The sequence below is a fragment of the Coenobita brevimanus genome, chromosome 6, assembly GCF_032717465.1.
Source record: "Coenobita brevimanus isolate Jiangsu-jjx chromosome 6, ASM3271746v2, whole genome shotgun sequence".
Taxonomy (NCBI): domain Eukaryota; kingdom Metazoa; phylum Arthropoda; class Malacostraca; order Decapoda; family Coenobitidae; genus Coenobita; species Coenobita brevimanus.
The window spans coordinates 66,730,806-66,874,850 of record NC_136959.1 but is presented as its reverse complement, the minus strand read 5'-3'; the positions used below and the strand labels follow the sequence as shown (position 1 = coordinate 66,874,850).

Genomic DNA, 144,045 nt, shown 5'->3' with positions numbered 1-144,045 from the left:
TCGTAGTTGTGGTAGGAATGGTTGCTGTAGTAGAAGCAGGAATGGTAGCTGTCACGGTTGAGATGACAGTTGCGGTAGAAGGTTTAAATGGTGTGGTAGGTATGGTGGCTGGTGTAGAATCAATGGTTGGAACTGTGGTAGGAATAATAGTTGTGGTAGCAGTAGGAACAGTAGCTGTGGTGAAGGAAGGACTGTTAGCTATGGTAGAGGAAGTAATGATATGTGTGGAAGAGGAGGGAAGGGTAGGTGTAGTAGAATCAATAGCTGTGATTGTGGTAGGAATGACAGTTGTGGCAGAGGAAGGAATGAAAGTTGTGGAAGCGACAGGAATGGTCGCTGAGGCAGAGGCAGGAATGTTAATTGTGGTAGAATCAATGGCGACAGTTGCAGTAGAAATGATAGCTGCGGCAGAGGCTGGAATGGTAGCTGTAGTAGAGGCAGGATTGGTATGTGTGGCAGAATCAGTGACGGTAGTTGTCACAGGAGTGGTGGTGGTTTTGGCAGGGGTAGTTGTAGAATCCATGGTGGTAGTAGCTGCGGCAAGAGTGGTTGACATTAGGCTCAGATACACCGAATCTGGAGGGAGAGAAGACACTGTTAACCCTCTGACGCCGATAGTACTCTTTTGTTCACGTTAACACCTGACGATGCAACTTAGGAATGGACTCTCGCTTAGACCTCTGAAGATTCACAGATTTTTTAGCGGTTTGGTCATTCTATCACCAGAGGATGTTAAACGTTCACCATAGGAGTGATTATTTTGAAATAGAGGCGTTAGATGAACCTTCACTGACTCCTGTACGAGAAGAATTTTCCGACAGTGAATAAAATCGCATGGATGATTAACCCCATCACAACGATGACACATTTCCTCTTGTTTTTGCCTAAGATTTTTTTATTTAGCTTGGAGAGAGGTTTCAAAATGGAGAGTTAGATACAACCTCTTTTAACCCCTTCAGTATTAAGGGGTCTTCTTAAATCTGAAATAAAATCGTCTGGAGGTAGCAAGAATAAAACGAAAAATACGTCGTCAGAGTGAAGGGATTAAATTTTAGAAGACGTCATCATATGGAATTCACTCTCACCGCGTGTGTAGCAGTTGAAGTTGATGCTGTTGTCAGCGTCTTGGATGTTTTGACTAATGGCGCAGCCCGGCTCCGGCACACCCAAGGCGGTGATTACGAAACCCTCACACCTCGGGTCTGGCGAGCGAGATGAAAGAAAATAGGTTCAGAATAATACCTGCCAGGTACACGAGGGTCATTCAGGCAATGTTTTTATAAGGGTCATTTAAAGTGAAGATCTATACAGTCTAAACATTGACACACACACACACACACACACACACACACACACACACACACACACACACACACACACACACACACACACACACTTATCACATTACTGACATCAAAAGAACTTTTCATTAGAACGTTACAAACTTCAGTACAAGAGCCTGCTAATTCATGAGAAACGAAACAGTGAAACAGCTTTATAACGAAAAACAACTTTAGGTAGGGAACAATAATTAGGTAAAGGAAGGATATGAATGGGCGTAGTTATTTATGTGTGATAATGGTGGTAGGGGTGGTGGTTTGTTGAGTGAGAGGTGATGGATGCTCTCTCTCTCTCTCTCTCTTACTGAATGACATCATTATACCTGTACTGAGGTGGCTGGCTGGAATACTGACGAACAAATTCATCATCAACATTAGTATTACTAGCCAGTTATTACATTACTGACAAATTGCTATAATTAATCGAGATTATATATATATATATATATATATATATATATATATATATATATATATATATATATATATATATATATATATATATATATATATATTTATGTGTCCGACTATGGGCATAGGCTTCACAGCCTGCTCTTAAGGCCCAGTAGTTCTCCTACATACGATACACCTCTCTCTCTCTCTGTGTGTGTGTATATATATATATATATATATATATATATATATATATATATATATATATATATATATATATATATATATATATATATATATATTTAACCCACTGGAGCCCAGTGTCCCGAGTATTGGACAGAACTGGGATTTTTCAAGTCTTTATGAAGTAGGGAACCCCCGGGCAGGGACCTATGACCTTCGCGACTATGAGCCGACAGGCGGAGGGCGGTACGTTTAGTACCCTCCCAGTGCAATGCCCCGCCCAGCACCCCCGAGATCCAATGGGTTAATGACTGGCAAACCCATCAGTCTCTTTAACCCATTGGAGCCCAGTGTCCCGAGTACTGGACAGAACTGGGATTTTTCAAGTTTTTATAAAGTAAGGAACCCCCGGGGAGGGACCTATGAGCTTCACGACTATGAGCCGACAGGCGGAGGGCGGTACGCTTAGTATCCTCCCAGTGCAATGCCTCGCCCATTAAAGAGAGAGAGAGAGAGAGAGAGAGAGAGAGAGAGAGAGAGAGAGAGAGAGAGAGAGAGAATGATAACCCACCCATGGCACAAACAGTGGCACAGCGAAGGACAGAGATGTGAGGACGGATGCTGTAAGTCACTCCACATTTCCCCGGGCCAAGTAGACGGAACACTTCAGTGTCTCCGTGGCTCCCTTCCATCCACATCACCCTCCACCACAACACCACCAGCAACCACTCTCTCATCCGCCTCCACATCGCCTTCAACTCCCTGTAAAATAAATCAACTTTTTCAGTATGGTGATGTCTATCTCTTACTCTGGTTCCTTTTAATTCGGTTCTCCGGCAATTACATCACCATCTACCAGCATTCTAATCCACCTCCACACTGGCTCCGTCACACTGTAAACCAAATATTGTTAACTAATTCAGTAAGGTGGTCTCTATCTGGCTTGTCTTTTTTCATTTGGTTGCTTTATGTTTCTTGCACCCATATCATCCACCACACCACCAATTTTCATTCACCTCCACATCGCTTCCACTACGCTGTACACTAACCCACTTCATTACGGTGGTTTTTATCTGGTTTGTCTTTTCCTATTTCGCTGGGCATTGTGATGGCGGTTTTCCACTTTTTTTTTTTTCCTGGACCCTACCTACGTCATTTAAAACAATGGAAAGAGGGTTAGGATGACGACGACGATGTTGATAACAATGTTGATAATGATTATGTGCAAGGAGTTTTGGCGCATTACCATTGTACACGGATAAATATTCTGTATGTATATATTCGTTTTTCGTATTTCCGGATCCCAATCACTCACAGCCATCAAAATTAATATTAAACACACCTCTTTATATGGAGGGCAACCAAAAATGAAATATACCCACGAACATTACTCTATAGACCTCGCGTTATAATACAGTATATGGATAGCATGATGGAGCAATTCCCGCCATTGGTTTGAACAGAAGCCACAAGGGACCCCCACAGCTAATATAATTCATCTATATAAAGGAGTGTGTTAAGCATTACGTTCTTGTGTGCCGGAATATTGTCGTAGCGGATCCAGAATATGGAGTTCCCTTTTCCATTCATTCTCTTCCTTGTTTTCTTTTAGCTAGCCATAAGTTGGAGCAGGACGACAGTTCGCGTGTGCCAGGATATTGTTGTAACCGACCCGAAATACTGAGTTTCCGCTACAAGGTTTTAGTGTTATTAATGTCTCTCCTCACACACACACACACACACACACACACACCTTTCTCCTTCTTCCCTTCCCTTCCTCCCATCTTCTTTCACTTTGCTATTTTTACTGTGCCCTCTTATATTTTTACGGTCCTGTGTGTGTGTGTGTGTGTGTGTGTGTGTGTGTGTGTGTGTGTGTGTGTGTGTGTGTGTGTGTGTGTGTGTGTGTGTGTGTGTGTGTGTGTGTTTTGATCACACTTGAATTAAACTTGGTGAAACAGCTGAATCAGGTAAAGATGAACTAATTCGATTTTGATAACAGTAGGTCAAAGTTCAAGGTTACAGGGCATGACCAACTCAACAGTTTTAATTCAGTCTGGACCGAGCTTAGAGGAAGGGTTAAGGGTTATGTAAGGATGAAATCATTCCATTTTAAAGAGAATCTACCACAAGTCCAACTCACAGGGCAAGGTCAAACATGCAGATGGCTGGTGTTTCGCTCTATCAGTGCTCTCTCTTGTTTTTATACACACACAGTTGTTTCACTCTAAGAAAATTCCGGATAATTGACTTACCGACACGATTACAAAATACCTATTATGTGATTTTAAGCCCCATTAACATGTCACCTTTTTATTTTTTTTTCATCATATTCAGGCAACCGGCAGAAGACTGTATTTAGCCTTGGACAGAATCCCTCGTAATGAAGGGGCTCTTCATCTTGAAGTTGGCACACTGTTATCTTTTTTTTTTTTTTCCTTGGAGGGAACAATCTTGCGGGCTTTTGGACTTTGGTTCTTTTTTCCTTGCATACAAAAGTAAAACTTGCATGATTAATTTCTTCCTGTCCTCTTTTTTATGCATATGACTCTGGACATCGATAATGAAGTCTGTTCCAGAAGTCCATCAACATGGGGCTGATGTTCAACAGCCCTTATATGTCACCACTTAGGCACTAATACCCAGTACTATGTTTATTCACTGCGATATACTCGAGGTATGACAATCATCACTGGCGTGATGGTTTTAGTGGGAACGCCCATATAATGAGGCAGTTGGACTAACGGCTGTATAATAAAAAATAATTGCTATTATTAAATGCGATCACCTTGCCTCACACATTATAGAACGTGGTCAGTAACGATACAGAAAATTCAGACATATTGTTTCATCATCACGTACTTCAGTAAACATCAATCCTAAACACAACCCCAGCATGCATTCAATATGGATGGCTCGTATGAGTGTCGGAAGGGTGACGTAAAGGAATGTGGCTCGTAGGACGACTGCTGAGTCTCAGGGAACGGACCATCAACTCTATGCATAGAGACGAATACATGAAAAAAGATGGTAACCGCACAGAAAATGTCTGTAACTTATATCTGTAAGTTAATACCCAAAGTTTTAATCTTGATACATAACCGAGGTTTCAGTTTGAATACATACAATCTTACTTTAAAACTATTAGTATGTTTATTTGTTTATATTTTTTTCAGGTTACAGGAAACCTCACGTATCTTGATTACTGATGATATATGTTGACAGAATTACACATCACAGTTGATTTATAACTGCTTTTGGTTCAGAATATATATATATTTTTATATATATATATATATATATATATATATATATATATATATATATATATATATATATATATATAGAGAGAGAGATATATATATATAGAGAGAGAGAGAGAGAGAGAGAGAGAGAGAGAGAGAGAGAGAGAGAGAGAGAGAGAGAGAGAGAGATCGTACCTTTAGCCTATAGCGAGGACAGACTGATCCGGGGACAAGCTTCCACCTCAGTGAGTTGGTAATATTGACAGAACTTACTTGCTTATGTTTGCCTACCTCCATCCCTCCCTGCCCCCCTTCCCCTCCCTCTCTCTCTCGTGATACAAAGTCAAGTTAAAGTGAATTTCCTAAATTCCAGGAATAATAACAAGTAAAGCTTATGCAACCAAGATTTTTCACCATCAGACCAGGGAACAAATACAGTAAACATGAGGTTAGTGCGGAGATTACAATATTGTAATGCAACGACTTTCCATACTGACATCCTTGCTCCTGGTACTGCCTATGTATCTGCAGCCATCCTCCTCTAATTTATTCAGCTTGAAATTCGTCTTCTAACCTTCCACCTTTTCTCATCACACTATATAGATACTTGGAGGCGCTCACGTTCATTTCCTTACCCTTTACCTCACTTTGTACTCTGTGGTTTCATTCCCTTCATATTTTTAAACTGTACCCTTTGCTACATCCAGTTTCATATAAACACACATTTCCAGACTCATTCACCAAGCTTTACAATTTCCCCTCGTCTTCACTTAAACAAAAGAATATCATCAGAAAAGTAAACAGTGCAGGCAAAAATCTACCCCCTACCCCCTCTCACTATGGACAGCTCAACATCCTCTGCCCTGCAGTGAGTTTCTATGTATAACACTTTCCATAAATATACTGAACAACTACAGAGATAAATACATCCAACAACCAGATAAAAAAGACTCGCTTACTGCGTCCAAGCACCCTCATACGTACTCATCGGTATTCAAGTAATTCCCATCTACTCCATTCTCAGCGCCGTCCACATGCTCTGTCCCTCTACTGTGTCATGTGACTTTCTTCAGATATATGAAGGAAAAAAATGGGAGAAATGGAGTTCCCCCGAGCTAAGCCCTGTATTGGACTATATAGCCCCGCTAGGGTTACAGGAGCGAGCTACCACTCCCGGCGCGGCAGCCCGGGCGAGGCTCGAATTCGCAATCCCCCGATTACGAGTCCAGCGCGCTACCACTGTGCTACCGCGTCCCCAATTTATGAAGGAAGCGAACAACTTCTTTCCATTCTCTAAATATTTATGTACCCTACATTTCAGAGAAAATACCGGGTTTAGACAACCCCCTCCCACCCTTCACCCTCTTGTTCCTCTCTTATACTCGTAGGCATACCTTTCTGCCAGGCCAGTAGGTTTCTAGATTCCTCCAGCCACTTTCTCTATTCTGTACTTCAACATGGTGCCACATATTATGTCAGTCCCTGACGCTTTGCCTATTTTGACTTTCTCCAGTGCTCCATGCACGTTTGCCATACAGATAGATTTCTCCCCTCATTGCTCTCCGAGTTATTTGCCATCCAGTAAATATTACACGAGAATATAATAAAGAATACTAAACAAAACAGACAGCCAAGAAACAGGTGCTATGAAGTATCCTGTTGTGACGTATCCTTTTTGGCTGAGTAGTTAAAACAAGGTGCTAATCCCTGATCTTACCACCATGGAGGGAACGGGTGAGGTGAGAGAATGGAAGTCAAGTGAAACTTTTCCTCAACACGCTTTCACTCTTCCCCATACGTGGAGAGAGTGGGAATTGTTATATGCTAGATCTTGATCTTGGTTATATGTACGGGTTATACGTACGAGTACTCTCTCTCTCTCTCTCTCTCTCTCTCTCTCTCTCTCTCTCTCTAATCTTCCGTACCCCCCCCCCTAGAAAGTGAGATAGTTGTGGTCGGGTAAGACTACACTCTAAAGGTGAAATCAGGCTGTCTTCCCGCCAAAACCATATACCTCTAAGCTCAAGTTTTCATATTATCTCTCATTCGTAAGCCCCAGTACACGTGTTTGGCATAAGGTTAATACTTGCTTGGAAAAATGTAACTCGAGTGCCAAGCATTCATGTTTCTCATGATATCTTCGGCGTTACACTTACGATCATGCAGATAATTTTCGATGCATAAACGAAGGCTTGCTATGAATGTACACTATGTATGTATGTATGTACGTACGTACGTACGTATGTATGCACGTATGCACAAGCGTATGCACGTACTGACACGCCTAACCCGAGTTCCGGAGCGGTCGCGGTAAAAAACACCTTTTTCTCACCTATCACTGAAGGCTTCGAATTCCTCAGCCTCTTCAACATAACTTCTACAGAAGATCTGTGGAAACGACCGGCTGAAATGTTGGACTTCTGAAGTTCATTGGGTTCAAGTATACGAAAGCCAGGAGGCACACCAACAAGAACGAAAACTGGAGGAGTAAAATCGACTTCCACAGCACCATGTGAGCACCATATTATCCAACACAACACTATGCATATTCTCAATGGAGGAGACTTCGCAACAACTATTTATGCCGAATTATGTTCTCTTGCGCGTTATTTTAATTATTTATTTATTGCGACGGTCTGCACAAGTACGTAGGAGGACTACTGGGCCTTGGGAGCAGGCTATCAAGCCTATGCCCAAAGTCGGACACATAAAAAAAAAAAAAAGTACCATACAAAAGAATTTTGAAGTGTTCTGTGCAAATGAAAGGATAAGGAGCAAGCATTACGATATCTGGCAAGCTAAAATGAAAGCGATCCCTATCTTGTATGTTAGATCTACTTACATCTTTTTAACACTGGTTTAGTTTTGTATGAGTAACATACAAGGGGATATTAGGGAGTCATGTGCATGATAAATCGCCGAGGAAGAGGCGCTGAAATTTCCTAGGCCAGTAACAACATGAATTAAGACTGACTTTCACATTTAGGTGCCATATCCTACACAACAACCCTGTGGCCTGTGATAATATCTGTAGCAGCTGTGATGCGGTCAGCTATGGTAAATACTCTTACTCCCACTACCACTATTCTCTCCACTGTCTTTGTACTTGTGTTGGGTCACAATGAAGTGTCACTGTTAATTATTCATCTACATGCGTTGCTTGCTGCCGTATTACTAATCAGACTAGACAACTATCGATTATGTACGTGGTTGTATGGCTGCCTTCTGACAGACGTTGGGATTTCAGGTATTCAGAAAATTTCACTAGGAGCCCATACTTTTTTTACGAATGCGTTATTATAAAAATTGTCATTTTCTTTAAAACAGAATTGTTTACAAGCGTTAGATATGCAAGCTTTTTGAACAAATATGTTGAATTCAAAATCAGTATCAGATGCAACAAAAGCAAAAGACCTAGGGGTTGTTGATTTAAAGATTTTCATGTACTTGTATAAGTCCAAACTATGACGATGATATTTTCTTGTTCTGATTAGATGATCTACAGATTATTATAAACCAGAGGATAAACTAGATATCTAGATATGATGAGACTGGACCTCCATCTCTTCACCTGTCATGACAGTTCACCAATCAAGTCTGCTTCTCTTTCTCTTCACTCCACACACCCGTAAAAAGACATTCATATTAAACTATTACAGCAATACAAATAGACAAGCAGATACTGTTTATGGAAATGGATATACACAGATTGCCTAGTATACACACACATTATACACACATTATTAACATTCCCAGGCACCTGTGACTCATTCTCAGCTGAATAAAATAGTCTGGCGATAACTGAAATAGAATACGATTTATTAATATTAACTATTCAGAAATATGTAAACCAAGTCGCTACAGTACTATACTCTTTTTACACTAACGATGGCATAACACTGCTGTCTCTTCATCATGAATGCTGAGTTGTTAGAATACGTTATCGCCTGAATATGAACCTGTCATGAAGAAATGCTTCTGAGGAAAGGATGATGAGAGCCGTAGTACAGTCTTTCACTGCCACTGAGCTACGTGCAATAAGCTGCAAAAGGACGAAATCTGGGCCAAGCAAGAATAAAGAGAGAACTGTTCCTGAGACCTACTGCTCAGGTTCGCCTCTAACATCTTGGCCATCCCTAATTCAGCAACATCACTGTTATGATAACTTTTACATTCTGTTTTTACTATCTCCAGAGGAGTTTACAAGGACGAGGCCTTTGTATAGTGAAAGATAGAAACCACCTTCTCCTGCGCCTATGACCCTAAACAGAGGACGGTGTTGGGCACTTTCGAAAATTTAATGAAGGGGGAAAGTTTAGGTCTAATAAGCTTTGCAATTATGGGGTGACAAACCAAAGACGGTACACAAGATCGTGTTCTCATTGGCAAGGAGACTTCGTAACACCTCTTCCAAGGCGATTTATTTTGCATATTACACCCTAATAAATGTTGCTTATATCCTTCAAATATCGACATAATTTATACCAACGATGTACAAGAGTCTGATGACGAGTAATGCGCAAAATAAACTTAAGAAAGACCTGCTACGAAATCTCTAAAGCCACTTAGACTACGACCCAACCAAAACCCACACATATTATAGCCTCATGATTTTATTCAGTCCAGGGAGGAGGTAGGATTAATTTTTATTCTTGCAACCACATGATGGTTTTGTTTAGCCACAAGGAGAGGAATGGTGGTGAAAGGGTTATAGGAGATAGCGATAGGCCTAACAAAGTACAGACTTCGTAATGAGGGGTCAAAGATCACTGCTGCTTCCGGCTCTCTCTCTCTCTCTCTTCAACTTTACACTGAACACCTATCTAAACACACACACACACACACACACACACACACACACACACACACACACACACACACCTAATAAGTATAGCTTTGTACTATGACTCCTCTCAGCTGAATAAAATCGTCTGGCGTTGGATGGAATAGAATACGAAGAGCTGTCCGACCATAACAGAGTTCATGGTGACAACATTAATACTCCCGGGTACCCCTGGCTCAATCTTAAAAAAAAAAAAAAAAAAAAAAAAAAAAAAAAACCTAGAGTTTGTCCTACCATGTAAGGGTTGCTATAATCTTGTATGTCTTATGCAAACACTGTTCATATCAGAAAGACATGACGTAGAAGAGAATGTTAAGGTCAAGATTTGAAATATATTATTAAAAATCTATGTTATATTAACCTCTAACGTACTTATAATTACATACTTGTTATTCCCGATAATCTTCTTCAGCTCTCCCTAACCCTTTAACAAGGAGGAGCCTTCCCAAAATTGAATAAGACTGTTTCGCGGGAACAAGGATTAAATATTAAAAAAAAGAGATCACAGTATCGAAGTTAAATGCAGAAATAGGTAGCAAGGGTGGACGGGAGGGGGTAGGATGGGCTGGAGAGGTGGTGGGTTGTGGGGCACGCTGGGGAAGTATTCGTATGCCCTGTGAAAACTGGTGCTGTAGACAGGCCGGTGTGGTATATGGTTTGATGCAAAGGTGGGAGGGCATAAAGGATGTGGTGTGGTGAGACTAATAATGAGAAGGTCCCGGAGAATGGATTTATACGGTAGTGAGGTAGAAACACCCTGTGGAGATGCGCGTTCTATAAGGGACGGCGTTGGTGGTGGCAAGGTGTAGGTCTGAGTTCTCTCTCAAGTTTGATGTGGGAGGTGAGGGGGGGGGGGCAGCAAAAGGGTGGGACGGGTGGATTATGAGTGAGCGGGAGAGGCTGGGATGGTGCGTGGTAGGTGGTGGGGCGAGACGGGTGCAATACACACTGCGATGTGCGTTGTCGGTTGACTGATGTGGGCGAGGCGATGGTTCATATCAAATCTGAAGAGGAGAAGGAGAAGGAGGAACAAAACAACGAAAAAAGGTAAGCACGTGAAACTTTAACATACCAAGTAAACTTGATCTTTAGGGGAGTGGTGCTAAAAAGTGCGTTGTTCTCATAAGAATACGGCTTTGCATTACAAGTTGAATATTACATCCTGCTCACTTTCACCTTTCTATTTGCAGTACACGTTACCCTCCTCGCTGGATAATGTCATGTCCGCTCCACCCTGCTCACACTTTCCCCATCTCACTACCTCCCTAATCCTTTCTCTATGAGATCTACCCTCGCCTGTTTTGATCGTCTCTTGATAACAGGAATAAGATGCTATATAAAATGTTATCGTGCTGACAGGATATAAATGTGAGTGTCAATCTGGTATGCTTCGTTGCTGAATGCGCTCTGTGACGATCCATGCAGGCTAACCCTAGTTCTCTCAAGTATGTGACACGTGAGAAATCGTTTAAACTGTGATGGGTACACCAAAACTGGCATGAATATTTCTCTGCGAATACTCTTTTGAAACGTCCGATAAACGGCAGGGCGAGCATCAATCAAACTTTAACAGTAGGGCCAGTTTGATTGAATCAACATGACGCTGCATGACGAGCAAATGTTATCTCCGTCAGATCGACAACGATGAAAATCTCAAATCACATTCAACCCAATATCCATGTAGTTTTGAACATACAGTATGGCTACTCCACGTGACTCCGTAAATCGCTCTCACAGTCGCTGAGGATCCTGCAAAATCCGATGAAGCCAATAGTACAGAAAAGGCGTAGAGGAGAAACAATGCGCAACAGAGATATGATTTATGAAACCCCAAATTGCCAAGAACAAGGAAAAGAGACTAAATACTACTTGCAGTACAGATAGAGATATAGCCATTAAAGGTCTGCAGGATGAGTGTTTCTCATGCCAGTTGGAAACCTCAGTATCAGGGGGCGGTGTGTGTGTGTGTGTGTGTGTGTGTGTGTGTGTGTGTGTGTGTGTGTGTGTGTGTGTGAGAGAGAGAGAGAGAGAGAGAGAGAGAGAGAGAGAGAGAGAGAGAGAGAGAAATCCTCGGGCTGAAGAGGTTAAGTAACGACCCCTCGTCCCACTACGTATGAGTACCACCCTCGCTTGAACACACTCCTGCTTTACCTCTTAAAGGCATTCTATTGCCCCAATAAAATAGCTACGGCAAATTACCGTCATTTCTACCCGACGTGACCTCCCAGTGTCAGTTTATGGTGCTAACACCTTTACATTCAAAGAGTCTTCTTCAGCTGAATACCACTGTCTACCGGAAGCCACCATAAAATCTTAAGTGTATACATTGTCTGATGAAATGTTAACTGTGTAGTAAGTGCAGTACATCGTCTACTTACGTTTAGCCCTAGCTAAACAACAAAGAAACTAGTAATCATCAAATGATTTCACACAACCAAGGGAAACACAACCCGTCCAAAGCTCTCTTAATCCTTGAACTTTGAAGGAGGACTTGTCCACTGAACTCTGGAAAACACCAGATTTTTTTTTTTCCCCAGCCACTAGGAAACCTCTCGAGATCAGAGATTAATGACAACCACAATTCAGCACCGCTTGCATGGGTAAAAAGGAAAATTCAAAATGCTTGTGAGTGTAGTGGTGTTTACGGTAGGGGTGATATTAATTTTGATTCACTGGTACTGTCATGCATAGATATTGTACTGTGTATTCTCCATAACGCCGAACTGTTTAATTCGGGGTATAGGAAATTCCTGGCGGTGAAGGGGTTTAGCAGATGACGCACAAGGATACATGGTAACCCTATGCCGCTTCATGGGACTTTCACGCCACTTACGTAATCCAGGATCTCTTTTCTACCTCCACCCGCCCCGCCTCCTTGCTTGCCCGTCCAGACAAGCCAGAGTCCCCCCGAGTCGGTTTCTCACTCTCTCCAGTCCTGCCTCAGTTACCTGGCAGGATTCAAGGGGGAAGGATGGCCATATCTCCCACTCTTCACTCTCACCAATGCTTGGGTAGTGATGTGGCCTTGTGAGACTTTCAGTTTCGGACCTGTGATCCAGTATTATTTTCGTACACATGAACTGAGGTGAAAAAAGAAAATCTCTGATAAGGCGGATCCTTAACCCTTTCAGGACGCAAACAATCCTTATTGTATCATTCTGGTCAGATGATTGACTCGGCCTGGAAGTGGTTTCCCGTCCCGACGTAAGGGTTAACGTTTGGGCACCACCAGACGACTGACTTTCCTAAAGCTTACATGCAGTATGCTGATACTACTCTAAACTGTGATGTGACTTGTAATCGACTACAGCATCAAAAAAAAGAAGCGAAGACAGAGAATGTTGCAGAAATTGTGGTTACCAGGTCTGCATCTATCACCTTCGTGTTTATATTTTTTCAAGTCGCTATCTCTTTCAGGTCAGTATCTATCAGTTTTGTTTCTGTACTTTTCGTATGTATGGATTGCAGTGGCCGGCTTGCATATGCATAACGATCGGACTTACTCTCAAGTTATTTCAGTCTTCATTCTCATACAATAGATTGCTGCTCCACTCTCTTCTAAACTATTTACATTCAAACTGTTTTTTGCGACTCCAGAAAGGTAACTGATTAATAGGGACGAAGAACACACCTTTCTGTTACTGAAGTGAGTCACTCCCATCCAGTGCTTCACGCACGACTGTGGTGTGGAAGGCTTTTAGAGTGTGCAATGAGAAGTGCATGTGGAGATTGTGTTGGAGTGGCAGAATTTGTGAGTGGAGTCTGCATGTTTTACCAAGGGAACTTCGACAGGGTGAGATCACATGAAGGAACATATTATTGGCCTTTCTTCACTGTCCGTCCCCGGATGTGACTGATTAGGACTGGAAGACGCATACGCCACCGACCTACCTCCCCTACTTAGTTGCGCCCTCTGCCGTTTAACTCCTTCAGTGCGGTGACGTGTTTTACTGATTTATTCTTGTCATGTCAAGGCGATGTTCTTGAGCTTTAAGGAAACGTCTTGTAGTGAAAGAATACAAGCTGACCAATACCATGAAGCTAGAAACATTTCTCTTATGCATATAAAAATTGCCTAAATGTAACAAGAAAATATAAAAAACGTCATCGGACTGGAATGGTTTACATATCTGTCCGTTCGGCCGATGTAACCATGCTCCCCTTAAGTAAATAAATAAACAAAACAAATTAGCTTCTCCAGTCCATGATATAACAATCGGTTAATGAATGACGCAAAGTGCCGAATCATCTAGGTTAATAGACTCATTATGTTGCGGGACACACACACACACACACACACACACACACACACACACACACACACACACACACACACACACACACACACACAAATTCACAGGGAGGAATAGACAAAACATACATTACACATACAGTAAGGCAGAAAACACACACACATATTCACTGAGCAGAATAAATGCACAAAACAGTCTACATCCACATAATAGGGCAGAACACACACACACACGGAACATCAAAGAAACCACTTCCTTCACTTTCTCAGTCTCTCTTCTAATATTTAGGCTACTTTTCCTCTCAGCACCAGTATATACTACTACTACCACTACACAATCACCACCGCTTGTACTGCGTTTCCGATGGGGACAATAAAAATATGGTTGACGGATGGATGTTTACAGAGATCGATTCCGATGACAGGCATTAAGCGAGTAAAACAATCTGGCATCAAAGACTAGCTATTGTACCAAAGTCCGTGGACCGTATTTAGGTCGTGTATAAAATTGCTTGCTTGTTCTTTTATATTCTATCTATCTATCTATTGCCAGACGCCTCAATCCCGTTTGGGGTGGCCACAAACAAATCGCCTCCAAGTCGCCCTGTCCCCCGCCATTTCACTGCCCTGTTCCCAACCCACACCCCCCTCTCTCATATACCTCTCCACCCCATCCCTCCATCTCATCCTCGGCCTCCCCCTCCCTCTTCCCCCCTCCACCTCACTCACATACACTCTCTTCGTCAGTCTTTCACCCTCCATCCTCTCCACATGGCCAAACCACCTCAGTTGTTCCTCATAACGCTTCCTATCACATCCACATCCACACCACAACGCTCCTTTATATCCTCATTCGTCAGCCTGTCTCTCCACGTGACTCCAAAGGCTCCTCTTAAATAACTCATTTCCACTGCTCTCACTCTTGACTTGTGTCCTTCCTTCAAACAAATAAAATAAAGTGAAAACAGCCACTTAGTACAGTGCCAGAATGATTTATATATGCTGCTAAATGATTGAGATCCTCGATAAATACGAACCTATAGCAGCCCAGCTCCGACACTATCCTATGCGTCACTTGATGTGTGTTTGCTGAGTACTATGTGAACTGTTCACCAATCTGTGGAAAGATGTCACCTCAACTTAGACTAGGCTATATGGTAAACCTTCACCAGCGTCTCTGAAGTAATGTCTCGCACTTCACGGCATGTACTCAAGATATCCTGCCCGGTTGCATGATATGCGCCAAAGCAGATTCCAAAAGCACACTGACAAGGGAGTTATTCTACTGGTCAGCCGTCTCTTAACTCTTTAAAGGGTAGATACCCACTTGAAGTATTTTATTCTGGCTACTCTCGGGGAATTTTATATAGTAGAAGGAAACCCCTGTTAGTGGGAATCTTCATTCAAATGAAAGAAAAGCATTCGGGAGCCGAATGCTAATCGCCCGCCAGAATACACTGTTGGCGAAGTCCAAGATTTAAGCCATATCTTGATAACCTTGAAGGTTTCATGTTGACAGCTCTAGTAGATCATGAAATATAGTGGTGCAAAAGGCGGCTGATAAAAACTAGTTGACCTTTGGAAGACATTTTGGTGACCTTGACCTTGACTGCAAGTGCCGATTTTCGAATTCGCCCAAGATTTTGGCCATATCTTGATACCCTGAAGGTTTCATGTTGATAGTTCAAGCCGTTCATGAGATGTAATGGTGCTAAAGGCGGGCAATGAAAATAAGCTGACCTTTGGCAGCCATTTTGGTGACCTTGACCTTGACCCCATGTGCCCATTTTCGAACTCGGCTAAGATTTTGGCCATATCTTGTTACACTGAAGGTTTCATGTTGATAGCTCAAGTCGTTCATGAGAAATTGGAACACACACACACAATTAGATAGCTGGACAGATATAAATAGGCTATACCCAGCAAAAATTAATGTGCCTTGGGTCCGACGGATACCAAAATCTGAAAATTTCTGCAACACACAAGACTCCATCACTACAACGACATTATTTATATTTTACTTTTACCATCTCTGACCATTTACTTCAGTTCTGGACATATTTTTCTAGCTGAATGGTTTTACTAACCCTTTTACTACTAGGGAGAGGGGTTTCCTCAGTGAACAAAATAGTCTGTGAACAAAAACAAAATTAAAAAGACGTCCCTGGGTTGAATGAGTGAAGTTGTCACCTCTGACTCGATCGTGCAGTTTTATGCAATTTCAGGTACTAAATATGTACAGAGTAATATCTGCACCTATCGTGCATCACATATTTCGTCCATATTTCAAAGCGTTAAGTGCTGTAAGAGGTAAGATACTTTTTTGTTACTAGCTATTAGCTACTACTACTAATGCCGCTGCTGCTATCTCCATTTTAGAGTGTATTTCCTTCCTCAAGCCTAGACAGACGTTCCGAGGTGTGTGTGTGTGTGTGTGTGTGTGTGTGTGTGTGTGTGTGTGTGTGTGTGTGTGTGTGTGTGTGTGTGTGTGTGTGTGTGTGTGTGTGTGTGTGTGTGTGTGTGTGTGTGTTCATCAACAATACAGTGCTTTCAACACTGGAATGTACCATACACCACGTAAACAAGGACAGAAGAATGTATGTATGAATGAGTGAATGAATGAAAAGATGGATGGATGGATGTATTCTTTGACTTGTATGTAAGTATTTTGACAAGTACGTATGAGTATTTATGTATGTAGCCTACTGTGCTCTATGGTTTCTACGTATTCCCGTCTCAAGTGTTTGTGTAGGGATACAAACATACGGTACACACACACACACACACACAATATATATATATATATATATATATATATATATATATATATATATATATATATATATATATATATATATATATATATATATATATATACAGTATACGTATGATTTATTATTCCTAGTTGTGTAATATATGGCTCTCTTTCTCCTTCGGAATGTTATTAGCAGTGTGTTTACTTCTTGCGTTTAGGTCAGATTAAGGACATGTCTAAGAAGATTTATTCTCTCTCCCATATTCATCCTTCGATCCTTAGCTACATCTTCTGTTGAAACTTCTCCTCCCTTCCATCTCACATCCACCTCTCTCCTTCCTACCCCACACCCTCCCCAGTCCCATACCTTCTCTCTCCGTCCTTCCTACCTTATACCCTCCTACCCTTTCTCCGCCTTCTTCCGCATTCCCTCCCTCATACCCTCTCTCTCTCTCCTTCCTGCTTCCTACTCAACACCTTCACTCTCTCCTCCTTTCTGCCCCACACTCTCGGACCTCCTCGTCCCTCCTTCCACATTACCTTCCTCCCACGCCATGCATCTCTCTCCTTACTTCTTCCTCCATCACACCCTCCCTCTCTCTTCCAGCTCCACACCTTTCCTCCGCATCCCTTCTCCCTCTACCAGACCCTCCTTCCCCCACACTTCTTTCCACTCCACACCCTTCCTCCCTCCCCCACACCATACCTTTATCTCTTCTGCCCCGCTGTACAGTGGACTCTCCCCTCCTGCCCTTTATTACTCGTTCTCCCTCCTTCCTCGTTTTCATCCTTTCTTCCTACTTTCCCTTTTATCATACTCTTATTTCAATGATTTTCCTTCCACTGACCCAAGAAAAAAATGGTGTTGGTCGTACGGACTGTATTAAGCAGGTTTGATTTAGGCTAATGTTTGCGGGCTTGAGGATTTATACCGTATTTGTTTAAACACTACAACCTGAATTGTGTGTCTATCTATATTAAACACCTGTCAATCAATACACATACCGGAATATACAGTTATAACCACAGACACACATTATACTGATTAACAAAATATTTAAATGCAATGGTAAACCTTGATCTACCGGGAAACAAATCAGAGGTGAAAGGATAAGCCCAGAAAATAATTCCCCTTCCCGACACCTGCGCCATACAAGAAACAGTTCTTACTTTCTATAGTATACTTTCATAAAAACACATTCTTTATTAATTTATGCATTGATCTAATCTCAGTTTGGCCGTGCATATCAGAGCGGCAGAGAAAGTAGTTGTTGAGGTAGGCACTTGGTGAGGCTGGGAGAGATGAGGCCGACAGGGGTGAGCCAAGTAGGAATGAGGCAGGAAGGGGTGAGATAGGTAGGGTTGGGTTAGGTTGGGGTTATATAGGTTGGGATGAGGTGGGTAGGGGTAAGGTAGGCAGGGGTGAGGTAGGTAGGGATTTGGCAGGAAGAAGGGTTTGCCTGAGTTAGGCTTATAGGCTCGTAAAAATTCTTATGCTCTCTCTCTCTCTCTCTCTCTCTCTCTCTCTCTCTCTCTCTCTCTCTCTCTCTCTCATACTCGTTTACATACAAATCATCTTTCATGTATAAATTACATATACATTACCTTTGCACACACACACACACACACAAGTTTGGTAAAAGTGGAAAAAGACCTGATTGGGATTATAAGTTAGGAAATAAAACCCTATACACATCAGAAAGAGAGAAAGACCTAGGTGTGATTATCAATAACAGACTATCTCCGGCTGACCACATCAGCGAGAAGGTACGGAACATGTATACACTGTTTGCAAATATGAGAATAGCATTCACATACATAAATGAAGACATGCTAAGAAGGATAATAACATCATTCATTAGACCAACCCTGGAATATGCATCAGTAGTCTGGAGTCCTCATCTCAAAAAGCATATAGACAAGATTGAAAAAGTTCAAAGGGCCGCTACAAGATGGATACCAAGCTTAAGGGACCTAAGCTACGAAGAAAGACTAAATAAACTGAATCTACCAACACTACAGGAGAGAAGGAAAAGAGGTGACATGATAATGCTATATAAGTGCATATCAGGAAAGGAGAAAATAGACATAAATGATTACTTAACATATGGAGAAGCATCAGCAAGAGGACACTGCAAAAAACTGCATAAGAAGAGAGGTGATAAAGACGTAAGGAAATTCAGTTTCCCAAACAGAGCAATTGATCAATGGAATGCACTACCAAATGAAATAGTGTGTGCCAAAACAATTCACAAATTTAAGGATATGTACGATAAAAATGGTCTAAGACACGGGACAATACGAGCTTGACTCATTCCTGTAATGATACAATTAGGTAAGAACAATTAGGTAAGAACATATAAATCACCTTTTTGCATAAAACGCATACTGTATACATTACCTCTCACACACACACATACACACACACACACAAATTTCTCTCTCTCATATGCATATACAGTATACATCACCTTTCATGTCTAAATTACATATAAATATACACATACTGTATACATATCCCCTTCACACACACACACACACACAAACCATCTCTCTTTCCCTTTCTCTGACGAACTATATCACTCGGCAATACCTAAAGGATATATATATATATATATATATATATATATATATATATATATATATATATATATATATATATATATATATATATATATATATATATAATTCTTTGTCTCTAGATTATTTTACTCAGTCAATAAATTTTCCTACTTGGATTGGTGGAATGGTTAGTTGTTGTTATCACTAATTCCTTTAGTACTATAAGTCCATCCTAGGTTTAATAAAAGCATCTGGTGGCAGAGGAATAAAATACAAGACAACCATACTGTGGAGGCTGAAATTGTGTTTTTTATGTGATTAATTTATATGTCCTGTGAGAACTATGCAATTATAGTGCAGAGTGAATGTTTTCTGTTGGTTAATTCCTAACACTGCATCCTGTGAGGTGTGGCCAAGACAAAAGACCCTCCCAGCACTTCCATCCTCACTTAGTAATAACCCCTTTTCCTACAAACACAACCTTTCTCTACACCTTCTCCTACTTAACTCTCCCCTTGTCTCCTCCTCCTTCCAGTCATCTCACTTTCATACTCTTTTGGTTGTCTTCTTACTCTCCATTCACACCACATGGATAAATCACCACAGCATTTCTTTTAAAACCTTTCCTACAATCTATATACTGTACACTGGGAAGATACAAATTACAAAACATTCATCATCCACTTCTGTATCAAATTTTCAAGCATCACAGGATAAACACCCCAGCAAAATCATAGACAATACTGGTATACCATTAGGTATGGAGACAATGAATTCAATACGTCCAGTTAGTCCGGGTGCTGGAGTGGGACACATTCACAAGGTGGCACTGTTATAACCAGTTATGCAAATGATCCTCAACTCCCTCCCTATCCCTTGCAAAGAGGATGGCAGATTGCAGGAAAAGGGAAATCAACCTGTAGTCCACCAGGTCTGCATTCAGATAAGCCTATAGGGCAACAACAACAACAACAACAACAAAACCAACACTTAGTTCTCATTATAACTATGGTTCAAGTCCATGAAATAGCAAAAGATTTTTCTGTCACTTAAACGGTGTCAGGGACACAGTGATTTCTCATGGCTCAAATGATCTGGACTACAGTAGCCTAGTTTCAGGCCCTCCTTCACCCCCAAAGGAATAATAACGGATTGGCTTTTCTTTTTGAAGTCTACCTTAAATTAGAAAAATTGCATATGGACGTTCCTTTACTGCCCATAAGCTACATCTGAGTGGACCTGTGTACTGTACCGTATTTAGTTAGCATATTTCCCACAGTGGGCTTCTGTTTTTGGTCTGGTACTATGCTCCCATCAGTCCTTTGTTCAACCCAACATTAAGGAAGACTTACTGAAATTTAGTTATATGAAAGGTAAATCTCATACTTAGTAAAATGAAACTGGATAATAATGTAAAAATCTATTGCACTCAAATGTGAAATTTCACAACCAAAATACAATATTAACATCAGAATACTGCAGGACAGACACTTCCCAAATTTCTCCATTCTGATCTATCAGATATTAATCTGTTCCATTCTAACTACCATATTTTTATATCTTCTTTTCTGTACCCTGTCTGTTTCCTATCACTCCTCTGGAATGCTCTTTTTTAACCCTAGTTCTCAAACTGTTAATGATAACCATGTACAATATAGCCTATGTCCATTTTCATTTTTCCCACTTACATACTCATGCATTTCAATTCCTATATTTATTGGATGAAAATGAACAATGCAGTAGTTATGTGTTTGATTAAGGGAAGCTTCCTTGTGGCAAGGAATTCTGTCTGGTGTTTGCCACAGTAACAAACATACATAATTGTTCAGTTGCTGTTTTGAGTGTTCCTTCTCTCTTTCCTCCTAGTTCTGGATGGAAGGTTTGGAAGGTAGAGGAGAACCCTGTTCTTTACTACCCATATGCTAGTACTCTAGTAATTATTACAGGAGCTATTATTATGGGTCAACTAGCTTCCTGCAGTTACGGTATCTTTTTGTTTATGTTCTTCTGTCCTTATATAGTTTGGTAAGCTCTAGTGGAATTCTTGGATAAGGGAAGTTTTCCTGTGGCAATTAATTCACCTGAATGGCATTATGCAAGCAGTAAATAACAACCATGCCTCAGACTTTATCTCTTACCAGTATATCTAACACAACTGTAATATTCCAGGAGACAACTGAATAAGGCCTCCTCAAGAGTGAGAGCCAGACAGGGCGGGATGGTGAGGTGGTGGGGTGTGTTGATATGGTTGGCCCTGATCCCGCTCACTCACACTCTCACTCTTGATGACTACTTTAAGGTAAAGTCACCCCCACACAACCTCCTTCACTCTTAAATATAATATACACACACTCACCTAGTCTCTCTCTCTCTCTCTCTCACACACACACACACACACACACACACACACACACACACACACACACACACACACACACACAGAGGCACAGCCAAGGTCAGCCTGTTGACCCCCTTAGGTTAGGATACTGGATTAAGCTATTTTGTGCAGGTTGGCCTGGGAGGAAGGTAGAGTCCCAGAGGATTGGAAGACGGAAAAGGGGAAAAAGAAGTGTGTGGTAATCACAGAGGCATTTGTCTTCTTAGTGTAACAGGAAAAGTATATGGTAGGATACTTACTGACAGAGTTAGGGAAATAACAGAGGAATTAGTTGCAGAAGAAGAGGGAGGTTTTAGGAAGGGAAGAGGTTGTGTAGATCAGATATTCATTCTTAGATCCTTAGTGGAAAAGTTTCTAGAGAAGGGAAAGAAGTTGTATGCGGCCTTCATGGATTTGGAGAACGCATATGACAGGGTAGATAGACAAGGATTGTGAAAAGTATTAAGAATATATGGAGTAAATGGGGAAGTTGTTGAATGCCATGAAGAGTATGTATGCGGGGGCTAAGGCTGCAATGCGTGTGGATGGCGAACTAAGTGAATTTTTCTATTTAAAAGCTTGGGTTGAAACAGGGATGTCATGTGTCCATGGTTGTTCAATCTGTATATGGCTGAGGTTATAAAAGAGATACAAGGTAGGGCAGTGGATGTTGGAATGGCCCTAATGAGAGAGGGCAGTGTTTGGAAACTCCATGTACTGTACTGTTGTTTGCAGATGATACTGTGTTGTTAAGTGAAGACAAAGGGGAGCTGCAATGCTTGATGGATGAGTTTGGGAGAGTGTGTAAGAAACACAATCTAAAGGTGAATGTAGGGAAGCGTAGAGTTATGGTATTCAAGAGAACTGAAGTCAGCAAATGTACAGTGAGGTTGGATGAGGTAATGTGATGAGTAAGGATGGAAATTTGGAGGGTGAAGTGCTTGAAAGGGTACAGCAAGGAAGATAGGTTGCTGGTTCCTTGAAAGCAGTGATAAGAAACAGGGAAGTGAGCACGGAAGTGAAGAAGTTACTACATGACAGTATTGTGATACCAACTCTAACATGGAAGCGAAGCTTAGACCTTGTTAAAGGGACACAAGTCAAGAGTGAAAGCAGTGGAAATGAGTTATTTGAGAGGAGCATGTGGAGTCACATGGAGAGATCGTTTTCATTTTTAAAGGCTCCAACATGCTTGCATGTGTCAGCCTTGGTCACCTAATGACGGCTCTCCACGCTGCACGATCCATTGCAGCCTCCCTGTTCAGTCCCTTAACCCTAAGGTCACACTTAATGACCTTGTCCTATGTCTTTCTCGGTCTACCCCTCATAACCCCACCCCCAATATTAACACTTCTCACTTTCTTCACCCAATTATCATCCCCCAACCTCTCCACATGTCCAAACCACCTCAATCTACCTCTCCTCATCACAACACCAATACACTCCAGTCCCATCCTACCTCTCAACTCTTCCATTGTAAACCCAGCCCCTCCAGGCCTTGGACACAGGGACGCACTGCACATCCACCGAATCATTGTCATTTCTGTACGTCTGAGCCAGCGAATGTCTTCCTCCTTCACTGCCCAGGTCTCACTGCCATACAGCATTATACTCCTAACACATGCTGCATACAAAGACCCCTTAGCATGTAGGGAGAGCCCTCTCAATGTCAGGAAAGGCAAGAGCTCCCTGAACTTCCTCCAACCACTCCTCACCCCAGCCACAGAGCTAGCTCCAGCCCCACCTCCAGCACACAACATGTCTCCCAAATAACAAAACTCTTCCACACACTCAAGAGATTCACCAGCAAGTTCAATCCCTTCACGTCTGACAATCTCCACCTGCTCACCCCGGTACGCCGTACACATAAAATCAGCATTATCTCACAGTCTACCTCTGATACCACTACATCTCTTATGCATCCATTTATCACACACACCACACAAGATGGAACTACTTCCCACGCCCCTGTGGCAAACTGCACATGGCCACTCTCCCTCGTCTTTGACAGTACCGCCACCAACCCTAGATATCATCACTTTTGTTTTATCTGCATTTACCCTCAAACCCCCTTGCCCCACACCATCTCTCCACCTCCCAAACCCTTCCTCCGCCTCCCTTCATTCTCTGCAATCAACACCAAATCATCAGCATACAACAACTCCCATGGGAGTCCGTTTCTAAAGTCACGTGAAAGGGCTTCGAGCACCATGTTAAACAACATGGGACTCAAGACTGACCCCTGATGCACACCAACATTCACGGAAAACTCATCACTCAAAGCTCCATTCACTCTCACCTGGGTGTGAGCACCCACATACATGGCCATAACCACCCTAACCAGCCACTCCTCCAAGCCATGCTTTCTCATTGCCCACTTCACCACCTTTCTAGGGACTCTGTCAAAGGCCTTTTCCAAATCAACAAAAACAAAATAAAGATCCCTTCTCCTACCAATATATTTTTCCTGAAGCTGTCGAACAATTAATATGGCATCAGTGGTCCCCCTACCTGGCACAAACCCAAACTGCATCTCATCAATATTCACTCTTTCTCCAATCACACCTTCCAAAACTCTCTCCATTACCTTCACTATCTGATCCAAAAGCTTTATACCTCTATAATTTCCTCTTTCCAGGGCATCACCCTTCCCTTTATACACATTTACAATTAAGCTCTTCAGCCAATCATCTGGGACAACACACTTATAAATAATCCTATTTATCAGGTCAGTGACTAAACTCACCCCTATATCGCCTGAGGCCCCCAACATTTTGGGAGTCAACCCAGACACACCTGCTGCCTTCCCCACCCTCATCCTGCCTATTGCCACACTCACAGTAGCAGTATCAATCAAAGGCCAAGGGCCAGACACTGGATCTGCTGGCTCCAAACCTTCCCTGTCCCAGTCAAACTCCTCATTCAACAACCATTTATAATGCTCTCTCCATGCATCTTTAATATCCTCACTGTTCACCACTACCCTTCCTTCATCATTCTTCACACACTGCTCACCTATGATATCCCGATTATCCCTCTTCACCTGACCTGCCACCCTAAATATATTTATCCTTTCCCCATGATTTAGGTTATCAAGTAATTGTCTCTGTGACTCAGACTTTGCCCTGTATATCTCTCTTCTAGCCCTACGCTAGGCAGCCAAATATTCCTCTTTGCTACCACCCTTCTTCCATTCCCGGAAAAGCCTTCTTTTCTCCTTAATTGCAGCTTCTACACCCTCATCCCACCACCAAGTTACTTTATGTCTTGGTGGTCCTCTTGTCCAGCCGCATGTTACATCAGTAACTCTCAAGAAACTGTTCTTGAGGGCTCTGTACTGTTCATTAACGCCTCTGTCTACAGCTCCCTGTTCAGCCACCACTCTCCTCAACTCACTACAGAAGGCATCCCTTACTACTTGGTTTTTCAGCTTCCATATTTTCCTCCTAGGTACATAAGTCCTCTTTTTCATCACTTGTTCTTTAAGCACCATATCACAAATCAATAGTTTGTGCTGCTGCACACACTCCTCACTTCCTATAACTTTAACATCCCTCACTAACCTCCTATCGGCCCTCCTAACCAGAAAATAATCTATCTGACTGCTATTTCACCCCCCTGACAAATGAGGATGTGAAGGAATGTTGTGGTGTGGATGTGATAGGAAACGTTAGGAGAAATGCATTGAGGTGGTCTGGCCATGTGGAGAGGATGGAGAGTGAGAGACTGATGAGGAGAGTGTATGTGAGTGAGGTGGAAGGGGAGAGGGGGAGGGGGAGGCCAAGGATGAGATGGAGGGATGGAGTGGAGAGGTATACGGGGGAGGAGGGTGTGAGCTGGGAGCAGGGCAATGAAATGGCAGGGGACAGGGAGACGTGAAGGTGATTTGTTTGTGGCCAACCCTTATGGGATTAAGGCATCTGGTATACATATGGATTATTATTATTAATATTATTATATTATTATTATTATTATATTACTATTGTTATTATATTATTTTAAATAAATGCTGATTTATATGAAATGTCAATATTCTTGCAGCTGTTGGCTCTGGTTGCCAAGAAGAGGGATATGTGGCGCAAAATATTCCTTGGGAATGACATAGGTAAGGGGCTCTAATTAAATGAAGGATAGTACAGTAATGGAATGAGAAATGAGAAATATTAAAAAGTATTACAGAATAATCTGTGAGAGGCTGTGGCTTCCACTGTCTGATATAGTGCTGCCATCTGGTGACTCTGTTTTGAGTGATAAGCCAAACTGTTTCCTGTAAGCCAGGAAATCCTTTACTAAGTTGGGTGGTAAATATATATTTAAGTGACATCTGGTGGTCTAGTGGGTTAAGGGGTCCCAGTCAGATAGAAGTCATATAGGAACACATATAACAGGTGACTGGAGTTTACTGCTCACATAATGCTACTCAGAGGGAACACCTGTTCACCCATGACTTAAATATCATGAATGAGTAGCCTAGTTCTGGGCCCCTCTTCTACAGGTTGGGGGGAAAAAAAAAAAAAGCTGGATGACAGAGACAGACGAAGGAATACTGAGAAACTGGGTGATGATGATGATATAATCCCAACCACTTCTTTTTATCCATCAGGCTTTGAGATGTCTCCCTGGCTGTTCAAGGACCGAGTGAAGCCCCCATATGTCCCCTTGGTCAACACCTTCCCTCGTTATCCAGTGCACGGCCACTACAGAAATGAGCGGGCCCCACCTCAGCCCCTCGTGTACTATGCTCCACCTGTCTCCCCTCCCCCAGTCCACATCCCTGCCCTGACCACTCCTCCACCCACCTACCACTTGCCCACATCTAACAGAAGGGAACCAAGGAAGAGCCACCATCACCATCATTATCGCTTGTCCTACCCGCTCGTACTAAAACATCCACATCGCCCACTCAGAAAGATGGGAAGGAGGCCAAGGGTTGTATTCTCATGGGGCTAAGATGCTTTCTTACACCTCTTCCTTAACGGTTTATTTTACATGTCACAAATCAATATTCTACTATCAGTCATTTGTCTTATTAATACAGTACAGTATAATTATATCTTGCATAGCTAGCACTGCATACAGTAACTAGCTTCTGTCTTATCACTCCATTGAGCTGGTCCCAAACCTCTCCTTCATTTTATCATATTCGTCACTACTAGGTGCATATGCAATCATCAGCGTCAATTTTGCCATCTTAAAATTAAGCCTGATATAGAGTCATAATCTTTTAAGTCCTTTATGCCATTTATCATTCATCAACTAAGCAATTCCCTCTTTCTACCACCCATGGGTGCAGATACTTGACATTACGCAATTCATACCCTCTTACTCATCCATTTAATGTGACACACCTACATCATACCTTGCATCCTTTAACACATTCCCTACTTCCAATCTCACACATTCATCATTCACATCTCTCACATGCCACACAGTTGAACCTGCCTATTTCTCGCAGGCACAAGTTCACATCTGAGATTTTCTGTACTAATGCCTGGAGGAAGAATACAAGATGAGGAATCCTAAACCTTACCACTCTAAAAATACTGTATAATAATTATAATACTTACAGCATATTCAGCATGAGAATGAATGGCATGGGATTCTAACTTTTGTACTGGTGTCAGTATCTGGGAACCCAACTGGACACCACTGGAAGTGTAACCACAATTAACAGTACAACATATAATATGGGAAGGGGGAGTGGTAGGAGTGAGATAGAAACTGCAATGTCCTTCTTCACTAATTCATAACCCAGATCTGATGAGAAATTTGTGGTTATGATGATAATTGTATCATCTGCTCAACATACTGTGGTCAAAATGGAGTTTACAGAGCAGTGGACTGATTATATTGTACTATAAACCAAAGCAAATGGATGGATGAGTGAATGTATGAACAAAGGAGTCAGTGTCATATTTTATTCTATATATATATATATATATATATATATATATATATATATATATATATATATATATATAGAGAGAGAGAGAGAGAGAGAGAGAGAGAGATGGAGTGGAGAAGTATATGAGGGAGGGAGGTGTGAGCTGGGAGCAGGGCAGTGAAATGGTGGGGGACAGGGCAACATGGAGGTGATTTGTTTGTGGCCATCCCTTATGGGATTAAGGCATCTGGCAATAGATAGATAGACAGAAACTTTAATAATAATGGAGAGGCTGAATCATGAGATGTTTCCTTTAAAAAAAAAAAAAAAAAAAAAAAAAAAAAAAAGTCATTTATCCTCAACTTCTGGAAAATCAGTGAAGGAAGAATATGTATATTGTTACATAGCCTATGATTTCATCATCCTTTGTGTAATTTTAACGCACAGTATGCTGCATGTTTGATCACGAGCGTGTTCTGCCTCAGTCCCCCCCTTCTACCGTTATAGTAGAGTAAGTCGTTCTCTCTGTTGTCCAGAGCGGGATTGTCAACTCTATGTCCCCATGGCTTCATTTGCGCGTCCTTATTACAAGTTGTATCAAGCTCTCCTGGCTCCTATATAATGAGCTCAGTCTCTGCATCATGGCCACTTAGATCTGCTCCTCATTTTGTTCACATCTCTGTCCTCCCCTGTACAGATATTATTGTGAGTGCTCAAGAAGTCTCCAACCATCTAGCAGCTGTGTGTAATTTGAGTATAACTGTTGTTGCATGTTTTCTTGTACTGTATAGCATAAGTTTAATTTGTAGGCCTAGTGAAGTTTTTGTAATTCATGTAGGGTTCTTTGTGTCAGTCATTTTTGATAATAGTTTGTATCTGTAATTATTTATCTGGCATTCACTGAGTATTATCTGGTATCTCATTTTATCAGGGCTGACTTAGATAAATTTACTCTTGCTAATTTCGTGTTAATAGAGGCTATTGCAGTTAACCATATATTTAACCTGTTTTTGCCATTACATTATCCTTATGAGTCCTGAATGTTATGTTGTTAATTTAAGCATTAAACTTTAACTTGTAATTTTACCTAACTCTTTTGTTTTGAACCTGGAACTTTACGGGACAGTAGTGATTTTTAGCATTCTCACTGAAAGTGTACGTTATCTTTCTCTGTTCCGTAACAATATACAAAGGTATTCTTAAAGGTCATTTAAATATGCATCACATAATATATAAATATCTAAGTATAATAATAATAATAATAATAATAATACATGTAATAATTATAAGAAGAAAATAAAAGGTGAGATATTTCTAAGCTCTTACTTTGACTGGCAGGCAGCTAATGCAAACTTTTTCAGCACTATGCTATCACCCTGTCGTCAGTGCTGCTGCTGTCCCAGGTCCATCTGGAAACGAACCTGGTGGACTGCAGGACGCCAACCACTTCAGTGGGGCACTCTCAAAGATGTTTTGTTGAGATCATGACGAAGGAATGTCTGGGTTGAGAGTAATTTGTATGAGGTGTAAATGTACTGTGGTGTGGAAGCTGCATTGCAGTGAAGGCAATGAGGATTGTTTGTGGGTTGTAGTTTGTGTTGGTAGTGCTAGTTGGTATCCAGCAACTAACACACAAATAATGTACTTTCATACAGAACCTAAAATATGCCACACTCTATTATTAATGGAAGTTAACTCCTTCACTGTGATGATGTTTTCTTTTCTCTGACTGCCACTAGACATTTTTATTAAGCTCAGGGGAGACCTTTCATAGTGAAGGGTTTGAAAACTACAGTAACACTATTAACCTCTTCACACCAGGAACACTATTAACCCCTTAACCGCGGGGCGTCACTTTCGTGACGCTTGGGAGCAAGTGATCATACCGCGGGGCGTCGCTTTTGTGATTCTGTGTTATTTTGAATTCACCCGGGCTTCCAAGTGGGGTCTTGTTTCATCTATCAGTACTGCCAATGTCCAACACTAGTCAGCACTCCTAATCTCATCTGTACTCCCATCCATTGTTGACAATTTAGCCATTTCTCCCCGTTCTTGACTCCCCTCCCTACCCCCCCTCCATTACCCTATCCTCTCGCCTGCCCGGCCGTGCTACGCTAAGTAAATCTTCCCTGGAATTTTTCACTGATTTCATCCATTGAAATAAGCCCTATGTCCTATTCTTATACCAAATAATATATACAAGAAAGAAATAAGGTAAGTGAGAGTGCCAAACACCTGGAATTGGCTAATTATCACCTGACAACACCTCACGTGCACTCGTTCGCTAATTTTCGCTGTTTTTTTCCCCTTGAAATATGCCCTATAATCTATTTTCGTAATAAATATACATGTAAGGAGGGAAGGGAGAAGCCTAAGTGATATTTACATTCACCTGGAACTACCTAATTAATAATGTATTGTCTAGATTTCCTGCCAATCATATCAGTGCTAAACAAAGATGTTTCAAGATCTAACATTGGTAGCTCTGAAAATATATCTCCTAAGTGGGCCTCTAATCTATTTTCGAAATAAATATACATGTAAGGAGGGAAGGGAGAAGCCTAAGTGATATTTACATTCACCTGGAACTACCAAATTTATAATGTATTGTCTAGATTTCCTGCCAATCATATCAGTGCTAGACTTAGCTGTTTCAAGAAGTAATATTGGTAACCCTGAATAACCCCTTAGCAGGCCTCCACGCTAGCCCTCCGTTATCAGGTTACTCTCAACTTCCGAAGTGAGAGTACGTATGTTTCTTCTTGCTGACTTCAAGGCCTTTTTTCACCCCCATGCAAATGGCCCTGTGACCTTTACCCCCTACTAAACCTCGTGTGGAAAGAGGTAAAGGGCTGACAATTGATAAAAGAGTGACTACGATCTTTCTATTGAGTAAAACAGTGCAAGTGGAATTGTAAATAATGTGTAAATAATGTGTAAACAGCAAGTGAAAGTAATGAATGTAAATATACGTGAACAATGGAAAACAGTTTTATAAGTTATTTCAAGTGACAGTGCACAACACAGTGTCAATAAAATAGAAATGTAAATAACGTAAATAAAATAGAGAACGTAAATAGAAATGTAAATGAGTAGTATTATAAGAATACGAGTATATACCCTAGGAGTAATGAAAGTGAAAGTTTCACTCTAGCATGTCTGAATGCTATGAGTTATGAGAGTGAAGATGAAAGTGACATTCACTCTCAATGCCAGTATACAGGACGAGAAAGTGAATGCTATGTATTTTACTGAAAGAAATTGAATCCCTACAGTGACAATAAACTAATACTACTGAAGGAAACTTATGAATAAAGACTGTAGATATATATAAGTGTTATATAGTAATAGAAATATAAAGTGTGAGGGGTTTTATGAATTATAAATGACAGACTACTAAGAGCGAACTAGTGCCAGTGCGACGATCAGACGCGCTCGTAATTTCCATTGCTTTCACAGTGTTTTTTTTTTTTTAGTATGGATCCCAAACTACTTGAAAATTGTAGAATAGTGTTTATAGTATCTGGCTGTGGTAATCATATTACGGGTTGTCGGGAAGTGTAAAGTGGAGACTTCGTTACCCTACTTCAGAGGTCTCCACAAGTCCTACGGTAACTGACGAAGGCTCAACAATCATTCCAGGAGAAAGCTGAAGGTATGTGCCATAAGCATATGTAATTTTATTATTCTAGGACTAATAACTGATTTTTGGCAAATATTTTTTGAGAGTCTGTCGGAGCCCAAATAACCCCGCGGCACACGCAAGTCATTGGTAAACAAGCCCGCGGTGTAGGGGTTAATCCCTAAAAAAAAATCACTGGAGGTAATGGTGATTGTCTCTAATGTATGTATTTAATATATGTAGCCCATGGAGTCCCTCCTCAACATGAGTAAAACATTCCAAGAATGATTAAAAAACACACAACTGCAATGATGAGGATTTTTTACTTCAATTCTGGCTGCCAAAATTATTTTACTTAGTTCAGAAGAGATCTGTTAGGAGAAATTAAAATTCATAAGCCTCCCTCTTGACAGTGTTAACGCCCATATTTCTTTCAAGTAAACTATTAAAGTCATACTCAACATTTCATCCATCCATCCATCCATCATCCAATCCTACATTGCCCCAAGAGGAGCGTAGGAACCCGAGGCTAGGCAGTTGGTCTCGATATTTAAGATGAGAGTGACCAGCCTCACTCATCCCTGAGTGGCATTACATGAGCAATCAACCCCAACCACCCCTTGGATATAAACCTTCACCATATGAAATTAGTACAAAGTACATCCGATAAAATGACTACCTAATACAGTTGTACTTACTTTTACATATACTGTATGACTGCAGCAGACATAAAGTGTCCAGGTATAAAGAGGCAACACATCAACACAGCCTTCTTTGCAATGACCATGAGAGAACTAGTATTAGTAATAGTTGATGTTTACTGACAAACCTCATTATAAGTCAGGGATGTCTTCCACAATATTAAGCTTTTTCCACACAACTAATACTGAAATTTGAGGAACTGGCAAATTAGTTTTTCTGTGAATCTGTGGAACTAAAATATGGAAACATTCACCATCTTACTCTGGATTTACTGGCAGAACATTAAAAAACTGTACAATAAAAAATAAAGAAACATTACAAGACCCTACTATACCTGAATTTTATCAAAGCCTAATTATATCCAATTTGTGATGGAAAACATTACTCTCTACATTACAACACTTACTGAAACACAAAAAATTTTGGAATTACTATGTTGTCCAAAATGTTGGAGAATCAACAACTTAAGATCTTTCCCTCCCACCCTTTCTATTCAGGACACACAGATTTGCCTTAACCTGGGTCAGAACTAGGTTTAACAAGATTTCTGTTGACTATATGATGGAACCTAAATAACTTTCCTTTCCATAATGTAACTAGAGGGGCACTCAGTGGAGAGCATCTCTCCGACAAGGTCAATGTAATTTCCAAACTACTCTACATAATGAGTTAGGTTTTCTCATCACTGATTTTGGTTTTACAAATTTTTTTTTCCAGATCCGGAATGTGTAATATGATTCAGATCAGCCCCAAAAGCTAAATGATTGTTCCCTGGTACTGGGCTATCTACCCACCAAATTTGGTCCAAATCTCTCTTTCAGCTTTTGAGTAATCCTGCCAACAGACAAACAAACAGGGGTGAAAATATACTCTCCTTGTCAGAGAAAAAAATTAATAGTAAAAATCTTACAGGCACTCCTCACTCAGCATCTAGGATATTTGCAGGTAATCTGCAACTGGCTCTTTATGTGAAATGATTTTTAGTGAAGTACATGCTTCTGGTTAATGGCTCATGAATTATACAGTATGCATAAACGCACTTTATGCAGACAATCTGCAACTGGCTCTTTATGTGATGTGACTTTTAGTGAAGTACATGCTTCTGGTTAATGGCTCATGAATTTATGCATAAAAGCACTTATTCCTGGCTTCAAAAATACTTTCATCACTCTTAAATTAAAATATTAAGTAATAATTTTAATGAGGAATACCTGTGCTGATTCCTACATCACACTACTCTGCACTTACATTCACACAGCTAATCCTAGATGAAGTTTGACTCGTATTTACTAATAGTTGGAGGTGGGGCATTGTCAGCAGTGAGGGTGGCATGTTGTGCATGCAGCGCATGGAGGTTTGGGTGAGCATGACCCACAGTCTCTGCATACCGGTGTTCAGCCAGCGTCAACACCACATCAAGAAGAAAGGCACTGTTCCGGCGGATGGTTGGCACCTAAAACAACAGGAGAGAGGCACAGATGATGTGGGAGAAAAATCAAAACAAACAGTAACACTGAAACCTATATTACTCCCTTCGGGACAATGTGGGCCCAAGGCTGGGCTACTGTAGTACTATCTCATCACGAGCATCTAGGTTTGGATCTCAGTAATTTAATTCAGACATTAAAGGTATGGGGAATTAGTAACAGGTTCCTGAGCGAGACTGCAAGAGGAATAAACCTCTGAGATTTACACCATCAACACAGGGGTGCACCCAGCAGGGGGGGGCCAAGGGGGCCAGAGCCCCCCCCAAAAAAAATTTCCTTCCTCGTAAGAAAATAAAACTGACTTGCATTAGATTTTTTTCTAGCCACAATTTTCATTTTTATGCCCCCCCCCAAAAAAAAAAAAAAAAAAAAATATATATATATATATATATATATATATATATATATATATATATATATATATTCCTGGGTGCGCTCCTGCATCAACATGATATTTGTAAGTCTGATAACAATGGAGACTGAGACAAAACAGACAACTATGGAGATTGAGACAAGTGGAAAGCAAATACCCTGTTAAATTAGTTTCATTATACCAATGCACAAATAAATGATGGAGCCAGTAAAGTGTAACACTCTATAAACTTAGTCTCTACTCTGTACCTGAGACAAAGTTTTCATCAGCTTGGGAAGCTTTCCAGCACCTCTTCCTTAGTGAAATATTTTGTATATTACACTTTTTTTTTTTTTTTATGTTAAATAAATACAAGAACATCTTATGGAGGTGTGACTGCTGAGGAGTGTGTGTAGACTGCAGAGAGTGGATAGGCTGAGGAATAATAGGATTTGCAAAAGATGCAAAGTAAAGAAGTCTGTGGACAAAGGAGCTGAAAAGTGTGTTTACATGGTATGGGCATGTGCACAGAATGGGTGCAAACGGAGTGGTGAAAAGGGTATATCTGAGTAAATTTGAAGGTGGGAGGAGGTATGGAAAGCCTAGAAGAAAGTGGATGGATATGATGGATGAGTGTGTGGTAATGAGGGGTACAGGCGCTAACAAGGCTTGGGAACTGATGAGAGATCATGTTATCTGGTTGAATTTTGTGTGGAGGAGTGTAAGACTGGAGTTTGGCACTCTTTTTTTAACTTGAACGTCATCGGATTGACTGCCAGACAAGTGAGTGTGACGCTACCTGTGGAATGTTTTTTAACCCATCAGGTGGAGCCAGGATTCCACAGACTTCAATGGTGAGTGAATGGGAATGTGTCTCATTAAACTGGGCAAATTTTGGTTAAAGCAGGTGTATTTCATTGTATAATTTGTTTGTTTGTTTGTTTGTTTTCTGGACCCTACCTCACCCCACCTTCAGGTAGGAGAGGAGATATGAATGATGATGATGATGATGATGATGACAATGATCTATCTATCTATCTATCTATAGCCCGACGCCCTAATCCCGCAAAGGGTGGCCACAGACAAAACGCCTCCAAGTCACTCTGTCACCCACCATTAGACTACCCTCCCCCCAACTCACCCCCCCCCTCATATAGCTCTCAACTCCATCCCTCCACCTCATCCTCGGTCTACCCCTCCCTCTCCCTCCCTCCACCTCACCTACATACACCCTCTTAGTCAGTCTTTCATTCTCCATTCTCTCCACATGTCCAAACCACCTCAGTGTATTTCTCCTAATCTTCTCAACCACATCCACATCTACCCCACAACGTTCCTTCACTTCTTCATTCGTCAACCTGTCCCTCCATGTCACTCCACATGCTCCTCTCAAGTAACTCATTTCCACTGCTCTCACTCTTGACTTGTTCCCCTCTTGCAAGGTCCACGCCTCGCTTCCATACATCAGGGTAGAGATCACAATACTATCATGCAGTGACTTCTTAACTTCCATACTCACCTCCCTATTTCTCATCACTGCTTTCAGTGTACAATGATGATGATAAAAAAAGAAAAAAGAAAAAACAAGAAGCATACCATTAGTAACAAAATACGATGCCAGTAATATTAATGTGCCACATGCAGAAATAAACCTGCAAGGATGAGGTGTCAGTTTCTTAATCCAATGATAATACAGGACTTGATGTGTGTCTTCAGAAACACACTGAAGAGGTTTGGACAAGTGGACACAATTCATGAAAATAAACAGCTAAGATAGTGCTTAAAAGTTGCATGAGAAAGGCCTCCAGCAACATGCAAGAGTTACTGAGCTATGGATGGTAATGTGGAAATGATAATGGCTATGAGAGAGAAAGAGAGAGAGAGAGAGAGAGAGAGAGAGATTTTTGTGCTTCTGCAAGAGGAAGACCTTCTACACTTGATTCAGGTGTCCAACCCTCCTCTGTGAGTCAGTAAGTAAAAAATGAGTACCTATGGTAACACCAAGAGGAGGTAATTGCGGCAAACTGGATGATAAAGCAGCTTTAGTGGATGAAAAAACTAACAGAAGCTCCAAATCCTTAATTACAGATGTGGACACTGTAGTTCAATGCCTCAATGCATCTGCCTCACCTTCACCTTAGCATCTGACAAGTGGACATATTGCAGGAAGATAAACTGAGGAGGCATACATAATTTTCATTTTAACTTGGCCTAAAACTACAATTTCTCCATGTGAATACTTATCTCTAACATGAAATTAACACCACAGTGGAGTATAGTGCTGGTCATCAAGAAGTGCTATGGGAAAGAGGGAGAGCCATATTATTCTATTATTTTGCCACTGAGCTATGGGAAACAGGTGGCAAGAGGACAAAATTTTCCACCATATTAAGGTGGACAAAGTATAGTACAGTACTATCAGAACTACATTCTGGTGAACTTGAACAGAAACCCTATATTACCTCAGAATTCGGCAAGATCAGAGAGAGGGGTGGCAAAAGGATGAAAATCTTCACCAAGTACAGTATAAGCCGACAGAGTATACGATATCCTAAACAATACTATGGTGAAACTTGAATGGTGCCCTTTCTTTACCTCAGACTTCAGCACAGGCTCAGAGAGAGAGGCGTGGCAGTGGCGTAGTTGAGCAGAGAAGGCAGCAGTGAGGGCCTGGTCGATGAGCTGCTGTGTCTCAGCCCAGTGCAGGCGCAGCACATCCTCCAGGTAGCCCAGGAATGCCCGACTAAATTGTATTGTGTTGTTAGTCAGTCCCACACACAGTTCATCTGTGGGGAATTGCATAAACACGCTAATACATGTATATGTATGTATGTATGTGTTTATATATATATAAGTTGTCAGACATCTCAATCCCGAAAAGGATGCCACAAACAAATTGCCTCCATGCCCCCCTGTTCCCCACCATTTCACTACCCTCCCCCATATCACAACCCTCTCTCTCAAATCTCTCTCCACTCCATCCCATTCTTGGCCCCCCCCTTTTCCCCCCCTCCACCTCACTTACATATACTCTCCTCATTAGTCTCTTGCACTCCATCCTCTCCACATGGACAAATCACTTCAATGTATTTTTCCTAATCCTTTCTATCACATTCACATCCACAGCACAATGCTCCTTCACTTCCTCATTTGTCAGTCTCTCTCTCCATGTACCTCCACAAGCTCCTCTCAAATAACTCATATCCACTGTTCTCACTCTTGACTTGTGTCCTTCCAACAAGGTCCAAGCTTCACTTCCATACATCTGAGTTGGTATCACAATACTATCATGCAAGGACTTTTTTACTTACATGCTCACTTCCCTATTTCTTATTACTGCTTTCAAAGAACCAGTAACCATTCTTCCTTGCTGTACCCTTTCAAGCACTTCATCCTACAAACTTCCATCTTTACCCATCACACCACCCAAGTACTTAAATGCACTCACAATTTTCCATTTCCTCATCATCCAACCTTACTGTATATTCAGTGACTTCATTTCTCTTGAAGACCATAACTTTACTCTTCCCTACATTTGCCTTTAGATTCTGTTTCTTACACATTCTCCCAAACTCATTCACCAAGCCTTGCAGTTCCCCATCGTCTTAAGAATACAGCATCATCTGCAAATAACAATACGGGGAACTTCTAAATGCTGTCTCCTTTCATTAGGGCCATTCCAACATCCACTGCTCTACCTTGAACCTCTTTTATAACCCCATCCATACACAGACTGAAAAGCCATGGAGACAAGACAAATCCCTGTTTCAGTCTAATATTAAGATAGAAAAATTCTCCCAATTTGCTATCCACAGGAACTGTAACCTTAGCACCCTCATACATACTCTTCACAGCATTCAACAACTTCCCATTTACTCCATATATTCTTAATATTTTCCACATTCCTTGTCTATCCACTCTGTCATAAGTTTTCTTCAAATCCATGAAGGCCGCACATAACTTCTCTCCATTCTCTAGAAACTTTTCCACTAAAGACCTAAGGATGAATATCTGATCTACACAACTTCTTCCTTTCTAATACGTGATATATGTATATATATATATATATATATATATATATATATATATATATATATATATATATATATATATATCTATATACAGTATATATATATACAGGTATATATGGGGTGGTTGGGGTTTATTGCTCATGCTATTCAGGGATGAGTGAGGCTGGTCACTCTGATCTTAAATGTCAGGGCCAACTTGCCTAACCCCGGGCTCCTCCACTCATGGGGCAACACAGGATTGGATGATGGATGAATGGAGAGAGATATATATATATATATATATATATATATGTATATATATATATATATATATATATATATATGTATATATATATATAGCAACCCTAGGAAAAGTCACCCTAAATACCTACCATATACTTATACATATACAGGTACTACTGTAATTATAATAAATGGTACTGTACTATGAATGATAACTAACCTTTTAGGATAGTGTTGGTGGGCTTGCTGGGAATGGAAGGTGGTATCAAAGGCTGTAGGTAGTCCTACTGGGTCCCCGGAGGATGGCTGCTGGCGTCACTAGCAGGTAATGGCTGTTGCTCCTCCTCAACCTCCCTCATAAATCCTTCGAAATCACACTCAGAATCACTATCTTCGTCCACAGCCATGGAAGGTCCTGCTTCTGCCTGTCCTAGCAATCTGTAAGCCTTCACTGCTGCCAGGATCTTGTCTTGGTTTTTTATTATGGTCCTCACGTTGGCTTCATTCATGTCGTAGGCCTTGGCAATGTCCACTTTCCTCTCCCCTTTCTTCTTCCTCTCGATGCTTTCTAGCTTGGTGGCCTGAGGGAGGTGTCGCCGCTTCTTGGGGTTCTCAGAAGGCTTCCTAGGCATCGTGAGCTGGGTAAAGTGCAGATGCAAGGGCAGATAATCCAGCGAGAAAAAAACACCGTCCAATGCGAATTATGCGACTGAGTGGTACTGTGGCGGGAGAAATTTAAACAAAACATTACGTGAGAGCAGAAACGTTTTTAATTGGGCAACATCAAGATCACGTCACAATAGCAGGCGGGGGAGGCTACTTGATTGGAAGTTTTGACTGGCTGTCAGCGTCACGGGAACATCCAGTATGACTGTGTTGGACTGGGAGTGATCGTGCTAGAGGCGAACTCTGCAGATTTTGCCCACTTCTCGGAGCTCCATCCGTGTTATGCTAACACACCCGTGTTACAGTAATTAAATCGTACTAATTTTTTGCTCTCCGTGCTGGACAAATGCGTGTTGGACGCGAGGGTACTGTACATATATATATACATATATATATTATATCCATCCACCCATCATCCAATCCTGTGTCATCCCATGAGAGGCATTATATATATATATATATATATATATATATATATATATATATATGTGTGTGTGTGTGTGTGTGTGTTGTGGTAGGTGGGGGTGCTCACCATCCACTCACTCGATGTAGTGCTGCTTTGGGTGTCTGCCCTTTCCTCTCTTCCTTCCTTTCTCTTCTGTCTTTCTTTCCTTCATTTTTTCCTCTTCCTTTTGCCTACGGATGACTTTACACTCCCTCTTCTGTCTTTCTTTCCGTTGCTCTTTCCTCTTCCTCCTGCCTATGGGTGACTCTACAATGAGTGACAAGCCAAATGGTTTCCTGTACACTGCAGGATGGTAACCATATGACCAAAGTATGGTGCTTGGTGGTTTAGTTGTAATTAAGACACTCCAATTGGATTGACCCTGTGCAGGTTTATATCAAAGGGATGGTTGGGGCTTACTGCTCATGTAATACCACTCATGGATGAGTAAGGCTGGTCACTCTCATCTTAAAAATCAGGACCAACTAGCCTAGCCCTGGGTTGTGTGTGTGTGTGTGTATGTGTGTGTGCACGCGCGCGCGTGTGAACGTGCGTGCATGCGTGTGTACGCGTGAGGGGGGACAGGTCAGTCACAACAAGGAAGGATGGGGTCAGGTGAAGACACTGACAAGAAGGTGAGGTGATAATTGTAGTTCGGGGAAGAGTAAGGGATAAGTGGAGGAGTGGAGATAATAATGGGCTTTAATTAGAGAGAGAGAGAGAGAGAATAGCACAGAAGTATGTATACAGTAGAAAGGCAATGGGGTAGAGGGAAAGAACTTTGTGTCATTAGTAATTATGGGATTAGGGTTGGATTGGACCGATATGTGTGGTAAGGAGTGTGAGGGCTTCAGACAAAGAGATAGAGGCGGGGGAGGTACAGGGTGGTCATTATAACTCTGGTGCCAATTGTATGATGAGGGAACAGCAATATTCAAGAGCTTTTATATACAGCTAACTTCACTGCAGTAACTGTGAACAGGCTTTGTGACTGCCACAGTGATTTGCTGACGACTTGGGTTCAGAAAAATTTGGCTCTTGCAATATGTAACAGGTTCACATGTTGATGTTAATCCAGTACCTGAGTCCATGTAAATTAAGTTTTCACACAAATTATACTGCTTGGTAGACTTACTTCTTATTTAAAAGCATAAATAAATGTGAAGTTGATGGTCAGAGTTCACTTTTCGTGGACTTGGATGCAGTGCCAAGGGCATTTCCTGAAGAATTTCATATGTCTAGGGGAAAATATGTAGTCTCCAGAACCTAACCCCCCATTTTACATGTAAATATATGTCACCATTTAACACGAAATTGATTTAACATGAGGTTCCACATAATCTATCTTGTGTCATACATAGACTCCACTGTGTTTACATACATACATATATATATCCATCCATCATCCGATCCTACATTGCCCCATGAGGAGTGTTGGAGTCCAGGGCTGGGCAAGTTGGTTCTGGCATTTAAGATGAGAATGATTAGCCTCACTCATCCCTGCATGGCATTACATGGGCAATAAACCTGAACCACCCCTTGGATAGAAACCTGCACATGCTCAATCTGGCTGGACCCTTACCCGCTAAACCACCATGCGCCATAATCTGGTTATATGGTTACCACCCAGCGTAGTAAATGGTTTCCTGGTGTACAGGAAACCATTTGGTTTGTCACTCAGTGTAGAGTCACCTGCAGACAGAAGGAAGAGGAAAGAATGAAGGAAAGAAAGACAGAAGAGTAGTAGTAGTAGTTGTTCCCTAGGCAGTCTGGCCGAACAGCCCCGTGTCCCTTAGGAAGGCCATGGCCGAGACTGGGCTTTCCCACAGCGCTCTCAAAGAGTGTATGTTGTGTTGTTGGCGTAGGTGATTGTGTGCAATGCAGTCTTCCATAATGTGCTTAATAGTATGGGGTGCTGTGTTGCATACAGGCATCAGTGACGGAGTCATCCAGCCTCTTCTGGTAGCTTAAGAGGGCTGGATGGTGCCCACATCTCAGACGGAAGAGTTGTTATTACTTGACAATTATTACAGAAAAGCCTTTAATATGGTGTATGTTGTTTTTTTCAACATCTGTTATTTGGCCGTTAATGTACCAATAATGGTCATATGTTTAAATAAAAATGTGAAGTTTGTGCCACATTCAACACTAATTGGCATACTTAAATAAACTGTAGAATCCACATTTGTGTGATGCCACATATAAGCAATCTTTAAATGCCAGAGTTAAAGATGGTTGGTGGTGGTGACCAATATCCACTCACCTGACGTAGTGCTGCCTACTATTTCCTTCACCTTTATTGTTTTATTTCTGTGTCTGCCCTCCTCTCTTAATTCCTCTCCCTTTGCTTCCTGTCACTTTTTATTATTTTTCTTTACACTTCAGGTAGCTCTACACTGAGTGACATACCTAATGGGTACCTGTAACCTAGGAAACCATTAAAATGCTGGGTCATACCCAAATAACCAGATCACAGGGTAACTTGAAGCCTATTATGGTGTCCCTGTTGGTACCTGTAACCTAAGAAACCATTAAAATGCTGGGTTGTAACCATATAACCAGATCACAGGGTAAAATGAAACCTACTATGGTGTCCCTGTTAAAGTGAACATTGGTTCCCTGCACAGGACAGCACTGCAAGGGTGGTCGCTTACCTGAGGTTCATGACTATGCTCAGCCAGACAGACTGGGATTGATCAAGAACAACAACATTGATAACAATGGAACTTACACAGAGCAGTGTTTTGTAATTTAACATAGACTTAGCAACAAAATGACTGTAAAAAGGGTGACCTATAACAAGTACTTACTGTACTCAATCAAGATTCGCAGCTCCAACTATCTGTTATCGAATCCTTTATTGTCCCAGCAGGAGGGTAGAGACATGGGGCTAGACTACTCAGTCCAGACATTTAAGACATTTTGTGAGCAATCACTTTCAATCACCCTGTCAGACTTAAAACCCTTCTAAACCACACCCAGTTGAAGCATCTTACCTCATTAGACCACCATGTATAACTTGTTGGTTATATGGTTAACATTCCAATATAGTAAATGCTTTCTGAGTTACAGGAAATTGCTGGGTTTGTCACTCTGTAGAAAGTCACCTGATGGTGGCAGTACATTGAGTGGGTGGAAGGTAAGCACCCTTACCTGTCATTTTACCATAAATAAAAATCATATCCACTCCTACTACTAACCCATAACATAACTCTCAACATTAGCAATGCCAATGTCTCTCATATCTTGGATGAACTTATTGAGCTGGTCCTTGTTGTCATATCTGAGAGTCTTCCACGTGTCCTCCTGTGCCCTCAGCTTCACTGCCTCCACCATTTTGTCCCGCCCATCCTTGATCCATTTTTCCACATCACGCAACAGGATTGTGTGCAGGGAGAACGTCAAGTCCAGTCCAACGCCTGCCATCTTCAGCAATGTGGTAAAAGTTAATTCATGAAATTAAGAAAGTCTTCATTATAATAATCTTCTTAAAAAGTTGTTGATCTCATCATTCAAGTTTTCAAAATTCTTCACACTAACCCAAGAGGAAAAGATTTCCACAATATGTGTATTCTTTTATTAGGCTGCTCTTGCAAAATCTGTAATTTTACTAATATAGGCAAAGTACTGCAGTTTGCCTAGGATGAGGATTGTGGCTCTAAGAGAGAGAGTCAGTGAGAGGCCAGCACCTGTCAGGCATAAAGAGTAAGTCATAATCTCATACGCTTATAATGCTAAATCACAACTTCTCGTAAGTCATACAGTATAATGGTATAGTATTATGCATATCACATCTTAATCTTGTACAGTAAAACCTTAATTTTATACAGTACAACCTCACTATAATGGACTACTTGGGACCCCAAGCCATTCTGAAAAAAGTGAAATTCTGATAAAAGCGACATCCAGACTTCCCCCTGCTAACCCAGACTTTTTCCAATACATCAGACATTAGTCCAGCTTGCCAATGGTTTTTAAACTGTTTTCACAGCCACTGCAGTATGGTACTGTATTGTACGTTCACTACACTAATCAAATGGTATAATATATATAATAATACTGTACTGTACACTGATAAACATGTCTTATATTTACCTTATTGTGGTGAACATAGCTAAAGTGGTCAGGCACTCCGGACTGCTTCTGGCTTTATTGGACTTTTTCCGATATATAAGAATTTAGTCCGGTAGGTCCTCGATTCCGACAAAGAAGAATTCCGGTCTACTGAAGTCCGTTATATCAAGGTTTTACTGTATTCTCTTTTATGTTAAACCATATGTTGTTTCTTAATCTACCACAGTATACATAAATAATATAAAAGGGGATATCAATGTTCCTAGTGCAGAAATACGCAAGCATGGAAGAGGTCGTGGTGAACCTCGTGAATCAACAAGAATACAGGCCATTACTGTCGTGAATGACTTGTGGGCAGTAGTGGAGAGTGAATGACTATAGAAACATTTACTTTACTGTGACAAAAAAAAAAAAAAAAAAAAAAAAAAAAAAAAAAAACTATCCCTTTCAGTTAACAGCTGAATGCAGTCAGACTGGTGATTTGATTTGGCTAGTAAACAAAGGGACTCATTTGTACTTAATAACTATGGCTTACTGAATTTCACACAACTCCGACTTAGTATTCATGCTGTGGGTAAACCAGTATCATAAGGTGAAAACAAACAAACTATAAGGGTCACCTCTTACTTACCAGTTTATTTCTGTATCTGGTATGTTACTATTCTCATGTACATTATTGATGCAATTTATGTTGCTATAAATATGACATAAAAAATAATAAAGAACATTATTATGACCTTCTCTCACCTATATAAGAGACATGAGAATAACCAGGTTTGGTTTCCAATAAATAGATACAGTAGCATGTCTGGACATTGCAACTCCTCACCCTGCCCTAGGGTAGGAATGGAGGTCCAGATGATGATGATGATGAAGATGATGATTAAAAAAAAAAAAGTTTTCCAAGCAGTGTAGTGTGCAGAAGACCTACTGACGGTTTAGTATGCACAACACATCACTGATACTGTAGTGCTAGCAAGTTTCTCCTCAGAAGTAGTATGCAATACCAAGACATATTATCACTAAAGAAGTATCAGTAAGCTGACTGAACCCATGCACCACTCACTGACTGACCTGTTGACAGTGATGGAGGGCACGGTTGACACACTCGGCTACAGTGGTGAGGGAGGACTGACTGGTGAACACGTGCCGGCTGAACATGGAGCAGAAATTGTTGATCTCATCGTGAGCCCACACCACAAATGCTGTACCATCAAGAAAACATCAATATTCAAATCAATACCCACTACAAAAACAATACATACATCATTCACAGGCTTTACATCTTTAACACAAGGTTACAATCCACATCCACTTAAAAAACAGTAGACTCATCACGCAAGAGATGTACATCAATAGCACAATAACATCAAGGTTACAATCAACTTCCACTACAAATGTAACAGACACATCACATTCAGTATGTGATCTACATCTTATACCAAGAGTTCCACCCTCCTAACTTTTACAACTCAATGAAATTTAGGGATAAACAGCATTGAAAATATGAAAGTTCTTTGTACTGTTTCATAACAATAAGTACAGCAATGTCATAACACTCCTGAAGTACCAGTATAAGATCTTTAAATAACGAAGTATTAACTGTTAGAAACAAGCAGTACTGTAATAATCCCTCTTCTGAGCAGTCTGTGAACTACAGTATTTTCAAAACAACAGTATCACAAGATGGGTGGCAGGTAAATTACATTCTACCACCATACAGTTATCAAGTTTCCCCAAAAGTAACCAACTATGTTTTTATTTCAAAATGCATTAACCAATATTCTTCTCAGTACTCATATGACCTTTATGTAATGAGGAAATGAACATGGACTAGTCACAAAATCTGTAAAGCAGTTAACAGACAGATAATCGCGGTAACAAACTTGCAACTCAGTGATGGACTGACGGAAAGAGGCAGATAAGAGATAATGATGGTGTGAAATCATCAAAAACAGACTGCAAATTTATTTTTTAGCTTTTATTAATGTGTCTGACTCTGGGCACAGGCTTCACAGCCTGCTCCCATGGCCCAGTAGTCCTCCTACATACCATACACCTCTACATGTCACCACTTCAGTGCTAACACCCACCATCCATATTGAATACAAGCCAGGACTGTCCTATACAGGACTGGTGTACTGACATCAGTGGGGGTATTTTTGCGACTTGTTGGTGGGTCTTATGGTAGGTCAGTAAAGTCTGCTTTTATGAAATTCAAATCCTTAAATTGTTCCCTGCCCCAGCGGGGATTTGAACATGGGTAGGGTAGGACTGCAGGCCATCTCTCTACCGACTCAGCCATCACCTCCTCCAAACGGAATGTAAAGGGTGTGAATGATGAGGTGAAAGAGAGAGAAAGAAAGAGAGAGATTGTCCAGGTGACTGAGGGTGCAAAGGTGGGCATATGTGGAATAACTGAGACTAAATGGAGAGGAGAGAGTGGGAGTAAGGATGAGGTATACGCATAGGAGTAGGTGAGAATGAGAGGGTAAAAAAAGGAGTATGCACTGTTGTATGCAAGAGATGGAGGGAAAATATAAGAGAGTATGGATCAGCTGGCTCAAGGATTGTGTGGGTAAGATTGAAAGTATGTCTGCAAATGTGTGTGCGTACACACCAACACAAGATCGTGCAAGTAGAGTGAAAGAAGAGTTTTGGGAAAATGTGGAATCATGCATGGAAAAGTTTGAAAGGACTGACAGAGTGCTTTTGACTGGAGATATGAATGCAAAAGTAGGGCATGTGAAAGGTGGATGGGGTAATTGGTGAGTGGGGTGTGCCTGCAGGGGTGGATGAGAATGGTAGTGCTCTGCTGGACATCTGTGCATGGAGGGGGTTGGTGTTAGCCAATGATCTCATTAGGCACAAATTGACCCATAGGTATACATGGCAGGTGATGTCAAGGGTGGGTGGTGAAATGAATGAACAGAAGGCAATGATTGATTATGTGTGTGTAGATGAGAGAATGAGAAGGTGTGTAATGGATGCAGGACCACACTGAAGTTGGGGGAGTGGACTTTCTGACCACCACTTGGTGGTGGCGAAAGTCAAGGTTCCGTTGCAATGGAGGAATAGCAGGAAGGACAGAAGGAAGCAGTCCATATTAGGAGGGCACAAAGGTTGCATGAGGATGGAAAAATGACAGAATATAAGAGAGTAGTGGAGGAGCAATTGGGTAAAAAATATTTGAAGAAGATAGGGGAGGTGGAAGGTGTGTGCATGATATTCACAGAAAAAATATGTGCGCACGTGATGTGGTGTGTGAGGTGAAAAGAAGACAAAAGGGAGTGCAAGGAACAGCATGGTGGAATGAACAGGTAAGACAAGCTGTGGCACAAAAGAAGAAAGCATATAATAAGTGAATGGGAGGTAGCGGCATGGAGGAAGCTGAGAGGCAGAAGAGAGAATTATATGTAGAGAGGAAGAGAGAGATGAAAAAATTAGCAAAGGAGAGTAAGAAGAGGGTGGATGGGGAATTTGGAAGGAATTTGAGTGTAAAGTGGAGGGAGTGTAACAAAATGTTCTGGAAAGAGGTAATCAGAGTTTGACAGGATGATAAAGAAGTTAGTCAGGGAATCAATGATAAAAACAACAAAATTATAGTGGAGAAAGGAGAAAAAGTGAGTAGATGGAGAGAACACTTTAGAGAACTGTTAAACACAGAGTATGAAAGTAATGTGAGTGGAAGTGGCTGGGGAATGGCTGGGAAAAAGAGGGAGGTGAGAAAAGAGGAAGAAATCAGTAGGATGGAAGTAGTGGAAGCAATAAAGAAAGTCAAAATGGGGGAAGACCCAAGAACTGATGGAGTGTGTGGTGAAATGTTGAGGCATGGGGGAGAGATAATAGTGGAATGGATATGGAAGATGTGCAGATTGTCCTGGAAGGAAGGTAGTGTCCTAGAGCACTGGAAGTCAGGTATAATTATTCCTCTGTACAAAGGAAAAGAGGAAAATGAAGTGTGTGGTAATCACAGGGGCATTTGTCTTCTTAGTGTAATTGGAAAAGTATATGGTAGGATACTTGCTGACAGAGTTAGGAAATAACAAAGGAATTAGTTGGGGAAGAACAGGGAGGTTTTAGGACGAGAAGAGGTTGTGCAGATCAGATACTCATTCCTTGGCCTTTAGTACAAAAGTTTCTAGAGAAGGAAAAGAAGTTGTATGTGGTCTTCATGGATTTGGAGAAAGCATGTAACAGGGTAGATAGACAAGGAATGTGGAAAATACTATGAATATACGCAGTAAATAGGAAGTTGCTGAATGCCATGAAGAGTATGTATGAGGGTGCTAAGGCTGCAGTGCGTGTGGATAGTGAGCAGAGTGAATTTTTCTATCTGAATGTTGGATTGACACAGGGATGTGTCATGCCTCAACAGCTGTTGTTGTTGTTGTTGATGATGTTCTCCCAAGTGGTCTGACCGAACCACCCCCATCCTCCTCTGGGGAACAGTGGCCCCATAGGGCCACCCAGGCGACCGAAACCAATCCCAGGCTAAAGCGAGGAGGATGGAACCTGCTGGGGAGATGAGGGCATGAGTGTTTGATCTCGCGGCCAAGTGCCACGAGCCCCAGTCTACGTTACCACCACAAGGGTGGGGCCGCACTCACATCAGTCTCGTCCTGAAGGAACCAAAAAGTGGAGGGAATGACATGCACATTACGGGGAACTTTGGCATCCCTCTTGTGCCGCGGGTTTAATGCACATGCCAACGGTTTAAGTCCAACATGTTACCACATCATACTGTAACATGTTCACTGGACATACAACAGTTGCTCTAGCCCAACAGGTTTGAGACATTGTACAGACAATACTCATACCCTGCACAGGGCATTCCTCAACGGCTGTTCAATCTGTTTATGGATGGGGTTATAAAAGAGGTAAAACGTAGGTCAGTGGATGTTGGAGAGGTCCTAATGAGAGAAGGCAGCATTTGGTAACTCTCTGTACTGTTGTTTGCAGATGATACTGTACTGTTAAGTAAGGATAAAGGGGAACTGCAAGGCTTGGTGAATGAGCTTGGGAGTGTGTAAGAAACAGAATCTAAAGGTGAATGTAAGGAGGGGTAAAGTTACAGTCTTCGAGAGAAATGAAGTCACTGAATGCACAACAAGGATGGATGAAGAGGAAATGGAAAATGTGAGTGCATTGAAGTACTTGGGTGGTGTGATGAGTAAGGATGGAATTTTAAAGGGTGATGTGCTTCAAAGGGTACAACAAGGAAAAAAGGTTGCTGGTTCTTTGAAAGCAACGGTAAGAAGTAGGGAAGTAAGCATGGAAGTAAAAAAGTAGCTGCATGACAGTATTGTGATACCAACCCTAACATATGGAAGTGAAGCTTGGACCTTGTTGGAAGAGCACAAGTCAAGAACATGAGCAATGGAAATAAGTTACTTGAGAAGAGCATTTGGAGTTACATGGAGAGACAGACTGCCAAATGAAGAAGTGATGGAACATTGTGATGTGGATGTGGATGTAACAGAAGGCATTAGGAGAAATATACTGAGATGGTTTGGACATGTGGAGAGGATAGAGACCAAGAGACTAACAAGAAGAATGTATGTAAGTGAAGCGGAGGGGGGGAGAGGGAGGGGAAGGTCAAGGATGAGATAGAGGGATAGAGAGGTATATGAAAGAAGGGGGTGTGAGCTGGAAGCAGGGAAGTGAAATGGTGGGGGACAGGGCAACATGGAGCCGATTTGTTTGTTGCCACCCTTTACGGGATTAGGGGATCAGGCAATAGATAGATAGATATATAGACGTTCTTTACATACATCTGCTTACTTAACCACTTCCCTCCAATAATATTAATTTCATTTTATTCTTGCAATCTTCAGGCAATTTTATTCAGCTTTTGAAGGACTTTTTGAACTGGAAGAGTTCAGTAAGACACATCTCTAAAGATGAATAATATTATCTAGAAGTAGCCAGAACAAACTATAAGAAAGACAGTATTACTGTGCTAAAGGGTACAACGGCAATAAAGAATGCCAAGAAGCTGAGGTGGAAAGACAAGGTGGAGTGGTATATGACTGAGAGCGGTGCAAGAAAGAGGAAGGGGAGTCTGATGGGGTAGGACTGGACAAAGTGGAGGCAATTAGTTTGAGGTCACCCCTTATTGGATGAAGGCATCTGACTACAGATAAAGTGACAAAAAGACAAAGACACATCAACAGATAGAGATAAGTAAAGTGGATGACAGACAAATACTGTAATGATAAAGATAAAACAGACAGATCAACTGACAGACAGATAATCAGGACTTACAATACTGTAAGGATCAGTCACATCAAAACCTACCTGAAGTACAACTAGGGTTAGATGGGAAGGCCTTGGTGAACTCGCGTGCAGTTTCCAGAAGGTTGTGGAAGAATATGGAACACAGCTGTCGCACGTACAGCACTGTCTTGCCTTCCAGTCTTAGGCGTTTCAGTCCTGCTTTCAGGATGGCCCCACGGTGTCCAAGAAACAGTTCACATGCCTGCATAACAACCAACACCATTTCGTCATCATCATTAGTCACTATCACCATTATCACCATAATTATCTACAGACTGTCCTGGCTGTGTTCTAGATCAAAACTATTTCTGTATAACTAACTGAACTTATATCACAAATTAGGGGAAACTGGCTACAGTCAGGTCTTGGTATTTGTCAGTTTGGTATACAATAACTCGATAGAAAGATGACCTAAAAGTTGCACCCTGTTTTGCGATTATGATGGCGAAATTCACTTATACAATAACCATGATGGCTAACATACAGCAATCCCATGCAGACACCGTGACACACACAAGTCGACAGTCAGACAGTTGACCCAAGATACCTGCTCAGTGTTTACATGTGCAGAACCTCCATCTTGGGCCTCAGCGCACATGACCTCCTTCATGCCACCCTTTTGAAGACCCCATCTCACTTGTCTATTCACTCACGTGTCTCGCAGCTATGATCGGGCCATCAATGATGTGCTCTCCCATCTTTCCTCACCTCCTCGGGAGGACCTGGTGTGATTGTCCAGGCCCTCCAGCTATCCCCCAACCCTGGGGGGTGGGGGCTTGGTCGACTTGGACAGGCCTAGGTCATACCTCAGGTGGGTGGCAGAACCGTTTCTGAGACTTCAGGTTACATGGTATTTGGTCCCTTCCCTATGCCCAGTGAACCCATGTTACACCGTCTTCAATACTGTATATGATAAGTTTTCACTTGATGTAACCCCACTGCATACTGAGGAATGACTGTATACAACTTCAGAGGTAGCAATGGAACTTTGGTGGGCAATATTTCTATAATTTACTGTGGTAAGTGGGGGCACCCATCATACACTCACTTGATGCAGTGCTGCCTACTTCTTCCTTCACATTCATAATTCTTTTTCTGTGCCTACCCTCCTCTCTTCCTCTTTCCTCTCATCCTTCATGTCACTTTTTATCACCCTTCTTTCCACTTTAGATGACTCTAAACCAAGTGACATGCCAACTGGTTTCCTGTGAGCTAGAAACTATTTGCAATGGAGGGTGGTAACTATATAGCTAAATAATGGGTGACGTGCAGCCTACTGTGGTGCCCATTAACTGGGTGGAGAGACACAAATGTGACATCCAAACAGGAACCAAACCTCCACACTAATTCCTGTGCCTTGCACAGGCAAGGCACTATAAGCCACATGGGAACATCTCTTCACTGCATGGGATGCACCTGCAGGGGAGGTTGCTTGCCTGCAGCTGTTGGGACTACTCAATCAGACAAACTGGGGTAGTACAAGAACACGTATTTCTTAACAGTATAAATCAGAGCCAAAGAGGGGTGACGTAAAATGAAGACTCACTGCATACTCTAACACAATAACACCCTAATCACCACCACCACCCTCATTATCATCACCTGTCCTCTGCCACAGCCACATTTACAACTATCAAAAAGTATCACCTCAATTGTAATCATCACTTATGTGTGTGCCAAATGTTGAAAAATGTCATGTGGTCAAGCCATGCTAAAAGAGATTACCATGGGGTATATGGTACTTGAGTTTGTTGATGAGTTTTTCTACACAACAGACATACTTAGCACAAGGGGTGGTCTAGAATCATGACAGCCAGAAGTGATCCGATGAAATTGAAAGAGTTGTTTCTAGTGACAATGAAAAGCCTCTCACATATAAAAAGGAAATTATATGCTCCATGTATAAAAATTTTATGGATTGCAGCAGCGAAAGAAAAGGATGACTACTGTATACTGATACACGACTACTGTAGAGTAATGGATGTGTAGTGTCACAACACATAGGCTATCACTAGTGACCTGGCTAGACTTGTTGAGGTGTACAAGGAGTGTAGTGGCACGACGAGCAGCACGAGGTCCACCCTGGAGGCTCTTGTCTGGGGTAACACGCAACTCACCCTGCAGCACCTCCACCAAGTTCTTCACACGAGCCTCCAGTGCGCGCCTGGACACCCACACCATACCCAAGGTCAGAAACGAATAATGAAGGAAGGAATCTGGGTCTTAAGAGTAATGACAGCACTTCACTGTCATTTAATAATAATAATAAAAATAATAATAATAATAATAAAAAAAAAAGTATAACCATCCTAATCCAATTTTTTACATTAATGGGCTGGGGATCTCAATGGAGGTAGACATTAGAAAAGACAGGAAACATACAGCAGGCACAGTACAGTATCCAGTATCCCCACTCCTGCTGCTATACTGTCCTCATAGATAAAAGGCTTTGTATAACACAAACGTTCACTGCTTAGGTAACCTCATCTCTATGGTGGTACAAAGATATATATATATATATATATACAGTATATATATATATATAAAATCATCCGTCCATCATCCAAACCTATGTTGCCCCACAAGGAGAGTAAGATATATATATATATATATATATATATATATATACATACACACACACACATATATATATATCGTATATATATTTTATTCTTCCATTCCACACAATTTAGGTTATCAAATAAGTCTCTTTGACTCAGACTTCATTCTGTAAACCTTTATTTAGTCCTACGCTTGGCAGCCAAGTATTCCTCTTTGTTACCACCCTTCTTCCATTCCTGGAAAAGCCTTCTTTTGTTCTTAACTGCAGTTTCTACACTCTCATCCCACAACCAAGTTCCTTTATGTCTTGGTGGGCCTCTTGTCCATCCATATACTGAATCAGTAACTCTCAAGAGGTTGCTCTTGAGGGCTCTGTAGCCTCTTGTCCATCCACATACTGAATCAGTTACTCTCAAGAGGTTGCTCTTAAAGGCTCTGTACTGTTCATTAACACTTTTGTCAACATTTCTCTGTTAAGCCACCACTCTCATCTCCCTGTAGAAGGCATCCTTTACTGCTTGTTTTTTCAGCTTCCATATTTCCTCCTAGGTGCATAGGTGCTCTTTTTTGTTATCACCAGCTCTTTAAGCACCATGTCACATATCAATAACTTGTGTTGCTGCACACACTCCTTGCTCCATCACTAACTTCCTATCAGCCCTCTTGACCAGGAAATAGTCTACCTGGCTGCTATTTCCCCCAGACTCGCATGTACTCAACCTGCTCTCTCTCTCTTCCTAAAATGTGTGTTGCACAGTCATGTTCACGGCCTCTCCAAACTCAAGTATCCTTTCCTCTTCCTCGTTTCTTGTAGCATATGCACATCCTCCATGTATTCCTTCCTATCCTTGAGCTGCTTTACCTACATGACCATTTAAGTCCCCTCCCAAAACTACAATCTCATCATCCTCCATAACACTTACAACACGTTATAAGTCAGCCCAAAATCTATCTTTCTGCCTCATTCAAGCCCCCCTGTAGAGCATACGCTGACATAAATGCAACCATTTTCCCACCGAACAAATTGTTCACCACTATTATCCTATCACTTACTCTCATAACATACATCCACCATCCATCATCCAATCCTATGGTGCCCCATAAGGAGCATAGAAGCCCCGGGCTAGGCAAGTTGGTTCTGACATTTAAGATGAGAGTGACCAGCCTCACACATCCCTGAGTGGCATTATGTGAGCAATAAACCTCAACCACCCCTTGGATATGAACCTACACAGGTTCAATCCAACTGGAGTGCCTTAATTACCCACTAAACCACCAGGTGCCATAATCTAGTTATACGGTTACCACCCAGCATGGTAAATGGTTTCCTGGTGTACAGGAAATAATTTGGCTTGTCACTCAATATAAAGTCACCCATAGGCAGAAGGAAGAGGTATGAATGAAGGAAAGAAAGAGGGAGTGTAAAGTCACCCATAGGCAGAAAAAAAGAGGGAAGAATGAAGGAATGAAAGACTGAAGAGGACAGATGGAAGAGAGGAAAGGGCAGACACCCAAAGCAACACGACATCAAGTGAGTGGATGGTGAAAGTCCCCACCTACCACTATATTCCACCCATTTCTCCCCAACCAACACATCCACACCACCATATCAACCTCTCCTACCCTGCCAAAACAACTTATAATATCAATCCCTCCCAGCCATCTTTCTGACTGATCCACCCCTATACTGGACTTCTTGCACACATCCCAAATCCACCCACCTCCAAATCAATGTCTCAACTACATCCCCCGCTCTACCCCTCAAACTCCCCACATTCCATGACACCACTCTCATCCTCCTGGGTGATTTAGTGTCCTCAGGCTTGCTTTGAATTTCATTCTTTAACTTGGTCATAATCAGTAAAATAATGAAGGGGAGAGACATGCCATGGTTGTTCAATCTGTACATGGATGGGGTAATAAAAGAGGTACAAGGTAGGGTAGTGGATGTTGGAGTGGCCCTGGTGAGAGCGGATAGTGTTTTGAAACTCCCTGTACTGTTGTTTGCAGATGATACTGTGTTGTTGAGTGAAGACGAAGGGGAGCTGCAAGGCTTGGTGGATGAGTTTGGGAGAGTGTGTAAGAAACGGAATCTAAAGGTGAATGTAGGGAAGAGTAAAGTAATGGTCTTTGAGAGAGGTGAAGTCAGTGAATGTACAGCGAGGTTGGATGGTGAGGAATTGGAAAATGTGAGTATGTTTAAGTACTTGGGTAGTGTGATGAGTAAGGATGGAGGTTTGGAGGGTGAAGTGCTTGGGAGGGTACAGGAGGGAAGAAAGGTTGCTGGTTCTTTGAAAGCAGTGATAAGAAACAGGGAAGTGAGCATGGACATGAAAAAGTTACTACATGACAGTATTGTGATACCAATTCTAACGTATGGAAGTGAAGCTTGGACGTTGTTGGAAGAACACAAGTCAAGAGTGAGAGCAGTGGAAATGAGTTATTTAAGAGAAGCCTGTGGAGTCACATGGAGAGAGAGGCTGACAAATGAGGATATAAAGGAGCATTGTGGTGTGGATGTGGATGTGATAGGAAGCGTTATGAGGAACACACTGAGGTGGTTTGGCCATGTGGAGAGGATGGAGGGTGAAAGACTGACGAAGAGAGTGTAAGTGAGTGAGGTGGAGGGGGGAAGAGGGAGGGGGAGGCCGAGGATGAGATGGAGGGATGGGGTGGAGAGGTGTATGAGAGAGGGGGGTGTGAGTTGGGAGCAGGGCAGTGAAATGGCGGGGGACAGGGCGACTTGGAGGCGATTTGTTTGTGGCCACCCCAAACGGGATTGAGGCGTCTGGCAATAGATAGATAGACAGAGAGACATGCAACAGGCCTACCCACTGCACAGTCCCATGTCCAGGCAATGGATCTGGGAACCCTAACCCACCAGCCTTGACTAGTGGCTATAGTAGTGGCCTTGGGGCACCCTGCCACGACAGCTATAAGGACCCCCTACAAGCATGCCTTGGCACTGTAAATGCCCGGCCATTATACACCCACTAATAGGGCAGCCTCCTGGGGTGCTACCCCCAACTTCGGGCCCCTTTCTATTGGGCGAAAGTGGCAGCCTGGGAATTAATGCCTTGTACCCTTTAGCACAAGGTTGAGCCCCATCTCATCCTGGCCCCACTATCAGTGCTGGCAGAGCCCTCATCACGCTTCCCCTCAAAAAGTCTGCCACTAGACAGCAGGGGCAAAGTTTTCTGGCCGCAAGCCCTCACTGGTGTCAACCCCTGTGACGCAGTGGGGTACGTTGTGCGAAATATAAAGCACGTGGTGTAGTGTATGAGACAGAGGAAGTGTTTGGGAGAGTATGCTGGTCTACTCTTCAAGTCAGCGTCACACTGAAAAGGTCATCAATGGGGGATGGTTAGGTATCTAGTGAAACAGGAGCTCCAGCTCTCCCTATCACCAGCATTCCCATTCCCCTCGGGAGCACCACCCTGATCGACTGGTGCTACAGCCTCCTCCCTATATATACAGTACTCTGAACATATTTCTCTCAGTTATGATGTGAAACATGGAGATGCTAGTACAGTACTTCTCACCATTCCATGGGGTACTGATAAGGGATTTACTCTTTGAGATAAATTTTTCTATACTAACCTCATTTCACTGTAGGCTGGAGTTTTGGGAGCCTTACTAAAATAATCACGTCCATTGTCAATGAGTGTGACAGCTTCCTCAAAGTTCCTCTGAGCAATGGCCTGGTCCAGTTCTTCAGGCAACTCCAGCACCCACTCTGGTGGTCCCACCGATGCTGGCTCAACTTCCATGAATGGGTTGGAGCCACTTTCATCATCATCACCAAATGCTGTGGAAAATTTAAAACCAAACACTCCAATGGTATTTTATCTATTTATTCAGACTACCATGAAATTTTACTTGGCATACATACAGTGGAATGTATGGTACATGAAATCTATCACTATTATGATACTTTTTCTTATTTAATACATTCTGGCTACTTTCAACACATTTTAGCTTTAAGACTGGGATATAATCACTCAATTATCCAGACACTCCATAAAAAGACATTAGGCCTTGGCTCAATCAGATCTGTATTTAGATATATTTGTCTGTACCTGGACATAAAAATTCCAGGATTAGCGGCTGGCTGACCTACAAAGCATGAAAAAAGTCTGTTGGGTGGCTCACCAGCCTCTCCGTCCATGCAAGGGTAATAGACTGCAACCCACAAGCACAGCAAACAAGGCTGTCCGGCTCACTACTGAATGGTCCAAGTCCCCCAGCCACCTGGCTCACTTGGATGTTACCGGCCGCTCGTGGGGTACTGGACTGTAACCCACAGGCGGAGCCAAAATGGCTGTCCGGATTCCTACTGAATGGCCAAAGTCCCCCGGCCTCCAGATTACTTGGATGCTAATGGCTGCACACGAGTAATACAGACCTTAACCCACAAGCCAACTGAAAATGCCTGTCCAGCTCCTCGCTAAACGGTCGATGTACCATAGTCGGCCGAATCAATGGGAACGTACCGGCCTCGCACGAGTAACACAGAGCCTAACCCACCAGCAGAGCAAAAGCACTCGTCAGCCTCCTCACCAAATGGTCAAAGATCCCCAGCATCCCTCGCTTCCCCCCCCAACCCGTCCTTCCTCCATCCCTCCCCATGTTCACCACTGCCTGGCTTGTCTCCTTCCCTGTCCCTCAGTCCTCCCCCACCTGCCCACCATCCCTGCATTGCCACCAGTGAGTTTTTTAGTTTTTTGCAATTTATTTTAATACTACTGGTTATATTGAAGTTCTGAAAACACCATGGGAGAGCTCATGATATTTGGTATCTAGACATATGGTTAGCTCTTGCACAGTGCGGGGAAAATTTTGCGCTGGGATGTTGGAAAGTTATATGAAGGTATTTTTTACTCCCGAACAAGTTTATTCTCACTGCATTTCTGTACTTTTACTCATCAGTTTTGTGTGTTTTTATTATCTTATGGTATAAACACCAGCAAAGATGATGGTATACAATTTATACCATTATAACCAATTTCCGGAGGCATATTGCTATTGAACAAAATGTTTTTCTTTGTGCCACGGAAACTGCCATCACACTTGGTGTCCCAGAAACTTTTTGAATTCCCATGCCCATGAGAGTTAAAAATACAGACTGCAACTGTCATCTTCAGTGATTTTTTTGTGGACTTTTGTTGTTCATACATTGCTTTCATAGTGTCCAGCATTATATTGGATTTTCCCATGTGTTTTGATGCCTAAATACAGCTGAAAGACCAGAGAACACTACCAAAATTAAGAGGGGTACTGTGCATTATAGGTAGGATATCTGTGGACTTCTGTTATTTATGCATTGTTTTCTTAGTGTCTAGCATTACACTGGATATTCTCATGTGTGTTTTGATGTCTAAATACTGCTGAAAGACTGGAGATCAATGCCAATATTAGGAGGGGTACTGTGCATATTGGTAGTTATTTTTGTTGTTGTTGTTGTTGTTTATGCATTGTTTTCTTAGTGTTTAATATTATATTGCATATTTCCATGTGTGTTTTGATGTCTAAAAATAGCTGAAAGACTGCAAAACACTGCCAAATTAAGAGGAGAACTGTGCATATTAGTAGGGTTTTTGTGTTGTTTTGTTGTTTATGCATTGTTTTCTTAGTGTTCAGGATTATACTGCATATTCCAATATGTGTTTGGATGTCTAAAAACAGCCAAAAGACCACAGAACACTGCCAAAATTAGGAGGGGTACTGTACATATAGGTTGGGTACAGTAGAGGATATTGCTCCGTATCCAGATGTCGCCTGTATCCGGATATGCCTTTGGCTCTTTTATGTTGGATAATTGAGGGATTACTGTATAAAATACAGAACTTCACTACAACGATACATTTAAATTTTCAAAAGGGACAAATTTTTGCTTTTTTCACTACTTCTTGCTGTTGCTGTTCTTATCTATGCTCATTACCATGACATCACACCAACATTTCTGGGCTTTTAAATTTCCATAGCTGTCAAATAACCATAAATTAAATCTACCTATCTAACTCGATGTAGTGATACTCTCGGTTGTCTGCCCTCTCCTCTCCTCCATCCATCCTTCCATCCTCTTCTGTCTTTCTTTCCTTCATTCTTTCCTCGTCCTTCTGCCTATGGGTGACTTTACACTCCCTGTTGTCTTTCTTTCCTTCTTGCTTTCCTCTTCCTTCTGCCTGTGGGTGACTCTACACTGAGTGACAAGCTAAATGGTTTCTTGTACACCAGGAAACCATTTACTATGCTGGGTGGTAACCATATAACCAAATATTGGTGCCTGGTGGTTTAGTGAGTGATTACGGCACTCCAATTGGACTGAGCCACTGAAGGTTTATATCCAAGGGGTGGAAGGGGTTTACTGCTCACGTAATGCCACTCAGGGATGAATGAGGCTGGTCACTTCCATCTTAAATGTCAGGACCAACTTGCCTATCCGCGGGCTCCTACGCTCCTCATGGCGCAATGTAGGACTGGATGATGAATGGATGGATATCTATCTATCATCCATCACTGTAACCAACAGACATGTTCACCATTTGAGAGCGATTCTGCCATGACATACAGTATGTAATTAATGGCTAATCGGCGATTATGCTAAATTTACATACTTTTTACATAACTCATAAAAAATGTGAAACTTCCATCACAAAACACATATAAATGGGAAATGTTTACTGTTTCTTAACAGACTTATTTGCAAATGAAACTACTCAAATAATCAGTGTACATCCTGTACTAATAGGGGTATTAAGGTCAGTCTCCTACCTTTAAATGCTCTGGATATGGTATCCCAGCCTTGTGCTACTACACCTCAATGAGGTATTATGGGGACCAGGTGGTACCATTTTCTTCCCCCTACTAGATGATATGTAATTATATTTTATGACCTAAGGCTCAGCAAAAGACTCACTTCTTAAATACTACTCCACAAAGGAATTTAACATACATAAAGACAAAAACTCACGATTATTGCTGTCAAGAGAGTCTTCCTTTGTGAGGGATGGGCGGTGTTCCTTTTGCTGCTGCTGCTGTTGTTGCTGATCTGCACTTACTTTGGCAGCTTTGGTCCTCTCTATCTCATCCAACCAATCTTGCTGCAGGCACAGATGGTTCTTATTAAACAGGCAGCCCTCACTTTAAGTCCAGGATATGTTCCTCAATATCTCAAAGTTTTTCCATACAACTGTGGGACATAGGTGACATCATCATTATCATCATCATCCGGACCTCCTTTCCCACCCTAGGGCAGGGTGAGACCAAGTAAATTTTTATGCATTACACCTCTGACTTTACTAACTATCCTGTCTATTTATAGTTAGATGCCTTAATCCCACGAGGGGTGAAAACAAACAAACCGTTTCAATGTCACCCTGTCCTCTGCCATTTGGCTGCCCTCCTTCCAACTCACACTCCCTCTCCCATATAACTCTCCAATTCAACCTTCCATCTCATCCTCAGTCTCCATACCCTCTTCTCCTCTACCCCACTCACATACGCTCATCTAGTCAATTTCTCATACTCCATCCTCTCCCTGTGGCCAAATCATCTCAGAGTACTTCTCTCAATGTTTTCAAACACATCCACATCAACAGTGCAACAATCCACCACCTCCTCATTTATTTGTCTGTCTCTCCATGTAATTCCACATGTTCCCCTCAAATAACTTAATTCCACTGCTTTCACTTGTGACTTGTGTCTTCCACCAGGGTCCACGCTTCACTTTCATGTATTGAAGCCAGGGTTGGTGATTTTTCTGTTTTTTTTTTAACAGAGTCAAAAAATAAAAAAATCAATTTGAATTTATTCAATTTATTTGATTTTATTTATTTATTTGATTTTCTGTTTATTATATAGCTAATACGTCATATGCAGTATACTGAATACCGTTAACTTCATGTCCTGTCTATCCACTGATGGTTCAGGCTGAAAGCCACTGCCCAGAATCCAGATACATACCTGTTTAAGTTCTGTCTGTACACTGCTGGTTAAGGCTGAGTTGCCAGTGGTAATCAAGACAGCATATTTCAAAGCTGATTACTGTATATTACCACACAAAAAAATCTTAAGATGATATGATTATGACATGGCCTTAAGTGACCAAGCACAGCCTACCTAGTCTTATGGATTTGGTTTTTATGGCTCATTATTGCAGATGTATCAATAATTTCAACACTTAGTTACATAAATGTAAAAATATTTTTTTCTGTCATACAATGTTGCAATTTCTAATGGCACCATTCTCCAAAATCTGCTGACTTAATGCTTAAGTATCTGAGTAAATGAAAGCCAATACAAAGTTATACACAACTTTTATAAACCTTCGGATTTTATTTTTGCTAACTTTTAGGAAATCAAAAAAAATAAAAATTATATAAAAAAACAAGATTTATTATAAAGTGAAAAAATCAAAGATTTAATCACGATTAAATCAATTTGATTTAATCAATGCCAAACCTGATTGAAGTAGGGATCACAATATCATCAGGCAGTGACTTTTTTACTTCCACACTCACTGCCCTATTCCTAATCAATGCTTTCAGTGAATATAAAAAATTAACATAAAAAAGATGACTTACCATTAGGATTTACTCTACACAATGTCCCTGGTTATGGCATGTCTATAAACTTAGAGTAAGTCTCCAATGTAGAGTAATGTGAACTACTGCCCTATTATTTATTACATTCGAAAGAGAAATGGCAAACCCTTGTCTTGTGCTCCCCTATGCTGTATACACTTTGTCCACAAAGATCTCTCAAAACTTTGAGGATTGCTGTCCCATTCACAATTCAGCTTTTAACCCCTTCACAGTGACATATTGCATGTTTTATTAGCCCATTAGAAGTGATTAAAAAAAAAATGTGACAGAGATTAACTACTATAAAGAATTGTTCATCCTATAAAATGGTTAGGATCTTTATAAATACAGTACCTAGTCCATGAGCCCCCAACTCAGTGCTTCATCCTCTCAACCAACACCACACCCACTTGCCATTCTTATGTCCATTTGAATAGCCCATTTAGATTGGGGATGTCTTTTTCACTTAAATTTTGCCATCTTCTGGCAACCTGATTAGGCTTAAGATAAGCTTTTTCAATCTGGACAGGTTATATACAGCCTTAACCTCTCAAAATATGAGGCCTTTCTTAGGCTGGAATAAACTAAACAGGATGCCATACAAATCATATGAAAACCAGTTCAATCTGAAGACATATTTTCCATTCCAATGTTACAATCATTAGACAAGGTTGTTCAATAACTTTTATTCAGCTCTTGTATGGAAGAAGTTATATAAACTGTAACTAAACCCTCCAGTTCAATAATCCTTACTCAGCTAAGTAAAATTATCTAGAGCAGCAAAAAATAAAACATGCAATATGTCACTGTGAAGGGGTTAAAAGCTGAATTGTGAATGGGACAGCATTCCTCAAAGTTTTGAGAGATCTTTGTGGACAAAATGTATACAGCATAGGGGAGCACAAGACAAGGGTTTGCCATTTCTCTTTCGAATGACTGCCCATGACTATATCTGTCAAATATATATGAAGTGCATCTAAAAAACTCATAACAACCATTAAAATAAAAAATTGTTTGGCTTCTAGTGGAACTAGGGTTCAGGAATCTTCAATGATGTATGAATGATTGTGTGACCCATCCAAATATGCATGGTACAATAATGATGATGTAGGATCCTAAAAGCAGTTAATTAGCCTGCACTTCACAGGATATACTGTACTGCAGTTCTATCTATCTAACTATCTATTTCCAGATGCCTTAATCTTGTAAGGGGTGGCCACAAACAAATCACCTCTATGTTGCCCTGTCCACTGCCATTTCACAACCCAGCCCCCAGCTCACACCCCCCTCTCTCATATACCTCTCCACTCCATCCCTCCATCTCATCATTGGCCTCCCCCTCCCCCCCCTTCCACCTCACTCACATACATTCTCTTCGCCAGTCTCTCGCCTTCATCCTCTCCACATGGCCAGACCACCTCAATGTGTTTCTTCCAACGCTTCCTATCATATCCACATCCACATCACAATGCTCCTTCACTTCCTCATTTGTCAGTCTGTCTCTCCATGTGACTCCACAGCCTCCTCTCAAATGACTAATTTCCACTGCTCTCACTCCTGACTTGTGTCCCTTCAACAAGGTCCAAGATTCACTTCCATGTTACATTTGGTATCACAATACTGTTATGCTGTAACTTTTTCACTTCCTTGCTCCCTTCCCTGTTTCTTATTACTGCTTTCAAAGAACCAGCAATCTTTCTTCCTTTTTGTACCCTTTCAAGCACTTCACCCTCTAAACTTCCATCCTTACCCATCTCACTACCCAAGTACTTAAACGTACTCACATTTTCCATTTCCTCCTCATCCAACCTCACTGTATATTCAGTGACTCCATTTCTCTCGAAGACCATAACTTTGCTCTTCCCTACATTCACCTTTAGATTCCATTTCTTACACACTCTCCCAAACTCACTGACCAAACCTTGTAGTTCCCCTTCATCTTCACTTACCAACACAGTATCATCTGCAGACAACAGTACTGTACAGGGAGTTTCCAAACGCTGCCCTCATTAGCGCCGCTCCAACATCCACTGCCTTACCTTGTATCTCTTTTATATCCCCATCCATAAACAGATTGAACAACCACGGAGACATGACACATCCCTGTTTCAAACCAACTCTCAAACAGAAAAATTCAATCAGTGCACTGTCCACACGCACTGCAGCCTTGGCACACTCATATGTACTCTTCACGACATTCAAGAACTTCCCATTTACTCCATATACAGGTATTCTTAATACTTTCCACAATCCTTGTCTATCCACCCTGTCACTGTCTTTCTCTATATCCATGAAGGCCGCATACAACTTCTTTCCCTTCTCTAGAAACTTTTCCACTGAAGACCTGAGAATGAATGTCTGATCTACATAACCTCTTCCCTTCCTACAACATCCCTGTTCTTTTCCAACTAATTCCTCTGTTATTTCCCTAACTTTGTCAATATATGCTGCACTTAACTTTATGAATAATCATAATACACCAAAGATTTGCCTTTCCCTTCCTAAACTTAACCTCCTTCATTACAATGATGTATTCAATTAGTTTATTCATGCCATCATCAAACAGTTTTTATTTATTAGAACTGAAGGGATTCATGAAGGAGATACCTAAAACCCTCCAATTCAAATGTGTCTCCTAACTATGTTCTATAAAACATAAATGATGTTCTCATTGTTTTTTTTTTGCTTAATGTAAGGAGAAACCAAAGGCCAGTAGCCTCCAAGATTGTTCCCTCCAAGAAAAAATAAAAACAAGATTACAGAGTGCCAAATTCAAGATTCATTCATTTTGAGATGCATGAATACACTGCATTTGAAAGACTGGAGATCATGGGCAGTAAGAAATACAGACAGAGGGAAACAGTTCCAAGGTTGACCTGTTGCCTACGTGAAGGCCTGGGAGTAGCGGTTAAATCTTGCATTGGAGGGTTGGACAGAAAAAAGATGAGTTTGTTGCTAGATGGGTGCTGCACCTGCCGTAACATTGGAGAGATGCAAGCAAACAGTTCACAGGAGCAGTGACCATTGAAGTAATACATAAAAAGGGATAAAGATGTAACAGTGCGGCGAAGAGACAGAAGTTGAAGGGAGCCAGTATGAGGAGGAGAGTTAATGAGACAAAAAGCCTCTGACTCCATCCTGTCGAAAAGAGCTGCAGCTATGTGTTGAGGGGAGCCTCCCCACATATGAGAGTTGTACTCTACACAGGGGCAAATAAAACCTGTGTATAAAGTCAACAACTGTGCAGGGGTAAAGGTGGCATGGAGTCAGCTTAGCAAACCTAATCTCTTGGAAGAAGATTTTATAAGAGAAGTAATATGATCTTTCCAGGACAAATCCCACAAGAATAAAACCCCAAGTATGTTTAAAGATGATGCAGGATTGAGTAGGATATTGTTAAAAATTAGAGGATACTCCTATGGAAGATTTTGTCGGTTTCAAAGGTGTAAGAACCGAGTTTTTTGTGCATTAAAAACAACGATAATATTACCCCAATCACAGATAAGCGCCAAGTCAGTGCCATTGTCTCATCCCTTGTTTGTTGCTATATAACTGCTAAGATGGATGCTGTTGGAAGCAAATGGAAAGGTGAAGGGTGGAGTCATCAGCATATGAGTGGATAGGGTTAGATGTACAGTGTAGAAGGTCACTGATGAATAAAGGGAAGAGAGCTAATGATAGGACACACTGATAAATAAAGGGAAGACAGCTGATGATAGGAAAGAGTCCTGAGGAACACCACAAATGATAGCTCTAGTAGAAGAACAGTGGCCATCTACAACAGCAGCTATAGAATGACCAGAAAGGAAGCTAGAGATGAAGGTGTAGACATAAGAACAGAAACCGTAAGAGGGCAGTATGGATATTAAAGATTTATACCAGACTCTATCAAAAGCCTTCGTGATGTCAAGTGCAATGGCAAAGCTTTCACCAATGCCCCAAAAGGAGGATGACCAGGAGTCTAAATGGTAGGTGAAATCTCCAGAGGAGTGTCCCTGGCGGAACCCATACTGACAATCTGAAAGAGGACTGTGATAGGAAAGGTGCTTTAAAATGTTTTTGTTATGAATATACTGGTAAGAATAGACTCAAAAACTTTTGAAATACAAGATGTTAAAGTAATAGGGCGAAGGTTAGAGGGCTGGGAATGGTCACCCTTCTCTGGAACAGGCTGAATGAGAGCAAATTTCTAGCAAGAAGGAAAGGTACAAGTTGATAGACAAAGGCAAAAGAGTTTACCTGGGCAGGGTGTAAGCACACAAACACAGTTCTTGAGGACAACAGGAGGGACCCAAACAGGCCAGCATGCCTTATTAGTATTGATGCCAGTGATGGCAGAAAATACATCAACTGAAACAATTTTATTGTCAGCTATGAGGAAGTCAGAGGGGGGAAAAAGATGGAGGGACACCACTGGAATCATCTAAGGTGGAAATGAAGAGAAAGTCTGGTTTAAGAGTTCTGCTTTATCAGTAGAAGAAATTGTTACAAAGCCATCATTGTGGAAATGAAGAGGGCAGGATAATGAGGTAAAGTTGTTAGAAGGGCTTTTGGCAAGGTGCCAGAAGGAGCTGGAAGAATCTGAGTTGGAAAGTTCAGAGTATTTAGTACGAATGAAATTACTTTTAGCTGAGTGAAGAACAGACTTAGCAAGATTCGTGACGGAAACATAAAAAAGATGAGATTCTGGGGTGGGCTGGCTCCAGTACATATTGTAGGCCATCTCCTCGTTGTGGACAGTATTAGAACAAGCGTGATTAGACCAAGATTTTTTTTGCATTAGTCACAGGATATGAAAATGGAATGTATGCTTCCATGCCCAAGAGAATAACCTCTGTAATGCACAGGGCATACTCAGATGGCTCTTGGCCATGGAAGCAGTAATCATTCCAGGGATAATCAAAGAAGTATTGTCTCAGGGCCACCCAATCAGCAGCTCCAAAGTGTCACAACTGACGTTTTTTTTGGAAGGTCCACAGGCCGTACTGGTGCAACAGGACAGGTTAAGGTGATAAAGTTGTGAACAGAGGAGCCCAATGGAGAGAAAAGATTGACAGCGTAAGCAGCAGAATTAGGGGTAAGGATGAGATCAGGCATGTTGGAACTCTCTCCAAGGCAGTCAGGGATACGAGTAGGGTGTTGTACTACAAGCTGCTCTAGGTCATTAAGGAGAGAAAAGATGTCAGCTTGTTCGCCAGGTGGATCAATGAAACAAGAGGAGAGCCAAAGGTGGTGGTGAACACTAAAATCTCCTACAATGGAGATTTCAGAGAAACCGATAGGAAGTGTTCCATCTTAGAAGTAAGATAGTTGAAGAATTTTTTGTAGTCAGTAGAATTAGGGGATAGGTAAACAGCACTGATATATTTAGTCAGAGAATGACAGGATAGCCAAAACCAGAGAGTAGAGAATTCAGAAGAGTCAAGTTCAGGAATACAAGAGCAAGATATGTCATTGCGTACATACTGTATACACAACAGCCACCTTTGGCTTTAAAATAAGCAAAGAGAAAGTAGGAGGACAGAGAGAAGGGTTTGCTTTCAGTTGCCTTTGACAGCTCAGTCAGTGAGGAACAGAGGGTGAAGTTTAGAGGAAGAGAGGCGGTGTTAAACAGAGAGAAAGTTTGAAGAAAGGCCACGAGTGTTGCAGAAGTGAAGAAGTGAGTTAGACAGTGGTTCCAGACATCTCTTTTGGTCGTTACCAGGAGAAGGGTGGATGGTGGGGCTTTGATCTCCACCTCCCCAGGGACTCCAAGGCTTGGTGAATTGATGCCATTTTTGCAAAATTTTGAATAGGAAGTGTAGTGTGTAATGTGCATGCATTTTAGTATTGACAATTAGACGAACTTGTATTGAAGAGCATGCTGGCCTACTCTCTGTTACCGAAATAACGAAAACATCTAGCAAAGGGGGATGGTCAGGAGCTAGTCCTGAGGACTGATGAAATGGGAGCTCCAGCTCTCCCTGTCACTATCTTTCCATCCACCTTGGGATTACTGCCCTCTCGACTGGTGTTACAGTCTACTCCCTGTTAATACAACCATCGGTCTCACATTTACCTTGGATTTGGGGTTGGGTGCCATGAAGACTCTGGTGTCTGGGAAGATGAGGAGCTTGAAGGCATTCTTGGTGTTGCCACGGTCCTTGATATTGACAGGCAGCACCTGGTCCAATGGGTACAGTACCTCAAATTTATACCGCACTGGGCCACGTCTGACACAACACAGAGGGACATGGTAACTTCTCCCGAACTCACAAATTATCAACATGGAACATATGAGCCCATATTCTTGTCAGAAATAATGGATCCCTAGCACGTTTTCCTTACTGGCTTTTTTATAATCTGGTATGTAAATGTTCAGTATTCTTGTACAGTATATTATTTTTGCAATGAATGTTGAAATACAAATACATACTAGAGAATAATAAGCTGCAATATGTAAATCATATTGCTAAGGAAGAAGTGCAAGAAAGCCTCCTAAACTGACAAGAGAATGGTCTATGATGACTGAATTAAGAAAAAACGCTAAACACATCATTACCATCTATTCCTACTTAGTATTAATCTCTCTTCTCACAGCTCCCTACTTTACAACATTCTCACACCTAACCGGTCCCCCTTGTTCTTGGTCTCTCCCTTTTCTCCCATCCACCTCACTTCATACAGTCTACTGGTCAATTTTCTCTCCGTTCACTCCAAGGAATCATTCCACATGGCCATGGTCAAGTGGTTGGTGGTGACGACCATCATCTACTCACTTGATTTAGTGCTGTTTACTCCTTCCTTCACATCTATCATTTTTTTTTGTGTCTGTCCTCCTCTCTTCCTAGTTCTCCTATCCTTCCTCTTACTTTTTATTCTTCTTCTTTCCACTTCAGGTGGATCTAAACTAAGTGACATGCCTAATGGTTTCCTGTAACCCAGGAAACCATTTACAATGTTAAATGGAAACCATATACAGTGCTCTCGCACAGTGAACGAGTTTATGGGCAGCAGACGAGCTTGTTCAAAGTGAATTCAATCACTCTTAACAACATATTTTATGGAAAAAATAGTTTATGGGCAGCACTGCTCCCCTGAAGTCCACTTTTTGAGCCACAGAGATGTTCTAAAGGGCACATTTCAAACACATACAGTTCAGATATATAAAATACAATGGTTATTTACCTTAAATGAAGCAGATGGCAGCCCTGACTGCCTTGAATACAGGTGGTTCTGAGGCAGGGAGATATACTTAGTTTGTCCTCGTCACATCATCCTCCAATCCCTCATTCCCATCACCAGTATCGCCCTCATCACTTGACTGAACCTCATTTACCTCTCACATAACCTCTCCCATAAAACCTTCAAAGTCCAAAGATGACACCACTGACATCACATCATCATTGTCTTCCCCAGGAAATGTAGCAGACGATGTAGAGGCAACTGGTTCCTGTTGTTCTTGAGTTTGGTAGTAGTGTGTGATGAGTGTTTGTTTTCTTCTGTTGACATCCATATTGTGCCTTTCAATGTAATGACGAAAAGTGGTTTCTACTCCACTAAGCACTTCCTGTGTCCTAAGGTAGCTGGTTTCAATTGCCTTGACTTCTCTCTGAACATACACTGTTGCTAGAATTTATCTGATCTCAGGCAAACAGACATAGGCAAATCTTCATCCTCCATTGGATTCTGCTCAAAAGGTTGCTCAGATTTTGCATCTTATGCAGCGTCTACTGGGGGGAAGGGGGTCGTTCAATACGGGAGAGGGCAGTAATGGCCTACTCTTTCCCCTGATTTCGTTCACTCGGGGTTCAACTCGTTCATTAAGGTTTTGTGGACCTGATTACCCCCTGCTTGTTCACTAGGCGAATCGTTTACTCTGAACACGTTAACTGTGTGAGGGCACTGTAACTATATGATGGGGTAATGTGGAACCTACTATGGTGCCCCTGTAACTGGGTGGACACACTAATGCAACATCCATCCAGGAACCAAACCTCCGAACTTTTCCCTGTGCCTCACTCTGGCGAGGTACAGTTTGCTACATGGGAACATCAGTTCACTGCATGGGACAATCCTGTAGGGGCCATTGCTTATCTGAGGTTGATGGGAATGCCCAGCCAGACAGACCGGGGTTACTCAACAACAGCTCCATATGGCCAAATATATTTCATAAGGTTGTATTATTTCTACTCCAATGGGTAATTTTATTCATATGAATGAAGTCATTTACCCCTGTGAGTATAGTTTTATTCAGATGAGTGATGTCATCAACAATCAAAAGGGTTCAAGGTTAAGAAAGGATTCAGGTGCAACAACAAGAATATTATCTGCATATCAAGACCTCCCGTAGCTCCACTTGCCTTATTATGACAGTTGGCAGTAAGTGATCTGTAATCAGTCAGTTCTTAATTTCAAAGATGTATGTTCTAAAATATCACACTTACTTTTACACAACTGGTATTGTATTTTGAGGAAAAGTGTTAAATCCACTTTAAAGGTAAGAATGGAACTTTAATATCATAGGCAATTATCTGTGATTTATTGTAAACTTCCATGACAATGACTTTTTTTTTAATATCATCCTTGCTACCATGACAATTTTATTTCGCTTGGGGAAAATTTTAGTAGGGAAAAGGTTACTGAAGGGTATATGTAACCCCTCCAGTACAAGAAGTTTCTCCAAGGGTGAAAACAATAACCTGAATGCAGCAAGAATGAAATTAAAAATACTGTATACTATTAGGTTGTAGGGTTAGCACAAAATGAATGTCAGAAAATGTATTGTACAATGATGACTGACTTGTACTCTTGTCATTTATGAAGGCTCCTGAACACCTCTTCCTTAGTTTATTTCTGCATAAGGAACATTAATGCTGCCATTATCTAGACTTCTCTTTCCATCTAAGGATACTGTTTATGTCTATGCTGATATTAAAAGGATATAAAGTGCATTGAAGATAATATTAAGGTGAAATATTCAAGATAAAATACTAAGAACGAGGTGCTAGAAAGTCACCTATGCTAATGAGAATACAGGACTAAGTGTAGCCAACCTGTCACTAAGCCAGGATGCAATCATAAGGGAGTCGTTGAGGAGGTAGGCGTGGATGCGCTGAGTGGCAGAATAGTCGTCTTGGCTCAGCTCTACCAGGTCACCATCAAATAGCAGCTGTCGATCCTCAACCTCCATCACGTGCTGATGTACAAGTGCTAGTGTCATTGCCACCATCATCATCACCATCACCATTATAATCATCAAACAGTCTGCATGTCATTCAATAGTAGGACAAAGGTCTCATAAAACATATGACTCTCTGAATTACTTCTTATTACAGTAAAACCTCACTAGAACGGACTAATTGGGGCCCAAGCCATTCCGAAAAAAGCGAAACTCCGATAAAGGTGACAGGTGGACTTCCCCCTGCACAGATATTTTCATACATGAAAAGCATCATGGCCACCATCCTGCTTCACTCCACCAGTTCCTTCTAACTCAGGGCAATATCCCATTTGCCTCTTAACTTCTCTCAAATTCCACTATAAATAGTGGTAGGTGGGGGCGCTCAGCATCCACTCACTCGATGTATTGCTGCTCTCGAGTGTCTGCCCTTTCCTCTCTTCCATACTTCTTTCCTTCCATCCTCTTCTGTCTTTCTGTCCTTCATTCTTTCCTTGTCCTTCTGCCTATGGGTGACTTTACACCCCCTCTTCTGTCTTTCTTTCCTTCATTCTTTCCTTTTCCTTCTTCCTGTGGGTGACTCTACACTAAGTGACAAGCCAAATGTTTTCCTGTACACCAGGAAACCATTTACTATGCTGGGTGGTAACCATATAACCAAATTTTGGCACCTGGTGGTTTATTGGGTAATTATTGCGCTCCAGTCGGATTGAGCCGGTGAAGGTTTATATCCAAGGGGTGGTTGGGGTTGATTGCATGTAATGCCACTCAGGGATGAGTGAGGCTGGTCACTCTCATCTTAAATGCTGAGACCAACTGCCTAGCACCAGGCTCCTAAGCTCCTCTTGGGGCGATGATGGATGGATGGATGAATAATTTATTGCATAACACAGTACAGTATAATTTCAGGATAGTTTAAACTCAATAAAGGCCACATGTAACACACACAAGAAGATACTGTCTATCTATCTATTGCCAGATGCCTCAATCCCGTTTGGGGTGGCCACAAACAAATCGCCTCCAAGTCGCCCTGTCCTCCGCCATTTCACTGCCCTGCTCCCAACTCACACCCCCCTCTCTCATATACCTCTCCACCCCATCCCTCCATCTCATCCTCGGCCTCCCCCTCCCTCTTCCCCCCTCCACCTCACTCACATACACTCTCTTCGTCAGTCTTTCGCCCTCCATATATACTGCCATACATGAAAAGCATCATGGCCACCATCCTGCTTCACCTCACCAGTTCCTTCTAACACATGGCAACATCTCATTTGCATCTTAGCTTTTCTCAAATGCCACTATATATAATTTACTGCATAACAGTAAAGTTTAAGCAAGGTTTGGACACAATAAAACTCATATGCAATAAAAAATATATATATTTTCTTATGTAACCATTCTGACTCATTTGGCTCACACTACTCCCACCCACCCCACCTTGCCGAGTGTATCATCATTCAGCACATGTTGAAGGACCCTTCAGAGCAAATCCTTCAAAATTGTTACCTCTTATCTTTAGGGTCATTGTCAAGGAAGAGTGAATCATCCTCCTGATTGTATTCACTGGCAGGAGCTGAAAAATGAACGGGAACTTGAGGGGTAGCTTGTACCTTGCGTGCCATGTGGTGTACCTAATTTTAAGCACTTTTCAAATACAGTAGTGTACACTTTATCTCTTATCTATCTATCTATAGCCAAAGCCCTAATTCCGCAAAGGGTGGCCGCAGACAAAACACCTCCATGTCACTCTGTCACCCACCATTTAACTGCCCTCCCCCCAACTCATTCCCCCCTCCCACATATACCTCTCAACTCCATCCTTCCACATCCTCGGTATCCCCCTCCCTCTCCCTCCCTCCACTTCACCTACATACACCCTCTTAGTCAGTCTTTCATTCTCCACTTACACATGGAGAGTACATTTTATACACATTAATTATGATCTTACAAACTAAAGATGTTCACTTTGTCTCTATACTTCCCTTATCATTTGTTGCCCTTGAGCAGTATATCTGAGACTTTCGGGGACATGATGAGGGGCAGACTGAGGCAGAGCACTGATGCCGCCAGCCCATCACCAATGGACGCGCGAACACACAAACCAATTGGACAATATGGCCACCTAGGCCTGAGGTTAGGCAGTCTGGACTGCTGCTAGCTTTTTCAGAGTTTTCCCGATACATTAGAAATTATTCCAGTCGGCTCCTCGACTCCGAAAAAAGCAAATTCTGGTCTACAGAAGTCCGTTGTAGTAAGGTCAGACTGTACTCATTCTCTAAGAAATATTTCATTTTCAATGCTTGAAACCTTCATTAATCTTTTCATGAACAGAAATTCTTCCTAAGATTAATAAAACCGTCTGGAGGCACCAAGAATTAAAAGTAAATAAAAACAGTAAGCCCTCAATATACCAAATCCTCTTTTAGTGAATTTTGGTTTTAATGATCACCTTGAGCTGGCCAAACATTGCATTCATTTAAAGAATTTTCAATAAAAGAATGGACAACAAGGAAACACCGACCAGCATGGCATCCCTACACATACACACTCGCACGCATGCATGCACGCATGGATGCACACACACACACACACACACACCGCTCGCTGGTGCAGTGGTAACGTTCCCGCTTGCCAACTGGTGGACGGGAGTTCGCGCCTCGCTCAGGTTGCGAAAAGTTTCATTGACAAAGTGCATGGTTACTGCCCCCCTTGAGCAAGGGGACGGGTGTGTGCGTGTGTGAAGGTCACAGCCTTGCCCTTAGATCGGACTATATGAGCTCTCAGCTCCCTTCCGGGAGGGTAAAAGCTGACCATCACGACCATCAAGTGATCCTGACCGACCCGGTGAATTACACACACACACACACACACACACACATGCACACACACACACACACACACACACACACACACACACACACACACACACACAGTGCAATTACTATCTGAAAGGTAAGAATAAACACATAAGTTAACAAACAGCATTTACTGAGAAAAAGAGCCATTTGGACCTTGCTGTATATTATTGTGTATGACACTCTATATAGTATTTAGCGCTTTCTTTGGTAAAAACCACGATGCCTGGGAAATTACCAAACAGCACAGTGTTTGGCTTTTACGACAAGGGTCTGGTGCCAGTAAGTTCGTTATATCGAAGGCTTACTGTAACTGGACAGAGGGGGTTAAGAACTAATAGTGAGAGTCTCAGCTTGGACATGGACTCTGTGTATCTCTGACTAATTGTACTGCCTGAAAGTGATGACTGTGTGGCTAGTTACCAAGATAGTCACCGTAAGACACTCTTATATCATTACCTCCAGAAGTTACCCATTCACAACTAAATTCACATTCTAATGTATTCATACATCTATCATCCAATCCTACGTTGCCCCATGAGGAGTGTAGGAGCCCAGGGCTGGGCAAGTTGGTCTTGACATTTAAGATGAGAGTGACCAGCCCTGAGTGGCATTACGTGAGCAATAAACCCCAACCACCCCTTGGATATAAACGTTCACCGGCTCAATCCAACTGAAGTGCTGTCATTGCCCACTAAACAGTCAGATGCCAAAATTTGGTTATATGGTTATCACCCAGCATAGTAAATGGTTTCCTGGTGTACAGGAAACCATTTGGCTTGTCACTCAGTGTAGAGTCACCCATAGACAGAAGGACAAGGAAAGAATGAAGGAAAGAAAGAAAGAAGACGATGGAACGAAAGAAAGATGGAAGAAAGGAAGGGGCAGACACCCAAGAATAGAACTACATCGAGTGAGTGGATGGTGAGCACCCCCACTTACTGTACCATTAAGTACAGTAGTTTATGGAAAAACTACTGCACATGTCCAAACATGCTGATCTACATTTACACATTACTGAGTAACTACAGCAGTATAATTCTCCAGCTCAAACATACATAATGAACTCTGTGTACTTCCATCCATCTGTCATCATTAACTTAATTATCATCACAATCATCATCAACCAACTCCTCACTAAACATAAATGGAGTGAATATGATTAAAAAACCAGACTTGGAAAAACATAAAGGCATAACTATCAACATAATCCCTAAATAAATGAGTTACACATCCATTCACTTACTGTTCATGCCTTTGTAATATTCCATAATCTGTCAAGGCTTGCTTATATGGGTTTTGAAGAAATTCTACTGTATCCTAAAGTTTCTTCATACTCAATACTGGAGCTACTGTAACTTGCCTTGTTAAAAAGACACTAGACCTACAACATAGTACCTTAAACTTACACAATACTATACAGCACTTAAACCTTTCATTACAAGGGATCATCTAGCAACAGCAAGAACAAATTTTAGAGATGTCATCAGACTGAAAAGGAAACTGGAGATATTTCCAACCCCTACACAACAATGGTCTCTCCCAAGCTAAAAAAAACTGCTTGGCAATAGAAAGAATACAAGTACAATAGCAGATATCCTTGCACTGAAATATTAAAGCTGTGAAAAGCAAACCAGTCTACAGCTTCAACATGAATAAACAAAATACCTGAATTACACTTTTCTGCGTGCAATGAGGAAGAAAAAGATGCAAATATAACACTGTGCAAACAAGCAAGAGGGAAATAGTGAAATAACAATATCCTGGGTAGTCATCTAAATGTAATTTATATTTATTAACAATAACTATAAGGAATGATCAAGGTGAACAATACTGGTAACTGAAGATTTTTTTTTTTAAGCAATATGTACAAATGATACTGTAACTGATATTCCAGTTTTCAAAAACTGTAATTTCTAACATACCCGTAACAAAAAAAGGGACTTCATATTAAAAATACAGGCATCACACTTGAGTAATACTTCTGCTTTAAGTCATTCATGAATAAGCCACAAGTGCATCACATAAACATATCTCACACACAGAAGTGATAGTAATTTGGCACCACACACATAAGACATTAAGTGAGGAAGTTAGTGCATGTAGGAAAGATTGTAAGGAGACTGAGTGACAACGAAAGAGTTTGAAAGTGAGGTGCAGCACTGTACTTCCTCATTATAAACTTCCATTTTATCATAGTTATTTGTTCTTAAGTCCCACAAAATTTGCCTTTTAAAGTTCCATTGCTATATATAGGTTTTTGCCAAGTCTGCCTAATTTACAGCATCAAATGTATGGGTAAGGCTGTAATATTTTGGAACATGTAACTAATTTACAATAAGGACTTCCAGCTGCAACATTGATGAACTGAACAATTAAAATATGACAGAGTTTTACATGAGTTGAAGAGTAGTTGGGTGAGCACAAAAGAGAGTCAGCACGAGATCCAAAACCAGAAAGTATCCATCCATCCATCCATCATCTAATCCTACGTTGCCCCATGAAGAGCGTAGGAAGCCGGGGATAGGAAAGTTGGTCCTGACATTGAAGATGAGAGTGACCAGCCTCACTCATCCCTGAGTGGCATTACGTGAGCAATAAACCCCAACCATCCCTTGGATATAAACCTTCACTGGCTCAATCTGATAGGAGCACCTTTATTACCCACTAAACCACCAGGAGCCAAAATTTGGTTTTATGGTTACCACTCAGCATAGTAAATGGTTTCCTGGTGTACAGGAAACCATTTGGCTTGTCACTCAGTGTAGAGTCCCCTACAGGCAGAAGGAAGAGGAAAGAATGAAGGAATGAAAGACACAAGAGGGAGTGTAAAGTCACCCGCAGGCAGAAGAAAGAGGAAAGAATGAAGGAAAGAAAGACAGAAGAGGATGGATGGAAAGAAGGATGGAGGAGAGGAAAGGGCAGACACCCGAGAGCAGCACTACATCAAATGAAAGGATGGTGAGCATCCCCACCTACCATAAATGAAAGTACAGTATCTAAAACAGAATTTGCAAGTGAAGTAAGTAAGGATTCTACAAGACCATCAAGTTCACGGGAAATGAGCTAAGCAGTTTATTGGTGAGGATGATGATATGGAAAGAAAAGTAGCTGAGACAGCAAAGGGGAGCAAGTAAGAGAGAGTAAGAAAGTGTGCTTTGAACAGAGTTTGAAAGTAAGTTAACTGGTGATACTGCAAGACAACTTCCAGTTGCATGGGAGAAGAGCTGAAAACTTTATAGATGACAAACTTGGCAAGGGACAAAGACGAGCTGAAAGAGCATGAAAGAATGCAAAGACAGGGGTATCCTGCAAATAATTCTGACATGACATCCTTCTATCAGTTTCTGAGAGGAAGTAAGGCATCAGCAAGAAAGCCACCCAGACACACCGATACTGTACAAACAATAAAAATAATGATCATCATCATCTACTCCTGTGTTGCCCCATGAGAAGCGTGGAAGCCCAGGGCTAGGCAAGTTGGTCCCGACATTTAAGATGAAAGTGACCAGCCTCACTCATCCCTGTGTGGCATTATGCAAGCAATAAACCTCAACCACCCCTTGGACATAAATCTGCACAGGCTTAATCTGGTTCGATCGCCTTTTTACCCACTAAACCACCACGCGCCATAATTTGGTGATATGGTTGCCACCCAGCATGGTAAATGGTTTCCTGATGTACAATTTGGCTTGTCACTCAGCGTAGAGTCACGCATACACAGAAGGAAGAGGAAGGAATGAAGGAAAGAAAGACAGAAGAGGAAGGAAGGGAAAGAAGGAAGGAAGAGAGGAAAGGGCAGTCACTCGAGAGCAGCACTACATTGAGTGAGTGGACGGTGAGTGCCCCTACACCTCACTACAAATAATGATAATAATAATATCTGTAGTAATAATAATAATAATAATAATAATAATAATAGCAATATTAATAATAATCCATTCATCCATCATCCAATCCTACGTTGCCCCATGAGGAGCGTAGGAGCCCTGGGTTAGGCAGTTGGTCCTGACATTTAAGATGAGAGTGGTTATATGGTTACAACCCAAAGTAGTTAATGGTTTCCCGGTGTACAGGAAACCATTTGGCTTGTCATTCAGTGTAAAGTCACCACAGGCAGAAGGAAGAGGAAAGAAAGAAAGATAAGGGAGTGTAAAGTCACCCGTAGGCAGAAGGATGAGGAAAGAATAAAGGAAAGAAAGACAGAAGAGGATGGAAAGAATGAAGTATATATATATATATATATATATATATATATATATATATATATATATATATATATATATATATATATATATATATATACTGTATATATATACTAGTATATAACTACCGCAAATTGACTTAGGACCTCCCCCCACAACATATTAAAAAAACACAGAAATCATAGTATATCACAATGTTAGTTCATGAAATGCCATTCATTGATATGAAATCATGTTTCCCTTGTTTTTCAGGACCAGTTGGATGCATTTTGGCTTGGAATCACTTAGATCTCTAAGTGTTTCACCACCTCCCGCCAACACCAGAGGAGTTGCCAGTTATTTCTTACCCCAGAAATTCACTTGGTAGAGGTGGAAACACAAAGCAAAGACAGACAACTTTTCCATAGCAATTCTGTGTGTAGGCCCTAAGTCAATTTGCAGTGTGTGTGTGTGTGTGTGTGTGTATATATATATATATATATATATACATATATATACTGTATATATATGTATATACATATATATATATATATATATATATATATATATATCGTTCGTTTTTAAAGGCTCCAACATGCTTGCATGTGTCGGCCTTGGTCACTTAATGGCGGCTCTCCATGCTGCACGATCCATTGCAGCCTCCCTGTTCAGTCCCTTAACCCTGAGGTCACACTTAATGACCTTGTCCCATGTCTTGCTCGGTCTACCCCTCATAACCCCACCCCCCATATTAACACTTCTCACCTGCCTCACCCAATTATCATTCCTCATCCTCTCCACATGTCCAAACCACCTCAATCTACCTCTCCTCATCACAACACCAATACACTCCAGTCCCATCCTACCTCTCAACTCTTCCATCGTAAACCCAGCCCCTCCAGGCCTTGGACGCAGGGACGCACTGCACATCCACCTAATCATTGTCATTTCTGTACGTCTGAGCCGCGAATATCTTCCTCCTTCACTGCCCAGGTCTCACTACCATACAGCATTACACTCCTAACACATGCTGCATACAAAGACCCCTTAGTACGTAGGGAGAGTCCTCTCATTGTCAGGAGAGGCAAGAGCTCCCTGAACTTCTTCCAACCACTTCTCACCCCAGCCACAGAGCTAGCTCCAGCCCCACCTCCAGCACACAACATGTCTCCCAAATAACAAAACTCTTCCACACACTCAAGAGATTCACCAGCAAGGTCAATCCTTTCACATCTGACAATCTCCACCTGCCCACCCCAACACGACGTACACATAAAATCAGCATTATCTCGCAGTCTACCTCTGATACCACTACATATCTTATGAACCCATTTATCACAAACACCGCACAAGATGGAATTACTTCCCACGCCCTTGTGGCAAACTGCACATGGCCACTCTCCCTCGTCTTTGACAGTACCGCCACCAACCCTAGATATCATCACTTTTGTTTTATCTGCATTTACCCTTAAACCCTTGTGCCCCATACCATCTCTCCACTTCCTAAACCTTTCCTCCGCCTCCCTTTCGTTCTCTGCAATCAACACCAAATCATCAGCATACAACTCCCACGGGAGTCCATTTCTAAAGTCACGTGAAAGGGCTTCAAGTACCAAGATAAACAACATGGGACTCAAGACTGACCCTTGATGCACACCAACATTCACGGAAAACTCATCACTCAAATCTCCATTCACTCTTACCTGGCTGTGAGCACCCACATACATAGCCATAACCACCCTAACCAGCCACTCCTCCAAGCCAAGCTTTCTCATTGCCCACTTCACCACCTCTTTAGGGACTCTGTCAAAGGTCTTTTCCAAATCAACAAAAACAAAATAAAGATCCCTTCTCCTACCAATATATTTTTCCTGAAGCTGTCAAACAATGAATATGGCATCAGTGGTCCCCCTACCTGGCATAAACCCAAATTGCATCTCATCAATATTCACTCTTTCTCTTATCATACCTTCTAAAACGCTCTCCATTACCTTCATTATCTGATCTAAAAGCTTTACACCTCTATAATTTCCTCTTTCCAGGGCATCACCCTTCCCTTTATACACATTTACAATTACACTCTTCAGCCAATCATCTGGGACAACACACTCATAAATAATCCTATTTATCAGGTCAGTGACTAACCTCACCCCTATATCACCGAGGCCTTCAACATTTCGACAGTCAACCCAGACACACCTGCTGCCTTCCCCACTTTCATCCTGCCTATTGCCTCACTCACAGTAGCAGCATCAATCAAAGGCCAAGGGCCAGACACTGGATCTGCTGGCTCCAAACCTTCCCTGTCCCAGTCAAACTCCTCATTCAACAACCGGTTATAATGCTCTCTCCATGCATCTTTAATATCCTCACTGTTCACCACTACCCTTCCTTCATCATTCTTCACACACTGCTCACCTATAATATCCCAATTATCCCTCTTCACCTGACCTGCCACCCTAAATATCACATTTTTCCTTTCCCCATGATTTAGGTTATCAAGTAATATATATGTGTGTATATATCTATCTATCTATCTATCTATATAGACAGATAGATATATATATATAGATATAGATATAGATAGATAGATATACAGGAAACCACTTGGCTTGTCACTCAGTGTACAGCCAACCATAAGCAGAAGGAAGAGGAAAGAATGAAGGAAAGAAAGACAAAAGAGAGGACGTAAAGTCACCTGTAAACAGAAGAAAGAGGATAGAATGAAGGAAAGAAGGACAGAAGAAAGAGTGTAAAGTCACCCTTAGGCAGAAGAATGAGGAAATAATGAAGGAAAGAAAATCAGAAGAGGAAGGATGGAAGAGAGGAAAGGGCAGCCACCCGAAGCAGCACTACATTGAGTGAGTGGATGGTAGGAACCCCATTTATACTGTATATAAAATAAATAAAATCTATTGCATTCCTCATCAAACATGGAAGGGGGGTCTCACCGAGCATCCTTCAATCTTCTCCAACAGAGCAGTCAACTTCTTCCTGTTCTCTCGGTTGTGCTTTTCCCGCACCTCCTGGGGGTTGACTTCAATCATTTCCTGAGCAGCACTCCCAGGCCCACGCTCTCCTGAATACGATCGTCATTATCATTCGCTTTGTTCATTACAGTACTATAAAACCTCACTATAATGGACTAATTGGGGCCCAAGCCATTCTGAAAAAAGTGAAATTCTGATAAAAGCGACATCTGGACTTCCCCCTGCTAACCCAGACCTTTTCCGATATATCCGACTTTAGTCCAGATTGCACCAACGGTTTTTAAACCGTTTTCACTACCACTGCAGTACTGTACTGTATTATACATTCACTACAATAATTAAATGGTATAATATATATAATTATACTGTACTGTACACTGATAAACTTATTTTTTATTTACCTTACCATGGTGAATATAGCTGAAATGGTCTGGGAGTCCGTACTCCTTCTGGGTGTATTGGACTTTTTCCAATATACAGTATAAGAAATTTTGTCTGGTAGCTCCTTGATTCTGATAACAGCAAATTCCGGTCTAATGAAGTCTGTTATATCGAGGTTTTACTGTATGTATATTCTATACAGTAATGTTCCATGCATGCATAGGTCAGCCTTTTTTTCACCTAATGCCTGCTCTCCAAACTGCATGGTATCCTGCGGCATTCCGGTAAGTTTTCTAACCCTATGAATCCTTCTCAGGACCTCATCCTGTGTTTTCTTTTGTCTGCCTGCAGAGGCTGTCCATTCCACATTCAGGTTTGTGCGGCACCTCAACCAGTTACTCTCATGCATTCTATCTACTTGTCCAACCAACCTCAGCCTACCCTTGTGCATCACTTCACTAACATTCTCAATGCCCAGTCATCCTCTGCCATCTCTACACATTGCTCTGTACCTCCACGTGGCACTAATCATCCTCTTCACCATTCCAATGTCACTGCACTGACATCTGCGAACATCTTCCTCTTTCAAAACTATGATCACCGCATGACTTCCTATTATTTCACAGAGGTGGGTACATTAAAGAAACAAGGAAAACATAAAAGTAGGAAAAGCTAGCAACATTGTCCACTAAAATGAGTCCTTCACATGGAAATTTGCTGGTGGAAAATAACATTATATCTGGTGCAAACTGAAGGGACAAAATTTTTATACTTTACTGCAAAAATACAATTAATCAATAACTGTACCAACTTACTATAATCTTACCTGTGATGGACAGTTCTAACAGAGTTGTAAGAAGTGATTTCTGCTCAGTGATCAGGTGAGACAGCTGATACATTTCACTCTCCAGATCTGAAAGGAAACAGAACAATATGCAAAAGCTTGTTCAAAGATAAATCACCACTTCTGACAGCACTTTTGCTATTAACTCCACAATAAATGATGATAACGATGATGAAGATGACAACGACGGTGATGATGATGATGATGATGCACCTTTTATGCTATCCACTCCTCTCTTGATATGAGGCTAAACCACTGATCCTACTTGGTGGACTTTTGAAGCTTGAAGCACTTTTCAACTGACTGCCCTTTCTGATGCCTACCAATGATCCTAGGGTGGAAGTGAACGCTTCACCCTTCAATCAATAGCAGGCACTCTAACCCACTAGAGCAAGGCTGCAGTGTAAGTTAAAGAAAAATTGCCTATCACAGCTCCACTGCTACCCATTCAGTTGTCAGTTCCAACAATTTATAGTATCAACTTAAGGAAAAAGTTGTGAAACTCTGGAATGCATCCCAGGCTTACAATGAAAAAGTAAAACCTCACTATAACGGACTAATTGGAGTCCAAGCCATTCCCAAAAAAGTGAAAGTCTGATAAAAGTGACATCCGGACTTCCCCCTGCTAACTCAAGACTTTTTCTGATATATCAGACTTTAGTCAGGATCGCACCAACGGTTTTTCACTGCCACTGCAGTACTGTACTGTATAATAAATTCACTACAATAATCTAATGGTATAATATATATATAATAATACTGTACTGTACACTGATACATATGTCTTTCATTTACCATATTGTGGTCAAAATAGCTGAAGTGGTCAGGCAGTCTGGACTGCTTCTGGCTTTATTGGACTTTTCCTGATATGTAAGAATTTAGTCTGGCTGGCTCCACGAGTCCGATACAAGTGAATTCCGGTATATTGCAGTCCATTATATTGATGTTTTACTATACAAGCAAACCCCGGTTTAACGGTGCAATTGGCTAAGTAAAAACCCATCCCTAGGCAGGGTATCGTAAATCTAGGACGATTTAACATGTCAAGTACAGTATAGGGATGCATTTTTGAGCCTTGGGTTCCCCATCAACCAAGTCCTAAACCCACCCAAATGAGTTAAAAAAAAATTTAAAGCCAACATGAACAGCGTAACAGCTGTAAAAGAAGCTAACATAAGCCAAATACCTGCTAATAACTCCCTAAAACCAACAAATAAACGTGAAAACCATAAAAAATAGGTCAGAAAATATCAAACACCTCTCACCACTTACTTCTTGTAGGTCCATGTCCGGTCCTGGCTGTCATCATGAGGTGACGATGGGATCTGATGCCTATCGCAGAACTAGGGGTAGGCTTACGATAGACAGGGTAGGGTGGTATTTCTATCCCCATCACTAACCCAGACTATCGCATATAGGGATATCGTAAACTGAGGTTTGCCAGTACTTGTAGTGCACTTTATTATCACAATCATGCTATAGTACTGTCAACACCAAACTACATGCACATTACACACTACACTTCCAATTCAAAATTCAACTGAAATGGTGTCGCTTAACTAAGCCTCGGAGTCCTGGGGGGGGGGGGGGTAAAGGTCCTCACCATCTGCCCCTCTCCCAATGATGACCCAGCAAGATGCCTGGAATCACTGTCTGACTCACTTCTTCATTTCTGAAACATTTGCCGTCTAACTTCCTTTCTGTTTTTTTTTTTTTTTTTTTGTTTTTTTTTTTTTTATGTGTCCGACTCTGGGCAAAGGCTCAGGGCCTATTTCTTGGGGGCAGTTGCCTATCCCAAGGCCCAGTAGTCCTCCTACACCTCCACATGTCACCACTTCGGCGCTAACACCCACCGTCCATATTGAATACATGCTAGGGCTGTCTCATACAGGACTGGTGTATTGGTATTAGCGGGGGTATTTTTACGACATGTCGGCGGGTCATCTGGTAGATCAGGAAAGTCTGCTTTCATGAAATTCAAATCCTTAAACTGTTCCCTGCCCCAGCCGGGATTCGATCCTGGGTCCGTTAGGACCGCAAGCCGCCTCTCTACCGATTCAGCTGTGCACCACCTCTCCTCCTCTAAAGCTCACCTTCTCTTCCTACACGAGACTCAGCTGTCTAAGGCAACTGATAGCAAACCCATCTCTCTGTCTTCCTACTTTGTCCATACTCATTTCAAAGCCAAAGCTAGCCGTTGCGTATATGTATGCAATGACTCAACTTGCTCTTGTGTTCCTGAACTTGATTCTTCTGAATTCTCTACTCTCTGGCTTCGGATTTCCTGCTGTTCTCTGACTAAATATATCTGTGCTGTTTACTTATCCCTTAATTCTACTGACTATGAAAAATTCTTTGACTATCTTACTTCTATGATAGAACACATCCTATCCATTTCCCCTTTCTTTGAAATCTCCATTCTAGGAGATTTCAATGTTCACCACCACCTTTGGCTCTCCTCTCCTTTCACTGATCACCCTGGTGAACAAGCCTACATCTTTTCCATCCTTAACCTGTGGATTGCACAATTACCTTTTTTTTCCCCACCCCATGGTGTGCAAAATGTGAAGAAAAAAAAAAAAAAATTTTTTTTAGTTTTTGTTTACTATAAACTTCAAGATAAACATCGAGGTCATCATCTGGTAAAAAAAAAAAATAATGATCTCTCTCTCTCTCCACTTTTGGATAAGGCCATGTGCAAGTTTACGTAAGGGAGTAGTGAAAAAATGAAAAAACAAAAGCAAATTTTTTTTTTGCTTTTGTTTACTATAAACTTGAAGATAAACATCCATGACATCCTCTGGTGAAAAGAAAAAATCTTTCTCTCTCCATCTTTGCACAGCGCCATGCATAAGTTTGCATAGGGGTGGAGTAGTTAGGGTGATGCACAACCAGCACAGCCTGAGCTGTGGCCCGCAACGTGATGCTACCCAGCTGAGCTATGGCTCGCAATTCACAGGTTAATGATCTACAGCAGCTTGTACAGCACCCTACTCATATTCCTGACTGCCTTGGAGAGAGTTCCAACATACTTGACCTCTTCCTTAAAACTAATCCTCCTGCTTACGCTGTAAATCTTTCCTCTCTCATGGGCTCCTCTGATCACAACTTTATCACCTTAACCTGTCCTATTGCTCCTGTGGACCCTCCAAAGAAACGTCGGTTGTGGCACTTTGGAGCTGCTGATTGGGAGGCCCTCAGGCAGTACTTCTTTGATCTTCCCTGGAATGACTATAGCCCGGAATCCTGGCTCCATCAGATAGGCCAAAAAAATTTCACCATGTTCTGTCGTATCGTATCACATATACGCATCTGATTGAGTCAATGTGAACGCTGTCACGTTAAAAAGGGATGCCAGTCCCTGGTTATGCACTTCTCTGCACAAAATTTATCCAGCCAGCTTTGTCTCTTGTCCGTCCCATAGTCTCACCGACTTCCATACCTCTCTTCCTCACACACTCATCCACCATATCCCTCCAACTTCTTCTTGGCCTACCTCGTCTCCTCCCTCCTTCAAATTCATTCAGATATACAGCTGCCGCAAACCGACTTAGGACCTCCCCCCACAAGGTATTAAAAAATACAGAAATCATAATATATCACAATGTTTGTTCGTGAAATGCCATTCACTAATATGAAATCATGTTTCCCTTGTTTATCTGGACCAGTTGGATGCATTTCGGCATGGAATCACTTAGATCTCTAAAGAAATCTATGGACATTTCTTTGCACCAAACATTTGTCAGTTCAGTCTTGAGGTTGTCCAGATTGGGTGTCTTCTTCTCTGCCATGATTTTCTTCATTTTTGTCTAGCAGTTCTTTATCAGATTTAGAACCAGACTGTTGCCAGGCCAGTCGAGGACCTCAATCCGATTATCCTGAAGCCATTTTGTCACCTTTCTTGACTTATGACATGGAGCTGAATCGTGCATGAAAAAGTCGCACCTATGAATAGCAAAAAAGTTTAACAAATGATCTTTCAGAACTTGAATGTACTGGCCACCATTCACCATCAAGTTCTTAGGAAGAAAGTAGAGACCTCCCCTTCCCATTTCACCTGAGAAACACCCCCATATCATCACTGACTGGGTGATTAACAGTCAGCACTGTGTAAGCAGGGTCATATCAACTACGGGAGGAAGGGCGACGAACCTTGGCAGAACGCACCTGGAACACTTGAAATATTCTTTCATTGGAAAACATGACTTTTCTCCACTCATCCGATGTCCAGTGTGCATACTTCTTGGCAAACTGAATGCACTGCTTCTTTCATGCAGTCAGTGAGAAGCGGTTTCTTGGCTGCGGTGTGGCTTGGCAAACCCAGCTCCTTCTGCAAGTGCTGTTGGAGGGACGTCTTGTAACAGCTGGGGATGAATTCTCTTCAATTCTGCTGCTGTCAGTCAAGGATTCTTGATTACTTCCTTCTTCAGAAGCGTATCTGTACCTCTGGAAGTCATCCTCTTCTTTCCACTGCCATGCTTGTGCTCTGGTACGACATAGGGTAGCAGGCCGCGCACTGCAGCAAGAATCTTCGTGACAGTTGACTTTGTGCGTTCAGTACGTTCACAAATCATGTTGACAGGGACATTATCCTGCCTCCATGCAATGATATGGACCCTCTCATCCCCTGAGCAGTACTTTCCAGGCATGACAACTCGACTCTAGGAAAATAACAGGGCAAACAGTAATGCATACGAAAAAAGAGGGATGTGCAAACTCAGAGGGACGGGAACATATACTCTCACTCTCGCTTCTGGGCAAGCACTGATGTGCTGAGTGTTTCACCACCTCCCGCCAACACCAGAGAAGTTGCCAGTTACTTCTTGCCCAAAAAATTCACTTGGTAGGGGTGGAAACACAAAGCAAAGACAGACAACTCTCCCATAGCAATTCTGTGTGTAGGTCCTAAGTCAATTTGCGGTGGGTGTATCTTTTTCACCACTCTATTGTTATCCATTCTCTCCACATGACCAAACCATCTCAGTGCACTCTCTTCGATTCTGGTGTCCACAGACTTCCTCACTCTGCATCTTTCATGAATCACAACATTCCATATCCTGTCCACTCTCTGTACTCCACATACTGTACATTCCTCAGCAGTCCCATCTCACTGCTCTCACTCTTGACTTTTCATTTTCATGCCACACCACAGTCTCACATCAGTACCTTAAGGCTGCCAATAACACTCCTTCATGTAACCCTTGTGCAGCTGCAACACTCAAGCCTCTGTTTTTTATCAAGGCCTTCACTGCACCAGCTACTTTCCTTCCTTGTTTCACTCTACTTTCCACTTCTTTTGCACGTTTTACTCTCTTTTCTCACACTGTACCCAGGTATTTGAAGTCTCTCACCAATTCCAGTCTCTATTCAGTGTAACATCACACTGGGAATCACCTTCTCTCTCAATAACCATCACTTTACTCTTCTCTACATTTACTCTCAAAATGCAATGCTCGCAGACATCTACAAAACTGCACTAGTCTACCAAGCTCTTGTCCGGTACTTGCAAGTAACACTGCATCATCAGCGTACAACATATTTGAGATATTCCATCCATCACCATTCACTGCCAACACCATCACTCTCTCCATTGCTCAAGTTTGTACTTCTCTAATCACCCCATTCATATATATACTGAACCACCATGGAGACGTCACACAACCTTGTTGCACGCCCACATTGATTGTGAGCCAATCACTTAGATGCTCATTTACTCTTACACATGCCTCACTACCATCATAAAAACTCATGACATCACCTGGCAGCTTACCATCTCCACTGTACAAACGCAAAACCTTCCACAACCCTTCTCTGCCTACTTTGTCATGCGAAGTAATTTTATGAGTTTTCCGTGAATCACTGAGAATCACAGGATGGGTTTAGGAAGACAAAAAAAAACACACACACACACACTGACAGGTGTGCCAGATGATTCTCCTCACACCTATAAGAGAAACAAATTAACTGTCGAAACTTGAAAACATGGTTCTGGGGTCGGCCAGGGGAGCATATAAATGCACTACCTCATGGCAATTGGTGGGTTAAGTTCACAGTACTGTATATCACGGAAAAGGTTGTACAGTACTGCTATTTATAAAGCTGATCATCTAGGTTCTTTCAATTTACAGCACAACTACCAGCTGTGTGATGAAAACTGTGATATTTTAGAACATCACAGAAAAATTCCCTCTTAAAGTTCCATTACTATATTTAAAGATGACTTGCCAGTTTCTCAATTTACAGTACCAAGTGTGTGGATAAAGTTGAGATATTTTAGAACACACCCCTGATATTTATCAGTGACCATATGTATTTGAGATCTCTTATTGTATATGCTGAAAATGGAAGGGTTTCACATACATGATATCTCCTTGGCCGTGTCGATGAACTGCATATAGTTATCATACACATTCTTCTTGAGCTCTGCATTGGTCTTTTCTGCCAGCTGTTGTATTCGCTGGCGCTGTTGCCGCAACTCCAAGTCTCCCACACTGCTCTGACTGAGGCTCTGCACATCTGTGGTGAGAACAAAAAATGACAAACTGACTAAGAGACTATGTGATATACCCTATGTGTAAGTGACATGAAAGGGGAGAGAGGAACGAGGAGACTGAGGATGAGATGGAAGGATAAGGTCGAGAGATATATGGGCAAGGGTATGTGAACTGGAAAGATAACAGCATGATGGCAGGGGACAGCAAGACATGGAGCCGATTTGTGGCCATCGTTTCTGGGATTATGGTCTCTGGCTACAGGTAAAGAGATAAACAGGTTAGGTTTGATTAGGCTGGATTGGTTAGATTATATTATACTAGATTTAGCCTAATTAGATTAGGTTGTCAGACCAGGTGGGGATAACTTAGATTATGCTACATTTCGTAAGGTAAGTTTAAGCTCAGTTGCAGTGGGATGGGTTGGGTTGGCCTGAATTGGGTAGAGTAGATTATATTTTATATGACCATCATATGATTAGGGTATGTTGCATCAGTCAGATCAGATCAGATAAGGTTAAGGCATGTTTGGTTATATCAGGTTAGGTTATGCTAAATATGGTTTGGTTAGCAGAGCAAACTGAGGTGGAATGAACTGGTGTTGGTACCTAATTAATATGAAAGATTTTTCAGAATCTAGAAGAAAGCCAAGTTTTCAAAAACTGTATATACTTCAAATCGAAATGAAATGGCTGGAGTTGCAGATGTCAGGGGTAAGACCAAATGATATACCTAGGGGAGGGCAAAAAGATGTAACTATCATGGATAAGTTAAATCCTGTTAAGTTTGGTTTGTGCAATGCTCACTGACTATACGAACCATCAAACAGTACCATGGATAAAACTAAAGAATGACAAGGCTAAGACCAGAGAAAGTGGGCTTCCTGGAATGAGCACACCCCTTTGGTACAATTTTTAACTCTGACAATTCTCTACATCAATCATGTCCGCAACTTCCCCACCTTGTGCTTCCCATTTCCCACGTAACTGCTTAGGTTTGGTCATCGTTAGGGATTTGCAAGAGAAATGCATGTTAAAAATGAATAACTTGCACTAAAAACCACCAGGAAACACAAAATTTGAAAGAATAAAAGAAGCACATTTGTAAAAATATGATAAAAAATAAATAAAATAAAGAAATAATAAACAAATTAAATACAGTACTGTAAATAAATAAATAAATAAATGACAATAATAAATCTGGGACTTTCACAATTAGAACAGGCTCTGTTAGGTTTTATGTGTGTACTATCTCTAAATAAGGATCTGCAACTAAACATGGTAAAATTTACGAACAGCTCATATTCACAGACGCTGAAAAGTTTCATCATGGTGTAATTAATTTATGCCACTCAAGTTCTGCAGAAATAACTAATATGATATCAAGGTTCAGACTGAAATTGTTGTTTCCAGCATTAAATTAAGTCCCGTCAGGCTAGGTTTCCATGTAAAATTCATTCCTTTAGAGCAGGCTTGGGTCCAAGTACAAGTACAGGTGTACTTGTACCTAAGTACAAAATCTTGAGTACTTGTACTTGAGATTTTAAAAAATTAATGTACTTGTAGGCTACTTGGGCCAAATGTACTTGAAAAAATCAAGCATTTTCAAGTACTTTTCAGATGCAGTACAAACATGTAAGGTACAGCCGCGTCAATAAGTAGAAATACACATCTGCTCACATTATCTATTGCAGAGTCTCCTAATGGTAAGATGTGGAACCATTTCACTTACTGCCTGGTGCACTGGTCATCAATGTGCAAATAGGTGAGGGAATTAGTTCTAAATCTTACTAGCAATGGATACCACAGTAAACTAAACGAGTAAATGTGTATCATTTCTCCTGAACGCAACTGTACATTGCTTAAATAATTAACTGACAATAACTGCTTTGTCAATGGCATTAAACTGATTATTATACATTACAATATTTATTTCAACTGAATATAAATCAATTTATATCATAATAATAACTTAAGCTCAATTGATACTAGTCCTATCTGGCAACTCTAATGCACACACTTCATCTCAACAGGCACCCGCATGTTTACTTTCTTCCTGTCTGCAACCTCTCACTTCAGTAGCTGTCTTTCTTTAGCCATCATTTACAGCACCCCGAGTGGTACCATGGCATTATCTAAGCATTTTGACATATGGAGCCACTTCAATTTACCATAGGATACTACTGGCTATTTCAGGGCAGTCTGCATGCAGTGTGATGTTGGTATACCATGCTCCAAAAGTGACCTGACCTGACCACACCTGACCTCTAGTGACTTAATGAAAACCGGAACTTCATATTTTCTTTATAGTCATACAACTATGTTCCCAATAGAAAGTATGGCGAAACTGTGTGCGTTAGCGTCAATAAGCACTGAAATTTGTCAGATATTGTGATGAACATATACCAAGATTGAATCTGATGATGCTGACTGCTGACCTGATCTCAAACTTGTATGAGCTTTTGTTGTATGGTGAAGCTAACTGTACAACAACCTAAAAAACTAAATTTGTTGGAATATGGCTTACAAAATTACATTAGAAGACTAAAAGTTTTTGGTTGAATTTGGATTTTTTTTTGGTGTTAAAACATCGCAAATAAATGCGAGATAACCTATGCCAAGTAGCAAACTTTTATTACTGATGGTTTTTAGCTATCACAAGCTTTTTCCAGTGTGTGCATTAAAAGCATCCCATCCCCACCCCCACCTGGCCCCACACAGGTTGAGCTTAAATATTTATTAGTGTTTAAATATCTGCCATTATCATTTTCTCATAAACTGCAAACCAAGGAAAATATATTTTAATTCCGTATTTATAAAGACTGCAAGTATCACACTTATGTTTTGTATCACAAATTTCATTGCAAGCCAAGAGAAATATAACTGTCTTCCATGTTTTTAAAGATTACAAGTACCACACTTATGTTTTGAATCACAAATTTCCTTTTTATTAGTAAATTCTGGATTATCAATTAAACTTGGATATTTATCTAAATTTGTATCATTACTCTTACCAGACAGTGGGTTCACTTCTGATCAACTTCAATCACTTGGCACTAAGGGCAGCTATTAATGCCGTGCAGACAGATCTTTACCCACTTAAGGCCCTGTGGGCCTGGGTTCATATTCTAAAATATGAGAACTGAATGGATAAAAGATTTTTTTTTTTTAGCTCATTTCCATTTTAGTAAGACTACTGTATTTATTACCATCATATGCTTCTTTAGACACTGGCTACTGAATCTGAAATACACATCACTGAAAAATAATAGTAACAATAAATAACCTGTTGAAATGTACTGTACTTGTACTTAAGTATGTTCTTAAGTATTTAGGCTTGGACTTAAGTACTATGCAAATCTTCTGTACTTGCACTTGTACTTACTTTTCTTCAGTACTTGTACTTACATACTGCCACCTGTACTTGAACCCAAACCTACTTTGTACAGTGATTAACAACTTCAAAAATACACATTTCCAATCAAAACTTCCATACATTTAATAAAGAAAAAAATACAATTTTATGTTATAAGAATGATAGCTCTCCTAGAATTTTGTTCTAAACACAATAATTATATACCTAATATTATAGATGGTGGTAGGTGGTGACAACCAGCATGTTACTTGATGTAGTGCTGCCTACTTCTTTCATCATCTTCATTCTTTTTCTGTGTCTGCCCTCCTCTTTTCCTATTTCTCCCATCTTTCCTGTCACTTTTTGTTACTCTTCTTTCCTTTTCAGGTGGCTTTACAGTGAGTGACACGTTGAATTGTTTCCTGTAAGCCAGGAAACCATTTACAACTCTGGGTGTTAACCATATAACCAACCCATATGTGTTCCCTACATGTCACCAAGTGGGTTGGCAGAGGGTTAATATCCCTCCCCATAAAACAACTAACTCCAAGACAAATGACCACCCCTTACATGATTGTGGAATCTGGCTGTATATAGTTAGACTGATGTTATAGAAAACAGTACCAACTACACTCTTTGGATGGAAAATCTGCTACCATGGTGTCACTTGGTCTCATCAGTTTTCATGTACGCAGAAGCTGTACTTGATGATATAGCTAAAACATCTATTCTTTGTAACACTTCCATCACAAGTGATATCCTCCGATCTCCTCACTTGTGATCCAATGAAGGTGATCGTTTTCCTCTGCTGCTTCGGTGTTCTGCCCTAGTGACACTGCGGGCAACCCAAAAACAACAACGACAACAAAGTGCCAGTATGGGAGAATATGTGGGATGTAATTTACAATGCATACAAACATGAATATTCTCAGAGAACTGATCAGATGGAGGCATCATTAAGATAATCAATTTCTGGAATTACACCCAACTAATGGACACTGAATTAATACGTTCATTACTGAGCTTATGCAATTCTAATGCTACTGCATATGAGTTTTTTACTGCATCCACATTAAAATACTCTAATCTAACCTAAAGTACCTTAATCTAATCTAACCTAACTTTACCTAAGTTTAACACAGATACGATAGTGGATGGAGCCAGTAGCTGGACAATCACCCACTCCTTAAACATTATGAACTAAAAGTGCATTTGCAACAGATGTGTATAAAAGAGAAACTGCTTTAAGATGCATAAACTAAATGGTGAACATACTAAATTCAATCTTCATTAGATGGGTGCAATTTCAAAATAATACCGGAAAGATAGGTTAATGTACATAATGGAATACAGCTGTAGCACAATTCAAAATGTACTGAATTGAATGATGGATTCCTAGCAACTGGTATCAAAGACCATATGGCACTAATTCAAAGAACATATACTTGTATATGATTAGCAATGGAAGAGAAACAGGAAAGAGGACTAAAAATGGTCTTGGCATAGAAGTGGTCTTGGTACAGAGGTGGTCTTGGTACAGAGGTGGTCTTGGTGTAGAGGTGGTCTTGGCATAGACATGGTCTTGGTGTAGAGGTGGTCTTGGTGTAGAAGTGTAGAAATGGTCATGGTGTACAGGTGCTCTTGGTTCAGAAGTGGATTTGGCATTGAAATGGTCTTGGTGTAGATGTGGCCTCGACACTGAAATGGTCCTGGTGTTGAGGCAACCGTGCCACTGAAGTGGTCTTGGCACTGAAATGGTTTTGGTGTTCAAGTGAGTTTCGTGTAGAAGTGTACTTTACACTGAAGCAGCTTGGCAACTGAGAGGTCTGGTGATGATTACCGACTGCCCCCATTATAACGATGAGATGAATTTGGGAAAGCCCATCGCTGAGCCAGGGTATCATTAAACAGGGATGTTATAACACAGAAATTATAGGGATGCATTTGGGAGCCTTGAGATCCCCCCCCCTCAACAAAGTCCAAAACCCACCCATATGAGTCCAAAACAAGCTTCTGGCTTACCAAAACCAAACAGCTTTAAATCATGCTAAACTAAGCCTAAAAGCAGTTTATACTCACGTAAACCCAAAAATAAAATCCAAAAATCAGCAAAAATAAGTCCGAAAAAATTAAACTTGTTAAACTGTACCCGGTACCCTAAAATGACTGCGTTCACCCCACCTATGACTAAAACACATTAATTTAAGTCTAAAAAGTTTACAAATCAATCTAAACACAAACATCGTCTAAAATATCATCAAAATCAGTTAAAAAAACTAAACCCATTGGATAAACTGGCCATCAATAGGCGGGGAACAGTGTTAATTTTTTCACATCACTAAAGTGGGGGAACTGGCATAAGTGCTTCAGCATTCCTCCGAGTGGCACCCTGAGGGACAAAGGTCGGATACAGAGTGGTCATCAGGACTATTTTCAGGGTGGTTAATTACCTTTCCCTGCTGGAATATTTGGCATTATTTTGGAAACATGTACTGTACTGTACACTCAACTAATGTAAAGTGAAATTCATATGTTTGCCATTTAGTTTATGCAATTTTAATTATTTTTTCTTCTATATACAACTGTTGCAAATTCACTTTTTAGGGCTAAGTAGATCAGGAGTGGGAGTGGGAGTTGTTCAGCTTGTAGCTCCGTCTGTTATCGAATCTTCATCCAGAGTAGATTAGGTTAGGTTAGGCTAGGTTGTTAGATTAAATTAGGTTGGGTTAGGTTAAATTAGATGCAGTGAGAGACAGAGATAGGAACTGGAAACCCCCATCTTTTCTTATATATGAAGAAAAGCACTTGCAACAAATGCTTCTATAAGAGAAAATGCTTAAAACTGCTTAAATTCTGCACTGAGCATATTAATTTCAGTGTCAGTTAGTTGAGTGTATTTCCAAACATATCCCGAATATTTCCCACTTTTCATCATCACATTCCGCCAAACCTACGATTGTTTGCCTTACTCAAAGTACTCAAAGGTGGTTTTTGTTTCCAACTGGATGTTAAGTTTGGCTGGATTATGTTAAGTTAGGTTATTGGGCACAGTTAAGCTAGGATAGGTTAGCTTTAGTTACACTTAGGTCAGGACAGTCCCTTCCATCATTATGCTGATGAGTCAAACGAGTTGACATTACTAGAGGACTGGAGCAACAAGTGGCTTCTGACCTTCAACCCTGCAAAATGCAAAACAATGCACTTTGGAAGCCATAATCAAAGATGTGACTACAGCCTGAATGGAATCATCTTCGCAAAGTCTGCAGTGGAAAAGGACCATGCAGTCCTGATCTCAATGGACCTGAAGTCCTCAACACACATAGCCATGGTAGGAGGAAAGGCCAACAGCAGACTTGGAATCATAAAAAGGAACTTCGAGTACCAGAACAAGGGGATGCTATGACCGCTGTATACCACCCTGGTCAGACCAATTCTAGAATATGGAGCATAGTGCTGGTCCCCACATCTTGTCAATGACTTCGACTTACTGGAGAGGGTCCAGCGCAGAGCCACAAAACTAGTACTGGAGTTGGCTAATTTTGAGTATGAAGAAAGATGTTCAGCCTTAGGAATGCAGACGCTGGAGGACAGAAGGACACGGGGGGACATGATAGAGGTCTTCAAGATCCTCCATGGGCATGACAATGTTCCCACCTTCAAGTTCTTCATGTTGAGCACCACAAACCTGAGAGGCCATCCCTTCAAGCTAGACAAAACCAGTGCACCGGAGAATGACAACGAGGGCGAACTCTTTCAATCAGGGCAATAAATAAGTGAAATGCCCTACCTGACCATGTGGTCACAGAACCAACTATAGCCGCCTTTAAATCGAGATATCATCACCCTCATAAAGAAATTCCCTTGTCATTTTTCGGCGATTTCTGGATTTTTGCCTAAATCAATTCTTCATCACATGGTGCATCTATTGGTCTTGCTGCCTTTGCCAGGTCTAGGGTGTGAGTGGTCTGAAATGCACCTCAAGTTTCTACCTAAGTCATTTAAAAGTTAAGAAAAAGAGACAGGTTTTTCTCAATTTCCCGAAAAGCAGAAAAAATGACTTAGGCAGTTTCTTTATAAGGGTGACAATATAATAAGCATGTGGGTATAACACATAGGTAGGCTGGTACCAGTACAGTTAATAAAGGTGGGGTCTACACAAGAAGATCTCTTCTTATTCCCCCACTAACCATGACTAGATAAGCAAAACATAATGAAGAGAGAAATCTGTTTTGTACACAGGAAAAATAATCCAATATATTACCAATATGCCAGGAATCGAACCCGGGACTCTCAGGTGAGAGCCAGGCAGCATACCACTACGGTACACCACGACCAGGTGTTCGATTCCCAGCATATTGGTAATATATGGGATGGATTGCAGAACACAGCTAAAAACATCAGGGAAACAGATTTTGCATGAAACAGTTATTTACCAATCCAGATATAAAAAGAAAACACAGTATCAGGAAGAAGACCTTATTTGGTGAGGTGCTTCTAGTGCTTCAAATAATGCGTATGTTTACCCGCTCCTTTTATGTTTTTTAACTGAAGTAAATGGCTATGCCAGCCGCTAAAAAAAAAAAAAAAAAAAAAAATGAAAACACCAAAGTGGGCGTACACCAGCAATCAAATTCAAGTTAGTGCACATATCCTCGTCTGCAGTGTTCCTGTAACACATAATATAGGTGCCGAAAGAAAGTTTGATGCATGAAATGGAACAATAACACTGCTAACGCTGCCGCTCTTACATTTTTCAGCATTATAATCCTCAGCTGTCAATTTTTTCACCAGCAGATCTGCCATGTTTGTTTACTATGACATGAGCATGGTTCTCGGTATGGTTTCGGGATATACCTTCGTTTCGGCAATCCGATTCTATTATTTGTTGAATTAAATGTTTATTGTTGTAAAAGTACGCATACTTTACAAGTTTTCCTAAGTTCCATGCTTACGTCTTCATTGTGTTTTAAATACTTGATTAGCGAATTTCCCTTGCACTGAACTGAACTGCTTCAAATTTTCATAAACATCGGTCCACGCGTTTAGAAGTGGCTGAATAAACCCGTGAACAAGCACTGCCGAAAGAACATTTGTAAACGTTCGCGTACTTGGGCAACCGTCGCATATGCACCCGTGAGCATTCGTTCATTTCGGCTCCAGAATGTCTATGTGCACGTCCACTTGCTACGTTCGCAAGTGCTGATGTTCGTTCGCCAAGAGTAATTCCACAGACAACGGTCCATATATAATGTAATTTATGAGATTTAAAAATAACTAATTTTGTGAAACCATATATGGCTTTCTAGAGCCTTGGTGCAAATTCAGGACATTCACGGAAAAGATATTTTTTCACATATTAACCAGAAATTTGTTGTCAAAGACTAAGTTGTGGATTCCTATAATTAGCAGTAAAGGGGCATTCCATGAGGTAGTGGTGCAATACTGACACACCAAAAACTAGACTGGAAACGGGGTCATCCGGGAGTGGTAGCGCGCTCCTGTAACCTAGCGGGGCTATATGATACAATACAGGGTCTAGCTCGGGGAACGCCATTTCTCCCATTTCCCCAATAATATTTATTTTTTTTCTTTGGGGGGGGGGGCAGGGTGGCTCAGTGGCAGTGCGTCAGACTCGGAACCGGCTTGTCGTGAGCTCGAACCACGCCCATTAGCTGCAAATTCTGCAATACTGGGAAGGGTAGTGCCCTCCTGTCACATAGCTGGGCTATATGATCTAATACAGGTCCAGCTCGCAGGAACATGTCATATTTCTCAGTAATATGTATAAGAAAGTTTCAGTTGGCTACAAGTTTTCATCAATCGGGAAATAACCAGTCCGGACTGCAGTAGGCTATTGTTTGTCAACCAGGAAATAACCGGTCTGTCCAGGACTGCATTGTCAATCTGGAAATATCTAATGTCTAGGACTCCATAGACATTAGATATATCAACCGAGACACCAGTCTGTCTAGGGCCACAGTTAAGACAGTTTGTCAACTGAGACATAACCAGTCTAAGTGCAGTTGGATACCAAGTTTATGCCAGCCAGGATGTAACCAGTCTGTCACAATCTGCAGTAAATGTTAATTACTAAATAACCAGCCTAGGAGCACTTGAGAAATAACCTGTCTGTCTAGGACCGCAGATTAAGTTTGTCAACAGAGAAATAACTGGTCTGTTTATAACTCCCCTAAGCTATTATGTCAACCAGGAAAGAATCACTCTTGGAAAAACTTCGATCATGAGTAGGGAAGTCGACACTTACACTGTCTACTGTCGCCGTGGGGGCATTCCCAGATGAAGACTGGGAGTTCTTTCTGCCCCTTCCCTCACCTTGTCTCCATTGCCACCTCATCAAAGTTTATTCTTCATCTACATGTTACATCTTCCTTCCCTTTTCTATTATCCAAGACTTCTAATGGAACACTTCATGCTCTTCTCTATCTTCTACACATTAGCACCATGTGACCTTTGATACCTGGCACTAGGAATCCATTACCTGTAGGCTACTCATTTTCCCCTCCACATATTTGTCTGCACACTAGTTTCCACTGGATGTTGTATGGAACAGCTTGTTTTTCCCCTCTACTTATATACCATCCATCCATCCATCATCTAATCCTGTGGTGCCCCATGAGGAGCTTTGAAGCCCGGGGCTAGGCAAGCTGGTCCTGGCATTTAAGATGAGAGTAACCCCAACCACCCGTTGGATACAAACCTGCACTGGTTCAATCTGATTGGGGCACCTTAATTGCCCACTAAACCACAATCTGCCATAATTTGGTTACATGGTCACCACCCAGCACAGTTAGTGGTACAGGAAACCACTTGGCTTATCACTCAGTGTAGAGTCACCCAGAGGCAGAAAGAAGAGGAAAAATTGAAGGAAAAACAGAAGTGGAAGTGCAAAGTCACTCATAGGGAGAAGGCACAGGAAAGATTGAAGGAAATAAAGACAGAAGTGGAAGGAAGGAAGGAGGAGAGGAAAGGGCAGTCACCCAAAAGCAGCACTACATCGAGTGACACCATCTACCATTAACTGTCAGTGTACTGATAGCTGAACTCTATGCCACAATCAATGCCTACTTCAAATTTACACCTCTCATCCTTTATCATGTTATCCAGCTTCTTTAGAGCAGTCCTGCCCCTTCATTCAACACAGTTAATACTGAAGATCCAACAGTGGCTATTCCACTATCTGTCCAGTTATGTTAGGTTTCTGGACATTCATACATCCCAGGTAATGAAATAGTATTATCACCTTGCCCTGAGAGCCATTTTCCTTCACATTTGTTTTCTACCTGAGTTCATGCTCAGAACTTTTTTGTATGTTAAACCTTACTACTACACATCAGAAGTGGCAGTCCCTCGTTACACACAGATAAAATCTATGAAACCATTTCTCTCCACGATCCTCCCTTGGACACAAAAACCCGTGCTTGGAAACTGCATCTGCTCATCTTCGAACAGGACATACTTCGCTTACCCACAGTCACCTCATAACCAATGATCAGACCCCCATCTGTTCAAACTGTCAGTCATAGCTCCATGCTTTCTCAATAACATGTGATACAACTTTCAACACCTGACGTGACTGCAGGGCCCTTTATGTCAGTGACGTTCTATCCATTACCCACCTTATGTTTTCTCAGTCATATTAATGCCCTTTCCAGACTGCAAATCATGCAAGCAGGTTGTGCCAGCCTATCCCCTTTGAGTTACAAAACATACATAACTATTCACCTGCTTTAGTCTCTAGGCTCAATTCCAGCAACACCCCTCTTTCACTTTTAACAAAAACGAAGTTCTTAGTTCCTGTAAGTAAACAAGTAATCAATACAGATGAGACAGACCTAAGGTGGAACAATATGTATAAAGGAAATGCATTTCTAATATAGTGGAGTCACCTAATATGCAGCAATTATAGACTGGTATATACCCATGGATTACGAAATCCGCAGTTTACAAAGAACCAATGGAAAAGAAGGATACTTAGTCTTGACCTTCATGGAACCCCCCTACAGCACCATACTAGCCAACAGCAAACGCAAGCAGACAATTTTAGAAATATGCAATGCATGTAATTAATTTTGTGGTAGGTGGGGGCACTCACCACTCACTCCATGTAGTGCTGCTCTAGGGTGTCTGCCCTTTCCTCTCCTTCATCCTTCTTCACTTCCATCCTCTCCTGTCTTTTTTTTTTCCTTCATTCTTTCCCTGTCCTTCTGCCTACAGGTGACTTTACGCTCCCTCTTCTCTCTTTCTTTCCTGTTCCTTCTGCCTGTGGGTGACTCTACACTGAGTGACAAGCCAAATGGTTTCCTGTACACCAGGAAACCATTTACTATGCTGGGTGGTAACCATATAACCAAATTTTGGCACCTGGTGGTTTAGTGGGTAATTATTGCATTCCAATCGGATTGAGTCAGTGAAGGTTTATATCCAAGGGGTGGTTGGGGTTGATTGCACATGTAATGCCACTCAGGGATAAGTGAGGCTGGTCACTCTCATCGTAAATGTCAGGACCAACTGCCTAGCCCCGGGCTCCTATGCTCCTCATGGGGCAATGTAGGATTGGATGATGGATGGATGTATTTAACTGAGAGGAACCTTTTTCTTGGACCCCAGCTGGGTCGAACGTCCCCTTGGGGGGTTGGACCATCCATAACAAAGCCCAGGGAGAGGAGGTAACCTTGAAAAAAAAAAAAAAAAAAAAAAAAAAAAAAAAAAAAGAGGGCCAGGTAACGCTCAGAACTCACAGGAAAACACACATAGTTGGCGGGACAGGAGGTAAACAAAACATGGCAGCTATAGTATGCACACTTGCCACCAGGGACAGGCTGTGATTGGGTGCTGGGTCTGGGTTGTCTGTGATTGGCTAGCAGCCGCGGAATACATCATGGGTGCCCGGGTATTATAAATCTCCTCGGAAATGAGCCACTTCTGAATTCAAGAACCGCATTTTTCGAGTTTTTCCCACGGAGTAAAATAAAATAGGAACTGGTTGGGCAAAGTACGCTTACAGATTTGCAAATTAGGCAACTCCACTTTAATTAAAATCAGGTTAATATATGAGTGGCTAAGTAAGAAATATATACCGAATATATGATGGCAACCATTGGAAAACTGGTATCAACTGCATCTTAGGAATGTAACCCTCCTCAGTAATGAGGGAAACCTGTGCCAGGTACCCTATTGGAGACGGCCATCTTCACATACTGGCACTGATGTAACTAGACAGCTCCACTGCCTGGTTATAAAAACATCCCTAAACTCCCCCCATAGTCCCAAAAAAGAGGATGACAGACTGCAAAAAAGCAACTTCAGCCTACTGTCCACTGAGTTCACATTCAGACAAAGCTAGAATCACATAAACAACATACACTAAACTACACTCAATCCTTGTAAATCGCGTGTTCATAAATCATGGATTTGTAAATTACGGCTAGGTGGCCGTCAGACTGCCAGCAACCTTAAATCACTGTTAAGTCACGAAAATCGCGGATCTAGGCACCCAAGTGGGCCTTTTCCAAGGAGAACCGTAAACCGCAGCATTCAAACTGAAAATCGCGACCCAACAACCAATCACCGCGTGTCCCTGGTGGCACATGTGCATACTAATGCCGCCATGTTGTTGTTGTTGTTCTTGTCCCGCCAGTCCGCACACTACAGACTGTCGCCATGGAGTACAAGAGTTACCTGACCTTTTTGTGCAACTTCCCGCCTCCTACCTGCCATGGCCCCTCCCGACCCCCCAATGAAGCATTCTAAGCAGTATGGCGTCAAGAAGCTGCCGCAGTTGTTGTACAGTCAACGTTTGGAGCTCATTCGTCATGTTGAGAGGGAAGAGAAGTTTTCAAAGCTGGCGAAAGAGTTTGGGAAGAACAAGTGCTGAGAGGTTCTAAGTTCTTCTCAACACCACCCCACTCCATTCACTTACGCAATTTCGTCATAGGATTAAGGTGAGAGCCCTTAACATGGCTTATTTCTATTTAATACATGCACTGAATATTCCTAAATTTGAATGTTTGTGTTTGATGGTGCCTAGATAGGCGTAGGTAGGGTGCTGTGGAGGCGGGTTGGCCAAAGTCCAGACCCAAATTAATTTTTCACAGAAGAGTTATTACAGTATTCATAAATCACGGCAGTGGTCCAGACCCAAATTGCCGCGATTTACGAGGATTGAGTGTACACATATTAGTTCTGCTTTGAAAATGTCTACCTTATTTAAGCATATGAAATTAGGTTAATCCATGGACTGGGGCAATAAGGCCAAGCTTGCAACCAATGCAAAATAACTTCAAATGTACGTCTTTATCTCAAAAATTAATGGTTTGACACACCTGTCCATGAAATATTTTTGCTTAAATCATCATAGTTATGGAGTTATTGTCATTGGCAACTTCTCTGTTGACAGGAAACTTGCACCTATGGATGCGGGGCTCACTCCTGCCACAGCCTGAGTGAGTGGCAGTTAGTCCAATAAGCCATCATCCGAGTGCGGTGTTACTTTTTAAAACCTTTTCTATCTTTCTGTCTTTTCTTGGCCACTATTAGCTTTGCATTTGATTTTACCAACAGGAACCAGACTTTCTAGGCCTGTCTGAGCCTTCATTGGACGATAATGCCAAGATAGATGGATCAGGAAGTGCATGAATTTCCTTCATAGTAGCTACTGCTCCATTGTTTCTGGACTCAACCTTTAGGGTGGAGATGAGAGACAATAGACAGCCAGATAATGTACCATAAAAACTGCTACACTGCTCCTACGAGAAACTCTGTGATGTGTTATTAAAAATCCTCTTTATATGAGGGTATTCACATGCCACAGGTCAAAGACCAATTACAAAGATGCAAGTAAAATCCTGAGTTCCATATAGGATGAGATATTGTTACTCATCTTCTGTCTTTGTGTCACGTGAAATCAATATTTTTTCCTTGGCCATCAACAATAAAAATAATTATACCACTTAGGAATTTGCACTGGAAAACCCAAACCACCTGTATGATTTCAAATGAGCTAATTATCAACACTGAGATGTCTTGTCAAAGAGCAACAGTATCCCTTGGTGCAATACATTATGCCAATTTGCATCACTGTTTCACTTCTGACTTATACTACTTATATAAAAAAATATAATAAAAAGCTTTTTGGACAACTCTGACATTATAATAATATTTAAGTCATGTTTAAGTATTCTGTTTCAGCACATGATTTATACTAATGTATATTTCCTGCAGAACTACAAATTTCATGAATGAAATCATCTCTGTACGTCACTTGAAAGATAACAACTGTTGGTAATTTACTGGAATAATCTTGAACAAGTATATGCTTGCACTGTGCAGTATATATATCTATGCCACTTTAGTGGGGGAAAAAAAAAAAAAAAAAAAAAAAGGAATGGAATGGAAGAAAAATTACAAGAAAAACAAGAAAATTTTACTTTGAGATTAAAACAGTAATGCTTCCTTAAATATATGAAGAACCCTTAGTGTGCTAAACTAAATTCACTGTAGCTTAAACCCTCCAACATTCTAACTTTTGTATTTTGGGGGGAGAACGAATGCCTATGTTTTTCCCTCTGGATATGGTAAGCGGCAACTAAATGGGGTGGGTTCATGAGGCAAGACGTTTCCTATCCAATACCTCCCTCCATTAATGGTGATGCGCGTTCAATCCCAGGATAGGGCAGGGAACAATCTGAAGATCTGGAGTTTGTTAAAATACTTCACTGTTTTCCACGTCATAAAAGCCTTCCATACTTATACCATTATACTAAGTGCTGAATGAGACAGCTCTAACATGCACAGCACTGAAAATGGAGAGTGGATTTTAGTGATGGAGAGGTGATATGTGAACGTGTGTCAAGAAGCCAGCTGGACTTAGGGAATGAGCTGTCATGTCTATTCCTCCCCCCCAAAAAAGGCACAGGAGGGGAAGCAATATGCATATACATACCACAAATATTTCAGCAGCTCCCGCTATTCCAGTGCAGTACTGATTTACCACTCATATAACATTGAAACAAAGATAAGGCATGTATAAAACACACCTGATATAAACTGCAAAAGCTATTTTTAAAAAGTCAATTCAATCAACAAAATTATCTAAATTGTCACTGAACAATATATCCAACTTTACAACTGTCTTGAATGTGATATCCCCGACTTAACAACACAGACAAATGCATGGTAGGTGAACTATTTTAACTCAGATAAAGCCTTAGTTAACCCGCCCCATGCCGGTGACATACATGTAAGGCGGCCCCTATATGCGCGTACAGTGCCAGCAACGTACATGTACGTCGGCAAGATATACAGTATTTGCCGAAATTCGAAAATTCAAATTAGGTGCCAAAAATCAGCTGGGAAATTCCTGCGCCTCACTAGGCTTCCCTTTATCATCTATATACCCCACAAGTGTCCTTGGCTTGAATAGCTTAGTTACTGACGAAGGAAATGAAGATCTACCTCAACTTGCTGGGTGTCGGTGGCAGCCGATAAAGTCTATGAGCGTTACTCTGAAGTTTTCAGCTGCCTGCTCAGGGAAAATCAACCTCAAATGCTTCTGTGAGTACTTCTATGGTTGTTCTCCATATTTTCTCATCATTTGTAATCTTAAAAAAAAAAAAAAAAAAAAAAAAAAAAAAAAAAAAAAATTGGCCAGCACTATGGCTCCATGAGGGTCCAAAGTCTGCTGGCATGCAGTGGGTAAAATAAATAAACATATACATACTACTGTGCGCCTTTATTTTTCTTGGGAGGTCTGTATACGCCCACTACTACTGCATGATCTCTCTCATACGGTTCCAAAGTCAGTTGCTCCTGGGGCTTGAGAAGGTCAGCCTGAAGCTTCTTGATCTCCCCAGCAAATACAGCCTCAGCAGGGGCCGTTGAATCAATACAGTTGGCCTTGATGGAGATGATGTAGTGGCCCCCAACCTTGAGGAAGTGTTGTGCATTGAGTGCCACAATACGAGCCTGGTCAGGTTGGGCTACATCAGCAAATATACAGTCAACCATGCTGCAAATCATACGGTACTTGTGTGGGTGACGAGCATCCTCCACAATGGGCACCACATTGGTCCGCTTCTTGGCCATGTTCACCAAGTCACGGCCAGAGCGATGTGAGAACTCTACTGCGTACACAACACCCTCCTATTGGGACAAAGAGAAACCAAAATTTCATTCATCATCTAATCCGTGTTGTCCGATGAGGAGCGCTGAAGCCCGGGGCTAGGCAAGTTGGTCCTGACATTTAAGATGAGTGAACAGCCTAACTCATCCCTGAGTGGCATTACGTGCGCAGTAAACCCCAACCACCCCTTGGATATAAACCTGCATGGGCTCAATCCAATTGGAGCACCTTAATTGCCCACTATGCCACCAGGTGCATGCCAAATGGTTTCCTGGTGTACAGGAAACCATTTGGCATGCCATTCAGTGTAGAGTCACCCACATACAGAAGGAAGAAGAATGAAAGAAGGAAAGAAAGACAAGAGGAAGGGTGGAAAGAAGGAAGAGAGAAAACGGCGAGCACCCGAAAGCAGCACTATATTGAGTGAGTGGTTAACGTCTTTAATCACTCAATGTAATGCTGCTTTGGGTGTCTGCCCTTTCCTCTCTTCCATCCTTCCTCTTCTGTCTTTCTTTCCTTCATTCTTTCCTCTTTCTTCTGCCTGTGGATGACTTCACATCCCTCATCTGTCTTTCTTTCCTTCACTGTTTCCTCTTCCTTCTGCCTATGGGTGACTCTACACTAAGTGACAAGCCAAATGGTTTCCTGCACACTAGGAAACCACTAACTACGCTGGGTAGTAACCACAACCAAATTATGGCGGCTGGTGGTTTAGTGGGTAATTAAGGCGCTCCAATAGGATTGAGCTGGTGCAGGTTTATTTCCAAGGGATGGTTGGGGTTTATTGCTCACATAATGCCACTCAGGGATGAGTGAGGCTGGTCACTCTCATCTTAAATGTCAAGACCAACTTGCCTATCCCCCAGGTTCCTATGCTCCTCTGTGGGGCGACATAGGATTGGATGATGGATGGATGTACTTTTTACAATCATAACTTTGGTACCAGGATTATGTTATTCAACTCGGGAAAGAGCTCATTTATTAAAGGGATTAATGATGGCTATGTCTATTTTCACCTGTCTGAACAGTCTCTCCAAAACTGAATAAAATAATCTGGTGGCAGCATTAATACAATATAAAACAAGTCATTGGAGTGAATGGGTTAAAACTTCCGCTGCAGCTGGTACATTTCAGTCATTTATTTTGGTCATCACCAGCAGATTCTAACAAACAGATGTTAGTAGTCACTAGCTTTTAAAAATTTCTTAAATCACTTTTTGTATGTGACTGGTACACCTAGGAATATTACTGTGCTGTGCTTCTCTCTTCAAGAGAAATGAAGTCAGTGAATGTACAGTGAGGTTGGAGGATGAGGAAACGGAAAATGTGAGTGCATTTAATACTTGGGTAGTGATGAATCAGGATGGATTTTTGGAGAATGAAAGGGTAGAACAAGGAAGAAAGGTTGCTGGTTCTTTGACTGCTGTGATAAGAAATAGGAAAGTGAGCATGGAAATAAAAAAGTCATTGCATGATAAGTATTGTGATACCAACTCTAATGTAAGGACGTGATGCTTGGATGTTGTTGGAAGGATACAAGTCAAGAGTGAGAGTAGTGGAAATGAGTTACTTGTGAGGAGCATGTGGAATTACATGGAGAGAAAGACTGACATATGAAGAAATGATGGAGCACTGTGGTGTGGATGTGACAGAAAGTGTCAGGAGAAATACACTGAGGTGGTTTGGCTATGTGGAGAGTATATGTGAGTGAGGTGGAGGGGGAGGCCGTGGATGAGACGGAGGGATGTAGTGGAGAGATATATGAGGGAGGGAAGTGTGAGCCAGGGGAAGGGCAATGAAATGGCAGGGGACGGGGCAACATGGAGGCATTTTGTTAGTAGCCACCCCTTACAGGATTAAGGCATCTAGCAACTGATTGACAGATAGACTAAGTTTACACCATGTAATTTTGTGCAACCAAGAGAAATCCTATACAGAAGTGTTATTATGGGCCAATTACGTTATAAGCCTGGCATGTACTCCAAAATATAACAAACTTTACAAAGTAATGCCTTGGTTTAAACCAGGGGGCATCAAGAAGAGTTAGTACAAGCAGTCTTCACCGTAAGTCAGGACTTTCCTTCTACAATCAACCTTTTCCATATAACTAGTAGTGTAAACTAGTAGAATGTAGTAAATGAGCTTCAAACATACAAAGTTTTGAAGCAATGTGGCACTGATGTGCATATGCTGGATCACAGTGGCTTTCAACCCTCTTCGTTGATTTTCTTCCTCCGAGAAGAAAGAAATAAGGAATGACATTGTACAATTCACGAAGTTGGATATTTGTTTAGAACCATCATACCACTGTCACGACACTGTGCAGTCATCACTCTGGCTCTCTGTTTTTTAAGGCTGACAGTGACCATGCTAAGTAAATAATATACAGTACTGTACTTACTGGTCCTACAATGTCGGATACGTGTGACACTGTTGTACCATTTGCAGCACCAAGATAAAGAACTTTTGAGCCAGGAGCCATGTGGATGTGGCCAATACCTCCAACAATACCTGCAGCAAGCTTTGAACGGAATGGATTCCACACACGGTACTCGATCTTTTCTGTTCCTTCCTAAAATGAAAACATATCCACAGGTAAGTGATTATGTACCATATGTATTGTAGTGGCCTGCTTGCACATGCCCGATGTGCACAGGCAGCCTGAAATTAAATACACAAATCACAACACAAAAAGATCTTATAATAAAACTTACTTGTTCCGGAAATTATAAATACTTGTACAAACAAACTTGAAAATCCATAAGGCACTGCCATTCAAAATGCTTAATAAAGACAGTGTACTACCATAATAAGTTCTGTGATGCTTCCCTGCTAGCTGTGGTATTGGAAGGCTTTATATAAAATATTTCTGTGCTAAGAATATGAAGCATACAACAAAACAGTAGGAGAAGGAAGGATACTCTCTAGCATTTGAGGAGTACCGAGAAATACAGAAGGTATGGGAAAACTGAGAAATACAGAAGGTACGACACAATGCTAACAGGGGAATAACACAGAAATTTTACTAATGATGTACAGTATTGATGAAAAAATTAGAGATACGTGGTATGAGAAGATGCTAAACCATCTCTAGATGACAGCAGTTAAACAAGGCAGTGCACCCTAAATGAAAATGAATATATGACAACATCACTACCTACAAATAGCTCTCCAATTCATCAACTGATAAACCATATTACCATAATCTTTTCAAAGACACAAGAATATATATACAGCATTGGTATGAAGTTATATGGTTACCACCCAGCATAGTAAATGGTTTCCTGGTGTACAGGAAATCATTTGGCATACCACTTGTAGAGTCACCCACAGACAGAAGGAAGAAGAAAGAATGAAGGAAAGAATGACAGAAGAGGAAGGATGGAAAGAAGGGAGAGAGAAATGGGCAAGCACTCGAGAGCAGCACTATATCGAGTGAGTGGTTAACGTCTTTATTTCAAAGATGTGTTTTTTACAGTCATAACTTTGCTACCAGGATTATGTTATTCAACTCGGGAAAGAGTTCATACTGTATATTAAAGGGATTAATGAAGGCTATATCCATTTTCACCTGTCAGAACAGTCTCTCCAGAACTGAATAAAATGGTTTGGTGGCAGCATTAATACAATATAAAACAGGTCAGTGGAGTGAATGGGTTAAAACTTCTGCTGCAGCTGGTACATTTCAGTCATTTATTTTGGTCATCACCAGCACATTCTAGTAGTTACTGGCTTTTCAAAAAATCTTTAATTGCTTTTTGTATGTGACTGGTACACCTAGGAATATTACTGTGCAGTAATTCTCTCTTCAAGAGAAATGAAGTCACTGAATGTACAGTAAGGTTGGAGGATGAGGAAATGGAAAATGTGAGTGCATTTAAATACTTGGGTAGTGATGAATAAGGATGGATTTTTGGAGGATGAAGTGCTTGAAAGGGTACAATATGGAAGAAAAGTTGCTGGTTCTCTAATAGCAGTAATAAGAAATAGGAAAGTGAGAATGGAAATAAAAAAGTTGCTGCATGATTGTATTGTGATACCAAATGTATATGTGGTAGATGGGGACGCCCATCATCCATTCACTCAATGTAGGGATGCCTTATGGTCTCTACACTGAGCGACATGCCAAATGGTTTCCTGTACCCAGGAAACCATTTACTTAGCTGGGTGGTAACCATATAACCGGGGTTTTTGGCCGGGTTAAGTGTCTCACAGATTCCCCTATCTGAAATCACTTAATCATGGCAAATGTTTTGGAGAGCTAGGGCCCAATACCTGCCCAAGGCCCCAACCAAAAAGGCATATTCACATGGCCATGAGAAATGTGAGAGGTGTGAATGAGGAGAGTAAGAGGATGGAAGTGGTGAATGTGTTCCAGAGTGCGAGACAAGCTGTGATGGCACTGTGTGAAACAAAGATGAAAGGATGTGATATGGAGGAGTGGGAGGATGTAAAGTGTGTAAGGTCAGGCATGAATCGGCGAGGAAGATGCAAGGAAGGAGTTGCTTTGTTGATGACTGAAGTGTGGCAGACTGGAGTGAGAGATTACAAATGAGTCAGCTCAAGATGCATGTATGTAAAGTTCAAGTCTGAGAAGATGAAAGTGGCAGAGATTGCAGCATATACACCATGTGATGATGGGTGTGAGAGAGAGAGAAAGACAGGTTTTGGGATGAGCTGGATGAAGCAGTGGGAGAAATGCCCAGGTGCTATAAAGTGATCGTAAAGGGCGATATGAATGGAAGAGTAAGCACTGGTCTGGAGGGTAACATAATGGGTTGTAATGGAGTACCAGGAGAAAATGATAATGGGAAGTGACTGAAGGATATGTGTCAGGGAAGGAGGTAGTGCATGTTACTGTGAGAGAAGGTGACTCCCAGTGTGATGTTACGGTGGATGGGGAGAGACTGGAACTGGTGAGTGAGTTCAAATACCTGGGTGCAGTGATAGAAAAGAGAGGAAAATGTGCAAAAGGAGTGGAAAGTAGAGTGACACAAGGAAGGAAAGTAGCTGGTGCAATGATGGCCTTGATAGGAAACATAGGCTTGAGTGTTGCAGCTGCATGAGGCTTACATGAAGGAGTGTTAGTGCCAACTTTAAAATATGGATGTGATACTATGGTGTGGCATGAAAATGAAAAGTCAAGAGTGAGAGCAGTGGAGATAGGACTGCTGAGGAATATACGTGGAGCACAGAAAGTGGATAGGATACGAAATACAGTAACATGATTCGTGAAAGATGTGGTGAGGAAGTCTGTGGACACCAGAATCAAAGAGAGTGTACTGAGATGGTATGGTCATGTGGAGAGAATGGATAACAATAGTGGTGAAAAAGGTATATCTGAGAGAATCTGAAGGAGGGAGGAGGCAAGGTAGGCCAAGGAGAAGGTGAAGGGATATAGTGGATGAGTGTGTGAGGAAGAGGGGTTTGGAAGTCGGTGAGGCTTGGGGACTGACAAGAGATTGAGCTGGCTGGATGAATATTGTGAGGAGAAGCACATGATCAGGGATTTGGCACCCCATTTTTAACGTGGCAGCGTCTGGACTGACTCTATCGGATATGTTTAAGTGAAGATACAGAACATGGTGAATGTTTTAGGCATATCAGATAAAGCCAGGATTCTGGGGGCTTGAATGGTGGGTGAATGGAAGCGTGGCCCATTGGATTGGGCAAATTTAGGCTGTCTGGGCATTGCTACTCCTCACCCTGCCCTATGGTGGGAAAGGAGGTCTGAATGATGATGATGATGATGATGATGATGAGTCTTGGCATCAATTTTATTGTACAGTGCTGTATATAATACAGAAACTGGGTCATTTTGTATAACAAAATGGGAGAAAAAAACACAGCAAAACTGAAAAGAAGTGCCCATAAAACACACACTGACCCACTTACCTCAACACTGACTCTCTTCTCCCCATAAACACTCTCTCCAATGACCATATTCCTTGTAGCTAAGACATCCTCCTTCCCACGGACAATGAATACCCCTTCATGGCGATGGGGTTCTATCAACACTTTCTTTCCTCCTCTGAAGCCACCACCACCTGTGCCACAAACACATAGCATACTGTAAGATGGGGTTAGGGCAGTATTCTGGGGTAACCGAATGTATTTTTAAAGATTGTACTTATCATAATAAAAAATGGGATATCTGCAGACTGGTTCAGTTTTGTGTAATTCTGTGAACATTCATATTGGAGAAAAACCCTGTCTTGAGCATCTCCATCCATACTTCACTAACCCATCTCTGTTCACTAATAATTTTCCAATGACAACTTTCATGCCTCACCTTCTCAGACATTCTCATTTTTGTCTTTTGGGTCATTGTATCCTCAAACTCATTCATGAATATAATTTTTGTTACTCCATTCATCTATCTATCTATCTATAGCCCGACGCCCTAATCCCGCAAAGGGTGGCCACAGACAAAACGCCTCCAAGTCACTCTGTCACCCACCATTTGACTCCCCTCCCCCCAACTCACTCCCTCCTCCCTCATATACCTCTCAACTCCATCCCTCCACCTCATCCTCGGTCTACCCCTCCCTCTCCCTCCCACCACCTCACCTACATACACCCTCTTAGTCAGTCTTTCATTCTCCATTCTCTCCACATGTCCAAACCACCTCAGTGTATTTCTCCTAATCTTTTCAACCACATCCACATCTACCCCACAACGTTCCTTCACTTCTTCATTCGTCAACCTGTCCCTCCACGTCACTCCACATGCTCCTCTCAAGTAACTCATTTCCACTGCTCTCACTCTTGACTTGTTCCCCTCTTGCAATGCCCATGCCTCGCTTCCATACGTCAGGGTAGGGATCACAATACCATCATGCAGTGACTTCTTAACTTCCATACTCACCTCCCTATTTCTCATCACTGCTTTCAGTGTACCAACAACCTTTCTTCCCTGCTGTACCCTTTCACGTACTTCATCCCCCAAAGTTCCATCCTTACTCATCACACTACCCAAGTACTTGAATGCACTCACATTCTCCATATCCTCTCCATCCAACCTCACTGCACACTCTGTGACTTCATTCCTCTCAAACACCATAACTTTACTTTTGTTTACATTAACTTTCAGCTTCCTCCTCCTACACACTGTCCCAAATTCATTCACCAAACCTTGCAACTCCCATTCATCTTCACTCAACAATACTGTATCATCAGCAAACAGCAACACCGGAAGCTTCCAAATCTCACCCTCATTCATTAGGGCCACCCCCACATCCACTGCCCTACCTTGTACTTCCTTTACAACCCCATCCATATATATATTAAACAGCCATGGAGACATTACACACCCCTGTTTCAGTCCCACATTGAGATCAAAGAACTCACTCAGCTCACCATCCACTCGCACCGTAGCCCTAGCTCCCTCGTACATATTCTTCACAGCACTCAACAATTTCCCCTCCACTCCATATATTCTTAATATCTTCCACATACCATTCATACCTGCTCTATGTAAGCATATTATCTAGGAACACAATTTTCTACCTTGTGAACAATAAACTATTACATATTTCATGAATTCCACAAACCTCTGTACAGTAAACTCTCAATTATCCATCACTGCAATATCTGGCCCAACGCAATATCCAGCACTGCAGGCTCGGCTCTATTAAAGCAATATCTGGTGAAATTATGCAATATCCAGCACCGAAACGAGACGTAACAGTCTTTTCTATGCAATATCTGGCATTGAGGTATATCATCCGGCTAGTAAAAAACAGTAGCCAACCGGAGCTGTATTACTTTAATGTATTTTGTTCTTAATTTTCACTTTTTACTCATGGGAAAGTTTTTAGGATAGAAGTTTGAGACAGATAATAATGCAATATCCGGCTCAATGTAGAATACTGAGCCAAAGGGGGGTGCTAGGCAATATCAGGTATTGGCTGAATTAAGCCTGATAATTAAGATTACTGTGGCATTTGAGTGCAGTATTATCCTACCAGACCTACATATTTTTTAAAGTTCTTTTCCTGGGGGGCATTAAGTTCACATCAACTACAACTCTTCAACCAATCAAAAGTTCCACTGCTTCCCATAAATCAGATTTGCCAATTTCCTCCAACTAACATCTCAACTGGATGAAAAAAGCTGTAATACTCTGGAATCAAATACTAACCTCGTCCACCTCCGCGACCTCTGCCACCACCACCCCCTCTCCCTCGGCCACCACCTCGACCTCCAGGAGAGAAACCACCACGTCCACCAGGCGAGAAGCCACCACGTCCACCAGGTGAGAAGCCACCCCGACCTCCACCGCCACCACCACGACCACCACGGAAACCACCACCACCACCTCGGGGGGAGAAACCTGAAACGAACACATCACATATCATTGCTACCCCTAACTCTTTTCTTATTTCCTACTAAAGGATAACAAAAGGCAAACTCCAGAGAAAATGGAAAGAGAAAACTGACAGAGGGAAAATTAGTCAACGGGATGCCCAATGAAATGGGCAATACACCTATTTACTTATCATTCAGGTCCCAGAATTCTGGTTCCATATTCCAGGTAAGATAAAGCACATATATATAGATTAGGAATTTTTCTCTATGGATGCATATTTTTAATCATCTGAAAAAAGTAAAAACACACATTAAAATAAAGGCAGATACAGCTGAAATTAAAGGTCCATGGTAATGCAGATGACATGTTGTGTATGGTATGAGGTTAGTCACGAGTTTCTATAAGTCATGGTCTCTCTGGCTGGATGACCAGCAATAACATCATAGCTGACTGATTTGTGATACTTAAGCATTTATCCCCTCCAAATCTACAAAGACTAACAGTTCATGTCTACATACCAGGTCAACTGTGCACAGACACCTGGTGGTCTAGTGATTGAGCACAGAAGTCATAGGAAGAGGGCACATTGTATGCAAAATTATTCAAACCCTCTTAAGGTGAATACACTTTTTTTCTATTACCGTACTGTATACAAAATGCTGCCAGGGAAATAAGCTGGTCTCCTACCCTTAAAAACCACATCATATGAACAAATATTAATATCAAGCATTTGCAAAACAGTTATCTTTACGTAAAATATTAGATACAGCATAAATAATGACACAAAAGGGTATTTTCACAAATTAGACTTCATAATTTCCCTCAGACTTCTTAAACCTGAACAGCTGCTGCACAGCGAAGGCAATGTCATTTGTCATAACATTATTATAGACTACATAAAGACTTGGATGCCCTAGATGGGTCCTAGTTGTTTTTTGACACCCGTAATCATGCTGTTAAGAAATAAATACAGTATAATGTAGAAGTAAAGTTTTGCATCAGAACTGGATAAAATGTTTTACTCTTTTTTATAATACTTCAGAGCTGGATAAAAATGTTTTACTCTTTCTTATAATACTATAGTAGGACTCGCCTACGTTTGCGGCTGTGGTGTAGCCCGCACCTGTGTACAGTGTTGCCACGTTTTCTATACCGTTATCTCTCTCTCTCTCTCTCTCTCTCGCCGACTGGGTGTGGAAGTGTTGCCGCTCGCGAGTGAATATTTTTTTTTTTTTTTACTTCGGTATTGGCATATGCCTACTATTTTGTCCTACATATTAGCTTATGATTATAAATGTGATTATTCCTCGTCCTTAAAATTATGGTAAAAGCCGGTAAATGTGAGCATTTTTCCCTAGCAACACCTGTACAAGCTATGGTTGGGTATACGAAGGTACTTTACCGTAGGCCAGACTGGTAAGTGTTGCCACTCAGAAGAATTACATGAATTATTTCTTTTACTTTGGATATTGGCATATTTCTTCTTTTTTCAGGCTCATTATCTTATATCCATAACTGTGATATTATTACCCACCCTAAAACTACGCTAAAAACCATTAAAAGTGACTACAATTTCTTTTAGCAACACTGTACAATATGTATGCCATGTTTCTGTGTTACTGTATAAATATTTTATGCATAATAAGATTACTGTTGATTCATCCATCAAAATACACAAGTGTAAGTTTTATTCATCTGAATTTATCGAATTTGTGATGCCTTGTACATAAATAGCTTCCGTTTCACATCGCAAGTTGGGGAAACATGGCACCATTGTACACAGTTGCGAGCCACACTACAGCCGCAAACGTGCGCGAGTCCTACTTTACCTGTATCACACCTACACATGAAGCAAAGGTGCACAGTTTGGTTAATCTGCGGCTTCACACATTTTTTTTCTTAAATGTCATGTTATGTTTCACACTGTCTGTCCAAATACCAGTGCAGGGGTAAGAGTTTTCTCTATGACTTCTGTTACAAATGCTTGTGTTAAATATGAGCACAGTAAATAAGGAGGGGAGAAGGGGGGCCCTTCCAGCTCCGAGGTTCATCCACCATCAACCTGAGCAAATTTTCTCAATGTAAATGTGACTGACCATGGAGCAAGGAGCTGAAGAAACCCCCTTTTCCCTTTCTTTTTTTGCTAAATATTCAATACAGCATTCATGATGGAAAATAAAAAGGAAGATCCCCTAATTCAATCAAACAATGTCAAATATGGTCCTGTACCACATTTAAAAAATGAAGGGTCATACCGGAAGCTATCTAAAACTGCAATACAGTCCACGCTTTTAAAGCATTATTGTACAGTGGGCTGTTTTACTTACTGGCACTGTACTAAGCACGAAAATTACAAAACAAGGCAGTATTTAAACCAGTCAAATGTGAAATGGCTCTCAGGGAGCGAAACCATTACATACCTGAAAATATACAAGAGACAAGAATCATGGCAGGTGGAAAATCAATAAGTAGTGCGACCTTTAGGCACCCAAAACTGTAAGTCACATCTCGCTATACGATGCTGCCACCTGATGGGTTTTCTTGAGCTACTCCACCCAACGCGATCCAAGTGATACCTCATGCAGTGTGCATTTTAAATTAACCAGTGGCAGCCCTAATTCAAGCCGACCCAACCAATGCCAAGGTGATCCACAGCTAGCTCTGTGAAGAAGCTGTGCACATTTTCACAATGTCCGCATGTTGCAAGTGTTCTCCCTTCAAAGTTATCCACCTTGCTTATGAAAATGATGTAGTCAGCATTGACTATTTCCATCAACATGGCATACCAATATTATCAAAATGGCAAAGTGCCAAAACTGCAGTTATCCATGTTGGTACAGGTCAACAATCATGTCAGGTGATGTAATCGTGCACGTGGTTGCCATGTCTGAGAGGCTCCCATCCCCATAGATGCCCAGGTGGCTGAATAAGCTGAAACTATACTTCCCTGAGGTAAGCAGCTTTCACAGTCATGCATGGAGGATTTGAAGTTTTCAGAGGTTAGATTTTGTGGCGGTCAGATGGCTTATGTAATGGGGAGGGATTCTGGAGGGATGAAGCCCCTCTCCCCCAGTTAGAACAGGTTAGATTTGATTCACATAGATTTTCAATGAATTCTGATCAATTTTCATGATTTTATTTCATGCCTGATTAATGAATTTCAGCTGATTTTTATTATTTTATTCTGTATCTCATTCCATCCCCCTGATGGGGTAGGAATACTCTGCGACAAAAATGTCGCAAAATCGATCAGAATACGTAAAATTAGCTTTGGGAAAGGACCTGGGAATGCAAGTATCATGTTATCAGACTTTCTGTCCTCAGCATGTCACAGAGAGTGCAACAAGAGCCAACAGCCAATTAGGCATTATCAAGAGGAACTTTGCATACAGTACATCAACAAATGCATACTGGTGCCACTTTACTTGTCACTAGTATGACCCATCCTCAATTTGAGTGCAATGCTGGTCCCCAAACCTACTAAAGGATATCCAGCTTCTAGAATAGTTGACTACAAAGCGTGACCAAATGTGGTTTGGAGTTAGTGCGGCTATCCTATGAGGAACTATGCAAGAACTTTGGGCGTCAGACACTAGGTGACGGGTGTAAGAGGGGGCATGGCCCAAAATTTCAAGCTGCTTCATGGATATGAAGGTATCACCATCCCCAGGTTCTTCCACAATACAAAACACCTGAGAGGACACTCATTGAAGCCTGCCAAGCCAGATCACTGGAGGACAACACTGAAGGAACCTTCATTCCCAAAAAGAGTACTCAATGACTGGAATGCAATCCCAGAAAGTGTAGTCACAGGATGGTAAAATTATCGTTTCAACCCAAAACCTAACTTTTCATTTCTTTTTTCTGGAACCTAACAATTTTTGAGTTTTCTGTTATTTTTCAAATGTCAATTTTGCCCCTCCGAAACGGGCAATTTGCAATAAATTCGCCAATAAAAACTCTACAGAAATCCCTAAAATACTGTAGTTAGTTTCTAGAAAAAATAATACTGTATACTTGATTACCAATTTTATTGGAAATTACCAAAGCAGTGTGGTAAACTGGTCGTGCTGTATCAATCTATTGTCAGATGCCATAATCCCGTAAGGGGTGGCCATTTGACTTTGAGTTATATGTTTTACTGGGAGGGGCATTAACCCTCCACCAACCCACTTGTTGACACGTAGGGAACACGTATGGTTTGGTTATATGGTTACCACCCAGCGTTGTAAATGGTTTCTTGGCTTACAGGAAACCATTTGGCTTGTCACTCAATGTAAAGCCACTGAACTAGTTAATGTAACCAAACCAAACCTAACTTTGTAAGGCCATGCTGTATTAAACTATCCTTAAGTCACTGGCTGTTGGCTTGCCCATATGGCTTGTAGAGACAGGCTGCAGCGACAAAGATGTGGTGAAGTGTATTAGTCGTATGTTCCTTTACACACAAATATTTTGAAAAATAATAACGGAAGTGATCTCTAAGAAATTTAACAGATGCCTGGCCGTTTTCTAAAAAATTTACAATGACTTGTAAAACTCAGTCACAAGTCTGATAGGTGCACTCAATGGTTGCCATGGCTGGACTAAATTCAAATTTATCAGACAGGCCCCCCTTTTCCATTTTGAAAAGTTAGGTTTGAAATCACTGGCCTAAAACAAAACAAAATGCAAAGAGGTTGCTCATTGGCCATCGTCTATGACTCACTCAAAATGGCTGCCCTCGACATTATGTCACTGATAGGCCAGTGGGCTTGACTGGTAAAATGCGGTGGAAACAAACATACACACACACACACACACACACACTCATAACTCACAAGATCTGGCCAAAACAAGACCAGCTTCTGACCGAATTTTCAGAAAAAACAAAAAAAAATCTGTACTATCATTAACTTGTGGTGGTAAGTGCTGGTACTGGTACTCAAAATTCTTATCACTGAGAGAACTATCCATTGGCAAAGAGAAAAATAATGAATTCTGTTTTGGGTTAAAACAATAATAAAACCCACAGGGCCTACAATACCAACATTCAAGTATGATAATTACATTATGCAAAGTACTGGCTGAACATGTCTTAAGAGGTGGGGCTACACAAAAACTTTACTTTTTATTCTGCACTACCGGGTAAATATTCACAAGTAGGCATTCATGTATAAATACTGGTAATTTTTTACCAAATGGGAGTGGTGATTCCATCCATCCATCCATCATCCAATCCTACATTACCCCAAGAGGAGCGTAGAAGCCCGGGGCTAGGCAAGTTGATCCCGACATTTAAGATGAGAGTGACCAGCCTCAATCATGCCTGAGTGGCATTACGTGAGCAATAAACCCCAACCACCCCTTGGATATAAATTTTCAATGGCTCATTCCAATTGGAGCGCAATAATTACCCACTAAACCACCAGGTGTCAAAATTTGGTTATATGGTTACCACCCGGGCATAGTAAATGGTTTCCTGGTGTGCAGGGTAGAGTCATCCACAGGCAGAAGAAAGAGGAAAGAATGAAGGAAAGAAAGACAGAACAGGGAGTGTAAAGTCAACTGTAGGCAGAAGGACAAGGAAAGAATAAAGGAAAGAAAGACAGAAGAGGATGGAAGGAAAGAAGGTTGAAGAGGAAAGGGCAGACACCCGAAAGCAGAACTAGCCTACGTGATTCCGCCTACAACAAACTAATGATCTCAAGGTAAGTAATTTTGGCACATATGCGACACAGATACAATTATACCTCAATATACAATACCCCTGGATCGAAACCCTAGCTTAATGATGGGGGTAAATACCACCATACCTGGCCTAACCATGGCCAAACCCCGGTTTAATGAAGGGTTTTTATTTTTTTTACCGATTTTGATATTCTAGACTAAAATTGTGTGTCTAGGTTGATTTATAAACTGTTTTCAGACTTAGACTAATGTGTTTTGCCATAAGTGGGGTGAACATTGTCATTGGGGGTACAGTTTACTAAGCCTGATTTTTTCCAGACTTATTTGACGATTTTCAGATTTTATTTGTTGGTTTTAGTGAGTTATTTACAGGTGTTAGGCTTAGTTTAGTGGTAGGTGGTGGCGACCATCATCCACTCACTTGATGTAGTGCTGCCTACTTCTTCCTTAGCCTTTACCATTCTTTTTCTGTGCCTGCCCTCCTCTCTTCCTATTTCTCCCATCTTTCCTGTCACTTCTTATTGCTTTTCTTTCCTTTACAGGTGGCTTTATATTGAGTGACAAGCCAAATGGTTTCCTGTAAGCCAAGAAACCATTTACAAAGCTGGGTGGTAACCATATAACCAAACCATACGTGCTCCCTACGTGTCGACAAGTGGGTTGGTGGAGGGTTAGTGCCCCTCCCTGTAAAACAAATAACTCAGAGTCAAATGGCCACCCCTTACGGGATTATGGCGTCTGGCAATAGATAGACAGGTAGGCTTAGTTTACATTCTTTTATGGGTGTTAGGCTGAGTTTGCATGCTTTGACAGCTGTTAGGCCATTTAGATTGGCTTTAAACTTGTTTTGGGGCTCATTTGGGTGGGTTTTGGACTTGGTTGGGGAGAAACCCAAAGCTGAAAAACGCATCCCATTACGTTTTAAATTTACCCCAATATATGATACCCCGCCTAATGATAGGTTTTTATCTAACCAATTACATCGTCAAACAGGGGTATACCTAGTTAACAGTTGAATTGTGACTGCAAAGAAGTGCTGGGAAAATGACAAAATATACCTCTTCTGGGGTATTTAAGGAAGTGGCCAGGTCGCCTATGGCAAAGTTTACTGATGATCTCTCTGACAGGACGCGTTGTTTACCAGTCATTGCTCAAACTGGACACATCAATGTATCTCGTGTTACAGCCATGGGAAACCTAACCTAACCAAACTATGCATAATCCAACCTAACTTCATTTGCATTTGACAGCAAGCTTTCAAATTAAAAAGTGAGCATTAGAAATGTTAAATATGGGTGGTTACTGGCAGATGTCGGCTGAATATTTACACATTCCAAGTCCTCATTTATATTTTTCAGAGGTAAGCTTATAAAAATGCCCAGTTGCTGTGGTAATCCAGGAATACTAACAAGTAACCTGTGAAAGTTTCATTACTTATCAAACGAATATAGCCTTTTCATATTTCCTCTTGAAATGAGTCTTTCACAGGCAATTATACCTGGATTACCACAGCTACTGAGACTTTTTAAAAACTTACCTCTGATAACTACAAATGAGGATTTAGAATGTGTAAAGATTTTGCCAACAGCCAGCCATGTTTAATATTCCTATCGTGCATTTTTAAATTTGAAAGCTGGCTGTCAAATGCTAGAGAGATTAGCTTGGATTATGTTAGATTTGGTTAAATCCTTAAGTTTCCCACTGCTTTGACACAGAATACACTACTGTGTCCAGCCGGAGTGATAGCTGGTAAACAATGAGGGCAAAGTAGACTGAATGCAGCCAGTTGGAGATCACTGGTAAGCACTGCCTGGCTGCTTCCTTCAATACCCCTCAAAAGGTATAATTTGTCTTTTTTCAAATCACTTCTTAACCTCACAGTGGAACAGTTAATTGTGTTGCTTTTGCACCAAAATTACCCTGAGATCGTAGGTGGAACCGCAATGCCCGTTTAGTAAATAATTAAGAAAGATTCAGTTCAAAACAAAATATTGAAAGGCCGCGCCCGTTCGGTGAAGAATTCATTAAATTATTGCTAACCCCCAGCAGTGGAAATGAGTTACTTGAGAGGAGCATGTGGAGTGACGTGGAGGGACAGGTTGACAAATGAAGAAGTGAAGGAACATTGTGGGGTAGATGTGGATGTGGTTGAAAAGATTACCGGTAGGAAAAATACACTAAGGTGGTTTGGACATGTGGAGAGAATGGAGAATGAAAGACTGACTAAGAGGGTGTATGTAGGTGAGGTGGAGGGAGGGGTAGACCGAGGATGAGGTGGAGGGATGGAGTTGAGAGGTATATGAGGGAGGGGGGGTGAGTTGGGGGGAGGGTAGTCAAATGGTGGGTGACAGAGTGACTTGGAGGCGTTTTGTCTGTGGCCACCCGTTGCGGGATTAGGGCGTCGGGCTATAGATAGATAGATAGATAGCTACCCCCTCCCCCCTCGGTGCCCTGACTCATTAGAATACGGTAGCCCTACTATAATTTATGCCTAATTTTGTTCCAGCATGTTTGGTGAAAAAAAAAAAAAATCTAAGCTAATCTGCTGATGTGCTGCATTCACTCTGATCTGAAAAAAAAAAAAAAAAAAAAAAAAAAAAAAAACAGGAGGGAGGGTGGTCAATGGATATAACGCCCTAAAATCCTCCCTTGAGAAGAACGGTCCATGATTTCATGCACGCTGACATGATGCACTAACCGGAACGTTGCCTGTCAGTAGTCTAAACTGCTTTGAATGTAACTACTAACCTGGTCTACCCATGATTTATGAACAGAATTGGTTCTTGATGCAGGGTTAAGCCAAAAGACAGAACAATTACCACGTGTTACCCGAACACCACAAACACGTGTAAACAAACCCCACTTCGCCCCCGCCCGCTCTTTACGCTGTACATGGGGAATAGGAACGAAAATTGTATAGATTTACAAATAAGTGATAATTATAGTCCTTGAAGTAATTCAATTATATATAGTTTCTAAAAATTCTAATAATTTATAAGATATACAATTTTTACATTCTTTTTCAAGTCAGTTTTCTCATGCATGTGGAATGATACATATGAAAAGCTGCAGAACAAAAATTATATATATATATATATATATATATATTATATATATATATATAATGTTAATTACTGAGTGTATTACGACGTAGAAATAAAACATTTCAATTCAGTTACATCAACTCAATTGAAAGCCCCCTAAATTTCATAAAAAATAATAAGGCCCACTAGGCTGACTTTTTTCCACATTAATAAGGCAACATGTCGACATTACATAAGACCAAAATAAATTATTTAATAACTGAGTTCATCCAATATGGCAATCAATGGATGCAGACGATAATCACAGGAACGCGAACGAAACAGCTGGCAGTCAGCTGGCAGCAAGCGTTGTGGTAGGTTAAAGTTAGTGTTCAAGATGGCTTCAAATGGCAATGGTTGTGTTAAAGATGCAAACCTCATCAGAATTGGCTCCAGAGAAAGCGAGGTAAGACTATACATATATATATAGCTGACAATATTTACTTAATACATATTGCTTGGTTACACTGGGATTAAAATATCTGTTGAGCAACCTTCCCGGTTTATTCCTACTTTTTTTTTTTTTTTTTTAAATCGCGATCCACCTGAGGCTGTCAGGGTTTCCCAGATGGACAGTGCTTCTAGAAACTCAGGGGGGTATTTGGGAAACATTAGTGCCATTTTATAATCATAAACGTGAATGAAGTTAACTGAGATTTTCTAACCTTTGGATAAAATATGTATTTATATATACCGTAATTGCTTTTTTGTTTACAGTCGTGAAAAATAAAGGAATGAGCCTCCCACACTCCAAGGCCCCTTTCCTCCCACCAATCTAAACCATCCTGCCTACCTCCCTTCTACACTACTCACAACCTAGTCCCTCCACACTTCCCTACCTCTCATCACTCTTATCATATCCCTTCCCTCCCCACTCTCCTCCTTTCCATCACGCCACACCTCCATCCCTTCCCCCACCACTCCAAACCTCTCTCCCATTACAAACCTTCTTCCCTCCCACTATTCCAATCCTTCCTCCCTCACACCACTCCAAGCCTTCCTCTCTTATCACTCCAAGCCTCCCTCTCTCCTGCCCCTCACCCCTCCAAGCCTCCTTCCCTCTCATCATTCCAAGCCTCTCTTCCCATATAGCTACCAGTATAGGCTATGCCACACATCTTAAAACAAGAAACAAACTGTAAACTGTACATCTAGAACAACAGTAGGAATAGTAACGTCAATAACAACAAATTGTGCATACACACATACAACCGGTAAATACCGTACGTACAGTACTCATGCAGCTGGGGTCATCAACTATCATCAGTACTATTATTGTACTGCTGCTGGCGTTGTAATCTATGCTACCTCCTCCTCCTCCTCCTCTGACCATCACCACCACCACTACTACAATGACAACTACTGCTGTATTAGCAGCAGTAGTTATTGTTTATTAATAGTAGTTGTAGTTATACATACACCAAATAAAAATACAGTATTGGCAGCAAACAATCTTATCTCAGAGCAACTCCACAATTATCTTGAAAAAATTGATCTGTTAAAGTTGTACCGGTAGTCAGCATGATTTGACGTTTTTTGGAATGAGTGAGAGGAAGGGAGGGAGGGGTGAATGTGTGTGTGTGTGTGTGTGTGTGTGTGTGTGTGTGTGTGTGTGTGTGTGTGAGAGAGAGAGAGAGAGAGAATATTGCACTATTGGTGAAAGGACTGCAGGAAGGAGGTGCTTGTGGATTTGCTTGCTTTCAGCCATGTGTTGTTATGTAAGGTAGCTACTGTATATTTTCTGGTGTGTGTGTGTGTAATTCACTGGGTTGGTCAGGATCACTTGATGGTCGTGATCGTCAAGTTTTACCCCCCTGGAAGGGAGCTGAGAGCTCATATAGTCTGATCTAAGGGCAAGGCTGTAACCTTCACACACACATACACACACACACACACTCACACACACACACACACACACACACACGTTCCTTTGCTCAAGGGGGACAGTAACCACCCACTTCGTCAGTACTTTTCGCAACCAGAGTGAGGCGCGAACTCCCGCCTACCAGATTGCAAGCGAGAACGCTACCACTGAGCCAGCGAGCAGTGTGTGTGTGTGTGTGTGTGTGTGTGTGTGTGTGTGTTTTAGAGAGAGAGAAAAAAAATATTGCACTATTGGTGAAAGGACTGCAGGAAGGTGCTTGTGGATTTGCTTGCTTTCAGCCATGTGTTGTTATGTAAGGTACAGTACGGTAGCTAATGTATATTTTCTGGTGTGTGTGTGTGAGAGAGAGAGAGAGAAATATTGCACTCTTGGTGAAAGGACTGCAGGAAGGAGGTGCTTGTGGATTTGCTTGTTTTCAACCATGTGTTATGTAGCTTCCTGGTACTGTATATTTTCTGGTGTGTGTGTGTGTGTGTGTGTGTGTGTGTGTGTGTGTGTGTGTGTGTGTGTGGCTTTGTATCTCTGGATACTGGATGAAAAACCTGCCACAGGCTCAAGAGCCAACATTACAGAGATGAGCACTGTGGCTAAGCACCTCATGGTGTGTGTGTGTGTGATAGAGAGAGAGAAAGAGTGCCAACTATAATGGGGTCTATAAATACCCACATTGCCTGTAGGCGAAGTGGAGATCCTTTGTTTGGCTCAGTGGTAATGTGTGCATTTGGAGTGCGGGGGCCTGAGTTTGGATCATTGCCAGGACAGTGTGATTAATTTGTTAAGTTTCATATCAGTTATTACATTTGGTTGGCAGTGGTGTGGGATGTGAGGCGAGGCTTGGTTGGCAATTTGATGATGTTCCTTGGTGACCTGACAGCGTCCCTGTCCTTACATCTCGGGGATGTGCTGTTCGGTGTGATCCGCAGCATCCCCAGTGGTGGCCTCCAGTGCTACTTTATCGTGTGTATCGGAAACTCACCAAATTAATCACCAAGGGGAGAAAAGGGGGATGTAATGAGGTTCATAAATGCCTGCATTGCCCATGGGCAAAGTGGGGATCCTCTGTTTGGCTCAGTGGTAATGTGCGTATATTTGGAGTGCGGGGGCCTGAGTTTGAATCCCGGCCTGGACAGTGTGATTAATTTGTTAAGTTTCATTTCAGTTATTACACAACTGCAAAAGAAATATACCAGGTACTGTATTCTCCTAAAACTCAGCCACACTCATACAATATGATAAAACCTCATTGTAACAGACTACGGTAATTGGGGCCCAGATCTTTCTGAAAAAGCGAAAGTTCGATAAAAGCGACATCTGGACTTCCCTCTGCTAACCCAGACTTTTTCCAATATATTAGACATTAGTCCAGATCACACCAATGGTTTTTCACTACCATTGCAGTACTGTACTGTATTATACATTCACAATAATATTCCAATGGTATACTGTATATAATAATACTGTACTGTACACTGATAAACATGTCTTTTATTAATTTTATTGTGGTGAACAAAACTGTAGTGGTCAGGCAGTCCAGACTGCTTCTGGTTTTATCAGACTTTTTCCAATATATAAGAATTTAGTCTGGTCAGCTCCTCGATTCCAAGAAAAGTGAATTCCAGTATGCTGTATTGCAGTCCGTTATATCTAGGTTTTACTGTACTTTCATTTTCCTGCAGTTCATTTTTGTCTCAGTCTTGCAAGATGCAGTAACACATCATTAAGCATTGGTGCCGTTTTTTTTTTTTTTTTTTTTTTTTTTTAGCCAGTACAATGAATCCAGGAATTTAGATGGATTAAATGGGAACCATGGTATTGATGATGATGGTGGTGGTGAAATTAAAGGGTTGTACTATACTGTATTGTAATGTGCTTTTTCTTCTTTATTTTCAACAGTTGGCCTTGAAGCAAACATACATGGTGAGAGATGCACTTCAGAAAGTTCACCCACAGCTCAAGTTTGAAATCAGTAAGTACAGGTACTGGTATTTAATGGTGAATACATATTGCAACAGGCAGTCCTCTGTTAGTCACGAATGTATTCCAGAATATCACAACTTTTTCCATACAAATAAGTTAGGCTGTAGCTAGCTACTATAAAACACGGGAAGTGGCACATCAGATTCATAGGTACCATAGCAATATTCTGTAATCAGATGTCTTAATAGCACAAAAAGAAGAAAGTGATGTATAGTGAGAACATACTAGTGTATACTGTACTGTATATCTGACTCACAGATGAGTAAGAATTGTAGCATTTCGTGGCAGCAAGACACTTCTGTTTCTTCTCAGTGTACAGTACTGGGGGCTGTCAACTACATTTACCTAAGTGTTCATCTTTTAAGCAATACTGAGTTGGCAAGCTGTAAGAAAACAAAATTCTTGAGGGAAAATATACTTGTGCTTTGACAACTGAAGTCTTGATAAATCAGTGTCATTTGTATCCTTTCCACCATTAGGTTCTTTAGGCATTTTGCACTGTTGACTTTTCATGTCTGAAAGCCCTATGCAAAGTTGAATACCCGTATGTTATTGCCTGAATAATATGTAGATTATGGATAATATAGAGGTTGATGGGAACTATTTTTCATCTTTTCTGTCTATGAGGCCTCTTCAGCAATCTCAGTGAAATATTTTGGCAGTGACTAAAGTTAAAAAAAAATAATAATAATAATTGAACTTAATGGTTTAACATTTGGCCCCTGTGAGAGTCTCAGTCTTTGCTGAAAGATTTTAAAATCATTTAAACTAGTATTCATGGCTCAGAATTTTTCTTTCTTTTTTTTTTTTTTTTTTTCTAGTTACAATGAAGACCAAAGGAGACAAGATCCTCAGTGTAGCATTGTCAAAGATTGGAAGCAAGAGTTTGTTTACAAAGGAACTGGAGTTGGCGCTGGAGGAGGGTCAGGTGGATATGGTGGTGCACTCACTGAAGGTCAGTCACATTCCTTCTTCACACTCCCCATCACTTCCTTCCTATTATGATTAGTGTTTTTTATCGTCCTTCCAGCCTTGCTTCTTTGACTTTTTTAATACAGTATATCCTTCCTTCCTTCCCTCCTCCTGTATATACAGTTTCATTTTTTCCTTCCATCTTTTCTCCCATTCGTTGTTTTGATTCATTCCTTTTATTTTTTTTTCCTTCCTTTTTGTGTCTTCCCTTGCATCTTTACATCTCCCTCCTCTCTTCCTTATTCTCCCATTTCTCTTCCCTTTCATTTCTCTCTGTCCTCAGTTTGAAATGTCCTTTTATGATCAGGAAACACAATAACAGAAATAATGCTGGAGACAGAGCCAAGTCTACCCTCTACCTGATATGGTAAGTTTGAGGCATTGTGTTGTTTATTGCTGTTATGATATATGCCTTCTTTCCTTCATCCCTCTTCCCTTCCTTCTTTCCTACCTTCGATCAGTCATTCTTGTCATCCTATTCATTCACATCCATTCTTTTTCATTCCCTCCTTCCTGACATCCTTCCTTCCTTCCTATCCATACTCATCTCTTGTCCCTTCCCATACAAACACAATATTAGGACTGAGCATGAGACAAAATGGAGGTAAGAATCCTTTTGTGTCGGCAATGATTCAAGGTTGTCCTTGAATAGCATTCACTCTCTCTATGCTAGTGACCTCATTCTGCCTCAGAGGGTAGTTATTGTTTACATAAAATTGTTTTATTTTGAAGTTATACATAAACGAATACTTGTATTGTGTTGAAAATTGATCATGACTCACTTTAAGATTATGTTGAAGCCAGTATATAGTGTACTGTATTTGTTTACAACTTTTCAAGTTATATAAGGATAATATTACCCCTAAATATTGTCAGTAATCTTTAATCCCTTCAGTTTGATTATCTCTGTGGCATTGTGTTAATGGTTGCTACTCCCAGACAGTTATGGTACTGTATATTCTAGTTAAGAGAGACCTGTTGTATTGAAGGGTCAGTTTTAAATCTAAGTTGTAGTTTGGTTGAGAGATTAAAGTGTTGCCATTGCTACAGGACCTGCCAACCACCTTGCCAGAGGGTCTGGTGGTTGGGTGTGTGTCAGAGCGTGAGGATCCCCGGGATGCAGTCATCATGCACCCATCACACCCCACGGCCACACTGGCAACGCTTCCCAAAGCTTCTGTTATTGGTTAGTTTTATGTCAGGTATGACGCAGATATTCCTGTGGACAAGCAAGAAATACAGTATGAAACCCATGTAGACCCTCTGTGTGTCACTAGAGGTGGGATAAGGGGGATGGAAACCATCCTCCTTGTTATGTTGTATAGATAGTGCAACTCAATGCAGTACTAATGCTGCAAACAGCCTTATATCCTTGTGGCACATGAAAGTGAGAGCAAGTTCCTAGGCATTATATCTTCTCAGATTTATGTTCTCAGTTACATCCACGATCCACAGACTTGCTCTTAATTTTCCTTACCTTCTGTGAATGTGCTGTTGTGGGTAAGAAAGATTATGTTGGGATTCTTTATGTGCCACCTGCATAAATCATGCACTATTTCAGGAACCAGTTCTGTGCGTCGAGCAGCACAGTTAAAACGAAAGTATCCTGACCTGAGGTTTGAGAGTGTGCGTGGGAACCTCAACACTCGACTGAGGAAGCTGGACACGGCAGATGACTATGCTGCTCTCATCTTGGCTGCTGCTGGGGTCCTTAGGATGGGATGGTCAGATCGTATTTCTCAGGTAAATGGTTAGGACATGCTGTATCTTTCAAATCTCAGAGAAGGACTTTCTTTGTATATGTCACTTTACACATCATGGATTAGGACTTTCATTGTATCTTTCACTTTTTGCTTCATCTGTTAGGACTCACTCTATCATCCACTTTTCAATTCATACCCCAGTTGTATCTTTCACTTTTGATGTTAGTGTTAGGTCTCTTAGTTGTATCTTCCATTCTTGTGTTAGGTCTCTTGGTTGTATTTTCATTTCTTAGGTTAGGATTTTCATTCAGTCTGGCTCTTCTAAGGCAGATAACTATGACTCTCATCTTTCGGATGATACAGTTCTGATTGTGTTATCAGTCTGTGTACACTTGATTGCTTCTACATTTGTGTTGTTATTATTACAGTAAACTTTCAATTATCCGGAGCACAGTAAAACCTCACTGCAGTGGACTTCAATATACCAGAAATCACTTTTTACCTGAGTCAAGGAACCGACCAGGCTAAATTCTTATATATTGGGAAAACTCCGATAGAGCTAGAAGCGGTCCGGACTACTTGACCTCAGTTTGGAGCGGCCATATTGTCTGCACAGTTTGTGTGTTCGTGTGTCGGTTGGTGGCGGGCTGGCAGCATCACTATTGCCCCCCCCCCTCCCATGCTCTGCCTCAGTCTGACCCACATCATTTCCGCGGAAGTCCATGATATACTGCTCAAGGGTGATGTGTGATAAGAGAAATATACTAACTGACCATTTTTAGTTTGTAAGATCGTAAATAATAAGGCATATAAAGTGTACAGCTGTGCGAGGCTTACATGAAGGAGTGTTAGTGCCAGCTTTAACATATGGATATGAAATTATGGTGTGGCATGAAAATGAAAAGTCGAGAGTGAGAGCAGTGGAGATGAGACTGCTGAGGAATGTATGTGGAATACAGAGAGTATATAGGATACAAAATAATGTGATACGTGAGGAAGTCTGTGAACACCAGAATAGAAGAGAGTGTACTGAGATGGTATGGTCATGTGGAGAGAGTGGATAACAATAGTGGTGAAAGAGTTGTATCTGAGTGAATTTGAAGGAGGGAAGAGGTGAGGTAGGCCAAGAAGAAGGTGGAGGGATACTGTGGATGAGTGTGCGAGGAAGAGAGGTTTGGAAGTCAGTGAGGCCAGGGGACTGACAAGAGACCAAGCTGGCTGGATGAATATTGTGAGGAGAAGTGCATGATCAGGGATTTGGCACCCCTCTTTAACATGACAGCATTCAGATTGACTCTACCAGATGGGTACATGTGAAGCTACAGAACGTGGTGAAACTTTTTTGGCCTGTCTGTTGGAGCCAGGATTCCGGGGGCTTGAGTGATGAGAGAATGGAAGTGTGGCCCATCAAACTGGGCAAACTTAGGCTCTCAGGACGTTGCTGCTCCTCACCGTGCCGTAGGGTGGGAAAGGAGGTCCAGATGATGATGATGATGGTCGTCGTCGTCGTCATCATCAATCATCATCATCATCATCATCATCATCCAATCCTACATTGCCCCATAAGGAGCGTAGGAGCCCGGGGCTAGGCAAGTTGGTCCTGACATTTAAGATGAGAGTGACCAGCCTCACTCATCCCTGAGTGGCATTACGTGAGCAGTAAACTCCAACCATCCCTTGGATATAAACCTTCACCAGCTTAATCCAATTGGAGCACTGTAATTACCCACTAAACCACCAGGCGCCAAAATTTGGTCATATGGTTACCACTTAGCGTAGTAAATGGTTTCCTAGTGTACAGGAAACCATTTGGCTTGTCACTCTGTGTAGAGTCACCCACAGGCAGAAGGAAGAGGAAAGATTGAAGGAAAGAAAGATAGAAGAGGATGGAAGGAAAGAAGGATGGAGGAGAGGAAAAGGCAGACACCCGAGAACAGCACTACATCAAGTGAATGGATGGTGAGTGCCCCCACCTATTATTATTATTATTATTAATACCAGTATTATTGTTACGGGTGACTTTGCACTCCCTCTTCTGTCTTTCTTTCCTTCATCCCTTCCTCTTCTTTCTGCCTGTGGGTGACTCCGCACTGAGTGACAAGCCAAATGGTTTCCTGTGCACCAGGAAAGCATTTACTATGCTGGGTGGTAACCATATAACCAAATTATAGCACCTGATGGTTTAGAGGGTAATTAAGGTGCTCCAGTCAGATTGAGCTGGTGAAAGTTTATATCCAAGGGGTGGTTGGGGTTTATTGCTCAAGTAATGCCACTCAGGGATGAGTGAGGCTCGTCACTCTCATCTTACTGTAAATGTCAGGACCAACTTGCCTAGCCCCGGGCTCCTATGCTCCTCATGGGGCAACGTAGGATGGGATGATGGATGGATGAATTATTATTATTATTATTAAACCAAACCCAAACCTCAGTGTATTTCTCCTAATCTTTTCAACCACATCCACATCTACCCCACAACGTTCCTTCACTTCTTCATTCGTCAACCTGTCCTCCACGTTACTCCACATGCTCCTCTCAAGAGAGAATGGAGAATGAAAGACTGACTAAGAGGGTGTATGTAGGTGAGGTGGAGGGAGGGAGAGGGAGGGGTAGACCGAGGATGAGGTGGAGGGATGGAGTTGAGAGGTACAGTATATGAGGGGGGGGGTGAGTTGGGGGGAGGGGAGTCAAATGGTGGGTGACAGAGTGACTTGGAGGCGTTTTGTCTGCGGCCACCCTTTGCGGGATTAGGGCATCGGGCTATAGATAGATAGATTATTATTATTAGGTGAGGACACTCACCATCCACTCACATGATGTAGGGCTTCTCTCAGGTGCCAGTCCTTTCCTCTCTTCCATCTTTCCATCCTTCTTCCTCTGTCTTTCCTTCATTCTTTCCTCCTCCTCCTGTCTGCAGGTGACTACACTGAGTGACAAGCTAAATGGTTCCCTGTACACCAGGAAACTATTTACCACACTGCCAAATTATGGCACTTGGTAGTTTATTGGGCAATTAAGGCACTTCAATCGGATTGTGCCAGTGCAGGTTTATATCCAAGGGATGGTTGGGGTTTATTGCTCATGTAATGCTACTGAGGGATGAGTGAGGCTGGTCACTCTCATCTTAAATGACAGGATCAACTTGTCTAGCCCTGGGCTTCTATGCTCCTCATGGGGCAACACTGCATCAGAGGATGAATGATTTAAATTATTTATTTATTTATTTATTTTTTTGTACTTGTTGAAAAAGTGGGCAATTGGGCTAAGACAATAAAAATGAAGTTGAATGTTATGGAAAGTGGCTTGACATGGGTAATATAATATACTGTACAGTATGTCCTTATTTCAAGTTGACTCATTATAAAGTTGTTGATGAATTAACACCTATTCTTCACTTAAAAGATGCACATAATCTCTTTATAAAGTTTTTAAAGTCAGAAATGTATGTTTTTGTGCCTTTAACCTCAATTATGAATCAGAAGCTTGTCGCATTTACAATTCTTTCACTTAATCCTATGTCTTTTTTCACCATATTCTTGCTGTCTTCTGGCAGTTTCATTCAGCATAAAGCAAGCTTTTCAAACTGGAGAGGTTACATGCTGCCTTAATAAGCTTAGCCTACAAGAGGCCTTTCCTAAGTTGAATAAAACCACCTGGTATCAGCAAGAAGTAAAAAAAAAAAATAATAATAATAATAAATAAATAATAACCCAGATTCGAGTGGCTGAAGTTTCATTTTCATTGAACAAATCATTGACGTATAAATAAGGTCCACCTGCAAAAGGATGATAATCTGGGCCAAGTTAAGATGAAAGAGCTACAGTGCCAGTAATTCTTGTTGTCAGGTGTTTGATGACAGTGGCTGTACGTATGTGGTGGGTTTGGGTGTGCTGGTGGTGGAGTGCCATTGTTGGCGAACTTATAACTATGACAATACAGTATCTGTAATTATTGTCAGTACCTTGATGATGACGACTGCATGCATGCAGTGGGTCAGGGTGCACTGGGGGTGGAGTGTCGAGAGGATGACACTTCGATCCTGGATCTGCTGGCAGGAATAGCACACCACACCACCACCTTGGCCACCATTGCCGAACGGGCCTTCATGCGCACACTGGAGGGAGGCTGTTCAGCACCAGTTGCTGTGCATACCAAGGTAATCATTATAGCATTTATTTACTTCTTAGGCCCATCAGTCTGATGACATATATTTAATTTATTCGTACATCTTCCAGATGATTCAGTTCAGTGTAGCAAAGATCTTAGACACTAAACAGGTTATTGAAGGCTGTAACCCCTTAAGCTGGGAGAGTCTTTCAGGCTGGATGAAATCATCTGCAGGTAACAAGAATAAGTTTAAACTAGCTGTGTCATACGAGTGAAGGAATTAAAATGCAATTCGTCCTCAGTGTAACACTTGCCCTGCAAGAACATTGTACTTACTCACCTCATGCACTTCACTATGACAATACAGTATTTATCATCATCATCATCCTAAGGCTAATTCCTATAACAAAAGATTTCTGAGTGTCCAGCTGAAGGGACTAGATTTTTGCAGTCCATTGAGTCCACTTCCAGATGACCTAGAGGCCATAACATCATCATCAGAAAGTTGATCTTTAAAGAATAAGTACCATATAACAGTATCTCATTACAGGCACTGTACACTTCAAAGCATGGATTAGCACCTCTACAGACAAAATTGTATTTTTTAACATGCTAAAGTACTGTAAGTTATTCATATACTTTTGGCTCATGGTTGAAGGGATCTGCATCAAGAACCACACTTTCTTGGAGGAGAGTTATAAATACAGGACATTGCATCTTTAGCCTATCACCATCATTCAAGCTATCACATTTTTTTTTTTTTTTTTTTTTTCCATCCCACAGCCTATACCATTCACACACAGCTTCTCCTTGTCACTTCGTGACACTTGTGGGATAAGGCCAGTATCTCATTTATCATGTTAAAGGGGGATGGAACACCAACACTGCACACCTTATGCTTATGTACTTCATTGATTTATTTGTGTTAGTTACCTGTAATCAAATCCAGCTCTGTTAGGAGTGTAGGAGCTGAAGACTTGGCTACAGTAATTAGTCCAGACATTTAAGGTGAAAGTAACCAGCTGCTTGCTCCTTAACAGCATTACATGAGCAATAACTCCAGCCACTCCTTGAATTTACACCCATATGGGCCACATCCTATTATTATGAAATTTGTTACAGGTGACAGGTGATATCTTGGATTTAAAAGGTGGTGTTTGGAGTCTGGACGGATCAGAGGAGCAGGTGGATTCTTCATCAGTAACACTGAAGGAGTCGGATACATCTCAAGAGAATGAGGAACATCAAGCAAAGAAAGCCAAGTCCATTATTACACACTGTGGCGTTGTGGCACTGCGTGGATGGGAGAGACGCATGGAACAGGCACACACATTGGGCTCGTCGTTGGCTAATACACTGTTGGGTCGAGGAGCAGAGAGTATTTTAAGGGCTGCTAAGGCTCAGAATGATGCTCATCTCCCTCCCAATAATCCAAACTTGCCACCTTCTACGAATTTAATGAACAGTGCAGCACAGAGTGTGAGCAGTTCTTAACAGTGGTTTTATTTAGAAATTAAATTACTAATACTTTGAATTATACAGGATCTAATCATGTATACTCATTAAAAATGAATATATTACAAATTTGTACTGTAATAAACTCTGACAGTTTTTCTATAAAAAATTTAAATACATTTTATGTGAATACAGTAATTGGTTGATTGGTATTTTGTTTGTAGTTGTTGTAGTACAGGTGTACAGTATGCACAGTGATGGTAGAGATTTGAGATACAAAACTGATATCATTTATTACAGAAGTGATGATGGACATGACCAACTTTAACAAAACCTTTATTCAGAAATGACTTTTTTTTCACTAGTTTCACTGTTGGTTGAAGTTAAGGGTAGCATATCATTATTATGCTAACCCAGTTCCCTACACTGGCATTTGGTAATGAGATCAAGAACAAGATTCCTGTCTCACTGGAGAGATGAATTGGAATAGAAAGGAAGCCCCAAGTACAATTTTTCTCCCTAATGTACGAGTGTATGGCTCCTCCCTCTTATAATTACAGTACCTCCAGCTAAACAGCATCCTTCATGAACTCCCACCAGACATTCATCCCACAGAAATTGCCCTACCCAGTGAGATATGAATACACCAAGCCAGAGTACAATATGGCCATCTCCCTTCCCTGCAAAAGTACTGTATCAACACAAAATAGAATACATAAACAGTCCATTATGCTCTTACTGTGATGGAGCACATCACACCAAAACACATGTACCCACCTCATGCATTTCACTTTCACAACACAGACAGTACTCAATATAGCTCATCCAAATCCCTCTGAGTGCATGGTTGAATTAGCCAGTTTTCTGCAGGACAGTGGGTCCATATCCAAATGAGCTGGCAACAGCAAGAGTCATGGGGAGTATGCGAGTGCTAGTCTTTTTCACAAAGTTCCTGCGTTAGACAAATAAATTATGCAGGGGACTTAAATTTTTTCTAGTATAGTACACTGGTATATTTCATCAAGCAAATCTACAAAAAAGTCATTGCTGTTGCAGAATAATCATCTGTACCTCATCCACTCATTTGATGTAGTGCTGCTCTCGGTTGCCTGCCGTTTCCTCTCCTCCTTCTTTGTTTTGTTTCCGTCTTTCCTCTTCTGCCTTTCTTTCCTTCATTGTTTCTTCTTCCATCTGTTTATGGGTGACTCTACACTGAGTGACAAGCCAAATGGTTTCCCCTAATCCAGGAAACCATTTACTACACTGAGTGGTAACCATTTAACCTAATTATGGCACCTGGTGGCTTAATGGGTTATTAAGGTGCTCCAATCAGATTGAGCCTGTGCAGGTGTATGCCCAGGGGGTGGTTGGGGTTTATTGCTCACATAATGCCACTCAGGGATGGGTGAGGCTGGTCACCATCCATCCATCCATCATCAAATCCTAAGTCGCCCCATGAGGAGTGTAGGAGCCTGGGGTTTGGCAAGTTGGTCCTAACATTTAAGATGAAAGAGACCAGCTTCACTCATCCCTGAGTGGCATTATGTGAGCAATAAACCCCAACCACCCCTTGTGTATATAGATGCACAGGCTCATTCAGATTAGAATGCCTTAATTACTCACTAAACCACCGGGAGCCATAATTTAGTTATATGGTTACCACCCAGTGTGGTAAATGGTTTCCTGGTGTACAGGAAACCATTTGGCTTGTAAGTCGGTGTAGAGTCACCTGTAGACAGAAGGAAGAGGACAGAGTGAAGGAAAGGACGACAGAAGAGGAAGGAAGGAAAGAAGGATGGAAGAAAGAGTGAGGCTGGTCACTCTCATCTTAAATGTCCGGACCAACTTGCCTAGCCCTGGGTTCTACACTCCTAATGAGGCAACGCTGGATTAGATGATGGATGGACGGATGTCATCACTTAAACTATTCAGTCTAGTGATGTCTGATTTTAGCTTTTTTTTTTTTCCTCAGATGATTTCATGCAACCTACGAAGAGTCTCTAGTTGTTGTTGTTGCTAAGTAAACCCTGGTCTGTTTGACAGGGCAGAGGTTTCTTTGTGTCAAAAACTCTGTGCTGAGTCAAGTCATATGGATGTTGCACAGATAAACTAAAAATATAAATGTACTGAACAACAGTGAAGGGGTTAACCATTGCCTGTCTTCATGAACTTCTTCATGTTTTACATAGTGTCACCTGTTTTTTAATCTGGTGATGTTCTTTTTACACTTTTGCTCTTGTTGTTTCCAAATGAGTTTTGTTTCAACCTATGAAAGCCATCTCATATTCTGTGAGGTTCATAAAGAATTTTAAAAAGGCTGTCCTAAATAGCATAAAATCATCAGGATATGGCAGAGACTTTAATGAAAAAGACATCCCAGGATCCAGTGAGTTAAAAGTATATATTGCAAGAGTTCATGGTTTCATTTGGTGAAACAGCCAAATACTTTAATATGGCAAATTGAAATGAGGAATAACTACATTTCCAAACCATGTCCTGTACATAAAAGACTGTGAGAGTGGTGATGCCAGTGTTTGTTGGCTGTACAGATTTGAACAGTGACTTGCTTGTAGTGTCTCATGAGAGGAATGTAACATTAGAGTTCTATGGTTATATACTATGAGGTGTGTTGTTGGCATGGTTGATAGAGGTCTTGAATCTGGAGAGTGTATGCATTAACCGACCATGACTTGAGTCCAGGAGGTGGCTGGAAGTCCGTGTGCACACACACACACACACACACACACACACACACACACACACACACACACACACACACACACACACACACACACACACACACACACACACACACACACACACACACACACACACACACACACACACACACACACACACACACACACACACACACACACACACACACACACACACACACACACACACACACACACACACACACACACACACACACACACACACACACACACACACACACACACACACACACACACACACACACACACACACACACACACACACACACACACACACACACACACACACACACACACACACACACACACACACACACACACACACACACACACACACACACACACACACACACACACACACACACACACACACACACACACACACACACACACACACACACACACACACACACACACACACACACACACACACACACACACACACACACACACACACACACACACACACACACACACACACACACACACACACACACACACACACACACACACACACACACACACACACACACACACACACACACACACACACACACACATGTATGTCTCTGGGTGGTCAGCATTGTGAGAGGAGCCATAAATAGAGCACTTATTGAGAAAAAGAGCTATTTAGACCTTGCTGTATGTTATTGTGTATGACTGAATGACACTCTGTATTTAATGATCTTTGGGAAATTACCCAAGAGCATGGTGTTCAGCCTTAATGTCAGTGGTCTGGTACCAATTAGTTCGTTGTATCAAGGGTGTACTGTATTTTATCAGGAGAGGTTGTTCAGTACCTTATGCAGTTGCGGGAAATATTAATTTGTATTTTTCTAATTCTGTAATACAGTATTGTATTTAATTGTCATAGCAACTTTTGAAGATATTTTTGTACATAATTTTAGAGCAACAGTTATGTTAAGAAAAGTTATTGTTGTTGTTCTTATCACAGTCCTTTTGATAGTATGTGTTTGGTACAGATGTGATGTTTGCAATAGCATTACCTAGTTGTTTATAAAGGTTACATTTGGATGGTTTGTACAAGTAATTGTTATACAGATTTTTTTTAAAGTTAATTAAAGTTGTTTATATATGTGTGTGTGTGATATATATATATATATATATATATATATATATATATATATATATATATATATATATATATATATATATATATATATATATATATATATATATGATATATATATACCATTATTTTTAGATGGTGTCTCAGTTTAATTTGATAAAATTATGCAACTGCATTTAGTACAAAATTTTTGTCCATTTTAAGTGTTGTAGGTATCAAGACAGTATATCAGAATAGCAAATATATTTGATTAAGAATATTTGTTATTTTAGAATAATAATCACTGAGATATTTTATTGCAGTTAAAATTATTTTAAAAAGTAAAATGCAATGTTAATACTTTTTTTTTTTTTTTTTTTATCTGGGCAAAGGCTTAAGGGCCCCTCCCGAGGCCCAGCAATCCTTCAACACACCTCCACGTGTCACCACTTTAGCGCTAACACCCAGCGTCCTTATTGAATACATGCTAGGGCTGTCTCATACAGGACTGGTGTACTGATATTAGTGGGGGTATTTTTATGACATGTTGGTGGGTCTTCTGGTAGATCAGTAAAGTCTGCTTTTATGAAATTCAAATCCTTAAACTGTTCCCTGTCCCAGCCAGGATTCAAGCCTGGGTCCATTAGGACTGGTTTGACGACAGTTTACTGTACAGCATCTTTTTAAATATTTCTCTTAATTCATGTTTTATTGTAGTTTTGATAATTAGTTGGTTTAAAAATAGTATACAGTACTAGTGTATACTATGTAAGTATCACATTAGTGTTCCCTAGAAGTTAAGAATGTATTTTCTGTGGTGGAAGTGGAAGCAATATATAATCTAGAAATATTAGACCTCTCAGTATAAGCAATCTTTCCTGAGTTGAATTAAATCATCTGAAGGTTTAATGGAGATTGCTTCTAACCCATTCAGTATGAGAACTATTCCTAAGTTGACTACATTAATCTAGAGGTTTCAAGAATAAACTATAAAAAGGGCATCACCATAATGAAAGGGCGTTGTCTCAAAAATATACAGAATATAGATTTGTAATACATAACAGGATAATCATGCGCAGTTATTATTAAGAAGGAAGGAAGAGGGGAAAATAGTAACATTCTTTCCATGTATGTGACAGATAAATGACCCATCTAATGAATTACCCGATGCATTCTAGTCATAATTTTAACAGGCATTCCTCACTGTAAGTCAGGGATGTGTTCTAAAATGTAATTAACTTTTCCATAACACCTGGTTCTGTAAACTAAGGAAACTGGCAGATCAGTTTTATTGGTTGTAGAATGGAAATTTAATACCGGTAGGTAGTTTTTCAGCAATACCCACTGTGGACTTAAAGAGAATATCAAAGAGATAATTTATATCAAGGACTTATTGCTCTCATAGTTTCTTAATAGCTCTGCACATCAAACTGGAACATTGTACAGAGTAACCTGTTGAGCATAGGAATGTCTTTTTAATTTTATTCTTTCCATCCCCAAATGATTTTTATATTGAAGTTGTTGTTGTTGTTTGCCCCTAGATTATATAATAGATTGCCATTGTCCATGAGACAACTCTCTTCTGTTGAATCCTTTAAGAGACAGCTGAAAGCCTTTCTTTTTTCAAAATGCTATGACCTGGAGACAGGTACTGTGACGAATGATTATAGGGTATAATTATTGCCACTTTCGTATATATATATATATATTATCACTGGTGTAGCTTATATATGAGAGATGTCATAATTCTTGTTATTGTAAAAATAATGCATATGTATGTCAAGTGCTAGTGAATTCCCGAAGGAAGAACTGCTGCTTTTGAGAAACAAAAGACCAGATTATTATTATTATTATTATTATTATTACTACTACTACTCCCCTTTAGCATGAGAGGCCTTTCCTAAGTTAAGTGGAACTGTCTGGTTGAATATACTAAAAAAGGATGTCACACTGATTTATTCCCAAGAGAGTGTTCTGTGTCTTTCACTTCCACCACTGCCTTTGATACATTCCCTAGTTACTGTTTTTGGTCTGGAAAGTCATGTATGTTTTGCTGTTGTTCACTGATGCACAAAACCTAGTATCTGTTGATGTATTAGAAAATATGCTACATTTTATATGATGGTTGTGTTCATTATCATCATTATTGGTTTATATTGAAGAAAACAGTTCCATATCAGTCATACTCACTTCATGTGCAATGGTCTGAATCCTAGAGGTGAATGGAGTTTTCTTTTATTGTGCAGATTGCTTCCAAGGGCATAGGTCAACCTTCTGCCTTTACATATGGTATACTGGAGTATGGTAGGCTGGCCTTGGGTCCTCTTATGCATCCCAAATGAACTAATATGGGATTGGCTGTTACTTTTATATCTTTTTTTCTTTTCACTTAGTCCATCTTTTGTTAATAATAAGGGATGGGGTAATGATCATTATTTGTATATATTATTAACTTCATGTAGTACCTAGGAATGAAGTCTGGTCATCTACCCATAAAGTACTGGACTAAGTGACTTAGCCTAGGACCTCTACATCTTGAAACTAATGAGATCAGAAACTAGTGGGATGTTACCTGCCTGTTATAAGTGCAGTTATACGGTGTGCCAAGGAGGTTGGTCAGGATGACAAATGATGTATTGCGATGCTGCCTTGATATGATATGTGGCCTTTGTGTGCTTAAACTCTTCACAAAAATTGTTACTTTTTATTATTACCTTTGTTGTCATTTTTGCCACCTTCAGACAATTTTATATTATAGTGAAGGAAGGATGTCTGGTTTCTAGAGGCTTAAAACCAAACCCTACTAACCTCGTAACTATGAGAGCTCTACCCTAACTTCAATAAAATTGTTTGGGGGTAGCAGGGATTGAAAAATATAAAAATGTCATTGTAGTGAAGTGTTTACACCTGTTTCTGTGATTGTTGTGTAGATGACAGACCAGGGTTCATTCACTCTACCAACCTTAAGTGCAAGCTGAATAAAATCAAAATCATTGGGAGGTAGCATGAACAAATGCAAACTGGACATCATTGTAATGACAAGATTAAAGCCAGGTTGATAGAGTGGAACCATCTTGGCCTCTTACCTAAAATGCTCCATGAGCCAAGATTCATAAACATTTCGTACAATCAACTCTCTGTCTTAAGTATGATATGTTTAAGCAAGAAGAACAAGAGACAAGGGAAGATTCAGCCCTATCCATTCCCTGTCCTTCCATCCATCCATTCATCATCCAGTCCTGTGTTGCCCCATGAGAAGCGTAATAGCCCGTGGCTAGGGAAGTTGGTCTTGACATTTAAGATGACAGTGACCAGCCTCACTCATCCCTGAGTGGCATTACGTGGTCAGTAAACCCCAACCACCCCTTGGATATAAACCTGCACCAGCTCAATCTGATTGGAGCACCGTAATTACTCACTAAACCACCAGGCACCATAATTTGGTTATATGGTTACCATCCAGTGTAGTAAATGGTTTCCTGATGTACAGGAAACCATTTGGCTGGTCACTTATTGTAGAGTCACCTGCAGGCAAAAAGATGAGGAAAGAATGAAGGAAAGAAAGATGGAAGAGGGAGTGTAAAGCCACCTATAAGCTGAAGGAAGAGGAAAGAATGAAGGAAAGAAAGACAAGAGGAAGGAAGGAAGAGAGGAAAGGGCAGACATCCAAAGCAGCACTACATCGAGCTGTCCTTCCCATATGAACAAATAATCATTACAATGGGGAATCGCTCCTAAGTTTGTGGATCTTGACTCTGGGGGGTGTAACCAAGATGTATGATATGTCTGAGCATTGGTTTCTGTTCATCTAATCCTACCCATGGCTGAAGGGAAATCACAGCTAGGGTTTCACACAAAAGAAATACCTGTTGTTCATTGTTAAGGTAGTAGTTTAAAGCTTTGCTAAACTGCTTAAGGAACACTTTACTAGGAGTGTTACTTGTATAGTTTACAAAAGCTCCTCCAAACTGCCATTAACTGGTTTAATTTAAGTTTGAAACCCTTGCTGTGACTCCCTTTTAGCATGGGGCAGGGGTAGAGAGTAGGCAGACACTATGGCTTATGAGAATACTGATGTGATAGAAATAGGAAAGACAGTATGCTGTACTGTACTGTAAGATCCTTAGAAGAAACAATAAAGTTAAGATGGTGTACTCTTTATGAGAACAAATGCAATATTTTATTAAAGTAACTTTGAGTAAATCTTGGCTGCTGTAATTTCTACCTTGCATGAGAAAGTAGATAAGCAATGTCTTTGTAGGAGAGCCATGAGAGTACTTTTTTTTTTTAGCACGTCAGTTGGCAACTGAAGCTAGGAAGGATCTCTGTTAGTGAAGGAGTTATGGAAGGCTGTTTCTAACCTCTCCTGTTCAGACATCCCTCAGATGAATAAAATTGTCTTCAGACATAAAGAACAAACTAAAAAGTAAATTGCACTGAAGGGTTTATAAGGACATTTAAGCTGATTTTTTTTTTGCTTGCTAGTGAAAATACTTAAAACAGTTTAGCTACAAACCAGCACACTAAGATGTGGTGGAGGTTATGATATATGGAATTAAGGTATCAGAATGAAGCACTAATACTTGGGATTATATTCATACTCTCACCTATGCTTCAGTTGTATATAAGATTCCTTGTATACATTTGCATTCACCCATATAGCTACCAGACACATCAGAACAAAAGTGAATATACTGTAAGTGACGATATATGAAAACAAAATGATCTGCAATAGCAGTTAACTTATGAAATTCATTTATCCAACAAATTAGTCAGGATCTCTCTTAAATATGATCCCAGTAGACGTCAGAGACATACAGGGTGGATCAAAAGCCAGAGCATAACCATTTGAAGGGCAGTATTTTTCTCAGTTGAACAAAATACTGTAGTCTCTCTTTAGCCTGAATAAAATTCCTAGTTGCACTGACAAAAGTAAAATGATTTACAATGATGTTTAAGCAGCTGCCAGGCAGGATTTCTCTTAACTGCAAAATTGCCTGGTGTTGACCTAAATATATCTTGCTGTGTCCAGAGCAGCAAAAGGGTTGAGTGTATGCCAACAAAGCTGTTTTGCCAGGCCCAACAGTTTTGTTAATCAAATTCCTCAGCCTAAGGTCATCTCTTTATTCCATTCTGGCACTCTGTACACATTTTTATGTTCAGTGTGAGAGAGATGTCTGGTAGCAAAGGAGTTATGGATGGCTGTAACTTTGTCTTCCAGTTTAAAGAGTCTTTCATAAGCAGAATAAAGTTGTCTAAAACTAGCAGAAACAATTATGCAGTCATCCTTGGTCTGAAGGGTTAAACTTTGAAAATGCAATAAATCTCTTCTTTGTCATGAAATCTGCGTACATGTTTTTGTCAAAATGTAGGCTACAGGAACAATGAAATTTTAATTTTATACTGCCAACACCAATGCTGGGCAGTGAGCAGCGAACTGTTCAGCACGATATGAGATCAAACACTTTTCTCTCCTTGCTCTTCTACCTTCATCCCCCCCCTCCCAATCTGCCCTCACCCTAACCTATCATTTTTTCCCACATCCTCGTCTCTCCGTATTCTTTTCCTCCCCCCAACTGCTCCTTCCTCCTCTCCTTCCGAACCCCTCCCTCATCCTCTTACTCTCCCCTCCTGTCCCTTCATCCTCTCCATCCGTCAACCGCTCCCTCCTCTGCAACTCTTTCCCCCTCCTCTCCTCTCCCAACCCCTCCCTCATCCTCTCATCCTTCCCTCCTCTGCCCTCATACTCTCACCCTCCTCTCCCTCCATACTCTTACCCTCCCTCCCCTCATACTCTCACCCTCCCTTCCCTTCCTCTCCCCTCATACTCTCACCCTCCCCTCCCTTCCTCTTCTCTCATACTCTCACCCTCCCCTCCCTTCCTCTCCTCTCATACTCTCACCCTCCCCTATCTTCCTCTCCCCTCATACTCTCACCCTCCCTTCCCTTCCTCTCCCCTCATACTCTCACCCTCCCCTCCCTTCCTCTTCTCTCATACTCTCACCCTCCCCTCCCTTCCTCTCCTCTCATACTCTCACCCTCCCCTACCTTCCTCTCCCCTCATACTCTCACCCTCCCCTCCCTTCCTCTTCCCTCATACTCTCACCCTCCCCTCTCCCCTCATACTCTCCCCCTCCCCTCATACTCTCACCCTTCCCTTCCCTCCTCTCCCCTCATGCCCTCACCCCTCCCTTCACTTCTCCCCTCATTCAACCCCCATCCCTTCTTACTTCCTTCACTGTGTCCTTCCCCTCCATCTTCCCCTCATCCTACACCTGTTATGGGAGGGGGGGACTGAATTTCGGTTGTCATTATTCTTGAGACACAGCTGCTTGGAAAATATTACAAGAGTTTATACGTTAATAAAAGTGTTAAAAAGTAGTGGAAGCAACCCAGGAAACAATTATTAATAGCTCGACAAGTAAATAAAAATATAAATAGATAAAAGACTACCTTCCCCTTCAGTTTATTCTGTTAAAAAGGGAGGGGGGGCAGGTCCTCTCCCCCCCTTGTTAACGCCTCCACTCCTTCTCTCTTCCTCTCCTCTCATCCCTTCTGTTGATCTTCCCCTATTTCGGTCCCCTCTTCCCCTCCTTTCTATAAACCTTCCTCTCTTCCCCTCCCTTCTATTGAACTACCCCTCTTTCCTTGTCCTCTCTTCCCCTCCCTTCTATTGACCTTCCCCTCTTTCTCCCCCCTCTCCTCCCCTTCCTTCATCCTACTTCCTCCTCTCACCCTACCCACACAGCCGTTCAGTTACTATCATCTAATAGCATACTGTATAGTGGCTGTAGTACCCAAGTTGTGTCATGTGTAT

The 144,045-nt window shown here is 41.3% G+C and overlaps 3 protein-coding genes across 4 annotated transcripts; 1 reads left to right on the top strand and 2 right to left on the bottom strand.

The window, feature by feature from the left end:
* Positions 1 to 33,393: 33,393 nt before the first annotated feature.
* On the bottom strand, positions 33,394 to 95,923 carry Exo84 (exocyst complex component Exo84). 2 transcript variants are annotated; one of them, XM_080272834.1, is made up of 15 exons: positions 95,869 to 95,923; positions 87,636 to 87,791; positions 81,258 to 81,344; positions 80,012 to 80,139; positions 74,545 to 74,559; positions 69,897 to 70,039; positions 66,920 to 67,073; positions 59,250 to 59,379; positions 55,877 to 56,084; positions 51,734 to 51,878; positions 49,736 to 49,916; positions 44,510 to 44,640; positions 42,562 to 42,787; positions 36,593 to 36,783; positions 33,394 to 33,611 (listed from the first exon to the last, which is right to left on the bottom strand). In XM_080272834.1, the coding sequence occupies exons 1-15, from the start codon at positions 95,921 to 95,923 to the stop codon at positions 33,423 to 33,425; spliced, it is 2,139 nt and encodes a 712-aa protein (XP_080128960.1). In that variant the 3' UTR covers positions 33,394 to 33,422. The 2 variants fall into 2 exon arrangements, with proteins under 2 accessions (XP_080128960.1, XP_080128968.1); XM_080272842.1 differs by lacking the exon at positions 74,545 to 74,559.
* Positions 95,924 to 102,549: 6,626 nt separating this feature from the next.
* Positions 102,550 to 121,107, bottom strand: Fib (rRNA 2'-O-methyltransferase fibrillarin). Its single transcript, XM_080272861.1, has 5 exons — positions 120,991 to 121,107; positions 112,405 to 112,596; positions 110,157 to 110,308; positions 106,663 to 106,833; positions 102,550 to 104,281 (listed from the first exon to the last, which is right to left on the bottom strand). The coding sequence occupies exons 1-5, from the start codon at positions 121,001 to 121,003 to the stop codon at positions 103,859 to 103,861; spliced, it is 951 nt and encodes a 316-aa protein (XP_080128987.1). The 5' UTR covers positions 121,004 to 121,107; the 3' UTR covers positions 102,550 to 103,858.
* A 555-nt stretch (positions 121,108 to 121,662) lies between these two features.
* On the top strand, positions 121,663 to 133,460 carry Hmbs (porphobilinogen deaminase-like protein l(3)02640). Its single transcript, XM_080273911.1, has 7 exons — positions 121,663 to 121,731; positions 125,104 to 125,176; positions 126,009 to 126,142; positions 127,210 to 127,345; positions 127,721 to 127,902; positions 131,818 to 132,015; positions 133,089 to 133,460. Exons 1-7 carry the CDS (start codon positions 121,663 to 121,665, stop codon positions 133,458 to 133,460), a joined length of 1,164 nt encoding a protein of 387 aa, XP_080130037.1.
* Positions 133,461 to 144,045: the final 10,585 nt, after the last annotated feature.

Coding starts and splice junctions, on each gene's coding strand:
- Exo84 (XM_080272834.1), bottom strand. CDS start 95,923: ATGGCAGATCTGCTGGTGAAAAAATTGACAGCTGAGGATTATAATGCT. Junction 87,792..95,868: donor GGATTATAATGCTGAAAAAT/GTAAGAGCGGCA, acceptor TTCTCACCACAG/ATGTGCAGAGCCTCAGTCAG. Junction 59,380..66,919: donor CACCCAACCCCAAATCCAAG/GTAAATGTGAGA, acceptor CTGTGCCTGCAG/CAAGATTGGTTGGATGAGAT.
- Fib (XM_080272861.1), bottom strand. Junction 110,309..112,404: donor AGGTCGCGGAGGTGGACGAG/GTTAGTATTTGA, acceptor TTTGTGGCACAG/GTGGTGGTGGCTTCAGAGGA. Junction 104,282..106,662: donor TATCCGACATTGTAGGACCA/GTAAGTACAGTA, acceptor TTGTCCCAATAG/GAGGGTGTTGTGTACGCAGT.
- Hmbs (XM_080273911.1), top strand. CDS start 121,663: ATGGCTTCAAATGGCAATGGTTGTGTTAAAGATGCAAACCTCATCAGA. Junction 126,143..127,209: donor TGGTGGTGCACTCACTGAAG/GTCAGTCACATT, acceptor CCATTGCTACAG/GACCTGCCAACCACCTTGCC. Junction 132,016..133,088: donor CAGTTGCTGTGCATACCAAG/GTAATCATTATA, acceptor AATTTGTTACAG/GTGACAGGTGATATCTTGGA.